Below are 139,599 nucleotides of genomic sequence, written 5' to 3' on the forward strand. Positions count from 1 at the left end.
TGCAAGTGCTCGTTTCTGGATTTCCCATGTGTTAATTCACACCAAGAGTAGTTTAAAATTTGCCCCATCTTTAGATTCTTCTCTTATTCAAGATAGATAGATAGATAGATAGATAGATAGATAGATAGATAGATAGATAGATAGATAGATAGATAGATGGATGATAGGAAGTACTTGCCCATGTTAACCACTAGGAGGCGCTAAAGAACCAGTGGTATGTCACATGTCCAGCAGACCTGAGCTGATGAATAAAATCCACATCCTCTCTCTTACTCCTCTCATACCACAGTCATGTTGTAACTTCTTCATTTGGTCTGTCGTGCTGCTAAACTGTATTACATTGCAGTGTTTCTGGTATTTTGTCCAGCCCATTTAAATCAATGAGGGTAGAAACACCCCTCAATCTAAAAAAACTGGGGAAGTAAAACCTGAACATTTGAACCTTTATGAAGGCATGACTGAGGTCATGACCGTGCAGGTGACTGTGGATATAATGAGGATGTATAATCGTGTCTTTAAGCGGGTCTGCAACAGGAATTTCTGATGTATTGGTGAGCTCACAAGGTCACTCATTCAAGTTAGTCTTCAGGTTGCACAGCTGCAGGACGACACTGAGGATGCACACGCACACACACACACACACACACACACACACACACAAAAAACATAATGACAGCTAAGATAAGATAAGATGAAATATTCCTTTATTAGTTCCATGACGAGGAAATTTACAACTCCTCACGTTTCAGCTTCTCAGTGATGTGGTAAAAGCTCACAGGAACACACCAGACAGAGAGAGAGAGAGAGAGAGAGAGAGAGAGAGAGAGAGAGAGAGAGAGCCTGTGTTGCTTTACCTCGGCCGTCCAGTCATTGTGACTGTCTTTGGCACAGGAGGGCCCATTGCAGAGGGAGGATGCCGGTGACTCAGCAGGAAATGACAGGTAGCCAGACAGGTCTGATTATCATCATCACACGTCTCGCTCAGTCACCAAAAAGCACAGTAACAGGACAGACTGCACCTTTATTTGATTCATTCTGCTGAAAGCATCACATCACTCAGTGGAGCGTTACATGCCATCAAACCCTCATCCACTCAGTCAACTTGATGAATCCCATCAGCTGTAACATAAAACTGCTGCGTCTGTAACATACAGTGACTTTGGACTCTGTGTACACGAGTAACGTCCAGTGTGTCTGCATCAGGACACAACTGCCACATTAACACTGAGGCAACAGTGTAATGACTGTAAACAAACAAGACCACAGTTGGCAGCCTTGAGCGTCCCTACGATGCCTTCTGCATGCAGATAGAGCCACTGGTGAGATCACTCACTAAGTATTCTGTGGTGTTCTACAGCAAAAATCAGGAAGAGGGCGCTGCTCCTCCAGTAAAAACAGAGAGGAGGCTTTTGGGAGTCAAGGCAAAGTTATACACCTTTTTTTTTTTTTAATCATGATATATCATCTTGTTTGTTGTTCATCTGTCATTGTTGGCTGCATTCCATTCATTTCAGTTGAATCCAGGGTTCTTTTATAACTGGGGACTGTTTCCCCACCATGGCTTGCACTCAAATGGATGCAGAACCATCATTGAAGTTCTTCATGAAAAAGCCCCTGTAGGTTTAAATAGCCGGTGAGATTCTAACATAGTGAGCCCCCCCACCCACCCACACACACACACACACACACACACACACACACACACTCGCCTGCTACACTAACATTTCTCCTCCTGCTGTCCCAACCACTGCTGCTGCCAGCACAGCCACACTACCCTCACTGTGGTTTCATCTAATACGCCTGTAAACACTGTAAACAGTGCAAACACTGTTCCACTGCTACACTTCAGCTGCAGCACAATGACCAGAATGAATCTGACCAAGGTTTAAAACAATATATGGCGTCTTTGATGGCTCAGTCGGTGTGATCTGCCTCCGCTCATGTACTTTGATTACATATTTACTGCATTTAGAACAGCAAGGGACGCATTGTAACCACAGCAGTTGCCATTTGAGTGATAGCTGGTGCTATGACCACGACTGAACATATCATTTAACCACGTGTTTTGTATATTTTAAGCCTAATAACTGAGCTGCATTATCGTCTCTTCTTCTCCACAACTCGGAAATTCCCACATCTCCACGGAGGCCCCGACACAAAACCCTCTCCAGCAGCCCTGCTCCTTTGAAACTCTTTTCCCTTTGTTGCTTTGATATGCCAGGTGTTACTCACAAGCGCTAAGCGAGGGTTTTCTGTGAAGAGCTTTACTACGTGTCACGTACAGGCCACTCAGCTCTTGCTTTTGTTCTTTCTCGGATGCACTGATCTCGTCTGATGTGCAACTCTTCAGTCTGGTCCCCCGGGACCCGCCTCTCCTACATGCACACGATCTCCGCCATCTGTTTGCATGTACACACAGGCACACAGTGCACAAACTCAAAAACTCTACCTCTTAATGTGGGCTGTCAGCTGTGATGGAGGGTCATCATGTACGGCTGTTGTTGCTCAACAACATCCTGCACTCACTCTGAGATCAGACTCACTGTAACTGCAAAGCACACGGTTTCTGCACAGGTGGTGAAATCAAGTTGGGCGCAGATAAATTCATTCACTTTTGACTTTTACACCTGCATATTCTGATATTTACAAAAAGTGCTCTCATTCTTACAGTTGCTTCCATTAGAAATTGTACTTGTAGTTTTAATCTGATTTGAGATGGACAGATTATTGACATGGAAGAAAACTAATGATGTTATCTAAGCAAACATCAGTTAGATAAATAGTGCAGATTTCACTGTGAATAGAGCTTTTTGGCTTTTGTCACTAAAATCCTGCTGCTTTGGCAAAGTTTTCTTAAAACAGTAAGAAACTGCTTTTTACACTTAACTGGAGCACCTAGACCCTTGAAAATCTGTGAAGTTGTAATGTAGACCTTCGAGAAGAGCCGTGTAATGATCCAGAATCGTGTACATGGTGATGACAGACATTTTTCAGTCAGTACAGTTTGACTCTTGGAAAAAACACAAGTGGAACTATTAACCGCCATGACCTGTTCCATCAAACGTCATGTCAGCCATACCAGCATGCACGGTGCCCTGGTACTAGCTCACCTAAAGGGAGTGCAGTCATCATGAATGTTACTGGTTTCATTTGTGCTTCACATTGTTGTTCCGAGGGCTCGGTGGGGGTGTGTGTTTCCATGGCACACGCCGTTACCTGTTTGATTATGGTGCTTTGGTGCGTTCCCTGCATTGCACGTCTGCAAAGTGCAATGAAAATGCAAGTGTGAACGCGTGTTTGTGTATTTCCTGTTGGTCGGGGCTGTCCTGGCAGGCGAAGGTCAAAGCAGGCTGGCTGTGCAGGTCCCGGATAAGCCGCTGGATTTGACTAATCTGACGAGTGAGGACGTGGGGAAGGTGGGTCAGAAAGGCCTGTGACTCTGACACACACCTGCAAGCACACTTACTTACACAACTCTGTCAACATCATCTCTATATGCACACCAGCAGGTAGGTTATGTCAATACGCCCAGCTGGAGCGAGCCGTGCTTGGCTCAGCCTGAACTGAACTGCATTGCGGCGTCTGTCTCATGTTTCATGTGCAGGTTAAACGTAAGGTGTGTCTTTTTAAGTGCTTTACAGGAGGATGTGACCCGAACCAACACTGAGAGAGACAGAGAGAGAGAGAGAGAGAGAGATAGAGAGAGAGAGAGAGAGAGAGATAGATAGATAGATAGATAGATAGATAGTAGAAAGTCAAAATTTCAACCCTAGACCATTATTGGTGGTCATTACAAGACTTTTTCACTTTTGTAAAAAAAAAATTCAATTTTATGGTGAAATTCAAGGTCAATGAAGTCACCATATATGGTCTCTTGCCAGCCTGTCATGTAGTCTGATTGTCGCTGATTGGCTTGGAGAAATCTTGTAGTTCTACTGCCTCATGATGAGGCAAGGGGCGGGCACTTTGAACTCGATAAAGGGTTAACAGGAAACCGAGGGAACTTACATTTGTTCTACAAATGTCTTGGAAACGACAGGTATTTGGTTGTTTTACTCGTGTCCATTCGTGCATGTTAAAAAAGTTTCAAAAACGACTTATTAAAACAGGTTGTGCTACACTAGCACTGATACAGAGATTAGTTGTGGCTAAATAGAGGAGGAACTGTTCTGTGTCTCTAACTGAATTAAGTGATAAATCCAATGACCAGTTTGGTGTGAAAACTGAAAAACATAGATATGGTCAACACGTCTGACTGTAACGACTATGACTCTGTTTAATGATGACATAAAGGAATGGTAGCTAGCTCATTTTAAGCTGCATCAACATCAACGTGTCAATCAAAGACCAATAACCGCCTGATGGATTTGCTCCCTTCACAGTGAAACAAAAGCTTCCAAATGTCACTCTGGTGTATTTGGGTGCAGACGCGAACGGTGGAGAAGTCTTTCTCCGGAATAGAGTGGGAGTATTTCTATATTTCACCTGCTGAAGCTCAGTCCTCAGGCAGCATCAGCTGTCAGAAATCTATAATGTGTTGAAACTGAGCTAACAAGAAGGTGCAGGGCACCACATGGTGGGAAGGGTCCCCTCCCCCTCCGCACTCAGACAGCTCCAGAAGGGATGTGGGATGCTACTCAAGATGTTCACCCCCACCCCCTCTTTCTTCTCCTCCTCTGGCATTGTGTGCGTTGGCTACTGAGCAGCAGTCAGATGACTGTGATCATACAAACCTGGGATTTGGCCGGCAGATCACCCTGAAACACACTGGATGGCTGGCAAGGATCAAGCCCCCAGCAGAGGCCTTCTTTCATCTGCCGTGCAAAACCCTCCTCATTACAGTCTACGAGAAGAAGATTATTCATTGTATGCGAAACTGGTGGGTTGGGTTCCTCGGCTGTAAGCCCTCATTTGTTCTTTGAATTCTCTGCACAGGCTTTCACGGCCTTGCACCACAAATAAAGACCATGACACGGTGATAGGTAGGTAAACAAGGGTTTCAAATGTTTTATTCCTTTAATATCAATGGTAAATATAAATTGCTGCTCCACAACTTGTTTTCAAAGGGTTCCCCCCCAACATTTGAAGTGATTTCTTTAGAAGACAGTGTCCAAATTCTCCAATTCTTAAAAAGTAAGTGCACAAAACGCCCTCCTTTAAGTCATTGTTCAATACACGGATGTTTGCACTTTCTGCGGAGAAAGGCGACGATGATGATGTTCATGGAGTTATGGTGCGCAGGGTGTGTGTGTGTGTGTTGTGTGTTGTGTGTGTGTGTGTGTGTGTGTGTTGTGTAATGCATGAAAGCACCATGCCTGAGACCGCCACAATGAAGAGGAATGGCCTTTGTGGTACATGTCGATTTATCATATACACTCACACATACCATAATATATCTTATACTTCTGTTAGGTGGTACATTTGTGTCTGTTTTAAGGCATTATTAGCCACTTCGTATGCAGGGATAAAATGTGCAAAAAGTAAATGTACACAGGAGCGTGAGTTTCCCCTGATGCTGAAACCTGTAGCTTAAACAACTGGTCTGACTGTAGTCTTGTTCTTTGAGAGATTCCACACCTGCTTCTTAAAGGCAGATGCTGAGAGCACCGGGGTCTGTTTAGGGAAGAGGACGGGTGGGGAGGGGATGTGTTGCCCCGTCGCACAAACCTTCCTCACCCTCCAGCGTGTGGAGGAGGGAGGCACACACACTCACACACACATATGGACTGGTGGAAGACGGACAACAGGCCGTGGATGGAAAAGAGGAGGAAACAGGAGACTCCCATAGACAGACGTTAATGCTTAGGTTAATACATGAAGTCAAGTGGACTTTTTTTTTTTGCATTTTACTAGTAAACAAACGAACAGAAAACCAGAACAGATACATAGCCTTACAAATTCTCTTGAAACCACCCACCCACTACCACCCCAAAAAGTTCTCTCTGAAGACAGTGACGAAATAAACACACACACACACACAGTACACACACACTGACAGATGGCATTTCAGTGAACACACCTGCCCACTCACACCTAATATTCGATACATTTCCCCTTTAGTCCCTCTTATAGTGTGGCTACACAGTTCGTCTCTGTTTGAAAAAGGTTTCAGTTTGACCAAAAAAAAAAAAAAAAAGCTGCATTCCACAGAGACAAAGACTGAACAATCCTAGATCTAGTTTTCTGATTCATCTTCATGCTTTAACTGAGATGCAAATGGTGGCTGCAGTAGGAGGGAGGTTCCTCTGGCACCGTGCTGCTACGCTTGCAGGGTTGAGGACATATACATTCATGAAGCTGCAATCCTCTCCCTGCCTGTGGTGATTCTGAAGCAGGAAACAAAAAAAAAAGGGCTGAAATCTCACCGGGTGAAGCAGCCGTTTTTTTTTTTGTTTGAGGCTCCGAGGCACGGAGACGGGCGAACAGGCGACGCAGCTTTGCCAAAAGATCGCCGCCCTCAACCTGGCCACCAGCTTCCTCTCACTTTTATACTTTTTAATTTGCTTTTTTTTTTTTAGAAGTTATTCTGATTTTTTTGTCCTTTTATCCTCCCATTGAGGGCAAGATGGCTTTGAAAACAGCTAAATATTATCATCACCCACAAAGAAAACATTTCTATATATATATTTTTTTTCTTCTTCTTCTTTTTATGAGCACCGTGTCAAATTCTGAACAGACACAAAAGCCTCGAGGCACAAGAGACATTCTAAATATTCTATGGATTGACTAGGTTGTGCAAACGAACTACAGATAGCAAACTCTCAATAACCCTCACAAGAAGAACATAAGCTATGACTAATTAAATATATTTCTATATATATATATTCATCTATATATTTACTATATCTAATAAATACATTTGTTGATAGACATAGAGATCTTTCTGTTAACTATTTACATTAAAAGGTGTACATTTTTGCAGGAACAATAAATAGCTATGAAGGCAAGGCAAAAGGAGAGAATATCTGTGGTTTTACCATTTTAATGCTTCTCACATGTGAACACAGAGAGATTCAGGCCCGTCTCAGTGTGTTCCCACTGAAAAGTTAACGCCGGTCGTTCTGTTTCAGGGTGACTCGGCTCGTCTCAAACTGAACTCTCCCTTCATAAATAATTGGCAGGAACATCCACTTGCGCAAAAAATAATGCTCTCAGTCTCACCTGCCTGTCCTCTCGACATAATGGAATGTGCTCCAGTCCCTTTCGACTGCTCTCAGTAGATCGGCTCATCCTTTCCTATTAATACCTGGTGAACGGGGCAGTGAAGAAATAGTGTACAGAAATGTAACAGCACCTGCCAAAGTATACCAGCATTTGGCCTGGCGGCTGGTGTTCGACGTTTTCAAACGTGCTAGTGACCCCTGTCGTCATCAGGCTCAGACGTGACACACACACACACACACACACACACACACATTACAATAAAAAGGATGCTGATAAAACGCCACCGTCGTCAGAGAGAGGCAGAAAACATCAAACCCACCCCAAACCCCCCCCGTGTCCCCGAGGCCCCTTCACAATCTCATGCTGCACGTTTTTTTTTTTGTTTGTTTTTCTGTTACTTTTTCCTGTGACTGGCAGGTGTGGACAGAAAATTACAAGGTAGTTACGAACCTGCCTGAAGCCTGGGTACTAAAGGACGTATTGCTGTCAGCCCCAACAGTTTAAGACCACACACAGTCTATTTTAAGTGTCCACAAACTCCACTGTGCCATACAGCACAGGCGGACGACTGACTTGGGTTTCTCAAACACTCACTTCATCTGGTAACGTCGCTGTAAACGCTGCAGCAGGGGCTTTTAAGTTCTTAAGAGACAGTATTTCTGTCTGCAAAAGCAATTTTAAGTGCAAAATACCATGCACAGATGGTTGACTGGTAAGCAGGGCAGAAAAAACACCCTGCATCATGGCAACGTCAGTGTCACACTTTTGGGAGGACTCGGTCTCACTGGACAACTCAATCGATGGAGGAGTGTGTGTGTGTGTGTGTGTGTGTCTAAGTATGTGTGAATAAAGGTGAAATCTCATAAGTGCTTCCCATGGCTCTTGAGGCATAGAAAAAGAGGCAGTGGGACATTGTGTGGTAACATTCTCTGGCTGAAAGTTGTGTTACTGATGGACGGAGGGTCGGGTGGGTGGAGTGTCTTTAAAATCCTCGTTTGATTGGTGCAGAGCAGAGCGGGTGACACCCTGAAGACTGACCGCTGATGATGTGCTGGATGTGGGCAGCTGTCTCGGAGGTGTTGCAGTCTTAATGGAAGTCACCGTGGAGAAAGTCCACAGAGGCCTGGCTGGTGGAGAGGCCTCAGACTTGGTCGCCCTGGCAGGGAGGGAACGAGGGAGGGAGCGAGGAAGAGAGGGAGGGTAAGAGGGAGGGAAGGGGGTGTGGTCTAAGTTGGACCAGGGAGTGGTGAGACAATCTTGGGAAAGGTTGAGGGGAGGAGGAGGGAGCTGGGTCTTGGTTTAGTCACCAGTGTTGTCTATAGGCTGCAGCTCAGCTGCTTGGCCATCTCCTGAGTGTCCTGCAGGCGCTGCAGGCTGGAGCTGGAGTAGCCCTCGTCGCTACAGCTGCTGCGCAGGCTGCCTCGCTCGTCCCCTGAGTCGCTCACACTGCTGGTGCTCCACTCCAGGTCACCCAGCAGGTAGTCCGTCCCCTCCACATCCACATCCAGGTCCTCTGTTGGAACACAAAAACAGCACCGTTAGATGACTGGATGGAAAATGAATATTAATATTTATCTGCTCGGGTTTTTCTGAAGGGTGCTTCAAAGCTCATATAAATACTTTCATTTTTCCTGAGTAAACAAGGCAAGACACATTCTCTTCAGTCACTGGTTCTGTCACCTGAACTGGTGAACTACACACACCAAGAGCCAGTACAGTCAGCAGCAGAGGGCAGCTGCTTTTTAACATTTTAAGTCTGTGTGATATGTAGGATAAATGTATGATACGGTATGCTGTGCACACACAGCAAATCTGTTGCTGAGGCTTCGCGTGTTGCCTTCACCACTCCCAAAGTTTTAGATAGGATAATGATTGGACAGCTTTCTTTTCATTCTCAATACATACATTGCATTAGCGTTTCTCAACAGGGGCAGTGCCCCACCCCAGAGGTGGAAGGGGGTATTAAGGTGTTCTTGCTTTGAGGCGAGTTTACACTGAAGATTTAGATGATACGAGTTATAACTTGCAACTAAAATCTGCCCGTTTACACTGCTGCAAATGACAGAGTATCGTTTCCATAGCAACAACTTTGTACTTCAGAGTGTCTCTCAGCTTTCTGTAGATGGACAGCTTGTGGCGCCGCTCCTTGCTGCCTTCATGGGAACAGGTCGTCAGAGCACTTTCTATGAAATTTCACCAGCAGGGCGTTTCACTGTCTGCTCAGGAAAATGGACGCTCTCTTCCTTGATATCCCCCACGCAGAGGGACTATGAGAGAATTCATTTCTCTGTGAATGTCATGTTATCGCCATGGTTACAAATTTACAAGAAGGATAGTCCGATGTTGGACCTCTGATGAAAGCAACTTAGCTTCTAGCATCCACACACACACACACACTACACTATTCTAAAGCCAGCCACGGGCCACCTGACAAGATGAGACATCGTAACGCCATCAGCTGGCTTGATTCCAGCTGAGACCACCACGGCAACACTTAAACACACACACTTTCAAAGCAGTTAAGCTTATTTCCTTCAAAGACAAACAGGTGTATAATACATGTGCAAACCTGCCACAGGGATCAGGGGGACGTGTCAGTGTACGGAAGTGTGAAATTTATCCCCGTCAAATAATTGCCATCCATGGACACTGGTTCAAGCTCATACCTTTCTGTGTTTTAATTACACTTGGTCGGGTGGAGACAGTATTCATTTTAGCCGTACTAAGCGAAGTGGCATACCACAAAAGAAGGTACTCCACATGCGTGCCCTTTTTACCTTCCAGTAAAAAGAGATAATGGAGTCAAAAGAGGCAGATGGAAAGATGAAGGTTGAGGTGAGCGCCGAAAGACTGTATTAATTCACACAACATGTGGCCTGTTGTATTGAAGCTGATTATTTCCAGGTTGAGAAAAAGCCATAGCCATATCGCTGAGGTCTCCATCTCTCTTTTGGTTACTTGATCTGAAACGTTTGACTGAAAACCACCTTTCTGAATTCATGAGTACTGAAGTTTACTTTGTGAAATTCTCAATAGTCACTTTCTTGCTGTTCAATTCCAAAAGCTTTTTCCAGTATATACTTCAGGTAGAACAATTCGCCTCCTTATATTCAAAAGCTATAGTCAAGCTGCTCATCTAGTTCAAATCAGACCAGAAAATTCAAGTGAAAAACCACATTCAGATATCAAATGTTACAGCTCAAAACAAGGGATGGATGGCACGTGAACTCTGTCTGATTTGAGAACCTCATACAGCAAATGACTCTTTTGGAATTACACAAATGTCAGTGATTATTGAAAATTTGAGAAAAGCGAGAAACGTGAGAATCCAGAAAGATGATTCAGTTTCAGTGAAAACATTTCAGTGAAATAAATCTGGTACCTAAATAAAGAAATAAAATAAAAAAGTTTTCAATAGTGATTAAATGCCAAAATTTGGTATTCAGTTGTTGACAGTATTTACAATTATTATGGTGATGATTTGCCAGACAGTGAGTGTATCGTCTCTGTGTGCCTGTGTGAGAGCTCACCTTGGTCAGAATCGGACTTGTCGGAGGACTGAGTGGAGCCGGTGCTGTCCATGCGGGTCCTCTCCACCCCCAGCTGCTCCAGACGCCTCCTCAGGTGTCTCTGCTCCCGCTGTAGCTGCTCTACGGTGTGCTGAGCTCTCCTATCGCTCTCCTCCAACCTCTGCAGGGTGGGAAGAGAAGAGACACAACACATCAGGTGAAGCTGTCAGAAATGGTGCTCTGTGTGTGTGTGTGTGTGTGTGTGTGTGTGTGTGGTCTCTCAGTAGCAGCTGAGTACTAACACACTGTGGGGTGGCTGTGGCACCAGAGGTGGTGCCAGTTGAAACATCGGTGCTTCGATCCCCAGTTCCTCCAGTTCTGCATGTCGAAGTGTCATTAGGCAAGATACTGAACCCCAAATTGCTTCAGCGTGCGAATGTGTGTGACTGATAAGTTACCTCCCGATGGCAGAACCTCCCATCAGAGTGTGGCATGTGAAAGGGTGAATGTGAATGTAGTGTTAAATCACTCTGATCGAAAAGACTAGAAAAGCGCTACATGCAGTCTATCTACCCTTTACACTCACACACCAGAGCACCAAACACACACGTGTATAGACGTACCTTGATATGATCTCTGGCCTTCATCAGAAGGCTGAGGGTGGTGTGCCGGTTAGCATCTGGTCCTAAGGGAACGAGGGATTTCAAGCGCTCTAAACACAGCCGTAGATGTGCCCGTCTGAAGACAGAACAAAGAAACATGTTAGTTTATTTCAAATCGGATACACACATAGTGTTAAAGTTCATAATGAAATTACTCAAAGGCCTCTTCCTAACTTTTTTCTGGGGTTTCTATCGCATCTCATGGTCTCCATCAGCGGACGGAGTTTACTCTGTACCATAGTGAGTGATGACCATGACAAAATTAGCTAGCATGTTTCCTCAGCACTGTAACATTACATTGCTACACGGGATGTTTCATTGAGCAAACCTGCACAAATCTTTCCTCAAAGACGACAAATCAGAAATGTGGTTAATCAAATATCATCTGTGACATATGTTCGGATCTGAACTCATTATTAATGTCATCTGTCCTTTAATCCACCCCCCCCCCCCCCGGCTCTCAGTCGCTCTCAGCTGTTCTAAACTGGCAGCCTTGGGCGTTGCTAGGGTCTGGTGGGTGTTTGTGACCACTTGACCCTGCTGTTACACAACACACACCTCCAGCTCCAGCCTTGGCAGAGTGTGCATGTGTCTGTATGCCCGTGTACGTGTCTATGTGTGCCTGAGCGAGTGGGTGTGTGCACGTCAGACCCTTTCTCAGAGTGAGTGTAAAAATGTTTTTTTTCGGCAGCTGAGGGCTTGCTGGATGAATTATTCATGTATTGTCTGCTGCAGGTAATCCACACCATCTTTATTCAAATCGGACACATGGAGAAAGGATAGGACTGATTTTACTGTGAGCAGAGGACACACGCAGATATATTCTCAGCCCTTGCCCTTTTAACACACACGCAGAGCGAGTGGATCCCATGCATGCACATACAAAGCAGTATTCAGAAGCTGAAACCAAGTACCAGTTTCTCAGCTGACTCAGTCCAAAGGGCATGCAGACTGTCTTTACATAACATGGAAATGCCCTTGCCTGTGTTGTTCTGACATAAGGGTTTAGTGGGGCTAGCTAATGTTTGTAAAGCAGACTCAGCACAGGTCACCTGGTGTCTTAACTGAGAGAAAAACACCACGGGCGTGGCTATAGCATACAGCACTGCCTCAGCAACAGGTTATTCTGGTTCAGTGTGGCTTCAGCGCAGTAGGTAAGTATGTATGTGGAGCTATAGGCTTGTGTGCCATCAGCCTAAGGCCATAACCTACTTTTCTCTGCTCCACTTTCTTAGTGTCCCTTTTTCGTGCACAAACTGTAGTTTTCCACACCTATTTTGACTGAAATGAGGCGAATGAGCGAGTTGAATTTGTTGCATAACAACAGTTGCAACAGAGTCGTCCCTTCCAACCCAAAATGGTTTCTCCTGCAGCAGCCTCTGAAAAGCTACACCAACATCAAACTAACTACCACTAGGTCAGTGTGATGTACTTGCATGCCAGACTGGCAGTAAATCACCACCACTCCTCACCCTTTGACCCCAAATATTAACTGCCCGTGACTAGCTGGGAGAGATGTGCGTGCTAAAAAAAAAAAAAAAAAAAAAAAAAAAAAAGGGCAGGGTGGTGGCTAGAATCGTGTTACGTGGACGTAAACGTGCACACTCACATGTGCGCTCTGCATGCAACAACAGAGAGGAGGAGAATTGTACAAAATAGGACTTCAAATGTAGTATCGGGGTGAGGGGGTCATTACACTCCTCGGGCTTCGCTAGCAGTGGGTCTCCATGAGTAATTTACTGGGATGGCTTTCTATCATAAAGTTACTGGTTGGTGAAAATGGCTAAAGGCTGTGAATGTTCTCCAGTGTAATATGACGGGCTGTGGTTAGAATTTTGACTTGTGCTTCCACAGAAATGTTCATGCATATTCACACACATGCAGAGGGCTAAATCCCAGGCACAGGCCACAGTGTCATGTATTATTCAGGCTGTCCGCTGAACTGCTGGTTTAGATCAACTAGCACAGGCAGGATGGAAGCACTGAGAGTGACAGGGACTCCGATAGCCGCCCCCCCCCAACAAAACCAAACCAAACATATTCTAGCCTAAAAATGTATGCCAGCAGCAGTAGCAGCAGTTTGACTTTCGTTTGGGTCCATTACAACCAAGTCACAGTCTGGTGTCATGTTAACATTTGCTAAATAGTAATAAACACACGGTACAGCAGAGGCTGATGGACATGTTATTAGTATTGGACAAAATGTTGACCTGAGGGTGGTGGGTGAAAGTCAGAGGATCACAAAAGTGATTTCAATTCATCCTCTGAGGGCCTTGAACGTCTGTATTAAAATTTCATGGAAAACCATCTGCGAGTCATGTCAAAGCGGCGGACCATCTGATGGACAGAATCAGCTCTAAGGTTTTGTCGAGATGGCCCATTTGGGTGTTATTGAAATGGGGTGAGCTGCTCTCAGGTGTCAAAGAGCACGCCGCGTCACCTGATACAACCATGATAAAAGTTGTTTGTTTAAGTTGCAGAGGATGGGGAAAAACCAAACTATTTTATTAGTGTATGTATGTTATCCGGGCTGCGAATAACGCCTACGTTCATTGTAGGAGGTTATTTTCTCTATGAATTTCTGTTCTAAAACATTTGGGTTAAGCCTCGTATTAGCTTCAACTAAAGCTAGGAAATATGATATTGTGTTCCGCTTCACTTCCAGTGAAATAGCTTGAAGGAGAGACCTTTTAATGGCCATTATGGATAGCAAGCACGACCCGTTTCCGTGAACAAATGGGCACCTGATTATTGTTTTAACACAGACTTTAACAGTTGCGAACCTTCCCGTTAATGATATGGCTCATATAAACACCATACTCCTGCTTCAGCTCATAATTTAACTGTAACGTCGTCTTCAACTGGCTCGTTTTGGAGATACTTTTACCCAGAATTAAGATTAAAAAGCCAACATAAACTTAGATTTTAGTACTTAGGATGACTGGGCTATAACTAAATTGATATTGTGAAACGTGAACTCCTCATAAATAAATATAAATGATTCATTTTTGTTGTAACATTTAAACATATATTTTCCATTTCATGAATTTCCATTTTACAATATCAATTTGACATTCTAATCACAATTTTAATCTGATTTACTGTTCTAAAATTGTAATTATTCTTTTTTTTAATTTTAATTGTGGGTTAAGTCATCCTCCATATTTACTAATTACATTGGTAAAAATCTGATATGACAATATTTTCCTATTGACAACACTTTCCATGTTGATAATGGTAATGATAAAACAGCAAGAATTCAAAGATATGCATTTATATTTAATACACACAGACAGTTTTACTCACCTGTTCTTTTCCATTTCATTATGTGTAGACCTGTGCAGAGAACACATAGAGAGAGACGCATATTAGGAACCACACATAGAAACAGAGCCACTAATTAAACAAGGTAAGGTTTTCTCTCTGTGTGCCATCGGTGCAGTCCAAGGCCTTACTGCAGGGGAGTGAGTGAGAGAGAGAGAAAATGTGTGGGAGTTTATGAGCAGTCACAATGGCTGACAAGATGAGATTCTATGAAAAAAAGAGAACATGCTTGGTATTCTGTTGCTCGATGCTTCTTCTACGGAGGAAACTAGTGCTTTTTTTTTAAAGGACCATACTTGGATACGTGACGAGGAGGCCAGGGGTAAACATAGTAACAGTAACTAGAAACAGAAGGCAGGAGTAGGAGGAGATGGGACTGTGCCCCCTCCATATTGCTTGGTTATCCACTGTGCATGTAACACTGAGTGAGGTGGGGTTGGGGAAGACACACTGCTGAAGGTAAACAGGGAGATGGAGGTGTTCTAGTGGCCAGCATGACTCCTGCATTGCAGTGTTAAAGCTGCGCACGCACGCGCACACACACGCACACACACACACACACAAGAAGATGCTTTTTGGAATGAATGTGCTGGCCTGACGTGTATTAAAAGGGGCGATATGTGGTCGCGGCGTGGCAAAAGGCAAAGAAGAAGGTCCCCTCAGCATTCCTGAACGCTCATCTACCTCCACCTGAGCTCTTAACCACCCCCCCCCCCCCCCCCCCCCCCCCCCCACTTTAGGTCCCAAAATAGCCAGTGCACCCTCAGGTCTAGGAGGCCCAACACGGTCACCAAGCCACGTCCCAGATCCTCAGAGCACGAGCGCACAGGCACGCACACTCAGTCTGATAAACACTCCCGCTCTCTGTCTGTCTGTGTCTGTCTGTCTGTCTGTCTCTCTCCCCCAACACACACAGACGCGCGCACAGGCACACACACACAGGCACACACACACACACACAAATAAGTTTAGAAATACTGTGTTGCACTATCCTCAGTCACTACCTCTGAACAGCGGTGGGTGGCATGCCTGTGTGTGTGCTGCATAGTATCATCTTGTTACAGCCTTGGGTGCTCTATATCTCACTTGGCCCCCTCTAGCCAGTGTGCATTCCGGCGCAGGGCAGACAGCCACTGGTGACATAACAGAGCCAGCAGTGGAATGAGCCCACTTATTCGGGTTAGAGTTCAGGCTCTGGGACAGCTCCCACCTCCTGGCCCGGTCCTGTAACCCTCTGCCCCCTCCACCCAACGTGCCCACGACAGCTATTAAGTACGCAGCGATTCGGGATTTCGAACAACGTCGATTACTGTATGGTTGGATCTGTGGATCTGTACATTGGATCTGTGGTCTCCTTCAGCCTTCAGTCTTCCCATACTGATCCCTGGACAAGTCTTATTACATGGGCCATCATCTCTGTGCAGGTCCTTGATGGAGAAAGTTCAGATTATCGCTGAATTGCAGCAAGATGCTTCACCAGTGCATCTTTCCTTTGGCTCAGTCTACAACAAGATTCTTCTACATTAATCTACCAATAACCTGTATTTTCCCTGTTGGAGCCGTTCTGCAGGCTCAGTAAAGTGAACCACATCAGCCTGAACAAGAACACAGGTTGGTTAGCGTGGAAAGACTCCATTTGCCTGCTCAACAAAGACAGCAAGATCACTGTATGATTTCCATCATGCACTGTAGTTACACAGTGTGTGTGTGTGTATGTATGTATAGTACAGGGTGGGGGAGGACGCTCCATCTATGTAATGGAGGAGCTGGTGCTCTCCACTGCCTGCCAAGAGTGAGAAGTAAGCAGGAAAGACACAGAGGGGTGGAGGTGGTGACGAGAGAGAGAAAACACGAGAGGGAGAGAGAGATGAGGGGGAGGGGGAGTCACTACTACTGACACACACGCACACATACACGGCAGAAACACTGCGACTCCCCTCCCCCACTACTCGCACATCCTAGAAACAACAGGAACTGGAGGGGCTTGTACATACTGGTTTGAAATCTCAACAGCAAAACACATATTATGCCTGATCAATTAATGGCCTGCACTCTGGCAGAAATCAACCCTCCCCCCAAGCAACAAATTCAGTCATAGTGCTGGTCTGCCTATCAATGACCACACATCATCCCAGACCATGTCAATTCATCAGGCCAAAGCAGAGACCCTTGTTAATAACACGTGTGGCTCTGCTGCCCTTAAATAGTAATGAGCAATAGCTTATAAAGTGTTCATAGCTGCTAATGGAGCAGCTGCAGATTAACATTACATTTTACTTAACTGGGAACAGGAGAACCTGCAGGAGCTAGGAATCTACGTGACGTACAAAGCTAGTCCCACATTTTCTTAAACATGCACGTCTAAAAATAAAGTGCCACTTAAGCATGTTGAGACATGTTCTGAGCTAGAAGCTGGCCTGTTGGGGCACTCTGCATCCTGTGCTTTTTAGTGCACGGCGCCAATGAACAGCGTTGAAAATTTGTCACAGTCATTGACAGTTTTGTCAAGCCCATAATGCAGGCTAACAGGCTAAAACAAATATTTGAGCAACACCAAGGTCCTTCTGAAGAGCAATGTCTTCTGTATACACACAATGCATGTAAAACGTCTTCCTGATTATCAAGTACACTAGTCAGCTAAATTCAGGTAATCATTCTGATTTCTTACATTAAATTTTGACAGCTGACTTGAGCTAAAACCATAAGGCTATTAAATGATTACTTGATTGACTGGAAATGAATTAGCAACCATTTTGATAATCTAATTTAATTTCTTCAGGTAATTTATAAAGAAAACGTGCCAAACGTTCTCTGGTCGCAGCTTCTCCAATATGAGGATTTGCTGTATTTTTTAGATCACTTGTATATTTAATTGGGTTTTGGACTGTTGGTCAGACAAAACAAAAGCATCTGAAGGTGCCACCTTGAACTCTGGGATCTTGTGATGGACCTTATTTTCTTTTTGTATAGATTATAATTGTGTCGATTACATGCTATATTGCAAAAATAATCAACTAATTCATTAAACATTTACCACACTGAGATGTAGATGGTGCTGTTGTTCAGTATCAGGGGTGTGCTTGTATTGTATACAGCAATCTTTACATTCACAGCCGTTAAAGCGACAAGGGGTTACACAAGGTAAAAGACCTGTACAGTATAAACTTATTTCAGTGCTTCACTGTCAGAGGGAGACAATCAGTCCAGTAGAGGATGGATGATTGACAGTACAGTGGGTGGCATGTCTGCCCATTAGAATTGGTTAACCTGCATTTTGACCTGGCTGCCATTCTATTCTTCTGTAATTCTGCAACATCCTGGCATTTCATGGCAGCTTCCCACCTAATATGGCGTTTATTATACATATATTTATCAGTTACCTCCGTCTCCACACCCAAGGCACTGTTTATGTCATCCTTCTTCATTTGTTTTCATTATTATCTTTGATGAGGGGGGGCACACAACAGTGGATGGCAGCATTATTCCATTGTTGTGAAGTAGCAGGTCCCCCCAATGTCACCATTTATCTGAAAAACCTATTTTCATCACCGTCTTCTTTATACTGGCATGCCAACTTTTCTGCATCAGTAAAGCATAAAACTCTTTTTCTGGTGTTTCCGGTGATGACCTTTCATGTGCAAATATGCTTTTATGGTTGGATGTGAACTCGTTTTGGTCAGAGAATCTAGTTCCAAAACGATCAATGAACTCGCTCATGCCCTAACTCACTACACTAATACGGAGTATGTCCTATTCTGCACAAGATTATGAAATCCAACCTGCAATCTAATCAAAGAGCTCACAGTCCCATGGGGTATGGATGCAACTCATCAAGTCTTGGTATGATTGCCTTCTGGAATTCTGGTACCAGGCTCTGAGGTTGTTTCCATTAGGACGACAGGAGGTGTCACGACATGCTACCCTCACTGAAATGTCTTCTGCAGTCACCTTGACTGCCCCAGTTTGCCTTACCGAGTGGCCATTCGCTTTAAGCCAGACTGATGTTTGCTGCTGTCACTCACACGCCTTAAAGTAGACGAGAGGAAGTCAAAACATGGCCTTAGCCAATAGACTCACACAAACACATGTATGTAGCCACCGATTTCAATATCAGAGGACCGTTTCTGTGGTGTCACGGACAAATTAGTCATTAGGTATAGAGAGAATCAGGGCTGAGAGGTGCCAACAGTTTCACATTTTGATTTTAATTGCAAAAAAAGGATCCCAGCAATATCAGGCTGAAAGAACACAATGTGCCTTCTAAATATACAAATGGGCTCTGCATATCTACAGCATGTACTGTTGACAGATAACCTGGTATGTCTTTGATGTCATACTGCCCTGAATTTAGGTGGAGAAGCTCTTCAAATAGAAAATTATAAGTATGATTTGTAAAATATGAAAAACAATCTAGGGGACAATGGAGTGGGGATGTTATGAGCACCTTGTAGCAGAGCTGAAAAACAGCACACAGTATACATTTTCTGGCCACAAGGAGCTGAGAGGTGTTTACCTGCTACTAGTGTTCTTCTTGCTTTTGCTTTTCCTTTTCAAGCTTTCCCTCTCTCGGCTGCTGATGAAGGGTGGCATGGAGGCATAGCCATGTTCAGCTTCTGAAAGCAAGTTAACAACATAGTGGTTACATGTCCAGATATCTGGCAATGCAAACTATATAGCCATGGTGAAAAGAAGCCAAACCAGTCATTAAAAAAAAAACAAAAACCTGCAAATTGTGCCACATTTGATCTTTGGCCTTTCGGAGCTCAGTAGCAATGTGTTGTGCTCAAGTGCAGGCATGCAATGAATGGATGCCATGCAGTATATTTATACAGTATTTTCTCCCCTCAGCCTGGACAATGATGTCATCCTGAACTGGAATAAACCCCACTAGCAAACCACAACAGAGGGAAAGGAGGGGCCTCCACGAAAACAATGTCTCCCTGCACATCTGACTGCATCTGCCACATATGCATCCATTCTTTCATTCTTGCACATTTGCAGTATATTCCCCAAAAATCTGAATATTGATTAGCACCTTCTTTGGTTAGGCGATGCATGCATGTGTTGTGGTGCATTTGTGTATATAATACATGCCCCGATCATTTGGTGTAAATAAAATAAAATAACAGCAGCAAATGGATTTAGGATAGCTTTGAAAGGTCAGGTGCATAATTTAGCGTGAGTTGATGGGGGGAGGGGTGTCATTGTAATTTTTCAGGAATACAACAGACCGTTTAAAAAAAACAATATAATTACACTTTACCTCGTTCCCTGCGCTCAAGGAACTCGGCTGCTTCGATCAACATCTGCACCAGTCCGATCGCCGCCATTTTCAACAATAACACTGATATTAAAACAATCCGATGAGGGATTCCGTGGACGTACACAACCTGCTTCGGGTCCTACCACTGGCTCTCCTTTTCACACCGTGGGGGCTTTCTGTTCAGTCAGTTAGCGTTTCAGAAAGGCGAGAGGTAACGTTAGAGTCGCTGCTAACGGGCGATTTAAAAGTTAAAGGTCGTTAATAAAGCACCAGCCAGTTTAAAAAGCCAAACTAGTCTCTTCTTTAATGGCTGTTGAAATGGTTCAGGTGTGTGCTGTTAGCTGGCTGGTCGAGGCTGACACTTCTTCAACAGCAACGGCTGCTCTAACTGTTAGCTTAATGTCGTCGGTTTTCTAGCTAGCTCTCCGACAAAACGGTTTGTTGACAAAAACAAAACGAATGTCTGCTTGGCATAGAAAAATAAACCGAGTGCTGTTCTGCTTGGCAAAAAGAAGAAGTTGGCTGACGTTAGCGCCAGTGATAAGTTGTAAAATTAACGATGGAAAGTTCTTGCTAGCTCGGTTGGATGTTGTAAAGATTCAGTCAGTTAAAACACAAGACCGTCGGCTTGCTCAGTTGACAGACTTGCCTGGTGTTGATGTGAAATGAACAGAAAAACGAGCTAGCTGGCTTAAAGTTAAAAACCGACGATGTCATCCAACCTTATCGGCTCAGGGCTGTGAGGCTGGCTAGTTTTGTGCTGGTTTATCGCTGGTCACCCGTGACACGTCGCGCTAGAAACGCAGATAGCGACTGACATCAACTGAGGAACAGTGTGTGTTTATCAAACTGCTTCCAAAATAGTGGCTTGTTGATCTGGACGACAGCTAACTACTGTACTTTACCACAAAGCTTCTGTGTGCTGCCATATTATTGGGTACTGGACATTCCTAATCAAGCTCCCTTTGGCCGTTCAAACCGTCAATCACAGAGGGGCGTCTCCACTGACTGCCACTGGGGGCCTGGGGCCGCCATTTTGGTTCTAATCCAAATTGTCTACGCAGTGTTTTGAGCCATTATGGACTATTTCTCTGCTGCACACTGGTGCACCGTGATTGGTTGCTTTATGAAGTTGTTAGCTATTGGCCGCAATGCCCACGAGTTTACAGTGACAACGCCCGCTTCTGACAGAGGCCACGCCTCTTTGCCATGCTGTTTCGCGGTGTATGTCAGTGATTGGCTCCCGTGGTGTTGTCTTATTTCGTGCTCTGGGATTGGCCAGACTCACACGCTCCCTTGGTCTGGAGCTTCTCCAATCACAGAGCATGTATCCGCGCAGGCGCACTCCCGCTGCTTTCGGGACATGATGGCAGTGAAAGCTCGATTCAGAATGAGACGATGTCCATTTAAAGCAGGAAAAACTCTGGACCTCCACAGGACAAGATGGAATAGGTTTATCTGCTGTTAAACGTCCTTCGTCTAGGACTCCATTTAATCCTTGAACGAGAAACCAGCCCGTAACACACAAATAAGAACAGTAAATGAAATGAAATCGTGGGGCCAACAGAAATCACTATAAACAAGCTGCATACATACACTCCAGTAATAACTGAGTGAGGGCAAAGTTACATTTAGGCAGCCAGTTTCACCAAGTCTAAAATACTACGACCACATTGATCAGTTTGCAAATGTTGAGTGCCATGATGTTAATACATTACCAATTACACATCAGAAAATGTCCCTGTGCAGAACTGCAGATGCAAGAGGCAAAGCTGGCTTTAAAACCACGTTTATTTTTAGTCAAGACTGCAACCACACATTTTAAGATGCTTTTAATTTCAAATAAAAAAACCCAAACACTTCAGCAACACAGAGCTCTACCCACCGTGTCCCTTCTATTAGTACTCAAGTGTGGCGAATCACAAACACTATTATTTACATGTATGTGTTCACTTACAAATAAGGTATGTACACAGAACGGCTGCAAAACACAGAGCAGGATTGGAATAACAGGGAACAGCACTTTATCCTCTACAGTGGGGAGAGTGGAGGTAAGCTTCTCGGCTATCACGACGAGCTGCTGATACTTTCAAGCGATGAAGTCCAGTGGTCTGTTGAATCCACCTTTTCTGTTCATGTACTGCCTAAAAAAATAAATATATAAGAAAACATTACATCACTGTTACCCTCGCAACACTTGCAGATTACATCATCGAGCACCAATAGGAGAGCCGGGCTCTCGGCATAGAAACACCTGCAGAGGTGATTGGCTACAATAGCAGTGGTTGATGCTGAGAGCGCTCACAGTGAGGACACCGAAACGTTGATGTTTTAACTCTGACTAACAACGGGGACTGAATAACTTCAAAAAGATCACTAGATAATACAACCAGGGGCTTATGAAACCTGTGGCCATGCACAGCACTACTGTGTTGCTGCACGACCTATGAACAGCTCCGTGCAATCAGAAACATCGCAGTTAGTTTCTATTGTCGACGTACCTGTATTTCCTCTTCATGGTCACATTGACAGCAAACGCATTCACTGATCCATCAGTTTTCTTCCCCTGTTTGAAAATAATATTAGTGCTGCTCACACACATAACATCACATGTTGAAGTTCAACTTAATTAGTAACGTTTTACTAACTAACAACATCTAACAGTCTCTGCTTGGCTTCCACTGCTCCTTTTATTTAAAAAACTAATTTATGAAGATAATTTGCAAGACAAACCTGCAAAAGTGAAGAAGAAAAAAACTGCACTAAATGTGCAACTGAGAAGTAATGCACAACTAGGTGAAGAGATTCTCTACACTGTGTGTTGTACTGTTCTCACAGAAAAACCATGACAGCAGTGTTAAAATGGAATTTGACAAGATAAATATCAATATCCAATCTGCAAATTAGAGAACGGAAATGAAATGACATGTCTGTTGTCCAGTAAAAGTTATTCCAAATTTGGATTTGTACCTTTTTCAGCTCCTTTTTGTAAATTGATAATGAATATGACATTCATCATACCTTCAAAAACCACAGTGAAAGGAAAAAATATGAGGCATTCATCATGTGTGTGTGTGGAAATTCACTGACGAGCAACTGGTACATTGTGCAGGCCCACCGAAATGAATGCAAAGAAACAGGATGCAGCCTTAGCTTCTCGGCTTAGCTGCAAACTGCACCTCCCTGTGGCTGCACAGCACAGCACAGCACACCTTTGTGCTCTCACCTTGGTGGTGTCAAAGGAACCGAAGCCCATCTGTTTCATCATCTCAATTTCCTCTTCTGTTTTGCCCTGCATGTCTTCCGCTGTCAAAAAATGAGGGTGTTCAATTTTGGCAAAAACATAAATGTTGCACCTGGAAGTGTCAGAAGCACAGAAAAGGAGAATTTCCTCCTCAAATTATACATGTGCAAATAGCTGCAAATTATCCATCCAGTACCTGAGATCTGAATGGGCTTTGCCACCTTGTCCTTAGCGTCTTTTTGTCTCGCAGGAGAGAGGGAGGAGGAGCGATGACGTCTGGGAGACCTGCAGAGGGAACACAAGGATGACTGCAGGATGGGTTACCACAACTAATGAGAGCAGGCACCTCCTCATCAACCTGAAGCGATTGATAGTGTTCATGGTTTGCTTGCTGTTGAAGGTAAATCTGCTCGTTCTCAAAAGAGCAAACAAAATCCTAAATGCACAGCAAACAATCTGAGACATAATGCTTTTCTATGAGAATTTACTAGACAGTATCTGATTATTGGGGATCAGCTGGCCTGGGTATTTAAAGATCGACTCTGATATTTTGTGCCAATATCCAAAAGGTCTGAAATTACCATTGATCCTATATTTTTGCAGTGGCCAAAATCTAAATGGGTCGCTGCAAGCAAAAAAGAAGAAAACATATCTGGTCTGACCACTGCAGTCTTCTCAAACTGCAAGACTGTCTTCTCACCTCGAACGCCTCCTGTGAGGAGAACGCGAGCGACTTCTCCGCCGCTCTCGGTCCCGCTCTCGAGAACGAGAGCGTTCCCTCTCCCTTCGCCTTCGCTCACGCTCCCGTGAAGCTGAGCGGGAACGCCTTCTCTCTGTGGGAAGGGAGGAAATGGGATCACGGCATTGGCAGTAAACAGGAGAATTTTATACCGGGAATATTGGCATCCACCCACTGTAATATTCTTCTCTAGTGTTGTATGTAGTTTTCTTTTACAGCATGAGAATTTGGATAGGCTCTAAAATTGCCAGTACATTCTTCAGGTATTGTTGTTAATCATTAGACACTACAGCGTTGTCAAGATATATTTCCTTTAATCTCTAACTTTTGACCACTTAAAGTAAAATCCAAGTGGTCGAAACACACAAGCATACAGTTGTTGTACATGAACATTAAGGCTCTGATCTGAACTATTGAGCCTTTATGTTTAATTAAGAACACAATCAGTCATTCATGAGTTAACAGTATTCTGTAAAGCACGTTTGTGGTTGAGAAAGATGTTACAAGACTGCTGCTCAACAGCAAATCCTTTGATAGCAAAGTATCACATGTTCAGACACTAGATGTCAGCATAACTGGCAGATTTAATCCTAAACCATCACCACCAGTCTTTGATGTTAGAGAGGATGTGATATTATTAAGTCTCACTGTCTCAGATGGGATGCACGTGTAATGTCTATTCAAATAGAGAATATCTAATTCTCCACGTACTGACCCTTTACACCCACAGCCTTGGTACAGCTGCAGACAGACACACTGACTGATCTACTGACATACTCATGAGAGCTAGAAAACAAACAAACCACTGATAGCAAAACACTTATCGCGTTACAAAGCAATTTAATACCACTTTGCTTTTAAACTGTGTAATACAACTGAATAATGAAACTAAGGTTAATATTACGTCAATAACTACACCGAGGAACGTGCGTAGGGCAAATCAGCTTTATTTAGATAACCAGAGTATCCTCGATGTAACTTTAGCATATGTAGCTAGTTCGGATAACTTGCACAAAGGTAACTTTCATGTTATGACTGACATTTTAACTGCACAAAAATCAGAGTTCGGGGAAGGAAATGCATTTATTGACACTTTCCCGTAAACACATCTGTTTTCTCTCAGTTTAAAAGGGGAGAAACAACATTGTCGGAGCTGCCAGCTAACGCTAGCTACGTAGAGCTAACGTTACCTAGCTGTACTGCTAGCTATTTTACGTAAAACCAAAGATAACTTTAGTTTCCAACCTCGTCTTGGGGGGGTTCGACTCCTGCTCCGGCCCATCTTCACAACAGATCAAACGTTACCTTCGTAGGTCAATGTGAGACAGAACAGAAGGCAAGTTAAGGTGAGAATATTAGCAAACCGTAAGCTGTTTGTTTGTCCTACACATTTATGGCTGCTACTTCAAGCCAGGCTTTCTGTTGTTCTTGTGGTTGATGTGATACGCGAACTTCCGGTAGCCTTTCAGCATAAAGGCGCCCCCTACCGACCCGGAGGAGAGTGTTACTTCACAGTGTGCATTACCACCACCCAGTGTTGAGCCCAAGCTCTAGTAGCAGCTGATGAAGGATAGTACTTACATTATTAAATACTTTTTTAAAACTTATTTGTGGATACAGATAATAATACTAATAGCACCAACAGTACTAACAGTAGTAATTAAATGAGGACTAATTTATTATAAAAATGGATTATACTGTCCCACATTCTCAGTGTAAATTTGTCTTTTGCAATCATACAATCATCTTTTCACGCTGCAAGACCGCTTGCAGCATTTGATCAAAGTGGTAATTACAGGAGAGGAAAAAGGAGAAAGAAGCACCAGATGATCAAGCAGAGAAAGACACACATAAACTGGATGTCTAGATGGTTTCAAACCAAACATGATCTTTAATGACTGATACATGGTAACCTTGCAACGCTCACTTATACATCCTAATATAAAATAAATTAAAACCATGAGCAAACATCACATCAGCATTTTGATAACAGCTACTGGTTAAAACAGAAATTAATCACAACTGTTAAGAGAGGTATTTTGCACACATACATTTAAAACAAAATGAGAAAAAGTGGAATGTTTAGTACCTTCAGTATCTTCTGTTACTGGGTCAAACTGCATCGGCAAGCAACATATTCTATATGCTTTATCCTTTTTTGGGTAATAGCGGCATTAATAGCGTCTTGTGTTTTGTTGCGAGCCAGTATATTTCCCCCGCCTTCTATTTCCTTGTTCGTCCCTGCTGTAATAACGTCAGTAAGCTGACAGTTTTACACAAAATCAGCATTCAAAAGAGCACAATCAGTAGCTATCAGTCTATTTCTACATATACTGCACCTGTGCTCACATAGTATACCTGCAACATCTATCTGATACCTAGAACCAAGAGTGTCTATGATGATGAACGAATGCAACTTGCTAGAATGTCTATATACATATGGTAAGTGCCTATACATGGATATGGGATGCTTAATCCAAGGGAACTTAAATTTCCACCGTGTCTTGCAAAGTTGTGGATTGAAAAATGGTATGAAACAAATTATAAATTGCAAGTGCAGTGGACCACACTAGTAATCCCAGTTTTACAAAGGAACATGTTTGACCGCGTATACAGTGAAGTTAAGTAATGGTTCAATAGCACAGCAGGTGAAAATAAGACGTGAGTAACACAGGGACTGTGTGCCCGTGTGTGTGTGTGTGTGTGTGTGTGAGTGTGTGACAAGAATTAGTGCCTCAAAATGTTGTATCCGACCCGGGTCAAATAGTATGTGAAAATAACTATCAGTGTTTTTTTTAACCTGTTTAAGATGAATCACCACGTAGGTCAAATCAGTGAGCACCAGTGTTACAGTAAAGTATTTGACAGTCAATTTAGTACACCGTGTCAGTGAATGACATCTTAACTGATTGGGTTTCAATAGATCTGATGTGGTTAACTCATCTGCTACTCTGGCATACACTAAGAAATGTTTCACAGTAGTATTTCACCACGGCCTGGTGTGTTTGAGCGCCTCAGGTCTCCGCCTTCTCCTTCTGCTTCTTGCTCTTTTTCAGGAATGACGGCGGCTTGAACTTCTTTTTCTTCTTGGATGGGGACTTGGAGGGCGAGCCCTCTGGGGTGCCGCCTTGCGGTTTGGCGGGCGGAGCGGCGGGCGCAGGGGAGGTGTCGTTGGTCGAGAGCGCCTTCATCCCTTTCTCCAGCTCCTCTGTCGTCTGCTTCTCCTCCTCGCCTCCGTTCTGTATGGCTGGAGGGTCGGTCTTTGCCTCTTCTGCTCCGAGCATCATTACAAAAAAAGAAAAAGAAAAAAAAACACAGAATGCTCAGCAAGACAAAGATTATCGAGTGTGGTGGTGCTGCAAAGCTACATGCTAGACATGTCACTGCAGATGAACATGCTTGCTTAATGAGAAGTGGGTTGTCATACTGTTTCTCTGTACTTACTAGTGAGACAAGACCAAAGCACCAGAAGTGTGCCCTATGAATGAGTGTGGAGTGACACACAGAAAAGGACAGACACACAGACACAGAGAGAGAGAGTGTACAGCAGATACAGTAGGTACAGTGACAGATGGATTTCCCCACATAGCTGAAACGTGGCAAATGTAAAATCAAACATTAAGGGCGGAGGTAATATCTGGATCCCATTTACTTGAATCAGTGCTCGCTCACTGGCAGAGCTACATGCACCACAGCTGCTGTTAAAGGTCTATTACACATGCCGACAAAACCTGACGCACACGTCACTCCTGTAGGTATCTAACATGGAAGCATCGCTGGGACCGCCAGAGGTGAAGAGGTTCACATTCCAGGCCTCAGGGCATGTTTCCATAGCGACTACATCTTCAAATGAAACTGAAAAGGTCTGTGGATCTGTCTTTGTCATTCATCCCAAGCTGTAATCTGAATTTTTATCATTTGTACCTGACACCCTCCACAATAATTCAGTGGTGGGCACACAGGTACATGTACTAAAGTACTGTACGTAAGTATAATGCTAAGATGTTCTACTTGAGTATTCAAACTTTATGTTGCTTTATACTACATTTCAGAAGAAATTACTGTATTTTAGTACACAAGGTAAAAGTTACTGTTCAGATTAAAATTTTACACACAAAACATGTCCTTGTGTTATGAACTATCTCTATCAGTATCAACACGGATGTCAGGGAGCATTTGCAGCACGAGGGGGCAGAAGCAGGAGTCCATGTAAGTGCTGGTCAGGCAGGCAGTGTGCACGGCGAGCGGGGCAGAAAGTCAGCGCTCTGCCGAGCCTCACCTGAGAGAGGAGGCTGGCTGGGCGGGGGGCCCTTTGTGGGGGAGGTAGCGGGGGGAGACTCCTTGTCACTTGCCACCTCCTCCCCTACTTCCACAAACACAGAGACACACAGTGAGGGGCCGTGAGGGTTCAGCTGTGCAGCAGGTTAGACTTGTGAGGCAAACAGAAGTGAGCACAGTGGACATGACAGACTGTGTGTAGCATTTTATCCTCTTTTCAAATATGACCTCATAGCAGTTTATTAACATCAGTACGGCATGTTCTATGTCGTACTATGTAACAACAGCTGTTTCTTACAGTGCAATAAGAAGAATTGATGGCCGGTATTTGTATGTAAAATGTTACACACAGCACTTGTAAGGTGGTTAGAAGGACAAGTACAATGCATTAATAGTGAAGGTGAGGGGCAGCATATTAAGCTCCCTTTGCCACAATATATAGCCCAAAGTCTACAGTTGGTTAAATCATAAAAAGAGATATATTGAGCTTCATGACTTCCCCTTAACATCCAAGAAGCTTTTTATTTTGATTCATATCTCCAACCAGTAAAGTAATTCATTTATTTTATTTATTTCTCCCCCTTTTCTTTTGTTTCTTCCTTCTTTTTGTTTCTTTTCTAATGTCAGTGGTAACTACAGTCTACCTAGCTGGCCAACCCCAAAGCGAGCCTCACTAACTTGTTATCTAACATGTCACCAGTGTTTCCAGTCACTTTCTTCATCACCCAACTTCAGTGGCAGACCTCACTAATGCTCCTGGCTGAATGGGAGCGAACCCATTACTAAATAATGTGGTTAATGACTGCAGGAAAATTAGTGGCACTGCACAGGAAACTCTGCAGGATCTTTACCACAAGTGCTTTTATAAGACAGCAGAATCCATCCTGTCTGATTATTCCTGTCCTTTACATCAACAGTTTCAACTTCTGCCGTCTGGGACAGTCCTCAGACTTCCACTAGCTAAAACTGACACATTCCTTTATAGCCTCCGCCATCTCCCTCCTAAAGCCGTGGCAGGAAAGGGCAGTTATTTGCATGATGCCATAACATATAACTTTATCTTTTTAACTTGAATCAGACCAATTGCTCCCCAGGGGACAAAGGAAGTTAGTGACTGATCGATCCCTGCAGCTGGTGGAAGGCCCCCCGGGAGCATGGAGGCTGTTACGGCAGCAGACTAATGCAGGACATGTTCTATATAAACCATTTAAAGTGTGTGGAAAAGACTGTTAACAGCTATATTCTCACTGATCACATTAAGTCAGTGACTCATACCATTGGTCCCTCCATCCTGTTTCCTCTGCACCTCCTTGCGGTACTCCTCCAGCTCCTGGTCCGTCAGCTGGTTGAAGGGGTTGGGAGGTTCTGGCTCTGCCGGGGCTTTGGGAGGACTGACTGGAGACTAACAGACAAGCAGAGACATTAAAGCACAGCTCTTACCTCTGCAGCTCAAGAGGAGCGTTTGGAGAGGAAATGAGCCAGATGTTTGGTGAGCAGCGAGAGTGCAGTTTACCGGAGGACTGTCGACTGTGATAACGCTGGCGAGAACTTGAGACTGTGGTCCCGCTGTCTTCATGTCCTGCCGATTTGCCTGTCGGATCTGAGGAGGACGGATTCTGGTATGACACCTTTGATTCACGTGACAAAGATAGGAATTATGGGACACAGAAAAGGCCAAAAGTGAGGAAACGTTACCTTGTTTCGTGTCTCTATCACCTCTTGGGGGTTGGTGAAAAGAGGCACAAACTGGTTTGGGTTCTCTATCTTAATGGCTGTGCTGCCAGCTTGTGTGACCTCTTCTGTCTTCAACCACTACGGGAAAGAAAAACCAACATCGTAACTTAAATAGCAGAAAAAAATAGCCGAATTTAAAGACTTTGTCATTTAGCGGAATATGTATATATAACATATAACATTATTTCAGTATTTCTTTTCCTTAAAAGTATGATATCATCAAGCAACTTTGCTCATTCTAATAACAAGGATGGTCGTCCACCAGAGGGCAGACTCTGCACTGCAGCAGTCATCACAGAGCAGTGGGCTTTCACCTGCAATGCAGTGAAGAGGAGAGAGAGGAGGGTGGGAAGGGCTGAGGGGAAGAAAACAGAAAGTGAGAGCCAAGCTCCTCCCACTGATGTAAGTCAACCAGTCTCGCATTGTTTTTGTTTTTAAAGGACTCGTCACTGCAGCTCTGCTTCGTCTTTTCTAGAAGGGTACTTAGAAATAAGGACAGAGGCTGCACGGGGAGCATCTACCTCCGTAAACTGTTCGTTTTGGATAGAGAAAAAGAGTGCACATTAAATAGAACCAAATCAGAAGGCTGGTGAGTTGCTGTCTCTGTCTCTGTGTCTATGTCCTGTTGCTGCAACGCAGCTCCAAACATTAGCAGCCTTCTCTACCTTCCCTGCTGCAGCTCACTTTAATCCGGTTCTGATCCCTCTGCTCTCCAGCTTTTTTACAGTTTTTATACCTACAGTACAAATCACTACAGACAGCCTCCCTGCCCCCCCCCTCCCCTCTTTGGAAGGGAAATATTACATGACTTTAAGGTCATGATGGCCAGAATGTAGCATAGTCTGCACAGCGCTGTGGATGCTGAATGAACAATTAGCTGGACTACCATCACAGTTACCTCACACATGTCTGGCTTTACAGCTTTATTTGAAACAGTTGCTGAACTCCTATTATACATTCTGATCAACAAATCACAGAGGTCTCAGTGGCCTCACAGTGGTGCGCTGGTGTCCCGGGCTGGCTTGTTCTTGGCTGACTTTTTGGTAGGTGTTGGGGGTGTTGAGCCATCGAGTCCTTTCCTGCTGCTGGCGCTGGGCGAAAGGGTGCTGCCTCAGAGCCGGGTGCACCCCATCGTCATCAAACTGGTGGAAAGCTGTGGCAGTCGCCGGCACCTCCACCTCCCTCCGCGTCCGCGTTCGCTCCAGCAGCACGGGGAAACGGTAGGCGTAGCCTGTACGGTAGCCCTGGAATACAACGGAGGAAAAGAAGCTTTAGGGTGCTGCAGACAACATCAGCTCACCCTCCCCAGCAGGGGATGAAAGAGCACGGACTGTTACGGCGGGGGGGGGTTACGGTTTGGACTATATCTTGGCTGAGAGCACTGATATTCTGGGAGTCTTGTCGTCACTGCTAAAACACCCCTTAAACCATAACTTGACGTTTTTACAGTTCTGTTTTAAATGATGTAAAATATAATCTGTGAGTTTCAGACAGTCTTTACGCTGAGCTACGCTCACTGGCTATGGACAGATATGGTGTGGTGGTATCAACCTCACCGTTTAACAGCAGCCTTTAACTGATATTGTGCAGGTGAACAGAGAGTGAACAACATTTTCAAAAATCTCTCCATGTTAAGCTGTCAGTACTTTGTGTAATGCGGAGATTTCTGTGGGTTGTAGTTGTGTTGTGTTTGTAATTATTGCTGATGCACAGTGAACATTTCATGATGCTGCTTTACTTTAAAAGCTTTCCATCAGCGAACCGCAGGAAGGCTTTTATGTTTTTATTGTGAAGCAGCTACAGGAAACTGAGCAGTATTTGGTCACATGGTGTAGGATGGATGGTAGATATGGGAAAGATTCCCACGTTAACAACTAGCAAGCATTCACATCCTCACACATTTAGGACAGCTGTAGGATTGCAAAGTTGTTCGTGTGAGGATAAAAACACTGCACATTGATGATATAGCACCAAGTCCTTCAAATATGGGTTGAATTACCTGGAAGGAGCTTATCTGATGTGAGGCATTAATATTTGCTTGTCTCCTCATTAACTTTCCTTATCAAGGAAAAAAGGTGGTCCACGCAGCAAGATATGGACACTGAACCGTTCCTTTTGTTAGCGGAAGGTTTTTAATATTGCATGGGAGGAATGGTAGAAGAGGGAGCAGGCACATTTGAGCGGGTTAGATTAAGAGCTGCAGCTGACGGTAGTTTGTGTGAATCAGCAAATCTCCCACACACATCAAGGTGAGTCAGCATCCCACCCTTTTCATTTGAGCAAATCTTACTTGTGTAGCAAATGAATGTCAAGCTGCCATAAATCTGGGAGAGTTCAAGGAGACGCATTTAAAACGACTGTTAAGAATCAGTGCAGCAGAGACTGACACATAAATGTCTTTCAAGCTCCATGCCCTTGATGCCCCCGATCAGGGTTATTTTAAGACTTCAGGCAGCTCCCTCGTGAACTCCAGAGGACATTATACGATGGCACAGTGCTCTTCATGACTAAATTCATGTGTAGAATTAGCTGCCTACCAAGTTATCCAGAGTTCTCATGAGGGCTTCGAACTCGTGCTCCCCGATGCGGCTCTTGTGCAGAGGACCAAACGTGGAGCCCGCCCAGCCCACGGTGCCCGCTACGTTGGGCTTATGGATGGTCCGGTCCAGCAGGATCAGGTTCTGTTCACCACCGGCACAGCACAAAGCTGACACCTGGCAAGACAAAAGATAGATTTAGAACAAGGTACAGCTTCTCGTAGACTCTTTTTCGTTCAGAAAACAGGGGGAAATATAACACATTAGTGACTTTTAAGTCACGTAGCTGCAGCACTGTTGGTCCTGTAGGATCACAGCAGTGTCTCTTTGGCACGCGACACTCCTGTGGTGTATTATACTGCATACTGCAGGCTGGGTTACAGTGAAAGGGTACCAAGAGAAGGGCAACAGCCCAAGTGTAACATTGGTGCATCTATATTATGTACAGATGCCAGCTCACCCTCCAAGTCACACACACCCCCATGCATGCAGAGGCAGCACTTTTTCTTCAGTACGTCAGCTGTGAGTCAGTATAATGTGTGTGTGTGTGTGTGTGAGTGTGTGTGCGTGTGTGTACTACCTGGATCTGGCAGGCTGCCTGAATGTGGTATATGGCGTAGAAGGCCTCCTCCACAGACTCCCCCAGAGCCACAATGCCGTGATTCCTCAGTATCAGAACCTACACATGATGAGGTCAACATTTTACACACGGAATGAAAACCACCTTCACTACCTTTAGTTTCTAACAGCTGCAGGTTAAGAAATGCCACCGTAGACTGAGAGGGCCCTAAGAGCAGCTCCCCAGTTTACTGCAAGCAGCAGCAACATCTTACATAATTAATCCCGTGTTAAATAACCTCGTGTCCTACCTTCCGTCATTCATAAAGCTGAAACAAACCGTGCGGGAGGCCCAGGAGGTGTAGCTGCTGAATCAGGTGGTGACAAATTTCAGATTACATTTTCTCTTGCGATGTGCTCACCTTACAGGTCGGCCCCAGGCTCTTCTGCAGCTCCACTCTGTCCTCCTCATTGTCCATGGCTCCATTGTAGTCGTAATAAGCCACATCACCAACCAGCAGGGCCTCATGGGAAAGCGGCATGAGGCCGCACTTCATGGCTGAAACCTGGAGACAGTTAAAGTTGAAAAGTCACAATGTGCTTTACGTGCATGATCCATGTTGGACAATGATACGAACTAGATATCGTATGTTAAAAGTATGAATGACTAAGTCCCTTATTCCTCCATGTGTATGTAGATGTGAGCAGCAGAGGTGTGATGATGCCTCCTCTAAACAGAGCTGTGAGCTATCGCCGCCCTCTCCCTTGGCACAGGCCCAGGGTGACTCACCGCAGCGGTGGCCGGTGTGTGGAGGTGAAACAGGCAGCGGACATCCGGCCGGGCCGAGTAGATGGCCGAGTGCAGGCTGAACTTCTCTGTGTCCACGTCCAGGCTGGTGCTGCCCTTCTCCACCACCTCACCCAGGATATTCACTTTTACCTGTAAAACCACACGGCATCATCTGCATGTGTTCCTCTGAAAAGCCAGACTGGGCGATATTCACTTCCAAAGGAGACATCCACAGTTTTAATGACACTGGATCCTCTAGTTATTGGAAGCAAAGTCATCGTCAGCTCTATAACATGCTTACACCAGTGTTACTCTTATGGAAAAGTTTATAACATAAGTAGCATTTTTTTTGTAAAACTTGTGTATAAAACCATATCTTGACTGACTGGATGAATTATTGATCAGTTAAATAACAAAAATGCATTTAAAAACATCATCATATCAATAACATTAGAGGGCTGAAGGCACTTTTGCATGAGCAACCATGTTAGCATACAGTCACAGTCTAATGCAATCCAATACAACTTTTCTGCCACTGAGTTGACTTTTATGATACTTCTGATGTTTTTGTTTTCATAGATGTGCAACTTCAATTCAATGCTTTAGAACTGAGGTCATAGTGATGGTGTTGTCAGTAGGGACAAAAGAAATGAAACCACCTCTCAGTATAATACTGTGGTCATTTGTCTATGATGCCAATAACAAATATATACTTTAATTTACACATTTCTGACTATTTCTGCAATATTGAATTGCATTTGATTGTGCGTGTGTGCGTTTGTGTGTGTAAGCTTGTGTGGACTGTGTCTTACTCACCAGACTGGACCCAGTCACCTCACTGTAGCCCAGGCCGTCTGGCAGCACCAAGAAGTGTTCCTGTTCTTTACTAACACGCAGCTGTCAGAAGAGAAGAGGACATTAGTGAAGACAGACAGACGACAGAAGTAAAGCTAAACTTCATTCTGTGAGCTGGACCTCCACAGAAAAGCTGATCTTATGGTGGGCGCTGACCACCAACAGCAAGTCGTTCTAGATTTCTGTGCCTGCCTGCCACTGATGTGATGTCAGTTCAGTAAGTATGCGTTCTGCCTACAACAAAAAAGACAGTGGAACCAACAGTGAGACAGGTGCGGCTGATCTGGGCCCAGCCGAAGAGGTCAAACAGTCGGTGGACGCTGGCCATCTTGCAGCGCATCAGCCTCTCCCCCTTCACCAGGCTACCAGGCTCCCAGCCATGCAGGTCATTGATGGGCGTCACCATCATCATGTCTGTGGAGGGAAGAGAGCAAACCAGACCAAAGCAGAGGGAGCGCAGTGAGGATGCCGGTCTGCACACTTAAAAAGGTAAGTGGGAGACTGAGATTGATTGATTCTTTTAAAAGGCTACACATCACAGCATAAGGAAAATGGAACTGACGGATGATGATGTTTGTTATTTCCTCCAGATCTTCTTCCTGTTGCTTGACTGAGCATGTTGGTTTTTGTCACCAGCACATTTTAGTGCATGTCTGATTAAGAATTCATTTATGCTGCTTTATGGTAAAAACTTTAGCCCTACAAACAAACTAGGTGAGCATTTGCCATTATTTTGAGTACATGGACTTGGGTGACCTCATATCATCTCCTGCATAATTCTGTCAAATGTCAACCTCAGCAGAGGTCAGCCAGAATTAATCAAAACGCCGGTGTGGGCGCACAAGGCCTTTAACAATAACACTAATGAAACAATCCCACAAAAATGGTGAGCTAACAGAAACAAATCCAGTGGGCAAATAATGTGATGAAAATTCACTTTATTTGCACTCAGTGAAAACGTAAGAGTGTAACATTTGTGAGCCCCCCCCCCATTTGTGAATAGAATCCCAGACCTAAAAATGACATTATTAAAGTACATGTTGTATGTTGGAGGTTTACTGAAAAAGTCTGATGCACATACTAGAAGGGGAGACGGGCAGGGCGGCCGGAGAGCCATGTGAGGCCATGAAATCAGCCAGCTGTCTCAGTGCCCATAGGTTGGATGAGCTGCCTCCCTTCTTCATCTGTTCCTGAATCAGCACATCCAGCTCCTCCCTGAATGACTACACACACGGACAAACACATACACGAATACACACACTGAAGTTTCAGTTTCATGCAAATACTCAGTTAAGGGCTTTGAACACATGCACTGATTAACAAACACTCATACACTAACAGGGGCAAGGGTGAGTGTATCTATTCAATGAGTCCACCAGCCCTTTCACTTCGTGGTCACCCTCTGCACTCCACACACAGCGTCATCAGCGTCTCACTGCTGCCCAGAAACACAGTAGTTGTGCATTCAGAATGGGCTCCAGCACTGACTGACTAAATCATGCACACACACACACACACACACACACACACACACACACATACATCATCAGACATCTCACCGGGCTCTGAAGCAGGCTGGAAATGCGTTTCTTATGCTGGGGCCCAGAGCCGGGTGTGGAATGCTGAGGAGACTGGAGGCCCTCGGGGACCCCATCACTGGGGCTGCGCTGCACCGGGGTGCCTTTGGGGGTGGGGGACGTGCTCATCTTCTACTGTTTTGCAGTCAGTGTCTTACAACCAGGGATGGGTGTGGAGAACTGTAAAGAAAGAGCGTCAGTATTATAAATGCTGCTTAGATGATTTAGAGAAATGGCATAACATTTAAATGCAGCTGGCTATTTTCTTAGCCAGGAGCTAATTATCTCCCCAAACTGATGCAGACTCTCAAAATGTTGATTAATCAATTAAAAGCAGTGTCTTTTTCTTTATTAACATTTGAGAGAGTAAATGAACTATACATGAAGTGTTTTTCCACCTTTCTTTACAGCAACAGTAAGAGCCAGAGCCTGAAAAGCCATCCTACTGGTTAGCTGACAACCTGCTCTACAATCTGAGTCACAGCTGCAGGCTGCAGGCGACCAAGCATCCAGGCTTTCCATCCCTGACTTTGACTGTTCTATTTCAATATTTAAATTACAGCTACAGTGACAGGTACAGGAGACCTGAAGCCAGCATTTAGTCAGAGTTTGGATTCTCATACTTCTGAGTCATCCATATGTTGTGCATTTTAGTGGCAGTAAATAGAATCAGACAAGATTCGGATGAGACGCAGTTCATTCATAAGGTGGAAAAAACAGTAAAATCCTAAATCATGACACAACATTAATCATTAACCCATTGTAAATCGCCCCCACCCTCTCTTATTGTAATAATTCATGGTAACTGTGGCAGGAGTTTCAGACAGGATGGGGAGGCTGAGGATGGCCAACAGTTCTACTGATGATGTTGAAACAGCACATAGCACCATCGTGGACTGGGACACAGTTTACAGTTTGAAAAGATGTTTTCAGTTCATCGCTTCCTGTTCCCACGTGATATGTCATTAAAAGATCGTGCAAATGTCTACAAGTCTACGAAATGAAGTTTGAAGAAATAGCAATTATGCTGGCCACATGCTCCAAAAGCAGCAGCCATAATCCTGTGAGGATGAGAGGGTCTTTTCTATCAAGGCTTATCCTAAGAAATGTATGTGCAAATGGGAGAAGTGCACTTAGCAGAATAATTTCTATTTCTTTTCTCTGTGCTTTAGAGAGTCAACAGAAGCCCTGCTGAAGGATCCAGTGGTGCACGTCAGCCGTGAAAAACAATAAAGAGATCCACCACAGACACTAAATGACAAGAGTCAGTTCAATCCATACGCTCACTTATGTACAAATTCAACTCCAAACAAAGCCTTCTGTTTCTTGTGATGTGCAAGCTGAGTCTAATGTTGGCAAGTACATAAGCAGTAGACCGGACGGCACAGTAAGCCTCCATTTCTCTGTAATTTCAAAGGGCAGCATTAAGATGAAAAACCTACCCTCACATTAAGGACGCTGTATTCCTCAGGGCACCTGCCAGTGGAACTGGAGATCTGCAGAAAATGCAGCATTAGCAATAAGAGCTCACATGCAGCAGACAGCAGCGTCAGAATCACTAACAGGAAGTTGGCGAGTGATACGACTCGGTAATTGGAGAAAGAGTAAAGAGTTACCAGAAAACAGCTGGCCACTCCCCGAATGGACCAGGCTCAACATGCACACGTACACACACACACACACACACACACACACACACACACACACACACACACACACACACACACACACAGCACTGCAGCGAGCAGATAAGGCCACAAACTCACCACACCCTCTCTACTGTGCTACATCTCGTTAACTGGCTCAATTACTTTACTTACTAGATTAGCTTCATGGACGAAACTGCATCACATGCATTGTCAGTCAGTCCCATCCTTCATCCGGGGCAAAGCCTTTTCCAATGATCGTAACATCAGATCATGTGCATTACTGACCGTCGTTGCATTGCACATGAGGAACTCTGACAGATGACTAAACCTTTAATGGAGTTTCTGGATAAACTGTGCACTGTGCACAACATCAGGCTCGCTGCGCTCTTAAGCACTAAAAGATTACATCAGCTATCCGAAAACATCAGCCGTTCACTAAAGCATTAACTTAACATACACTGACAAACAAGCATTATGTTGTTTGCTAGTCAACATCCACTATAGACCATAACCACTGTCTTCTGATAATGAAGGGAAACTCCTGTCGATTGAACCTACAGTACTTCTTTTTCAAACAGCTGTTAAACTTGGCATATTTTGGTTTTAAACAATCATAAACTCAGATATTTATGTCTGACTTGTCTCTAAAAGCCTAAATGTGAGGGAGCAGCTCTCTGTCTCTCTCACAATGGAGGCTGGTTTGTAGTGTATATGACTCTGGGGGTAGAGGGGGCCCAGCTGCTGACAGGCAGCAGACAGAAAGCCTCTCTCTCCAGGGAGGGTCCTAATGACTAAAGGGAGACATGGAGATCTGGCTGCCGGCCCACCATCTCTCCCTCCTCCTTTTATCCTCAGTGCACCGTGATGGCTGGGCACGCTGCATCATCGACTCACTTTTGGGTCATAAAATCGCAGGAATCTGGAGGAGGAGCTGATTTTGTGACACTGTCTCCTCTTCTCACCAAACTGCAAGATCCGGATTTCAGCATTGCTTAGTTTAATGCATATTTGCCGTGCTATCCTTCACCAGAACACATTGATTTAATGCTGCAAGAGACCTTTTGGCCTGATGCCTAACTCAAACAGAGGTGAACTGCCTTCACATACAGTCTGTAGAACATGCCTGTATTGACTGCTGTTAATCCACCCACACGCAGTGGTTTTAGGAGGTCTGTGTCTGAGCGCTGACATCCAGCAGCAGGGAGGCAGAGAGGGCTATAATTACCAAAGTAGCTCTGGATTGATTTTCTTTGGCTTCACTATCATTAGTTTTATATTATGACGGCTGCTCAGTGAATCCCAACCTGTTATGTAAATGGTTACGAATATCTTCACTAACAGTTTTTCACATTTTTAAAAAAGTCTCTGAAAATAATCTGATGTTTAACTGTAGATGTCAAATATCAGCTTGTGTGAGAATGAATGAATCCTCACTGATAATCTATCCAGTTACTTCTGGGCTGCATACACCTTCAGTACATTTAAACTCAATTGCATTTTTATGTAACATAATGCCTCCTCACACATGACTTTGGAATCCACCTCACAGAACATCAAACAAAACCTGACAAAAGGTAAGCCCACAGTTATTCTGACACGTTTTTGTAACTTTCAAGGGCAACTTTGCTGAATTCAGCCTGCAAATGCATGGACTCATTAACTCTAAACATCCAGCAGATGGAGAGCTTTGCAGAAATGCAGCCGACACAAGATAAAACGCAAATTTCCCCAATGTGGGACGAATAAAGGTTTATCTTATCTTATAAATATGTGTGAATGCATGAATGATGTAGAGGTGTAGAGGACATTCCTGTCTCTCTGGCATCTTAATGGGATGTTTGGCTTCCACCTTGTAGAGCCACATTAAATGTTAACAGTGTCAAAATATACAAAACACTAAAGAAAGGGGCAATTTAGGAAAGCTGCAGAAGTCAGTGACAGCTAAGTGATGGAGTTCATTACAGTCAAGGGAGCTTTAAAGTTGGTTCTTATTAGTTAGCATTTCTTATGTAACAAGCCTAATTAGCAGCTCCACAGTTCCACAGTGTATCTCAGTCAGCCTTACATACCCCCTAATCATTACTATTTGTTTACTTATCGCTCAAAACCTCATGTTTAATTTATTATGGGGTTGTTTTTGACTTAAGAGAACAGCTACATCCAATTATTTGTCTTGGACAAGTCATATAGAAACGATTCATAAGACATTCTTCAAAACACACCTGACATCACATAGAAAGGTCCCTTACTGGATTAATGATAGACACTTTAACATCAACTTATCCACTGCTGTGGTTCAGATGAATCAACCCTGGGTTCATTGTCTGCCTCTGTGCTGTGGGAGGCAGAAATCTGCACACCCCACTCCTAAAGATCCTCAGCCACATGGGGGGGGGGAATGGGAGGACGGGCCTGGCGATCACACTGTCATGTGAGCGCGGGGCACCATGTTATCTCCAGCGCCATATTTCAACTTGAATGCACAGTATCGTTTTATGGCCCTTTAGCATCCTCCGCTCCTCCACCCGCTGGCGGCTGTCGCTGTGCATGGCTGCCTAGCAACACTTGCGCGCTGCAGCATCAGCATCAGCATCCGCTAATGGCCACCCGCAAAATGCAGAACACTGCGATGCTCTCCTCTACAAACATTACAACCATTCCGTTTTAAGAAAGCGGAGTCACGTCCCGCACATTAATCCTGACGAGCCCGAACACAGACCTGGTGTGCGGACAAGTGAAAGGCATCAGTGGCAGGATAATGACCGACATTAGTCTCTGAATACAGCCTGGGACCGTGCACTCAGCACGAGCCTGTCTGCAGAGCACAATGAAGCCATCAGCGCTCTGCGCACCGAGCGGCTGTGCAGCGTGGATTATTTCACACAAGCACACGCTGGTCTGTCCGCAGAGACGGAGCAACATGGTAAACATCAGGCGGGGAGGACGGCACCGTGTCATCAGCGGTGAAATGCGCACACACCGCTCATCCACGCGTCAGGGAGGACCCCGCAGCCCAGTACGCCCCAGACATGTCCCCGTGGTCGCCTTGTTCGACACAATGAAAGAGAAATATCAGCAGGCAGCGCACTCACCTCAGCGCATCCTCAGGACCGTGTCCCCTGTGTGGGTGCGGCACACCCACAGCACAAGCTGCGTCCCCACAACGAGCAGATGTGCTTAGTTCCTACAGATCTGCCAGTGTTGGGACGCGACACCACGGTTCCTTTGTCAGACTATTCAGGGCCTCAGCTGATACCAAGTCAATGGACCCTGATGTTTTTCAGAGCGCCAGGACCTGCCCACTGCCACGCCTGTCCGGTCTGACACCCGAGGGCTCCCACCCATGCAACCACAGAGGGAGCCAGTCTGAGAGAGGCACTCGGATGATGTGTAGAAAAGCCTGCGTTGAGCCCTGGTGGAGTTCTAATGCTGTCTCCTGGAGGGTTGTTTAGTTGGCTAGGCCCAGTTCAAGTCGGACAAATGATGTGACATCAAACAGGCGCCACCTGCTGCTCAAAGGGAGAACAGCAGAAAAGTGTGGGTGGTTCCGTCTGGTCTCCATCAGGGTCAACGGTACTTTCAGGATTTTCACTTCTGTGTCTAAAAGGGAAATGTTGTACTTCTGTATATGTTGTAAATCTCCATTTCTTTGGTAGCTGTGGTTACTGATCAATTTGTAAATAAAGCTTTGACATTCAAAACATACAGAGAGATCATCTAAGATCACAGACTGCTGCTCTAGATCACGTAGATCTATTGAATACTACCTCTAACAGTTACACAACAGGCTGCTTAAGTGTTCATGCAGCATCAGTACTAATAAGGTTCTGCATGAACCCCTGTAATTCTGATACTTATTTATTTAGCTCATGACTTTTACACGGAGGTAAACATTTGATGAGAAATCAAACCTGAGATTAAAGCTTTTACCAGGAAACAATTTGGCAAACACCATTTAATCACATGGACAAATTAACACGATGACAGCCAGAAATGTCAAAGAAAAGAACAGACCTGTCCTCTTGGCACTAATGTCTTCCTTCAAAGTATAATTAACAAAAGCTGGTAGTATTAATTAGATATCAAAAAACACAAGTTTGGTAGCGAGTGAAATAATAAATCCTTTCACAGAGAAATGTAAAAAACAAAAGTTGTCTTGTACATTTTATTCAAGGACTGCCAAGGATACAGTTTAAGTGAAAATAAAAACAGTCATATTTACTCAAACTAAAGAGAAATTTCAAAAGTTAAATTAAACAAGGGAAATAAAATAGCATTTTCTTCTTGAAATATCCTTTCATCAAAGCAACACGCCCCTAAAAACAAGACAAGAATTATTTTAGAATTCCTAACAACCGATTCCAAACACTTGTTACAATGATTGGGGCTGTACTGAACAGATGCAGCTGTTTTTAGTACAGGAATGCAGAGTGCAACGTTCAGCCAGAAGAGGGCTCTATAACAAAGCATTTCAAATCAGCGGGAAAATGACTCGTGAAAAAAATAACTCCAGTGTTGTTCAAATTACTTGTTCATGCAAGAATTTCATGACCTCAGAAATACCAGTCACACTTCATTTTTTTTACTTGAGCAGAGGTCTAATCAGCCAGAATAACATATCAGGATTTAACACTTACCAGTAAAAATACAGTTCTTAATATGCTACCAATGACTCTGGCTGGAGACCTGAATTGATATAATCTCCTTTCAGTATCCCACTGCAAGGACATAAATGATGTCAAGCAACAGACCTTTTTCACAGCACAGACATTTGACTGGTGTTTGAAGGTAAAGCTCATGTGTTACTAATTACAACATCTCTGTTCTGGTCAAGGGTCCCAGTGAGCCAGCGGCACACGACCAGGGGCCTGAAACTGGAGCTGTGTTATTCATGCCACTATTTACACCAGCGATCTTTCCTACTGTCAGGTGTCTAAATATCCTCTGTGAGGACCTCTCTGCCTGTGCTTGTGTTGTACTGACTGTCATCTGAAAATTTAAATCACAGTGATAAGCATCTTTCATGCATGCTGTTATGTCGTTATGATGTTGATATTTGGATCAGGTACTATTACTGCTACAGTACTCATAATGATTCTGACCATAAGCAACAACAATAATTAACCCCTATTGTAACCTGTCTGATATTTACACTGTCTTCTGACAATTATTTCCACACTACAGTGTTGGACTTTAAACAGTTTTCCTTTCTTTTCCTTACTGAAAATATATTTCTGAGGACTGGTTTGATGTTCATATATTAAAAAAGAACAACCTGGCAGCTTTCCAGTCCTGATCTGAGCCGTCTGCTCTAACACCACTCTGTTGAAGGCTGTGACATCTGTTGAATGAAAGAGAAGGTGATCACACCAGAGTTCTGGCTGAGACTTCAAGGAATGAAAAAAAAAAAAAGAAGAGCAGAAGGACGCACACACTCAAATCTAGTTGGGGCTCATTAGAGGACCAGACATGTAACTCATCTTTACTTCCAGCATTAGTGTTTTCATCACTCTCCATGACACCACAAACTTCTTGCTATTTTCTACTTTAAAAATATGGATCCAACTCCAAAATGATTACAAATTCAAAGCATCATCTATATTAGTAATCATGAGCAATGACCATCTATTCCTTCCCTCAAGTCATGACTCTGTATTGGTCAGTTGGGCTGGCCATCCGTACATACACTTAGTGAGGACAAATTAATCAAGACATGGCCATAAATCAATTAAAACCTGGCCATGAATTGTATCTTGTGTGCATGAAATAGTATTTCAAGCCATCAATGTAGTTTCGATATATAGTTTTTTTTCCTCTCTATGGTCACTCAGTTCTTCCACCTCACCTCACCTCACCTGGAGACATGTGTTTACCTCCCTGCTGAAAGAGGACGAATATCTTTCATAAGAGCCTCTCAGGGTAATTTCTGTAACGTTGTTAGAAACAATCTGAGCCTGTAAGTGGCAAAAATAAGTACTTTTAGTAGACATATTTTAATTGGATGCAATTTCCCCAAGCAGCCATTACAGCCCATTCTCAAACCATAAATATATAAAATAGAGTCCAGGTTTAAAAATACTGGAGTTATCCTTTAAGCTTTGAAAATCATCCAACTCACAAAATCAAATCACGTTGGTAGAAGGAATTAGAGATTAGGCTACAATAACGGATGACTTCTGGGAGAAAGCAATAAAACGGGTCTCCTCCTCCTCATCACGTGCCCAGCACTCATTCAAATGAAGGTTTTACTTAGAATTCATTTTAGTAAGTCCAGGCTAGCGGAGATTTACCCAGGTTTAGAATCCAGTGTGGCCATTGCTGTCACTCACCCACAGACCTGACCCATGTGCTTTAGTCATGCTCTGCACTTCAAGATTGTTGGTCTTTGGCTTCCAACACCCTGTTAGATGTCTGAAGAGTCCCCATTGAACCACTGCACTGATTGGCATCTTTGGATTACCAAATAATATCTTCGCTTAACGCTAAACGAAGCGACACTATCTCATTCACGACCTTTTGCTATGCTGAATTTGTCATCATCCAACGAAACTTCATGGTCTTGGCTGGCTTGCTTACGTTTTACATGTATTTGACCCTTGTTCATTGTTTATCCACCTGGGGGTTGTTTCGACTGTTATTTTTCTTGAAGATATTTTTTGCTTGTGGATACTGTATTTGGAGCTACACATCCAGTAATAAAAATACTCTTGAGGAAAAAAACTGTTCTGACACTACAGTGCTGTGAAAAAGTATTTGCCCCCTTACAGATTTCTTCTGTTTTTGCTTTATTGTCACACTTACATGTTTCAGATCATCAAACAAATTTTAATATCACACAAAGATAACCTGAGTAAATACAAAAAGCAGTTTTTAAATGATGATTTTATTTATTAAGGGACAAAAGCTATCCAAACCAATCTGGCCCTATGTGAAAAAGTAAATGCCCCCTCTTGTTAAATCATGAATTAACTGTGATTAACCACATGTTTGAAAGCTGAGTTCAATTTCACTAGCCACACCCAGGCCTGATTACTGCCAGAGCTGTAGAATCAAGAAATCACTTAAATAGACAATATGAAGTAGGCTGAAAGATCTCAAAATGCAACACATCATGCCCCGATCTAAAGCAATTCAAGAACAGACAAGAAACATAGCCATTGACATCTATCAGTCTGGAAAGGGTTAAAAAGCCATTTCTAAGGCTTTGGGACTGCAGCGAGCAACAGTGAGAGCCATTATCCACGAATGGAGATAACATGGAGCAGTGGTGAACCTTCCCAGGACTACCGGCCTACCAAAATGACTCCAAGAGTGCATCAACGACTCATGCAGGAGGTCACAAAAGAAGCCCAAACAACATCTAAAGCACTGCAGGCCTCACTTGCCTCAGTTAAGGTCAGTGTCCATGATTCAACAATAAGAAAGAGACTGGGCAAAAAAGGCCTCCATGGGAGAGTTCCAAGGTGAAAACCACTGCTGACCAAAAAGAACACAAAAGCACATCTCACATTTGCCAAAAAACATCTTGATGATCCCCCACACTTTTGGGGAAATATTCTGTGGACTGACGGGACAAAAGTGGAACTTTTTGGAAGGTGTGCGTCCCATTACATCTGGCGTAAAACTAACACAGCATTTGGGAAAAAGATCATCATACGGACAGTCAAACATGGTGGTGGTAGTGTGATGGTCTGGGGCTGCTTTGCTGCTTCAGGACCTGGACAACTTGCCGTAATTGATGGAACCATGAATTCTGCTCTCTACCAGAAAATCCTGAAGGAGAATGTCCGGCCATCAGTTCGTGACCTTAAACTCAAGCACACTTGGGTTATGCAGCAGGACAATGATCCGAAGCACACCAGCAAGTCCACCTCCGAATAGCTAAAAAAATAAATAAATAAAGGTTTTGGAGTGACCTAATCAAAGTCCGGACTTAAATCCGATGGAGATGCTGTAGCATGACCTTAAACAGGCCGTTCATGCTCGAAAACCCTCCAATGTGGCTGAATTAAGACAATTCTGCAAAGAAGAGTGGGCCAAAATTCCCCCACAGCGATGTGAAAGACTCATTGCCAGTTACTGCAAACGCTTGACTGCAGTTGTTACCACCAAGGGTGGCACAACCAGTTATTAGGTTTAGGGGGCAATTACTTTTTCACATAGGGCCAGGTTGGTTTGGATAGCTTTTGTCCCTTAATAAATAAAATCATCATTTAAAAACTGCTTTTTGTATTTACTCAGGTCATCTTTGTGTGATATTAAAATTTGTTTGATGATCTGAAACATGTAAGTGTGACAATAAAGCAAAAACAGAAGAAATCTGTAGGGGGGCAAATACTGTTTCACAGCACTGTACATCACACCAATTCTTTGAGAGGCACAATGGCACCAGTGTGAAAGAACCTCTTCACCTTGAATTACACAATCAGATGGAGGGGTACTTGTGAGGACATTCTGAATGCCTGATGTTAGAGCTACACTGAAGACAATTCAATGATCCATTCTGATTGCAAGTTGTAATTGTAGAGTATTCCATTTCAGGAACCAAACATGTGTGATTGCCTATTGTTTGAAGGGCCCGTCTTTAGACTATGAAGGCTGCTTGTCTACAACTGAGCAGATTCTGCATTAATTTAGACTATCAACTAAATCATCTAATTAAGAGAGCTCTAATTGAACAAAGCATGCATAATACTCAAAACTGTCTGGGGAAAACCATTTCAGGTCAGCATAGCCAAGAAAAACAAAAACAAGGAACTCTGTTTCACAACACCTACTCCAACAGCTGCAGGAATTCAATTGAACCTTCAAAATATTCTTTTCATGACAGACTTCTCGTGAGGGTGATAAGATTGGAGAGCACTATTAAAATACATGTGCTTCTATAGGATTTCTTAATTTTCATGCATTGTTCATTACATCAGACTTAATTTTATCAAACAAACAAAACAACAAAGTGGGTGCATAGCCTTCATGGCGGTGAAAATCCACTCATCCATTCTAGGTATGGAAACATACATATGGTGCAGTGGTCAGATGCTTTCACCTCAACCACCCACCATACTGTACACATGGTGGGGGGACAGCAACTGTGTGGGTGGAGTACAGCCGACAAACATGTAAAATTAGGCCAAATATTAGGAAAACTAAATGAGTTACCGAAGTCTGATCAGGTGCTACTTGGATGATGAACTGGTATGCAGGCATCACACAATGTTGCAACACCAGTCTGGTCATATCTCCGTCCTCTGTTACTGGTTCTGGGAGCATGAATCCATCTTCCATGTGCTCCTCTGACATGTTCAGCAACTGTCAGAAAAAAGGATGCAAGTAAACAGATCAAAATACAACCTTCTGGTATCCAATGCTCACCTGATGATCCTGAACTTGAAAAGTGAATTCATGACAATGTGGTTTAAGTCACAGTACAATGCATTTTTACAGCAGTAAAAGGAATAAAATCTTGTGCTCAATCATGAAACCACGGCCAAATCATGTCATCAGTTAAAATCAAGTCTGAAATCCATTTAGTGAAACAAATGTTGAGTTGGACTGAGGTCAGGTTTTTACCTTATGGCCCTAAAATCCTCCATCGCTTCCTGTTTATACAATTAAGGATCACAGAGTTACAAAGTGCTTCACATGGCAAGCACAAATGAACATAACATGAAGAGAACCTCAAAACAACTGCTAAAAAGTACTGCATGCCAGTGTAAAGAGGCTCAAACCAGGGCGATGTGTTCATACACATGTAGTTTACTCTGGTTAAAAGCCTGGCAGCTGATTTCTGTATTGTCAACACATTTTCTAAGTGGGCATGTGAAAAGGCAGTTACAGTGTTCCTTTGTAGATAAGAGCTTGTTTGGCAGAGTTCCCCAGAGGTACCCAGTAAATGGTAATAGAGTTAAAACCCATTATAGAGACAATCAGGGATAATTATTATTACTATTGTGGACAACCAAAGAAAATCTTGGTGAATTAATTAGCATAGCTGTGGAATAATCATCTGCTCGTACCCCACAAGAACAACATGGAGCAGAAGACGCAGCATGTTGCTGGGGACCAGTAGACGATTATTCTACTGAGGAAGAAAACAAGTGCATCAATCACTCCCTTCAATCTAGCACTACTCCTCCACTAGCGGTGAGTTACAGTATGGTGTCAAAATAAATACACAAAAATATTGAATTTAGGCGGCTCTCCCCCTTATGAAAAGTAACACCAGCAACTGTTCGACCAATGACAATTTGATGACTTTGACAATGACGTCTATATAGTCTCGTCTATATTACCATCTAATTGACATTTGAATATTTTTACATGAAGAAATGGACAGCTTTGCCATTCATTATGCTACTCAATATGTGATAAGGCATTATTAATCCACGTGACAAGGGCCGCATCAACCACAGGTGCCTTCCTCGTACACAGGGGGTGAATTTGGCCGGCCGTGCACCATTTTCTGTCTCCATTACTAGCAGCCATGACCGTTTCTTGTTCTTTGAGTAGACTACACAAGGTAGCCTGAGGAGCACCAAATTTGCCACAAACTTCCAGGAAACTACATTTTTCAGAGAGAAAATAGAATTATTGTCAGTTTAATTTTTTTTCCACTTGTCGTCACATATGACAAGACAAAAATGAACACTGTAAGCGGACTACTTGATAACTTGCATAGCATTTCCATAAGAGTGATTCTTACCTAAGCTGTTTGATCCATTATAAGCTGCTGGTCACTGTAATCGTGATCATCATCATAAGCAGATTCCACCGTATTTAAATATTCAAATGGCCCTTGAGGTACACCACACTTATACTGCACACTTACACAGATATGCAGTTGTTGATCCAACTCAGTACAGTATCCAATATGTCCAACAATTTCCTCGGTCTGTCTAATAAAATGCTGTGATTGCTACAGTGTTCAGCCATTATGGATGTATGAATCTAACAGGAGTATGAAGACAAACATAAAACCTGCAGAGCACATTATAGAAATCATCTAATTTTCATGGCATGGGAATTCCCCCATTGTGGGATAAATAAAGGCTTATCTTATCTTATTTAATCGCTCCTCACTGTTGGGACGCACGTTAAGCCACTAAACTCACTGGATTACCACAACAGTTCTAGTCTGCACAAACTAAACTGTGTCAAAACGTCATAACTGCACAGTGGAAAAAACAAACACTCACATCATCAATTCTCCATAGGTCATTGCCCAAGCCTTCAGTCTGACCATAAGTGATTGCATTCTTTAGGAAATCAGTCCCACTACCATCATCCTGAGAAATAGAAAATAACAGTAATCAACATAACACAAAATAAGTGGCAGTGTTGCTCTTGGAAAAAAGCAAAAGGACACTGATGATTGTGGTACTCACACTGTTAGTTTCCTGCAAAACGGCAACAAGCAATCGAATGTATTCCGTAGCTGCTTTAAGTGTGTCCACTTTGCTGGGTTTCCTGTCTGGGCGCATCAGCGGGACCATGCGCTTCAAGCGGGAGAACATGGTGTTCAAGTTCCTGATCTGCACAGAGTAAAGGCTGGTATATAGGGTCATCATGCAATTCTGTCTGAGGTTGTCTAACCATAATGTTAAACAGTGACATTTGTCTGGATTTCCCTGCTGGCAATATGAAGCTATGACTGTTAAATTATAAAGGGCATATGAGCACAATATACAGTGAGGAGTTTTCTATACAGCAAATCAAAAAGGGCTCTGTACCAATGATCATTAATCAGTTATCCATAGATGTTACTTCAAATTTGCATTTCAAATTGACATCTGTTCCAACCCTTACGTAATGTCAATACAAACCTTACCTGTCGCTGTAACATCATAAATATCATCATATAAATATCCATTCATTTATGTTCCTACTTTAATTGTGTCTGTGAAGGCCTGGTCTGCTTTCTCTTTAGTGTTTCCTTATGCCAAACTGCATTAACAAACCTTTCAATTTAAGAGGGCCAGACTTCTGGCCAAACACAGAAGTCTCTAATCAAGATTTAGGCCTGTGTTCTTTAACAATTATTGGCCACGGTTTAATTCGGTGTATTTACCAAGTATTGGACTGTGATAGATGGAGAATACCAACTCTGTAAAAAGCTCAAGTGTGAGGGGGACACTTGCCAACATGGCCGAGTCTGACACGAGCATCTCTTGCTTTCTGCTAAACACTCATTCGTGGTTCATACACAGACTGTTTAAAAGACGGACACTTTTTCTTTTTAAAGACGGTGAGTTTCACTCACTCTCAGTCGTTCCTTGGCGTTGACCATTTCTCGTTTTTTCACTGTTTCATTGAAGTCTTCGGCGACAAAGTATAAGCCGTCCTTCCCTCGTTTGAACTTCTCAATGTTGCTGTACACAGGAAGTGCGGACTCGCCAGTTAAACGCTTCAAAATGTCGCTCATGAATTCCTCCTCTGGCACCTTCATTTTAACGAGGAACGAGTTATTCTGTTGCTTCTTAACTTTTTCTCCGCGCTATGCCATATCCTCAGGTAAACATGGAAGGTGGGGGCCGTACCCAGGGGTCACACCTGTGCTGCGTGCGTAATTAGAGTAATGGCGCCGTGAATTCACACCCCTTCTGCCAGAGCATGAGGGGTATGAAGAGGAAATGAAGTTGAAGGAAAGGAATAAAGAAAGTTTTATTTAGACAAATCATAGATACATTTGTAGTATTAAGTAGAATTATCAATGCCAGAAGAAGAAGACTTTTATGTAGACACTGAGTGAAAATAATCTCCTGTGTTCACTTCAAGGACCTTTGCAGCCCTAATGTGCCTCTTGGATAAATACTGTGCTTATTGTGTGAGAGCTTCCATATCTTAAAGAGTTAAATCTCTCACCAGCATCCCAGATGCCTTCAGAGCCACCCATCTGCCTCTGGCCCCAACACCAGCATAAAAAAAAATCTGCAGACAGGGACCATCTGTCAAAACCAGGCCACCTCAGCCCTTCAGGACTGCTTTGACACCTCAGACAGGGCAGGGTATCTGCCTCAGGGACCGACCTGGAGGGACACACTTCAGCTGTCCTCTCCTGCATCAGGGAGGGTGTCTACGACAAAAACTTCTAAATGTTTTTTCCAACCACAGGCCGTGGCTCAACAATGAAGAGCAGACTCTGCCTTCAAATCAAGTGACCCACAGGCCTGCAAATAGGCGTGGGGGAGGCTGAGGAGGGGCAAGCACAGATACAAATGGCACATGAGAGCACTTTAACAGCAATAACTCCAGGGGCATGTGGCAGGGAATAAAGGCAGTCATCGGCCACAAAGACACTCATACATCTAAAAACGTCACAGACAGCACTCTCCTGAACTCGCTGAACCAGTTCTTCGCTTACTTCGACAAGTGGACCACTGTATTGTTTCTTTTACTGTAAATATGTTTCCTTTTTACCATGCTGCTAAATGAAGAGTGTGCTAAACTGCCTTTCATTGTCTCATTACACTGGCAATAAAGAACTATTCTATTCTATTTTGTTCTATTATATTACATTTATATACAGTGGGGCAAAAAAGTATTTAGTCAGCCACCAATTGTGCAAGTTCTCCCACTTAAAAAGATGAGAGAGGCCTGTAGTTTTCATCATAGGTATACCTCAACTATGAGAGACAGAATGGGGGGGAAAGGATCCAGGAAATCACATTGTAGGATTTTTAATGAATTAATTGGTAAATTCCTCGGTAAAATAAGTGTTTGGTCTCCTACAAACAAGCAAGATTTCTGGTTCTCACAGACCTGTAACTTCTTCTTTAAGAGGCTCCTCTGTCCTCCACTTGTTACCTGTATTAATGGCACCTGTTTGAACTCATTATCAGTATAAAAGACACCTGTCCACAACCTCAAACAGTCACACTCCAAACTCCACTATGGCCAAAACCAAAGAGCTGTCAAAGGACACCAGAAACAAGATTGTAGACCTGCACCAGGCTGGGAAGACTGAATCTGCAATAGGTAAGCAGCTTGGTGTGAAGAAATCAACTGTGGGAGCAATTATTAGAAAATGGAAGACATACAAGACCACTGATAATCTCCCTCCATCTGGGGCTCCACGCAAGATCTCACAACGTGGGCTCAAAATGATCACAAGAACGGTGAGCAAAAATCCCAGAACCACACGGGGGGACCTAGTGAATGACCCGCAGAGAGCTGGGACCAAAGTAACAAAGGCTACCATCAGTAACACACTACGCTGCCAGGGACTCAAATCCTGCAGTGTCAGACGTGTCCCCCTGCTTAAGCCAGTACATGTCCAGGCCCGTCTGAAGTTTGCTAGAGAGCATTTGGATGATCCAGAAGAGGATTGGGAGAATGTCATATGGTCAGATGAAACCAAAATAGAACTTTTTGGTAAAAACTCAACTTGTCGTGCTGAAGAATGCTGAGTTGCATCCAAAGAACACCATACCTACTGTGAAGCATGGGGGTGGAAACATCATGCTTTGGGGCTGTTTTTCTGCAAAGGGACCAGGACGACTGATCCGTGTAAAGGAAAGAATGAATGGGGCCATGAGATTTTGAGTGAAAACCTTCTTCCATCAGCAAGGACATTAAAGATGAAACGTGGTTGGGTCTTTCAGCATGACAATGATCCCAAACACACCGCCCAGGCAACGAAGGAGTGGCTTCGCAAGAGTGGCCTAGCCAGTCTCCAGATCTCAACCCCATAGAAAATCTTTGGAGGGAGTTGAAAGTCCGTGTTGCCCAGCGACAGCCTCAAAACATCACTGCTCTAGAGGAGATCTGCATGGAGGAATGGGCCAAAATACCAGGAACAGTGTGTGAAGACTAACAGAAAACGTTTGACCTCTGTCATTGCCAACAAAGGGCATATAACAAAGTATTGAGATGAACTTTTGTTATTGACCAAATACTTATTTTCCACCATAATTTGCAAATAAATTCTTTAAAAATCAGACAATGTGATTTCCTGGATCCTTTCCCCCCCATTCTGTCTCTCATAGTTGAAGTGTACCTTTGATGAAAATTACAGGCCTCTCTCATCTTTTTAAGTGGGAGAACTTGCACAATTGGTGGCTGACTAAATACTTTTTGCCCCACTGTAATATTCACTGTCACTGTAATTAATAAGTATGTGTGTGTATATATATATATATATACACATACATTCACTGTGATATTTCCTGCGGTTACCACGGCAACTATGGTCCATACAACACAGCTGCTTTCTAAAAAAAACATATGCATCTTTTCTCAATTGTATTGTCATTTGTAAGTATAAAATATGGCTGATGGATAACATGCCTTTGTTTGTCCGGACTTCATTAAAGACAATCTGCTCAGTACATAGAAATAAAGGGCTCATTCTATGGCAACGAAAACACTGTGACACATTCAGGTGATTATACATGATTGGCATAGATATGAATACTATATTCTATTTTTTGCCAGTAGATCTCCAAAATCCTATACACTCCATCATTAAATCTGCTCAATGTATAACACGAGTCTACAGCCATGTGTTTTGGGTTTGAAACGGGTAGTAGGTGCAAAAAGTTTTGGACTTAGATCACAGGCTTACGTGTGATCTTTCTGTCCTGCAGCTGGTCGAGGTGGAGGTAATTCTAACTACTTAAGTTAGAATTACTATTTAGCCCTTTTTAACAGCAGGTTTTTCCAACAGGTCAAAATTGAATAGTTTTATTGTCATTGCATTTACAATACAACGAGATTTAAAATGCTCTTCATTAATCATTCACTCCCACACACGTACACACATGCACAGGCAGGTATCATCTGTGAAAAAGGTCTATATACTATCTATGCACTGTGCTTTGTATTCAGCTTTCTTGAAAATAAACTGTCGGATAAATTAGCATGAAAATCACTTTATTGAACTGAATATGAATGCAGTGACGTGAAGTGTAAAGTAGCATTAAATTGCCATACGAATGCCACAAAATTGCATAAGTGCAGTACTGGATGAATGAAATTGTGACTAAAAACGGTAAAGTAAAGGCCTGACTCATATTGCGATTATTCAAAGGCTCTTATTTTAACTGCAGTCCTACAATAGTTGCCACCCCGCTGTGCATACACGCACCATTTTTCAAGCAGGAAGACAAAGGCATCACCGGGCGCCTTCTCTGCAGCCAATCAGCGCCATCGAATCTGAGTGACGTCACCGACCTACTAACTTCAGGAAGTTGGAGGTCTTTTAGTACGACTCCGTCTTTAGTTTAAAACACTTTATTTTTCCAAAAGTCGTCCGGTTGGTGAAGACATTATTGTTTTGCGTTTATTATCTAAAGAAGCTGTCTCTGCAGATAAACTTTGAGCAAGTCTGAAGCAGAAGGACGAGCAGGACGTTGAGTCGACACACATCACTAACTAAACATGCTAGCCTCGAGTCTGCTGTCTAACTACTGCACCGAGCACCACGATGGCCAAGCGTCTAAAGTGAGTATTGGTGGAAAACACTCGACTGGGTTTGTTTTGAGGCTGTCTGGTCTGTCAGGACATTTGCATGTGTTGCTCTGAGAAAGTGTAAAAAGGGGTTCAAACTGGTAGCTCGACTGCTAGCACAGGAGGACGCAGTGTTGTTTGTCTCTACGTCACTTCTGGCTCAGTTTAATGTCGGGTGCTTAATTATTATCACCTGTGTGTAGTTCACTGCATGAGCAGTCTAATAAAATACCTAAATGTAGAACGTGTATAACTGTCTGGTAATGTATCTATGAAGACAGTAGTAATGTCCCCCTCACAGAAGACAGTTTGGGAAATCGCAGTAGAAAATTCACAGGTGTAGATATTCAAAGTAATGTGGCTGAATTCAGTTTAACTGCTTCAGCTTCTGCAGCTCAACAACATCTCAGTGGGCGTCCCTGGTTAAGCTCTATACTCTTATACTCTGCATACTCCATAAACCCAAAGACATAAGAATAAAGTGTATGTGTGTCTGTCAAATGAACATAAATAGACGTACCTAAACAAAAATTTTAAATAGAATTTGGTTTTGATTGACACCGTTGCCGTTCCATTGCCATTCCCACACGATAACCCCGAAATGGGTAATATGAACATGTTTGTAGAAACTAAAAATACACAGACTCAATCTTTAAATTGAGTTAAGAAGTAGTTTACCAGCTGCAGCGTCCCCAGCAAAGGTCTTCTTTGGTCTTGCTTTCCTGGGGCAGTCCTCACGAGAGCCAGCCTCATTATAGTATTTGATGGTTTTCATGACTGCCCTTGAGGAGACATTCAAAGGTCTTGGAATTTTATCAGATTGACTGACCTTCATGTCTTAATGTAATGATGGACTGTCGTTTCTCTTTACTTGGTTTAGTGATTCTTGCCATTATATGGATTAAAACAGTAGTCGAATTGGGCGATTCACTCTATAGAACTGTGTGCCAACCCGACCTCTGCACAACACAACTGATGGTCTCAAACACATTAAGGAGGCAAGAAATTCCACAAATTAACTCTTGACACGGTACACGGCTGCTTTGAAAAACTGGGATGAAGAGCTTGTGTGGTGAGAAAAAAAAACCCTCTGGATGTTTTTCAAGAAAACATAGCACCATTCTGAAAGCTGTCATTGTATGTTAGAAAACCATTGTCCCATTGCATCAACTATTTATCTGACATCCTTTTTTCAATATGATCACCAACTGGAAGATGCTTGCCCTTGTACTTTGTATGGTACAGCACCTTTTCTGTAGGCGACTGCATGCAAACACGTAACACGTAACTCTCTCCTCAGTGGGAACATTTGAAAAATTACGCTGACGCCTGTTTTTTTACTGACATATATTCTTATAGTATGTGATTACCTTTATTCAGCCTTATTGTCCTTGCTTAAGCTGTCTATTGCTGTCTACTTCTTTGTAAGCGCAATGAGAGCAGTGAAAAAATAGTCATATCCCTTGTATGTGTACACATACTTTGCCAATAAAGCTAACTGAAACTCTTTGCGGCTGAGCTGTTGACACCTCTAGGTGCTTCCACTTCACTATAATGGCACTTAATGTTGACTGAAGCAGATATAGTAAGGCAGAAATTCACAAACTAACTTTGAGCATTCAATGACAGTGCCATGTTTAAAGTCACTGAGCTCTGTACGACCCATTCTAGATGGTCGTCTGTGTGGATTTCATGTCCATGTGCTGGATTCTTTGCAACTGTTAGCAGCGGATGTGGCTGAAACATCTGAATTTATTACTGGGTGTAACTATGATAGTTAGCAGTTAGATAAAGAACTTGACTTTAATGTATAACTGTATCATGATGGTGTCTGTTTCTCAATATGCCTCCTTTTTTTGCTCAAATTGCACAAAATATTTCAGTGGCCTTTGATCCTTTTGTTAATGCCAGGCCCATATTTTGTTTTCTTCCACTCCCTCCTTATCCTGTGGTTACTGGCTGTGTAAGGCAAAACAAGTCAGTAGTGCTTTTGAATGTCATCACACCAGATAAAAAAATCTGGTTTTCATAGTCTCACTCAGAAAAAGTCTTCTTTTGTCAAACTATTTGTGGATAAACTCCACTATCCTCACTATCTCTAGTCTCAGACTGTAGTATAGTACAGACAGTTTGTGCTTGTGAGTGGGAACCTTTCATTCTTTTGTACACATGCTTTTTTATAATATGTTACTTAGATAAATGGTCATACAGTGGGATCAAGACCTAATAGGAAAGCTAATACCTTTTTGAAATGTGGGGAAGTTTGTATCTTGCTTTAAATCCATTCTTTAAACTTTTATGTAAAAGGTTTCGAGAGTACACAGTTATGTATCAACGATTTCCTGAATTTCATAGAATATCCAGATCTTGAGGTACCATTTTCTTACTTTTTAATAAAAGCCTCTCAGTGGCTTTCAGATAAGACTTATCAAGATATATATAAGATATCAACCAATATATTTTTAAATGTTAAGAGCATTACCAGTGAAACCCAGCTCTCATAGTACTGAGGGAATAAGAAAACAGTGTGGCTGTGGAAGAACCAGAGGTGATGGAAAGTGCAGGCTAGAGGAGCTTATCCTTTCCTATATTTACAGCTGGCTATTGTGCAAATTGATATAGATCTACGATATCACTGTGATGATATCACTAGAAAGTGTATGATTGAACCATCCAGCTGCGAGACAGCATCTCTGCACCATGGGGGTTGCCATGGTTTCCTTGACAACAGCTGTATCACTGTTGGAGACCATGATGCGCTCCTAGAAAACTCCCAGAAAACTGCCTCCTGGATGCGGATTGAAGGGCGTGGAATCAGCATTCTCTGTGCAGAAATGCCCCACGAGCTCACTGAGAACAACAGTGTGCACTTCACATTTCATGCGAACATTCCAACTCTTCTCTCCCAAACCTGTTCCACAATGTTTGAATAAGTGTGGGATTGAGCTGCCACTCATTTTGAGAAGGACCTCCAGACTGCTCAGATTAGTTTGAGACCACAGCAGGACATCTGACTATTTCCAGCAGCTGAACTGAATGAATGTTGCCCTGTGGACTTCTATAAGTCACTATGATATGATAGTTTTTTCCCAGCCTGTTCTGTCCGTCTTCACAGACACTACGTGAATCTTAGTAGGACACTATTCGCTTGTCCTACATATATAGGAACCTCTCTAAAGAAAGCTGTGATGCAGGTTATATTTTCTCACTGCAGAGCTGTCTAATTTTAATGTAATTTGTTCATTTCTTAATTTACAATATACTCATTACTTTATTCATTCACTCAATGCAGTATTCCCATATATTACTCAAATGTAATGTTTTTTTCCTACCAAAATGTTTTAGGTGGACAATTACCTGCACCAGTTTCAACTGTCAGATGAGACTTTGATGGATGTGTCAATAAGATTTCGGCGAGAGATGGACAAAGGCCTGTGCAGAGACACCAACCCCACAGCTGCTGTCAAGATGCTGCCCACATTTGTGCGCTCCACTCCTGATGGAACAGGTAAAACCCCTTTTCTTAGGAGGTTCTCTATATATAAAATGGGTCCATTGAACACATAGTCAAGCCATCATTGAACAAAATACAGTTAAATGGTCAGTTGTTTTTTTACGCTCATCTAGTTTTGGTATCTAGCTTTGTAGGTGGGTCTTTTTTGTCCAAAATATAACAAGGATATAACAAGTCCTGTCAAAATACTTACCATAACGAAGTTCAATAAAGTTATTTTTTGCCAGATATTATAGAACAGTGCAGCAGCCCCCCCCCCCCCCCCCCCCCCCCCCCCCCCCATCATGATGGGCCAGACACTTGGTATGGCCTGATTGGCTACTTCCTGTATTTAGGAGTTTGGTTTCCGGGCCTCCATCCTTTGCCAAGATGTCCTTCTGTCCTGCAGCAGCAGATGTACTACTCACTGGTAACTCAAAACATGAATTAGGATTAATTAGGCAAACATAACTGAAACGAAAAGAACTGTACAGAGGTTAACTAAATGCATGCACAACAAATAGAAACTAAAGTACTGCTAATGATAATAAATAAAATGGGAATTATATATGAAACAAAAGCTATGTGTCGTCATTTATCTGTTAACTAATATCTATGCTATGTGAGTGTAATGAGAATACAGTCAAATTAGGAAAAGTAAATTATTAAATGTAAATAAAGAGAAAAGTTGAGACCCAGAGGGTTCCTGACATTCACTTGAGATGTGTGGCAGCAGGAGAGGACTGTGAGTGCTTCAGTAGAGTTAATGCAAGTTTGGCGCTGTAATGACATAAGTGGGTTGAGAGCAGTTGGCAACTGGAAGCAAGACAATATGCTTAGCGCAGCAGGTCAGGTCACCGCTTTATTTTAGAGAATTATTTTATGTACATTATGATATTGATTTTTATTGATGTTATCATGCTTTTGTGTGTGTGTGTTTGTGCATCTGTGTGTCTGTGGCTAGTCTTGAAATACTGAGAGGTGATTAACAAGTTTTGAAAACCCTATTCTATTGATTGGCTGTTCTATTCGTTTTGGGGTGGTGCTCGCAGTGCTGAACATCTTTGATTATTTAAGTACTCGCAGCATTTTATTTCAGCCACCATTTCTAAAGGCAGAATGAGTAGGGTTTTCCCAAAAGACAATGTATAGACTAGTACAAGAGTAATTCAGTGTCATTACTTCTTCCCTCTGCCTATATTTCCTTATTTTTTTTATTATTTTGCTGTGCTCGGGAGGAACACTAACTGTGTGAGATAGGGACTGAAAACTTAGCAACCAGGTTACTCCATCTCCCTCCTCTGCTCTGTCTGTAAAGAGCTGCACGTCAGAGCCATATGCGTGCCATGCCCCATGCACTCATTCACACCACATTTGGCAATTGAACACCTTCCAGCAGGGTTGTGCAGAGGTGTGGTGATGTTTATTCAGCTTTGAAGCACAAGCAATCAGAAAATGACATTTTATTTCTCTGATTCACTGCTTTGTTCTCGTTAATGCTGCTTCGTCTCTCTCACTCGTTCTCAACCATTGCTCCCCTCTTCATATGTCAGCGGACTAATTCACCTAATTTTTGCTGGTCTTTTAGACTGCAGTGGGAATTTGTACAGAAGTTCCTTTTTTCCCTTTGTTTTTGTCTTGTCAATTGCATTCGCTGAAAGGCGGATGCAATTGAATGATTGCTTTTTGGTTTGACATCGTGATTATTGATTGATTATATTTAGGTAAGGAGGAATTTTCCTTGTGTTTGTGTGATATGTGTTGTATTTGATTGGAAAGCTGTGGCTGAAGGCATCATATTTTTGGGTTGTTGTTAAGGTCTCAGTGACAAGTCAAGAATTCATATGCTAATTATTTATATGCAAATGTCTAATAGGATGAAATTATGTCCAAAAGGGCAACTTAACTGTGACATAATGTTTTGCAAAAACTTTCTTCTGGCTTTATTCAACACCATAATCCAGGAACAGATGAGGTGACCATACTTCACTTTTTTTTGGATACAGAACTGATACTAATCTTTTGTCTCGACAGACATGACTGTAAACTGCAATTTGACTGGTTGGCATAAAACTGTGAGGTGGTAATATATATATTTTTTTTTTTGCTCAAAGAGCAAGGTGAATTCCTGGCCCTTGACCTTGGTGGAGCCAACTTCAGAGTGCTTCTGGTCAAAGTTAAGGCAGATGGCAGGCAAGAGGTGGATATGGAAAGTCAGATTTATGCCATTCCTGAAAACCTGATGAGAGGCAGCGGATCTGAGGTAAGAGGTATTAAACATTACACACCACTATTAAGTACTGTACAAACTACTTAATCCAAATAATTAAGGTACTGATTCAGAGAGGGTAATGAGTTCAAAATACTGATTTGATCTACATTAAAACTGGGACTAGTTTATTAAATGTTCCACATCAGTTAGAACATTTCTCTAGAGAAAAGTCACTACTCTGGAACTACAAAAACATAGTTAACTCGTGGATGGAGTGTGATTTTACAGAGTGATGTGTCTTTTGTCAGAAGTAAAAATGCAGTGTGGTTATGGTACACACATACAGAAAAGGCACTGAATGAAGAAGAGTTTTCTATTATATTAGTAGTGTTAACTACATTTGGCCACACAATAACACCAAGAAAATTGCCTTAAAATAGACAGGGTCATGAACAGCTACAGTTGCACCCACAATTATTCAACCCCTATTACAAATCAGGTCAACTTTCAGCTATGGGAACAATTGAGACAGCTCAACAAAACTAATATTACAAGTGGTTTCTCCAAATTCAACACAAAATGCCACTTTTAATGACTGCTGCAGTCTTAATTATTCAACTCCCTGAATAAGGGCAAGCACTCATTTGCAAGCCAGGTGTTGTTGTCTCAAGCACATCTGATGCAGCTAATGAGGCCCTTGTTTAGCTGCATCAGGTGTGCTTGAACACATCAAGTACTGGCTAGGGGTTGTTCACAGTGACATTTAGTTGCATGTTAGTAATATGGTTAAGTCAAGAGAATTGTCCAAAAAGAGGAGATCGTTGCCTTGCACAAACAAGGAAAAGGATACAAAAAGATACCAAAAGCACTGAATGTTCCTAGAGATACTGTTCGAGCATAATTCACAAGGAACACTGGCTACACTACCTGGATGTGGCAGAACGTGGACTGAATCAACGGCTGCCACCAGATATCAGAGGAGGCAGGAGGCCAAAAACCCTTGAGTGACTCCAGAAGACACTGAGGTTTCAGTTTCTACAGTCAGGTGCATAATAAATGCTGAAGGCCTCCATGCCTGAACTCCAGGACGTACATCACTACTGACCCAAAAGCACAAGATGTCGGCTCCAATATCTTCAAAACCATATAAAGAAGTTTTGGGATTCTGTTCTGTGAAGCGATGAAACAAAACTGGAACTTTTTGGATCTATGGATCAGCGGTATGTCTGGAGGAGGAGGAATGAGGCAGACGCTGAAAAGAACACCCTGCCTACAGTGAAGCATGGCAGGGGGCTCAGTGATGCTCTGGAGCTGCTTTGCTTCTTCTGGCACTGGAAACCTGCAGCGTTTGGAGGGCAAGAAGGGTTTAATCAAGTGTCAGGAAATCCAAGGAGAAATTGCCATGCCATCTGTGAGGAAGCTCAAACTTTGGCGTCAGTGGACCCAAGAAATAAAATATGAATATATATACACAGCCACTCAGTGGTTACTAGTTTCATTTTACCACATTCACATCACAGAGTATGTGTTTTCTGGTTTTGATACCCTACTGGCAAAAGGATTGCATGGGAAAGGTTGAAACTAGAGGTTTGCTGAACATTTGAATACAGGTAGGCTGGGTCTATGAGCGGTGGATGCCATTAAAAGTAATTAATCATCATTTAAACAACAGACTTACTAACCAACCCCTGGTGAGTCTACCTGTAGCTCCATACTGACAACACCTAAAGTGTGCTCCTCCTGATTATCTCCACCGTAGAGATCTGTTTTCCCAGCTTCACCAAATAGTGCAGATAAACAAATCTGTACATCAATAGGCTGGGATATAAGAGTGTCAAGTGCTTGAAAGAGAGGGAGACAGCAGTCTCCATCAATATTTAAAACAGTAGTTAGAGTAATTAGAGAGAGCAGATTGTAGGTTGTAGAACAATCTCAAAATATGAAAAATTAAAATAATAAAATTAGAACAGCACAGTAATTAACCATCATACTGGTTTATTCTTTCCTATAATTCTATTTCCTATAATTTTGCAGAACTGAACTTAATCAGTTGATGAAAACAAACAGCACTTTAGGAAGATTTATAAATGTTGCACTAAACAATAACATCTGTTAGGGATGTGCATTTCAAGCACTACTGCCGCACCCAGATGAAGCGAGCGTAGGTCTTTGATTTTATTATCCGCCATTTTTTTCGCCTTTATTGCTGAAACACTTATTACTTATGGCAGAATTACTAGTTTGACACGAGCATCTGGAAAGATTAAAGCAGAATTGATTATGAATGGATTAAAGCAGACTTTGATTCGATTGCTGCCCACAACATTCTTTGCCCACCCGGACCAAGACCACTGTGGGGGAGGTTATCTCCCCTCAAAGAGAGGAGAGAGAGCTGGGATCAGAGCTAAGCTAGCCTAGCTAGTACCTAAGACTGCTTCTAGCTAATGTGGTGTCGTGGGAAGATCGGCTGGATCAAATCCAAGACTGTTTGTGTCCACATCTTTACAGAGACCTGCCTTCAATCTATTGGCTATCAGTCTACTGCTTCTGGCTGGTGCACTGTTTAGCGCCAGTAAAAACGAAGGGAAAATATACTTCTTAAAACAAGATGATAGTCGTATGAACTATTGTTTTTTTTTTTTTTATTTAACCACTTTTCAAATATGCGAAAACCATGGCCCACCTGTATGATCTGATATTGTACCAATAAACAATAAACTCCTTTTGAAAATCAAGTATTGTTTTGCTGTGCTCTGTGAAAAATATTGGCAGCTAACTGTGGGAATATGAGGAAAGAGAGACAGGTCCCCGTTAGCCACTTCCACTTCGGTGGGATAGTGGTATAAACCACATAGTGAGCCCTACTCTTCGTTGTTTGCTCCATCCTGTTACCATGAGGGACAGAATCATCCAAGTATGTGCGCTGTGAGCACAGCGAGGAAAGGCGGCACTTGTGTGTATTACAATCCACAGACTTTGGATTTCAACTGTGAAAGTGAAAGGTTGTATCCCGGCAGATCTGCGTTCTCACTTTGGTTTTGCTGTCATGAATCACATTAAGACTAGAACAACAAAAGTGTTAATTTTTGTGTACTATCAATATTAAAATTGTGAAGTGAATAATTTACCACCTCTAGTGATTAGTGCTAAAAAGTTAGCATTGACCAGTTTTATTTCTGTGCAGGTTGCAATCTACCAACTACCATACTACTATGATGTTTTAAATGATATTCATAGTTAACATAGTTGTAGAATCTATGCATTGACACACAGACACGCTATGCTGAAAATGAAACCTTTTCTCTCTCCTGTAGTTATTTGACCACATAGCTGATTGTCTGGCTAATTTCATGGAGAAGCTGGGCATAAAGGATAAAAAGCTCCCTCTGGGTTTCACCTTCTCTTTTCCCTGTCAGCAGACAAAGTTGGATGAGGTGAGTGATTTAAAATGTATTTCTATCCACTTCAAGCAATACTTCAGGTAACCATCACTGAGACTTGGTCATCATTTTGTGAACCTCATGTCAGTGAAATCACTGGTCATTCATCAATGCATCCAATCAAGCAGGCTCCTTGGTTTATTTATTTTTTTCATAAAGCATTACAGATTCTTCTTAATGGAAGTCAGGTGTCGAACATTGGATAATAAACAAATGCCATATTTGCCATATAATGCTATATGTTTTCTACATTGTTTTTTACTGTTTGAGGTTTGATGGGCGCTCCACCATGCTCCAAATGAAGCATTTGTTTAAAATGTTATGATATATTGAAATGAAAACACAGCTACAGTTACATTATGACTGAAGGGATGAGCTGGGAGAGTCTGTTATGAAGGTAGAGTTGCATCTGGACGCAAGAGTTTGAGTCTGGAGCTGTTTCATTTGACTTCATGGATATATGCTGTTAATATTTTGAATCTTTCACTCTCCTACAACTAATGTGGAGGGTAAGTCCTGTCAGTTTGTTAATTCACAACTCAAATGGGATATGTGTCATTTGTAAAAAATTAATTGAGGATGAAGGATGAGCTCATTGTCATTATTTAAATTTTTCAGCTTTAAATGTAACCACACCCAACAGTTTGTCAACACCAGAAGCTAAGAGCTAAGCACTGGTCTCAGGTTTGTTTCACCCCAGTTTATTTAGCAGTATTCCTCATTTAGGCCTGAAGACTTGATCTTGGAGAATTGCTTTCAAGCACCACTTATTGGCTGTTTGGTCCATCATAGTATGCTCAGCAGTGCCACAGATGCTGTAGCTGCACTAGTTGTAACTGATGATCCTCTGCCTTTAGTTGGTTTTAGTTGCTGCAGCCACATCACTTGAACTATAGATTTGAAATTCCATATTCCTCCAACATCTTTGAAATCAGGATGTGCACTGGACTGTGGTCTCAAGGATGTTGGGGATTGTAGATCTTTCAGCTCCAAACTTGACAAACAGGTTCATGCACATGTTAAGTTTTTTGTGGACAGGTGCATAGAAGAAAATGTCCAAAAGCAAGAGAAGAAAAAAGGTCAGATCTTTCAGCTCCAAAATTGTGTAGACACTGGGGATGCCACAGTGATGAAATTTTCACACAGGTTAATAAACTCATAGCGACACTGGTGTTCCAGATTACACTGGACATTTTAGAAGAAAAGGTATTTGTTGAACAGGTTCCTGTTTCAGTGTCAAGTACACAATAATGCATACAACAAGCTCCAATTAGCAAGCATGCTAGTTGATTTGCCAGCTTTATGTTTGATTTAAGCCTATTTCCTTTTGAAAAGCAGTGTTTTTATTCAGATTTAGTACAATAATACTTTTTTTTTTGAAGAATTCAGTTTTATATTTGTTTTCCAAGTTCTATTATTTTAACCCATAAGTGAGTGTTAAGACAAGATTGCAATATAGCCTACTATTTAGAATGTTTGATTGTCTGTGGCCCATTAGCAGTGTTGTTGATTGATTAGTATGACAGCATATGACAAGGCTGAAATAAAAAGGGCACATAGTCTTGATTCTGTTCTGTCTTTTTCTATTTTCAGGGTGTTTTACTGTCTTGGACGAAAGGCTTCAAGTCAAATGGAGTAGAGGGAAAGGATGTGGTCAGTCTTCTGAGGAAATCAATCAAGAAACGAGGGGTATATGTACAGTTTATACTCGCGCTACATTATGTTCCATTTTCATCCATTTGTAAACATGTGTGCACTTACAAAGACTCCTTTTGTTTACTCTGTTAAGTTAATGCAAAGAACTGTAACAACACAAGCAAAAAAACAATAATAGCCACCCCAAATTATAGTTACAGTTGTATAGTTATTGTCATAGACTTTAAAGAACAGATATTCTTGGTCACAAAGGACCAGCTTAGTCTGAGGCTCTAATCCTCTCTGATTGTAGTTTGAGGGAAATTTTCTAAATGTGCTCAAAACTGGCCTGGCAGCTCTCACTGATGTGCAGCAGGGCGTGCCACCAGTCGCTTATTGTCAGAAGTGCTTCAGTGGAGTGCAACTGAAGTGTTTTCACTTTTGTCCTGTTTCTAAATCTAAAGTGTAGCTGTTCAAGGCCTCTCTCTGAACACCACAGGATGGCAACTGTAACATGCAAGCTACAGGAAGTACACTGCCCCACTGAACTTAATAATTTTTTACTCATATTTATACATTGTATCACAGAAGTGATCATCTCATCCCATTTGCTATTCAACTTGCTACTTCACGCTGCATCCAACTGTACACATGGCGCATGATTTGTTGATAACAATTTGGGGACAATGGCATGGCTGGATAGTTAACAAGTCAAACTATATTTACTGTTTGGCAACAATACGCACATAGAAAAGTACATGCTACTACGTTTGAATCTTGCCAGCATAACATTTTGTGGCTCATAGCTGAGCCAAAGAATTCTATGAGCTGAGCAGACTAGAAATATCTCCCACTGCCAAGTTGTATCTAAGGATTGTCCTATTTACTGGAGTAGTGAACAGTGTTTCCATTGCATGAGAACCTTAGGGGAATTCCTGATAATGGACGCCCCATCAGGTATTATTCCTTGATTTACTGAATATTTTTCCACAGTTCAGAAAAACTGTATGTGTAAATATGGAGTTCTTTGTCTATTACCACATCTCTAAAACTTAAATTAAACAGCATTAAATCTCATTGCAGGACTTGGACATTAACATTTTGGCTTTGATCAATGACACAGTGGGAACCATGATGACCTGTGGCTATGATGATCATCACTGTGAAATTGGCCTCATTGTGGGTGAGTTCGGTCTGACTGTGAATGGAAATCTAATACCATGCCTGAAATGTATTTATCAAAATGGGGGAGATTCCCTGTTTAAAGACAGAATCTGCAGCCTTGGAGAAACTAGCAAGAGTGGCTAGATACTGAAATATCCTTTAGCTTTAGTCTTTAACTATAAATTGTATTTTTTTAAATTATTTTCTAAATTTTATTTTATTTGTATTATTTTCTTAGTGGCAGCTGTAAGTTGAATTTTTGTCAACTTTTTCAACAGCATTGGTTGGTAAACCACTGTGTATGTAAGCATTGTACATTTTACAAATGGAGCAGCGCATTTTATTATTGTTAAAGCTCTGCCTTTTTACACAGTTGGTAGTATATGCAAATGATGTTAAACTTTCCTCTTTGTCTCCTTGAAACCAGATTTTCCTCTTTGCTGTAGTATTATAGTGTTATTTTATATCACACTTATAACAAAAATAGGGCAGAAATATGTGTATAAAAGTGTGTTGCCTGGTCAGTACCATAAAAATGTGATTGCCTTTAGTCAGTTTTTGCATGTTTTTCAATTTCTCTCAATTTTGATCAGCCAATTCTCCCAGAACTGCAAGGCTCGTCACTGCTACATTAACTCCCACTCTTGCTCTGGGGAAGGTTTGTACAAACTTGTGCTTCCTACAGTTCTCATGGAGAACTGCTTCTTTTAATCTAATGTTTTTTTTCCCCTCGTGACGTGTTAAGATCTCTCCTGTTGGGGAGAAAAAGCATCTTCTCAGCTGAGCTCTACCTCCTTCACTTCCAACAGACCTAATGCACCAGAATAATTGAAAAACACCTGTGTGCATATGGTGAACCTTAAGAGATGCTTTAGTTATGGGATCAAGCATTATTTTCAACTTCAATTTCAGCTTCACCTGAACTCTAACTAAACCTCCATCAAATTAAAGAAAACTGTGCGTTCGCTGTCGGCAGCTGATGAGCTGAAAACAAATGCATGGTTGAATTGAGATCAGACGTTGTATTGTCACTGCCATGAGCAAAGCTATATTTAATTGCCCTAAGCATTGCTCCAGATACTGACTCTTACTCACTTGTAGTTGCATAGAGGCGCCTTCTTTGTGGAGAACTCAAACACAGCAGCGCTCAGGGCTCTTGTGAGTAACAGGGACCAATTTGCTTTGGGCAGCCCAGCAGGAGCTCTGACTAATAGACACTGAAGTCATTCCGTGTCTTATTTTTGGATAAGACCTGCTCATTATTTGTTATGCTAACATCACTTCTCTCAAGGAACGGGAACCAATGCCTGCTACATGGAGCAGATGAGGAACCTTGAGCTGCAGGATGGCGATGAGGGGAGGATGTGTGTTAATACAGAGTGGGGAGCTTTAGGAGATGATGGCGCCCTGGAGGACCTCCGCACTGACATTGATCGGGAAATAGACGCAGGCTCTCTGAACCCTGGCAAACAGCTGTAAGTGTCATTGAGATTTTCTGACTTGGTACGGAGTAGAGTATCTCTCCATGATGGCTTCAGTCAATTGTTGGCTTTGTTGTTCTCGCTCCTCATTCCCTTTCACCATAGTTTTACACGAGACAAGCTTCTTTTTATGCCTCCTACCATGGCTGTCACTGGAGGCGTCCATTCCTACAGGTCTTAAACGCATGTCCATGCTGTCACAGGGGGGTACAACTATGGCTGTCAACCCATGCAGATTTGTGTGCTTCACCATGTAGGCCTTCATGTCAGACCATGAATTACCTTTCACAGCTACTACTACCACCATGTCACCAATTTTGATTGGCTTCACAAATCTCTTACATAAGGTGCAGTTGGTGAGGTGCCGTCTATCTTTGACACCTTTAAATGGTAAATGGTAAATTTGTATAGCGCCTTTCTAGTTATTTCAACTACTCAAAGCGCTTTACATGAAATCCTCATTCACCCAGGAGGAATCTAATTTGGAGTTGGGGTTGGGGTTCAGTGTCTTGCCCAAGGACACTTCGACATGTTGACCCATAGGAGCTGGGGATCGAACCCCCGACCTTCTGATTGAGGGACGACCCACTCTACCACTGAGCCCTTTACACTTGTAGTGTGTTTTTCCAAAGTAACAGTGGAGGGCAAGAACCCTTCTACAATTACTAGAAAGCATACCAGGACGGCCAACACAGTGATCCTCTGTCTGGCCATTTCCTTTCAGTGGTTTTGGCACTCTTTAACAGTGAGACACACGGATCCACGTTGTACCCTCTTTTAACTTTACCACTGTTGGTATAGTGAGCAAAACCTAGAACAGGCCCCTCCGCCATGGGGAATGCCAGTGCCACCTCCTCAGATCTTTTACCAAGACCCAATCACCGGGCTGAAAGGGATACATTTTCCTCCTCGTCCTGCAGCGATGAAAGCGCAGCCTCAACCTGGGCAGAAATAGAACTCTCAATCTGGGTTAGCTTCCTACACTATGACCTCCTCTACAAGAATCTGATCTGTATGTGTTCCCTTGTATAAATCTTGGCCCAAAGGCACAACACTGTTTATCAAAACTTCATGTGGTGTCAAACCAAGAGCAGAGTGGTGGAGAGAGGTCAGAGAAGAAGCATTTGTCTCCCTGAAAGCATATATTAAGCATTTTTAATAGCTTATCTCCAGCAAACAAAGCACCACTTATGAGAAAAAATGCCTTATAGTGATATATACAGCAACAACATATGACACACATATGATAATTCTTGAAGAGGCTGGCACAATAAGTTAATTAATGATAAACGATGCTTTCTTGCTGATTTACTTTCACAAATTGTAGTACTATCTCACCTGTTTTAAGTTAGTACTTTGCATGTATTTATTAGTCTTTGTAATGATATATTAATAATAAGGTATTTATTTTTGTATTACCATACTATTTAGTTTTATTTGTGATAACTATCGCTATCTATCTAATATTGTTGTGTAAGCTGAGATAACATGGTGATCATCCACAGTTCATTTGTCCGAATACATTCAGTTGATCTATTCAGAGACATGGCTGCAGTCATTCAGAGTGTGAAACTCGAACTACTGCCTGTCTTTGCTTGAGGGCTTTGATGAGCGAAGACAGTGTGTGTTCGTAGGTATGATGCACAGACATGCACACACACATGCAGAGTGTAATCTCTAGAATTTGGAAGGAATTTGTTGGAAAAATCACATTGATATCAGTGAACTTTAAAACTCAATGTAATTTGCAATGACATTGTAATTCCATGTGCTCTTCTTGGCTTCCAATTTGCACAAGCCCACTTACTCTCTGCTTCATATCCATATATGTTGGAAACAAATCCAATACATACTCCTAAGGACAGTTAAACCTATTCAGAGGTAGTAGATCGTTTGAATAAGTGGCATTATTGAGTTAATGGAAACACAGCAGTATGTAATACAGTTTCATAGAGTCAGAGTGGTTTTCTTCAAATTTACCGATTAAGTGCAGCTGTAGCTCAGAGATTTTGTGTGTGAATGTGTGTGAAAGAACACACCTCTTTCTACTTAGATTCCACGCGTATGAATGATGTGTGAATGTGTAAATATTGTGTAAAAGTGGTTGAAATGACTTTACCTTTCTATCCATTTTAACCACTGTGCCATTCAATTACAGTCCATTTACCATTTATACAGACTTGAGTACAACTGAAGAATTTAACTCAATCAAATAAATGTAAAGTAGATTATTACAAGTTGATTCATGATTGTATTAGTTGCATGTTTTTCAACGAATTCAGTAAATGTGATTTGTGTGTTTATGTTTTTATGGTGCTTTGCTGCAAAAAAACATTTTTGTTGGATAATTGAGATCAAAAACAAATTGATTTGAAGAGAACTGGACTGTACAGAAGACATCCAAAGTGAGGCTGGATGGAGGAGAGGTCATGATTTCAGAAAAGTGCAGGCATTCGAGAGATGCTGTTAATTCCAGTGCTTTCTTGAATAATGAAAGAGATTAGAGATGTACAGCTCCTCAGCATCATAAATAACATGTCATCATTGAGCTTTCTGATTATTGCCTGTCAAGTTCAGTGACCACTGACATTTTCTCATAGTTGTAGGGCTCCCACAGTGTTCAGTGTCAATTGTGAGTAAGTAAATGGTGTATCATAGTCCCCCAGATACCCCTTAAAAGTATTCTCAGATCTCGGTCTGGCAAACGTTCAGCAGCTTTCAGTTCATATTTGGTATTATTTAGTATTTAGTTAGGTCAGTGTATTTAGTTAGGTCAGTGTAAGGTACGAATGAAAGTATTAACCTGAATACTGTTTTAGTAAAACTGGATGTGACAATATTTTGTCCCTCTTTCTTCACGTTGGCATGCAGGTTTGAGAAGATGATCAGCGGTATGTACATGGGGGAAGTGGTGCGTCTCATCCTGGTGAGGATGACCAGAGAGCAGCTGCTGTTTCAGGGAAAAACTACAGCCGAGCTCCTCACCACTGGAAGCTTCAACACCAGCTACATCTATACGATTGAGAATGACAAGTTAGTTTGTCTGTGTGTTTGAACTTAGATGCAGTGATGCTACAGTGTTATTGTAAGCAGAAAACAAAGTCTGCCCAAGAGCGTTGAACGAGGTCACACCACAAGTGGTGGAACTGATGACCCAATCTTCCTCCTGAGCCACTGTTACTACATGTCGATCCACCCATTCATCCGTCATCTACCCATCCATAGTTATAGTGAATGTGATTTGCCTTCTGCTTTACCTGCAGAGATGAGGAAGGTCTGGCAAGTGCTGAAAAAGTGCTGCGTCAACTGGGTCTGGACCCGTCAGCCGAGGATTGCATAACCACTCATAGAGTGTGCCAGATAGTATCTACACGGGCCGCACACTTGTGTGCCGCCACTCTAGTGGCAGTGCTGCGCCAGATTCGGGATAACAAAGCAGCCGAGAAGCTGCGTACCACTATTGGAGTAGATGGCTCTGTTTACAAGAATCATCCAGAGTAAGTATTCCTGAACACCATCACCTCTGTCTTGGTGTGTCACACAAGCACACACTTGAGCTATGGAGCTTATTAATTTTTAAAGTGAATGTCATGTGGCTGCAGCATTGAATTGAGTAGAGTTGAGTAGAGTTGAATAGAACACAAACAATAGCAGTCATTAGTGAGTTGACTTGAATTTACACCATTCATTCTGCATGCACCTCACTCTATTCCTGATTGTGTGTCCTTGTCTGTCTGTGTACTGTTGTCTACTTGCTGTGGATGTCCTGTTTGCTTGCCCAGTGGCAACTGATATTTGACCTAATGAACAGTCTTTTAATTTCCTTTTCTCTGTCAGTATGTATTTGGGTCAGCTATATTCTTATGCCTGATTTGTCACAAAAATATGCTGGTATAGATTTTTTTATTCATGGCATTTTGTATTCTCACTGAAAGTGAATGTTGGAGAGAGAGGGGGGGATGGTCGGACAAAGAACCCATTGATTTTACTGAAGTGAGTAAAATCTAGTTTCTGAAGTGAGTGACACTCTTGACTTGTGACTCACTGCTTCACAAACAGGAAAGTGCTCAGTGCAGACCTCAGCTAAGGCCTTAACCTGCGTGGTAAGCTGCCTATAGTGCCTATAGTTTCTGACATTCTTTCAGCCATTAGTGTTTTCACACATCATGATGTGGACTGATAATGTCCACTCACACACATTGTAGGTAGTTAAGTGAAGAAAAATGGTTTGAAACGACACAGATTCAACAACACGTATCTCCCTTTTCCAGGTTTTCCAGGAGGCTCCACAAAATGGTGCGGCGACTTGTGCCAGACTGTGATGTTCGTTTTTTGCAGTCGCCATGTGGCAGCGGGAAAGGTGCAGCTATGGTAACAGCAGTGGCCTACCGTCTCGCCACTCAACAAGCTGAACGTCAGCGCATCCTCGACACCTTGCGTTTGAGTCGTGAACAGCTGCTGGAGGTGAAGAGGCGAATGAGTGAGGAGATGGTGCGAGGTCTGTCAAAGCAAACCCATGAGCAGGCCAGTGTCAAGATGCTTCCCACCTATGTCAGGTCCACACCAGATGGAACAGGTAGCTTTACAAAAAACAAAGCTTTCACTTGACTTGTTAGTTAAGCTTTCTCCTTTCTATAATGCTTTTATGTATGTGTTCAGGAATCTTGTCTTTATTGTCCTCATCAGAGCATGGTGACTTCTTGGCGTTGGACCTCGGGGGCTCCAGCTTTCGAGTGCTGCTGGTTCAAGTGCGAAGTGGAAAGAGACACAATGTGGGCATGCACCATAAGATCTACAGCATCCCACAGGAGATCATGCAGGGCACAGGGGAAGAGGTAAAAGATCACTGGGGCCTCATGTACTTTAGTATTTCACATAATAAGTGATTACAGAAACTGAACAGATCACACTGAGGGACCTCTGCTATGTTTGAGGTTCAATCATCAGTTTAAATGTTTGAAACTAATCCTTTGACAAATCACAAACTGTGCAAATCTGAAAACTCATCAAGGACTCAATGAATGATTACAAGCAAACTGTGAGTGACAACTGACATATTATTTTTTCAACTCTCATTTTACATGTGAAGAGTTTTGTCTGATGTAATGCATAACAGTGAAACCCAGTTCCTTGCATTGAGCATCCAATTTGAATGTTTTGTTGTCTTATGCAACTTTGCTGTTTCCCTACAAAGACATGTAGCTTCAGCATATCAGAAAATATTTTCTAATGTTGTTGTTGATTAGCGGGACACGTGCAGTAGTTGTTATGTCCCAGAGTACATTTAGGATGTTTTCTGCTACCCTTATGTCACTATTATTTCCTATTAGTCAATACCTTGGGCCATCATGAGTGGAAACAAGCACCCCCAACTCAGTGACAGGTTGGTCTCTGGGAGCCCAAAAGCTTTAGGGATGCAATGGCAGAACTAATTAAAATCTCACTAGCTCTTATAAAGTTTGGCCTACAGGTCTAAAATTTGTGTATGTGATGATTTCCATAGTTGTAGCGTGCAGCTGAGCTGATTTAGTGTAGGTTGAGTTGTGCTACATACAAAAGGTTGTGTTGTTCAGCTCCATATCAAATGAGCACATTTTCACAAACTAGAGCATGTTGTCCTCATACATACATTTTGACCTTACAGTTCTTCTGGTATAAGCTTTTTTTATTTGGGTATGCCAATGACAAAACTGAAAAAAAAATCAATTAAAGGTGGACACCAGGTACTTGTCTTTGGCTTTTTATGTTGTTGTTTCTCCCTTTGGCTGTATTTAGCATCTTTATCTAGGTCTGTTGTTAAATCTTAAGTACTGCGCATTGATTTGCAATTTTTATCATTTGTGCTGGTTGGGTTCTTGATCATATGGTAGTCGTGCTGGTCTTAACTGTAACTGCAGTAATGTTTTTACTACTGTGGTATTCAGTTTTCATGTTCTTCACTGCAAAGCAACATGAGCATGTTGTTGGATGTGAGATATATGCTCACCCCCATCTGGAGGGCTAGTGACTGAAAATGTTGTTGTCTCTGATTTGAAGTTTAGTGAAGTTCAGCTGCAGCAAACGTTATATTAGAGATAGTAAGGTCATCTTGGGCTCAAGTTGAAGCTTATGAACTTCAAGCGGACACTATATATATATTTTTTTTTTTGTTTCAGGGTGCATTCGGCCAAATTTCATTGTGTGTGTGATTATTTATGTAGTTGTAGTACATGCACCAAAAATGGGGTTTTGGGTCGCCTGAGACCAAACGGCCCAGAGTTGGGGGTGCTCATTATCAACTCATGATGGCCCAAGTTAAAGCTAACAGGAAATAATAGTAAAATAATAATAGCATACCAAAATTACTCCATGCAGAAAACCTCCTGAAAGCTGGACCTGGCTCCCTGTATAATAGATTAATTTCTATAATATCCCAGATATTGAACTCATACAGGAGAGCCTTTGCTCCACACAGCACACAAGAGCAACAAGAGAGACAAAGACAATCAGCATTCTCTTACTGTGTAGAAAGATGCTTTTCTCTCCACTTAAACCATGTAAAACTGCAAAATACTGTGTGATTTTTCAAAACTAAAGGGAACACTGTAACCTGCTAATGTTTCTGTGCATTATTTCTGCATTTTCTGTCTCCTGTGTGCCAGCTTTTCAACCACATTGTGCACTGCATTGCCGACTTTCTGGAGTACATGGGCATGAGAGGAGCGTCCTTACCCCTGGGATTTACATTCTCCTTCCCCTGTCACCAAAGCAGGCTGGATCAGGTAATGTTTAATTCAATATTCTTTCAAAGTGTGAGACTAGCTATCTTACATATGAAGTATAATACATCTGCAGTTGTTCACGTTGTATGATGAAAAATGTCACATCAGGGAGTCTGACCTAATTTCATTGTCCTACCTTTGCTAATGCAAGTGTTGAGGCGTGCGAGCTCCCTCTATAATAGCTGATGTTGCCTAAGCGCTGTCAACTGTTATTGTCTCATTGAAAGGTAATACACAATATTCCTTTATTAGTTCCATGACGGGGAAATTTACAATATCACAGCAGACACGAGGAAATAAAAGAATATCTACAGTATGAAGGCAAATGAATTTTTGCCTTCGTACTTTTTTTTTCTCAAAGATATTTTTATTGAATTTTTCCACAAATGTATGGTCCAGATATCAAGTGATGACAGGAAGTTTGTCAAAAACATAGTCAACTCAAAGAAAGAAAGATAATCCTGTCTATGCACAGTAGGGAGAGAGTAAAAACACAACACAGAACAAAAGAACCTTATTTAACCCACCCAACCCCCCCATCATTTCCAAGCCAGATTTTTACATAAAATAATCAACAGGACAAGTACATCAATTGTGCTTAATTCCTGGAGATATACAGGTAACAGCTGGATGTCGGGTTCCAATCTAAGAAGGTAAAAAGTAAATAAGTAATAATAATAATAATAGTAAATAAATGAAATAGGGTGACAAAGTAAAGAAATAAATATATGTATAAATTATGAACCCACACATTGGCCAAAAGGAGGCATCAAGGAGAGGACCGGTTTGTACGCTTGGTATTGCTGACATAATGACAAGAAGCAAAGTGTGAGCGTGGGATCCAAACTCTAGCTAGTTTGAAGGTTATGGAAGTATTCCAGAAAAGGTTCCCACACTTTTTGAATCTTTTCTTTGGGGTTACAGATTGAATAATGTATTTTTTCAAGGTTTAAACAAGACATAACATCTCTCAACCACTGAGCGTGGGTGGGCGGGGCAGCATCCCTCCACCTCAGCAATATTGCACGTCTGGCCAAGAGAGAGGCAAAGGACAGAGTTCGGCGTTTAGCAGGGGTCAGACGCACCTCGATGTCATCTGCGGTGCCAAAAAGAGCAATCAGAGGATTGGGCTCCAAGTCCAAGCCGACAATTACGGATAGAGTTCGGAAGACTTCCCTCCAGTATTTCTCCAGGCTAGGACAACTCCAAAACATGTGAATAAGTGAAGCCTCCTCTTGCTTACATTTGTCACAACAGGGGTCTACATCAGGGTAATAGTGAGACAATTTTGATTTGGATATATGGGCCCTATGTACAACTTTGAATTGTAACAAGTAGTGTCGGGCACAGAGAGAAGTTGAATTAACCAACTTAAGAATGGTATCCCACATGTCCTCAGACAAGGTTAGATTCAGATCTTGCTCCCATGCGGTTTTAATGGTGTTGAGTGGGGCCTGCCTTATGCCTAGCAGTTTATTGTAAATAATTGAGATCAAACCCCTGCGCGATGGTTGTAAATTAAGAAGTGCATCAACAATGCTCACATCAGGTGTCTCAGGGAAGTTTGGTATCTGACCACCGAGGAAGTGTCTTATTTGTAGATACCTATAAAAATGAGACTTTGGGAGATTAAACTCTCTAGTCAGTTTCTCAAACGATACAAAGCCGATATCCGTGAAGAGATCTCTGAAGCGTTCAATACCCAGTCTCCGCCATTCCTGAAATGTTGGGTCCAGTAATGCGGGTTGAAAGAGATGGTTGGCGGAAATGGGACTCGAGAGGCTAAAATGAAGGAAGCCAAAATGTCTCCTGAACTGAGCCCACACTCTCAACGTGTGCCAAACAACTGGATTATCTATGAGTTTATTTGGTGGGAGAGGGAGTGGAGATCCAAGAAGTGCTGGAATAGAAAAGTTTTTAGCAGAACCCAACTCCATTGCCACCCATGAAGGGCAGTCAGATCGATTATGAAAATATGACCAAAAAGTAAGACAGCAGATATTGGCTGCACAATAATACAAACGAAAATTAGGCAGCGCCATACCCCCCTCTCCTCTAGGCTTTTGGAGATGAACCTTACTTGCCCTTCCATATATAAGATGATATAACAGAATCTAATGTAGTGAAGAATGATTTAGGAATGAAGGTCGGTATTGATTAATATTGGTTATTGGTTATTGGTTAATATTTGTTTGGCTCACATTCGCACCACATTGCTCTTAACTTTCAACAGAAACATTAGTGTATCAAGTAGAGAATGTCTAAAAGAAGAAATGATTCAGCCATGAAAATGAACAGAAATATGGTAGTGGATTGTGTATGTGACTGTAAGCCGCCTTGTTTTTCCAGCTGAAAACATATGGAACTTTAGTCACGAGTAGTGTTCATGTGAAGCAAAGGAACACACTCTCTTGCCACCTGTGGTTTGGCTTAAGGACCAGTTCCCTGCAAAGCAATCTTGCTATATAAAGGGGACAAATTCTCCTCCATCATACTCCCTGAGCTCACTGAGCTTTTAGAACCATAAAGCCAGACACTTTACCACTATTTTACACTGTACCTCAGTTCACAACAATATCTGTTATGAAGCCTCTGCCATGTGCATGTACCACATGTGCTCAAACTTTGCTATATGAAAATAAGTCTCATTACAATATGAATGTAAAGAAACGGTCTACTTTATAAATATGATTTGTTCAAACTGTGCGAACAACTTGAGATACTGCAAAGTACATCAGAGGAGCGCAATCCAGTATATTCTTTATCAATTCATATTTTATCAATTCATTCAGTGTAGTATGTTATGCACACATAGAATGACACACTCACACAAACATGTCCACTATCATTTGTCCAGGGCATTCTTCTCAAGTGGACAAAGGGTTTCAAGGCCAGCGGCTGTGAAGGACAAGACGTCATTATGTTACTTAAAGATGCTGTCCGCCGCCGACAGGTCAGTACACACATCCATCCATCCATTCATCCATATATATCTATCTAGCGCCAATTCATAACAGCGTTATCTCAAGACGCTTTACATAAAGAGCAGGTCTAGACCAAACTTTTTAATTAAGAGAGAGACCCAACGATTCAGGTATTCAAATGATTCAATGATGAAACCTCTATATTGGTTTTACGAATCGAAACGATGAACCTTTGCCAATAAAACTAGCCTTAAGGCTTACACTGTACTGAGAATCCCACAATATTCAGGAGATTATTCTGGATCATCTGGGTTATTCTAGGGAGTTTTCAGGCTGTCTCTAGATTTATACTTTATGTACACAGTTGTTATTCTGAGTGCTCGGGCAGGCTCGGGCACCCTGTGCGAAATGCAACATCTAGTCATAATGTCATTTATTCCATTGTTATGGGGTCTGGATCATGTATTAATGATTGTGACAGTTATAAATAACATTACACAATTAAATTAGAATGAATATAATAGGAACTGGCTTTAGCAGTAACCCTTTATTAGACCTCGGCGTAAAAAAAATCTATTTACAAAGTCACGTTGTGAGTGTAAGTTCATTTTTATTTTTAACATGTTTTAGTGGGATTGATAGGTGGAAATTAATATTAAATTACCGCTTCCAGGAATTTGACTTGAACTTTGTGGCGGTGGTTAATGACACAGTGGGAACCATGATGACCTGCAGCTATGAGGACCCCAAATGTGAGGTGGGACTCATCGTAGGTAAGTCTATTAACCCCCCACCTTGTTCCCTGGAAGCCATTCTTTTTGTGTCATTTTTAAACATTAAGATTTACTGTGACTTTTATCGCGCGAATATGTTTTCACATTGAAACGAAAAATTGACTGACGCTTTCCTCCCATGAAAGTACATGTAATACCTTTCCACCTGTCTGTTAAACAGGCACAGGGACCAATGTCTGTTACATGGAGGACATTAAGAACATTGAACTGGTGGAAGGTGAAGACGGTCTAATGTGCGTCAACATGGAGTGGGGAGCCTTTGGTGAACATGGTGAACTTGATGACTTCTGCACCCACTTTGACCACATTGTTGATAATTGCTCTAACTACCCTGGGAAACAAAGGTACGGGATGGATAATTCATGAAATAAAAAATGAAAGGTCTATGAAAAACAAACAAAAGGTGCTCACATCAAACAGCATCACATGCAGTCACAAGTATAACTAATAAGCGACAAGGCGTCAAGGGCGGAGACTGAGGCAGTTACATCGGGAGAGTCCAGAGAAAGAAAACAGTTTGGCACCTTCACATCATTTCAGTAAAAAAAATGTGCAGCAAATTAAAAGAAGAAGAAGAAAGTCGGTTGGTTGGTTGGTGACACTGCTTAGGCAAATACCTTTTGTGGTTAGTTAACGGTGCTAACCTTTGCTCACCCTTTAGCACTGTGCTGCCCAGTGAGCACTTTTGAATTTAAATGCTCACAAAATGTCAATCATGCTGACTTTTATGACTACTTCTCTTTTCTATTCATGCTTTCCTCTTTTACCTTTCCTGAAATCTCTACATACATTAACATGCATCAGTTCTTTGTGAGAAAGTGATTACTGTTCATGCATTATCCACAGTGGCATTGTATGACAGCTCCATGATTAAAAACATGTCAAGGCAGAGAATTTAAATCAAAGATCTTTATATATCAGGCTCAGCTGCATGCGTATGTGTAAGACTGTTATCTGTAATGTTCTGTACATGTTATGTGGGACAGTGGAACCAGTAATACAAATTTGCAGTCACAATTGGCTGTATGGTTCCACTATTGTTGCAGTTTAGGTTCACAAGTGTTCACAGCTTTGTTGCTCTCTGGGCTTCCATTCCTGAAAACAATGAGAGCTATTCTGTTTGATTCAAATTGAGTCACGTAGTCAGAGAGAAAAAAAATCAGCCTGTTTGATTATATAGTTTGTGAGACTACAGTAAACGAAAGGATTATATGAAACAGTATATACTATTGTTACTGTTGATTTTTGTGGATGCTGTCAATGTGTAACTGTAGAAAGTGTGTGTGTCCATTTTTCTGAGGTATGAGAAGATGATCAGTGGCATGTACCTGGGGGAGATAGTGAGGAATGTGCTCATGGATTTCACCGCTAAGGGCCTGCTGTTCAGAGGCAAACTGTCCGAGCGACTCAAGACCCGGGGCATCTTCGAGACAAAGTTCTTGTCACAGATTGAAACGTGAGTGTTACAGACTGTTCTAGTCACAGTGTCTTTCCTCAACTCCCTACCATGGTTACTGTATAGTCAGAATAGAAATAAACTGCAGTTCAATCACAAAGGCACGTTTCTCAAAGTAATTGTTATTATGCAATTGGCTGTCAATCAGGTCATATCACACAGTGGATGAGTGCTTAGCAGCAGAGAGAGAATTTGAGTAGTGAGTGTTTGTGGTGCACAAGGACATCACTGACATGAAAGGAGTCCAGTGGCTGTTTGGACAGCACAAAAGCACAGTAATGCTTTGAAAGTGTCCATACTCATGTATATCCACCATATCTATACAAAAAGCAAAAGCACTTTGCCAGCGTGCTTCTTTAACCTCTCTGCAAGAAAGAAAGAAACGTCTCTCTGGTGTATAATGTCTAAACTATTTTTATTGAAGTGAAAGTATTGATGTGTATTGATGTTGATGTCACCTCCAGCATGTGAAATCAAGTGTTGTGCTGCCCTGTATGCTTCTTTGATAGCTGTAAGTATTTCAAGAAATAGTAATTGAAAGTAACTGAGTTATTTAAAAGTTATTTAACTTGCCTCACAGATGTAGTGTGTCACATGCCTTGTATGTTACCTTGCGCTGGAAGCAGCACGACGCTTTCATGTGTATAACTCTCGTAATTCTCTCTGATCCCAAAGTGACCGCCTAGCCATGCGACAGGTTCGCTCCATCCTGCAGCACCTAGGCCTCACCAACTCCACATGTGACGACAGCGTGCTAGTGAAGGAGGTGTGTAGTGTGGTCGCCCGTCGTGCAGCTCAGCTCTGTGGTGCCGGTCTAGCCGCTGTGGTCGACAAGATCCGACAGAACCGCAACCTGAATCAGCTTTCCATCACTGTGGGAGTGGACGGCACCCTTTATAAGACGCACCCTCAGTAAGGAGCAATCATGTCCTAACAGAAATGTTTTTCTTACTCTTTTTGTATGCTGATAATTTTATTAATAAGTTTTGTTGAGTTTGTAGTTTCCACAGCTACTTCCTATTTATTCATACTCCCTTAAATGTTAGAAGGGAGATATTCAACACTGAACCTTTCTTCTCTCACTCTACCTAAAGCTTCTCCAGCATCATGCAAGAGACATTGCTGGATTTGGCACCTCAGTGTCAGGTGACTTTCCATAAGTCAGAGGATGGGAGTGGGAAGGGAGCGGCTCTCATCACAGCTGTGGCCAGTAGGATGGAGAGCGAAGGGCAGCACTGAATCGTCACGACAGTGGTGGATAAGTAGAATTAGAGCTACTATGACTTTTCTGTAGCAGGTCACTAAAATAAAATCCCATAGACCCTGACCTGAGGTTAAATCTTTGAAATCTGATTTATTTTGTGTGTGTAGGTTCACATGCACATGTGTGAAATAAAATTTTTGTTTGTGTTATTTTTAGTGTGAATTGTAGAGATTACGGTTCAGCTTGGTTGTTAGAGGAGCTGCACCTTCTGTGAAATAGAACTGTTACAAGCCGCGGCTCCGTTTTTACACTCCCAGTTTTCATTTTGCACTTCAAACCCCTCAGATTTCTTTCCAGCTGGCTGTTATTTTTGATGATGCCTGTGATCTTTGTTGACTTTCTAAGAAAAAAAACAACTACAGAGATGATTATATATTTCTTCAACTTAATTCATACAGCATCCTGTCAGGATCAGACATCACAAAATGCCTCACAATAAAAGTCAAAAGCAAGACATGAAAAGGGTAGTCGGTACTTAGTGCCTCACTTTCCACATGATTTATGCATTTCAAGTACTTTGCTCTATAATCCTTTTCTTTTGGCTCCTTCCCTTATTACACAAGAATGAAATGAATTTTATCACTGCAAATTTGTGGTTTCACATTTTTGTGTGATCAAAGACCGATTTGTGTTAAACGCAGTTACTTAAATACCTCCTATTCAACTTTTCCTTTTTCCTTGACTTGAGTTCAAAGTTTAAATTGTCTTCATGTAAGTATGAAATACTTAAAAATGTCATTAAAAATATATTTGTTATACTCCCCATGTTTTCACTTTGAGTTGAGCATCTGTCATCAATAAGAAAAGACTAGCTAGACAGATTAGAACTGACTAAGAAATAACTGGAACCAAAGCATAGAAATACAAAATGTTACCTGTGCCAAGCCCACCATTGTCTCCTATCATAGTGTATAGTAGTCTAATGATAGCAACAAGCTCATTCTAATGCAATGGAAAGGTAAGATGTACCAGACTTAAACATGAAATTCATTAAGGGTAGATTCACTGAGCTAAAAAAAAACACAGGGACCTTTAATTCTTACCTGGAGGGGGAAGTTAATTAAAGCACAGTGGCCAGAAAGTAAAGGGTAAGGATTAGTAGCACTCTTGGAGCAGGGATGATGAAGGAAAACAGAGGGTAAAGGGAGGGATTGATTCTAGACTTTTTAGACGTATTTGTTTGTTTTATTTATTTTTTCACATTTAATTTGGATGTTACTTTGTACTAATACAGAAAAAATGAAAATCTGTAGCATCCAGTAGTTCTGCATGTTTTTTGCATTTAGAATGTGATGTTTTCCCTGCTCTCTCTCTCTCTCTCTATATATATATATATATATATACACACACACACACACACACACACATATATATGTGTGTGTGTATATATGTATGTGTGTATATATATATATGTATATATACACACACACACACATTTCTGTTTATATCCAGTGGCAAAATGTGTTTACCCCGCTGATAATTTACTTAAGATATATATATCCACCAATTTTGTTCTAAGTAGAACTCAGGCCTTAGCAAAATGTACCTTACATGTTTGAACTATGTTGCTGCTTCCAACTGTGCCTTGTGCCAATGGGAGTGCACTTAAATCAAAGTAAGATCGGGAAGAAATTCACTCCCTTAGTAATTTTCCTCTGCTACTGCAGCTGTGATGCTTTTTTTCTGAAAATCACACTCACTTTGAGCACATATTAACACTTCCAACTCCAGTGGCGTGAAGTAAGGCAATCTTTCTCTTTCTCATTAACTGCCACAGTTAGTCATAATAGTAGAGCTCCATTGGCTTTTTATAGTTAGTATACACACACTTCCCTCAAAGTGCACATTTTCAGTGTTGACTGCATCTAGCCAGAGCTTGATGTCACAAACTGATTTCTGACTGATTGACTAACTTTTTCTGCAAATCAACCAATAGATTACCAACTAAAGGAAAACTTTGCATACATTTCAACCAGCTTTTATCATTACAATGTAAGTATTATATGCAAATGAGCAATGTTGTTGAAAATCATTTCAACATTAATAAATTCAACACTGAGGTCAACAAACAATAAGTTACAAAAACGTAAATTACAATAGATGCTGCAAAAGCATGTGGCAATACAGTCTGATCTGGTGGCATGGGTTCCACGCTTGTTGCCATTCCTGGCCAGGCAACTGAATGGAGCAGCATGAACGCAAAATATAATGGGCAACATGCTGAGAAAATTGGATGTAATCTTCCAGTGCTTAGAAATAATGACCCTCCAGAGTTATTCAGACAGTACTAAACCTGATCACATGGGTCTTGTGGTCAAGGTGACTTCTACAGACAGCAGCAGCAGTAAAGCACACAACAGTGGCTCGCCCACTACCGAAGTGTATTGAAATGTGAGGGATGTGTGATGTTTGTCTAGAGACAGAAATGGTGTGACTGCATGTGTCCTGCCTAAAACTTCAACTGCTCTGTCCAAAATCACTCTTATTTTAGTAAGAATAGGAACCAAAGTGCTGAGATGAATAACATTTACATGCACCTGAACATCTGTCTTTATATCCCTGATAAATACTGACTGGACATTGTATGTAAAGGCCCTTAAACTGGTTGGTTTGGTCACTGTAAAGTTTAGCATTGCTTACCCTGATTATGCATTTTGGAGGTTTTAGGTTCACCTACAATGAAACTGGCACATAATGCTTATAGCCTAACCATGCTAGGAACTAGTGTACTCTAAACAGACAGTAATGTTGTAAAGTAACTTACTTTCAAGTGAAAGTAGTTTTCATAAGTAATATTACACCACACATCACACCTTTGTGCTCCTATTTAACTAACCTAATTTCTTGTTGTTATGGACGAAGATACAGATAGATTGTGATTGCTAGTGTAATCCTCCACAGCTGGCACTGCATGAGTTAATGGCCTGGGCTGGTACACTGTCTGGATGCACCTCTTGTAGCGGACATATTGACGAGGGGGTTGATGCTGGAGTTGGAATTTAGAGTCACTGATTAACCTGACATGCATGTCCTTACAAAACGAAATGTCTGTAGGAGAAAAATACCGTGTCACTCCGCATCAGTGTTCCCATCATCCCATCTTGCCTCATTGATGAAGATGCGCAGTCATCAGTCAGCCACGGCATCCAGCTCAAACAAGTCCAAAACACACATTTAACTACAAATACAGAACTGCCGTGTGCAACTGTACTAAACTCATTGTTGTGTGAACAACTTTGACTTGTAGTGTTTCCACCCAAGACATTGTGTGTTTATTGGGTTCCAGTTGTGATGACTTGAGTTAATCACATTGAATGCTAGTGTTTTCCAAATGAGCACATGATGCAGACAGTGAGCCTTTTTTTTTTTCCCATTATTCAAAAACTAATTAAATTGAATATTCCAACCCAGCCTCCACAGCTTCATTTCTTTAACCACCTTCTTGAAAAGGTCAGTGTTGCGCTGTGATGTGCATATCCAAAAGTCTGTTGATATCTGAATCTTTCAAAATGTTCTACGTAGCTCAACCATAGCCACTATCCAGGCCTCTATAATGTGGCTTCATTTCAGTGAATGGCCCAGTAAAGCACCCAAAAATAGTCAGAGTGAGATAAAAGGTAATATTTACTGAAGTCAAAACCAGGCAAACTTATTCAGATTATCTTGTGTATCTTTTTTGTAGGTGCAGCTGTTGAGGACCTTCAGTATTTAATTCACACAGGACATGAAGAGCGGCTCAGAGGCATTGACCCTGCAGCCCAAGTGATCACAGAGTCCTTAAAGTGTTAATTCAAAAGCTGATGGATGGACAATAGTGTCACTATTATGACACTACATTCAGAGCAAATTGAGCCTTCAAAAGAAAACAAACAAAGTCCCTGTTCTCTTTTTACTGCAGTTCCTTAAGCAAGGCTGCTGTTGGTCAATGTGCCTTAATTAGTCATTCATCCACATAACCAGCTCCATCTGCTGCTGGTAATGAGTTAGAGATAATTTCTTCATTTGGGGAACAAATGCCTGTCTAATTGTGCCTGATATGTCAGTATCAGTAAAGAGTCGTGATGGCTAATGTGGCAGCAAAGTAATGCAAAAATCTCCATTCTGGGTTTTCAGTGAACTTCGATGTAAGTTTTGTAAATGAAGTGTGCTACAAAGGGACCCACAGATGTTAGTCTGAGTTCACTTAACTCAGAAGGCAATTGAGGCTGTAGTGATAACTTTGGGTAGTCTGAAGCGCCTCAGTATGTAAGAAGTACATGTGAACACAAAGGACTGTTAGTGAGTCATTTATTTGATATTATTCCTTGTTTTTATTCATTAACCATTACACAAGAAAAAGATAGATAATGGATAACATACAGATAATGGTCACATTAGATTGAGGGTTTCAATGAACCCCCATCAGCCGAGCATTAATACATAAATAGAAACGGAACAACAGTATTACAGCCTGTTACACGGCAAGAGAAAGCATAGCATAAAGAACAACATACAGGAACTCAAGCTTTTGCATTGCAAGCCACAAACAAACATTAGTCTGCAACATCTGTTTTGGTTCTCCTGAGGTTTCAACTCTGACTCATTTCACTGAAAGAATTAATGAAGAGCACCCTTTATATCAGTGATACATTCAAATTGAATCCATCAGTCATAACAAAATGAGATATGAAATTAATATGAACTAGTAATTGGTGGAGTGTAATAGGCGTCAGCAAGGCTTGGCTAAAATACAATAACAATGCTGCACAAGTTTACAAGGCACAACCCAGGAATACATTCTAGTTACACCACACCAGTGACAGCTTCGCAATAAAGATGGCACAAAAACACTAGCATCCCACAGATTAGCAGTTGGACATAAAACCAGTGCTCGAAGTGGATCAGTACCCAGTACCAGAACATTTTATTCTTTAGTTGGTGCTCCGGCACTCACAGACTTTCCCTCTGTTCCCACAGCTTAATCAGGTTCCCTGGGCAATTAACAATGGCCCAAAGTAAACTGCATTACCCAGGGTGCAGAATATGGGACCTTTAAAGGTCTTGTGGTAATGTGTTGATAAGCACTTACCCAGGTGGTTATTTATTCTGCACACTAATGGCAATTAAGGTAGGTTAACTAATAGCTTTTGTATGAATATATCTTGTGATATGTAATATAGTATATAATAATATAATATAAGTATATAATTTGGAGAGCTGACATTGACTTTTGTACATTTGTGATGTTCTGGAGGTAGTTTTTTTTATATATTGTTTGAAGGCACAGTTTTTAGTGACGGCTGGATGTCTTAAAATAGTCATCATTTGACCTTGAACTCGACTAGCAGCACTGTATTTTCTTCACAGTTCCACTGAAGTTACTAATCTAACTGTACGACTTACTAGGACGACCAGCCTAGACAGCTGTAATGTAGTTGTTAGAGTGGTGACGGAGGCTCGGCAGTTGAAGTAAGATGTCCTATGAAATGGTAGCATGTCATCACTTTGTGATGTGTTTCCGGTTTACTGTTCAGTAAGCAGGATGTCTTTTCTTAGGATGGATCAGGGTCAGGCCAGTCAGTGCTGTTGGTAGGTGAACCACACACTCTCACACAGCAATTTGTAGACATGTGCACAGGACTTGGCATACTTTATACAAACATATACTGTACTTACTTATCAGACATACTGTCAGTATGTCTAATGAGTAAAGTATGCCTTTATGTTCCAACCTGTTTCCAACCCACGGGCAGAGTACAAGTGTTTTCATGGCGAAAAAGGCAGAATAATTAGATGGGTCCACTCACTAGAAAAGTCCAAGTGCCCATTTCATGGGATATAGAGAGAACCTTGTTAGCTAGCTGGCTAGAAGATAACTTGGTTCCATTGACACAGTATGTGCTATTGTATAATGTATATTTTCATTTCATTAATGCAGTTTAACTTCAAACATCCTATGTTCACTTAAAAACTTGTGGCAAATACAAAACTTTCTAACTATATGTGATATGATGGTGTTGTTGTATAATGAGGAGTACAAACTAAACACAAGCTACAAACTAAATATGCAAACTTAAGTTTAATCACAGTTATCCAGCCAGAGCTTAAAAAGTGTGTGTATTTTCACTTGATAACTGACCTAAACATTCGTATCGATTGTCACATTTGTAATGTTCATTTTCTGTCAGTTAACCAATAGACTTTTTAATCATTTAACACTAGTAAATTCAACACCGAGGTCAACAAACAATAAGACATAAATTACAATAGATGCTGCAAAAGCACGTGGCAATACAGTCTTACCTGGTGACATCGATTCCACGCTTGGAACAGCAAGAACACAATGCAATGAACAAAATGCTGAGAAAATTGCACATAACACCCCAATGCTTGGGGGGGAAAAAAAAGGTCTTTCAGAGTCTTTTCAAACAGGACTCAGCGTGAGTACATGGGTCCTGTGGTTAAGGAGACAGCAGCACCAAAGCATAGGCGTTTATATGGACCATCAATGCTTTGTCACAGAAAGTTGTATGACTTAACGTGTCCTTGCTGAGCTTCATCGCTTCTGTCTAAAATGAGTCTTTTCAGTAGTTTAACATAGGAAACAAAGCACTGACAAACAGCATGCAGGGAGCTGCCTTGAACGGTTTCTGTTTAGTATAATCTGTCTCTATACCCCTGATAAATACTGACTAGATATTGTATGATAAGGCTTCCATCACTGTACTTCACGCTCACACAGGGTTTGACCTTAAAATGTGATGGTTTAGTCACCGTTTTCTGTGCATTGCTTACCTTGATAATGCATTTTGGAGGTAGTCTGTATTTTGACATCTAGCGCTTGTAGCCTAACAGAACAAACCAGTGTGTGTCCTGCCTGAACTACATCATTTCTGTGCAGAATCACTCCTTCTCTTTTCAGTAGTTTCAATAAGCGGGAAAAACAAAACAGTGAGATTCGTAACATGCTGGAAGCTTGAACCAGGGCTGTATCATGGTTCTGTGAGTATTTTGGGCAGATGGATTTTGGAGCCCCCACAGGAGCACACGCCCCTTTTCACATTTATCGTGCTTCAAAGATGTTATATGTGACTTTCATTTCATTTTCATGAGAATTATCCATAGGAAATTGGTACTGTTGATGTTGTAAACGTTTGTTGGAAATGTTAACTTCTGACTTGGCGGACAAAAGTCCGTCATTGCAGGGGCACTCTATGTCGTCCCAAATTCATTTTCTCCATAGAGAACAAAGTTTAGATCCTTAAATCTGGAGTTTGCCGTGGCTTGAGACCCTATTTTATGCCTACTTAGATACAGAGTAATCTCTCTGTATCCACAGTTATAAAAAGATTAGGCCAGCTTAAAGATTGGACAATTTTTCACACACGGTGTATTATTGAATTCCAAGTAACCAACAGTTTGCTAACAGCACCACATTTAGCACACTAGTTCATTTAGGCTAGTTCAAAAGGTTCTCAGTGAGGTTTTTATTCCCACAGATGAAGGATTCCATTTTGCACTAATGGGAGTTTTGACTTACTAGCACTGATGAATGAGAAGGTGTGTCCAAACTTTGGACTGGCACTGAACATGCTCAGCAAATCCAGCAAAGGGAAGGACAGGGAAAGAAAGCTGGCCCTGGACTTTTCATTGTTTAAAAGCCAGCTACCTGACATGCTGGGCTATGCATGAATGCTACGAACTGAATTAGAATCATCTGAGTTGTCCCTGGGTGGGTTTTCGATTTGATTCTTTTTTTTTTTTTATTCTTGGGTTTTACGTGTTTACATTAAAGATGAGGCGCTGCCTAGAACTAGGGTTGCAATGTGTAACCATCATTCCAAGCAGTAACATTACACTTCAGATAAATGATAATTGTCTCTTCCTTTGACGCTGTAATGCAACATACAGTGGTTTTGTTTGGTTCATTTCTGGTTAATTCTGACACTCAGTTATCCCACGCATGATAAACTGAGGCTGCCACAGAACTAACCCTGTCTGACTCAGCAACATTATTGCCTTTCTTGTGAATAGCTGCCATTTCTAACCCTCGATCTGCAAGACTTCTCTCTGAGTGGACCACTACACACCCCACGCTTGCACACTTATTCACCTCCGCTGTGTTGGTCAAATTGTTGTCGTTATGGACTCGATTTCTCAGTCCCAAGACACGGTGATTGTGACCGATGGTGGCATCTCTGAAGTTCCTACCTCCACAAGGTGCTTGCACAGACCTTTCTTTCCTGCCCCACCTGGCCATCCTTCTCCAAAGCTGGCATTGCACAAGGCAACAGAAGGGCCTGGACTTGCACACTACCTGCAAGCCCCTCTTAAAATTCTCATTGTAGTAGCCATAGATGATGGGGTTGACACTGGAGTTGGAGAAAGCCAGCCAGTGGGCAAAAGGGAAGATGTAGCTGGTCAGGAGGTCCAGCTGGTCCCTGTCCAAGCCTGCATAATCTGTCATCATCATGAGGGTCCAGAGTGGCAGCCAGGACAGCATGAAAAGCAAAGTCACTAGGATGAGCATCTTTATCACTCTGATTTTTTTCTGGGATATCATTGGCTGAACGGCCCTTCTGCCCTCGATCTGGGCTGTGGCGTGGCACAACTGTGGCTCTCTGTTCGCAACCACAGTGGAACACAGTTTGACTCCAATGCTTCCATACATCACTGTGATGACGGTGAGGGGCACCAGGTAGATGTGAGCAAATAGAACCGCTGTGTAGACCTTCCTCATCTGTGGGTCGGCAAAGTTTTCGTAGCAGGTGTACAGGGGGAATGTGTGGTTTAAGTCATAATTGTACACCATGTAGTGGTAAGGAACTTTCTCCACAGTCAGTGCCACGGCAGCAGGACACATGATCGCCACTGCTAGCACCCAGATTAACACGATGGCTGCCTTGGCAACAAGTACAGTCAGCTTGGGTTGGAGAGGGTAGACGATGCAGCGAAACCTGTAGTAGAGAAGTAAAAAAAAGAGCACTGCCACTGATGATCTAAATGGCTACACATAGACAAAAGCCTGGAGACATTTCAAATTTTGTTTAGCTTGTAATCAGAGACTCCGAAGGTCAAAAGTAAATCAAGCAAATACTAAATATTCTAGAAGCTGTAATCACAAAATGTTTGTATTTTGAGCCATGTTAGTGGTGTGACTCCAGAGAGGGCAATGTTAGGCTGAAATATCTCAGTCACTATTTGATTCAGAGGATGAATTCTGATAACTTTAGCGGTCCTGTGACTTCCTGTGATGGATTAACTAAGTATAGCTCCCTCTGGATAAAAAGTTTCAAAAATGAACTAAATTCAATGGGCGTTTTGTAACATAATAATTACATTTGATAATTAATCATATAAACATGTCTAGAGGGAGGAATACTGATGCTCATACATTTGGCTGTACATATTAGCTTGGACGTCCCGTATATAGGGCTAAACAGATCTACCATACTTTGACTACTGCTATTACTATACTGTGTAATCACTACATACAGATCCTAGATCTGATACAGCAGCAGCAGCAGCAGATCATGTGCTTATCAGGCCATGGCACGCCCCTCTTGCTGTTGTTGTCCCTGTTGCTGGACTTAGCAAGCAATTTCAGTCACCTCTCTTAATACATCCACGTATATCAGCATGTTGAACACGCCGGGCTGAAGTCAACATTTTGCTTAAACCTCCACTGTGCCTAAATGCAGCTTCACAGAGTCACAGAGCCACTAGCATGGCTGTCTTGTTACTTCCTAAATTACCTAAATGACTATCACACTTGTCATTAGTTAATTCTTTGTGAGTTGAAATTTCATTTTATCATTTCATAGTCTTAGCGTTAGCTATCACATCACACTGTACACTGACCAATGTGATCTCACAGACATATGTGGTATGACCAGGACTTCTTAACACTGATTCTGTGGTGGTGGGACGTAATGTGCTAAGATTACATGCCACCACCATGGAAACAATGTCAATGGAAATCAACAACTCATATAAGTTTGTGAAATAGTCTCAAAATTAAAAACATGAAAAAAAAGAAAAATTTGTGTCCATGGACAAAAATGAATAGATTACATTTCCATTCCATTTCCGTGGTGATGGTGGCGGGTAATTGAATGCGGTGTAAAGAGGTCATGGTCATACCACGTATTTCTGTGAGATCAGGTTGACACTAACCTTTCAACAGCGATGGTCACCAAGGTGAAGACAGATGCAGAAACAGACACCCCCTGCACGAAGCCGCTCATCTTGCACACGGTTTTGGAAAAGGGCCAACCTGTTGGAAAAACAAAAAAGACAAAATAATAATAATAGAGCTGAAGCAGGAGTTGGGCAACACAGAAGGGCTGAAACAGAAAATAGTACAGTCCATTCCAGAAGTCAAAACCATAAATCAAGGTGGAGGAGAGAGACACGTCAGGGAACAGGCACAGGTCAGAAATACAGATGGTCAGGCGGGATACGAAGCAGGCAAAGCATAAACAACGATCTGGCAAAGAATTAGAAAAAAGTGACTGGTATAAATACAGAGAACTAGTGAGCTGATGAGCAACAGATGACTGGCAGACTGAGCAGGCTTGCAGGCTGAGGGGGAGTGACAGTGGTGAACTGGTGTTCTCAGCTGTCATGCTGCCTTCCCAGCAGACTGCAGCATAAAACAGTACACTTGCCACCACTGACTGTTAGAATATGTGCAACATTTGACTGCAGACATCAAAGGACCTGAGCCTCCTGAGGAAAAATGGCCGACTCTGTCCCTTTCTTTAGAGGGCATCTGTATTCGGGGCCCAGTCCAGTTTGTTGTCCAGGTGCTGCTCGAGTGTCTTCATGATGTGTGATGTGAGGGCCACCGGTCTGTAGTCTTTTATCTCTGCCGTGCGCCCTACTTTGGGTACCGGAACGTGACATGGTGTTTCTCACAGAAATATGAACCCTCCCTGTCTGCAGGCTCAGGCTGAAGATCCTCTGGAGAGAGTCCGCCATTTGGGCTGAACGGACCTTAAGCAGTCTTGGACACACACCATATGTGCCAGCTGCTTTTCCTGGACACGACCTCTCAAGCTCACCCCTCACCTCGTCTGTTGTGGGAGACAGGAAGCCCAAGTGATAGAGGAGATGCAGCCACAGAGTTGGGGATGCAACAAAGTGGAGGAGATGGTGGAGGTGAGGCTGTGCCAGCATGGGCAGGACAGACATTGGCCACCGCGCCAAACCCACTGTAGAACCGGTTTAACCCATTGGCCCAGTCCTCATCACCCACTGTTCTCCAAGTGTTCCTCTGCTCGTAGACAATGATAATCCTCATACCCCTCCACACTTCTCTGGTGTGGAGGGGCTCCTCTTTAGCGCTTGGTTGCGCCTCTCCTTGCTTCCATCTCAAAAGGCCTCTTTTTTTTGTCACTGGTGATCCGGGGTTTATTATTGGGAAATCAGCGTACTGTCCTTGCTGGTATGATCGTGTCCTTACAGAAGTTAATGTAGTCCACAGTGCAGTCAACCATTCTGTCAGTATCAGTGTCCAAGTTATTGTTATTTTCCACTGACCCCAGCACTACTTCCCAATCTGTGCACTCAAAGCAGGCCCTGGACCAGGCTGTGATCTGACCTGCCAAGCGGTGGAAGGGCTGGAGCAGTGTATGCCTCCTTGGCATTTGCATGAAGCAGATCAAGTGTCCTGCTTTCCCTCGATGGACAATCAACATACTGTGTGAAGCCAGTCAGATAGGAGGTGAGGCTGACATGATTAAAATCTCCTGATGTCACAGTGAATGCATGAGGGTGCTGGGTCTGTATACTAGCAACAGCTACGTCACACGCAGATCGAGGACGTGGTTGAATGTAAACAATGGCAATTAGGTCTGAGACTGATTGACTGACTTTGAATAATTGAATAATTAAATTATAAAAATTATAATAATAAAATTGAATACAACATATGTGTTGAACATGCATTTGCTATTATTATTATTTATTTGTATTGTTACTATGTAAATCAGTTAGTTGCTGGTTGTTATGATTTCCATTTTCTTAGTCATATTTTTCACTAATAATTGGATTTTGATTATGTTGTTATCTGTATCCGCTGTTTGTTAATCACCGGCAGGTACATGGTTTCTGTTTAATAGGGGTCGCACTGTTAAATGGCAGAAACGTTGAGGAAAGCCTGGGGATGAAACATGTCTGTTTCCTTCTGCTGCTGTGCATCATTACAAGTGTTTCAGTCTTATTTGTGGGTGCTTACAACTTAACTGCAAATTTTATCATTTCTGGGCCTGGATCCATTGAAGTATGAAGAGATTCCAGTTCAGCACACCAGGTTTGAGGCTTCAAACACACAAACAGGGTGAGTCTACCCTACCATTAGTTTTCTACCTGAAATGGCGATTTGTTTGAATAGGCCATGGTTGTAGCAGAGAAATGGCATGGTGAGAAAAATTGAAATCCACAAAAATTTATCTGAAGCTGGTGGAAAATTGCAGTGCAAATGACAGGGTGTCGTGTCCTCTTTGTTTCACTTTTCACGTGCACCTGAGCTTCCAAGAAGCCCCAGAGGCTCTTTCAAAATAATCAGAGCGCCGTGACTGTACATCCACATTTAAATTACACTTGTATAATTAATCCAATTAATTGCAAATTGAAAGAAAAGGGCATTGTACATGTAAGAAACCATTCTAGAGCAAAAATGGATGCTACATCGTACACAAAAATAAAGATAGTAAAGAAATATTGGTTAGTATGTGAAATGCTAACAAAAAGCCATTGACAAACACTAATTATCATTTGTTCCCATTTCACAGTATGAAAATCAATTTACAGTCTTGAAATGTGCACGGTAAACTGGATTTAAAACTTGCAAGCATACTTTGTTTCAAGGGTCCAATAGTTGATTTGAATAACATACACAACTGAATAAAACTGGGCTGCGTAAACAAACTGTAGACACCTTTGGGGAACACTAGTAGAAATAGCAAATTGAGTTGCAAACAGTGGTTTAGACATCCAGCAGACGTGGAGCAGCATTAGCTTTCATTTGGAGCTGTGTGTCCGGCTGGCAAAAGTAAATCCAATATTCACTCACTTCCCTTCACCTTCTTTAGGATGCATATCTATGATGCTGAGGAACACCACACAGTAGTCATACAATGAAATGAACCATTCAGTATCCTGCTTTTGATTCACAATTCGACTCACATATTCATATTCTATGTGTTATTGCTGTTTTAACGAAACTATAGCTCCTACATCCAAAAATCTATGAGTCAAAATATTTACTGAATGGATATGTCAGCCACATGAGGCATGAAAAGCCTCCTATTACAGCTTCAGTTAGTAAGTAGCTACTTTGCAGAGTCAGATTATGGATACAAAATTTAATCAACAACAAATGAACAAAAACATTTGCGCCTGTATCCGTGACATCCTGTCTGTAGAGACACTATAGTGATTAGTATAGCACACTATAAAGTAAGCATGGTATCTTCTCTGAGCTGCTCAGAGCAGCAGAGGGAATTCATAATTCTCTTCTTTGAAACATACATTTTGCAAAACAACGCCGCTCACTTGTAAGAGAAGCTGTAGTCTTACCCAAATGTTACTGTATGAATTTACAGAAAACTTTTCTTGCAAGATGGTTTTAATTTCCCACTAGAAGGATATACAGTACCAACTGGTTGACAACAGGTTATGTTGTGTTATCACACAACTTCATACATCTGTAGTGAGATCTGACATTCAGAGACCCATGCAGTTCCCATAGCTACACATTAAATTAAATTAAATTAAATTAAATGACTGATGGTGGAAAAAACATTTTTCAGACTTCATTTACTTTCTTTTAGTTATCTTTCCCCGATGTGTTAATGACATTGCTGCAGCTTGTTTATTTCCAATTCTCATTCATGTCAGTTCAGATGCTTACTTGTGAACTACACTGATGCAGCCTCCTATGGTTCCCATCTGATTCACTTTCTCTCTGTGGAGGCAGTTGATGATTGCTAACACCTGTCATCGTAAAATGATTTGTTCCACACACAAGAACTGGCTGAGACCTGAATTTGTATACCTGAAATAGTCCTGCATATCCAGACAAATCCCTCTTTTAATATGGCTAAGACTGCATGATCCTATTTCTTCTTATCACATATTATTATCACACGTATCACACATCAGAACCCTGACTCATGTGGCCAGTCTAAACAACCTCTGCCCGCTCTGTCATCAGTGCCATATAATGCTTTCCTGCGTTGAGGGCAGGGCAAATCAATATGTGAGATGTATGATGCCATCAGATGGAAAAAGAAATAGTTTTTTTGCCCACCCTGTTAATACGGACATGACAAGCCTCCACATGCCCAAATGCTGAATCTCCACAAATGAGAAAACACAGGATAACATGTGAGGGTGTGAGTGGCCAGTGTGTTGCAATTGTTCGTTGCAACCTGGACAGGTGTTATTTTAGGGTGGAGATGAGCACCTGTCATCCCCGCTATTTTCATATAAATTATTTGCTTCACTGAGGGAAAATATCAGTCTTGTTATCTGGTTCATATTTGTGAGGGCGTTCACTTAAAGGTCTTCCCGAGGGCACAGCAAAGCTTTTATCATTGTATTTTAAAAAAGCTCAGGAATGTCATGTGGTGGTTCACAAATACTTGTGTTATTGGGGTAAATAGTGCATTTGCTGGGGAGCTAATGCTCGACTGTGTGTACGGTAAATCAATTCTAACTAAAGTGCCCATATTAATTCTGATGAAGAACTTACTCATCAGTGCATCAGTGGGACTTCCTGATATTCTTTTTGTATTTTGTTCTTTCAATTTGATTTGTTGAGTAAATGTTGATGTGACCTGTCAAAATGTCTCTCACGCCGGTGAATTTTGTGCCTCCAAAAACACTCCAAGATTTTCCTGAAACACATGTGACAATGAGGAGTTATGGCAGAGGTGAGGACTTATTTATTTACCTGTGATGAGGTTGTCCACCAGTGTTGTAGGGATGCAGAAGATTCCCACCAGTAGGTCACTGATAGCCAGGTTGAGGATGAAGAGGTTGGTGACTGTGCGCATACGCTGGTTTTCCAGTACGATCAGACACACCAGGATGTTCCCCACCATACAGAGCAGGAAGATGAAGAGGTAGGCCAGAATGTAGCTGGCGGCCACATACAGAGAGTGCTGATAGTATGGGAGAAAGGTAATGTTGGTGATGTTTGCGGTGCCGTCTAGGCTGGTGTTTATGACGACTGCCATTGATCCCTCCAGCTCCATCCCTTCCATGGCTATGTTGTACAGTATCTCTGTCCTTTGAATGAACCAACACTGCAGGGGAAATCAAATGGTGACAGGAAATGATCATGTAGAATTCAGTTTGAAACAGTGTAAAAAATATCACCTGATATGCTTGATGTACTTCAGCATTACATTAGAAAGTCCTGATCCTAAGAGCTTTTTCTCACCCTCTGTTATAAGTAAAGCATAAATCTAACCTGGGGTAGGTAGGTTGATGTTCATTCTTATCTAGGGTTGCCACCTTTAATGTGGAAAAATATGGGATATCTTACCAACAGCCTCATACCCAGGACACACACATGAAGTGCAAGGTCTAGAGTAACCTAGGGAACACTTGGTACCTGTGTTCCTAGGTTACTTAAGCAACGGCTACAGCTCTTTTACCATCTCTGCTCTAATTTCACTCTCATTCAGTAATGTTGCGCTGTCCTCGTTAGTTCCTTTGTCTTGTTGCAGCTCCCTAACACCCACAGACACATGTTCACACACCCATCATGTAGCATTCACACAGGTTACTGATTTTACACAGTGCACACTTTATGTATTTAGTCCATCCGTTGATTTGGTCCAATCGGCACATCATTCTGATTTCATTTGGCCTAATTTCATTCATTGATATTTGGTTTAATTTGTGCTATGAAGCTTCTTTTTTATTAACCATTCCTCACAGTGTGTCTCCCTTTGTTATGGCCATTGGAGCCAGGTTGCAGCAATGCAGCAGTCCTCTCTGCTACTCTCAACAGGATTGTAAAGGAAATAGTCAAGAGTGTCAACTTAGGACAGTTCTATGAATTGAATTAAGCAGTAATTGTGGACATTTACACTTATATATAGACAGCATAACAACTGTAGCCCACAGAAGGCGTGTTTAAACAAAGGCAAGTTGTACAGAATAAGTCTGCCATAAAATGGTCTCAAGATTTCTGGGAGTCATTTCTTTTCCCTATAGAGAAAATTAACTGGGACTCTACATAGCAATGACATACACTGCTAAAAAAAAAATAAGGGTGCACTTAAATCACACACTGGATCTTGATGAAAACTAAATATTCAAGTTCAAAGTCTTTATTGTACATTGTGTAATTAGCTGGGAACAAAATGACTTAACAAAGGTCAATGGAAACCAAAATCACCAATTAATTGCGGCCGATTCAACTTGTGTGAAGAGAATTCCCACAACTGTTCTTCTTCTTGGTCCATATCCACCCCAGAGGAAAATGCACCTGCAGCCACAGAACCAACCAATCAACCGCTGTTCATTTGACAAATCACTGAAATGATTCCATCAGTATGTTAACTGTACCACCCATCTGGGGAAAAAAGCTTCTGTTCCAGAGCACTCTGACTAGCAGCACAGTCCCCACGATATGGAAACACTCAACTAAAATTCAAAAAGGTCCAGTCAGAGAAAATGTATTAAAGCAAAGGTCCAGAACATCATAATGTCTAACTTGAGTTAGTGTGGCATATGTTGATGTAGCCTAGTAGTTGTATCAATGTCTGCATGTCAAACTGACTGTCTGAATAACTGACTGTCAAATCAAATAAATTCAGTATGATTCAAAAACATTTTGACAATATTTATCGTCACTTAACATTTAAGTAAACAGACACATAATACTGTAGATGGGTAATGTTCTTTTCTCATTAAGTAAAAGAAGGGCTGCATTCAGAAATAAGAGAAAATAAATAAAATTGTTTTTGAATAACTGTGCATCTTAAAATAAAGTTCATAACTTGAGAAAAATAAAGTTTAGCAACAGTTTTTCCCTTTTTCTTTAACTGTCACATCTTGACTGAACAATCAACAATATATAAATCTCAAATCCACGTAGCGTCACGTGGGATGGCTTAACTCGAATGCAACTGGTCTGTGCGTTTCCTGATCTGTTTAACCAATGCCATAAACACTGAAAATGCTGCGTCGGTTAAAATAGAAGCGTCTCATCAAATTTAAAATCCCCTTATAATTTATTGATAATAGGTCTGGGTCTGTATAGGATGGCGTCTGGGTCCGGACCTGGACCGCGCTCCGCCAGTTAGTGACCTATGCTCTACACGGACAGCCAAACTGTCACATGGTGTTATTTGCTGATGACACAGTGCTCCTGTCTCTGCTCTCCGGACACACACATCACAGCTCAGCAGGACTTTGTGGAGTGGTGTGGAAAGTCGTGCCTCGAGCTAAACATAAATAAAATCAATTAGATGATAGTGACCTTTTCCCCTAAACTGAGACAGCTGGCTGAGGCAGTCACCACCATCACACAGGGGGAGCCAGTGGAGATTGTGGAGGAATATAAATATCTGGGAACAATCTTTGATAACTTGCTGAAGTTTTCCTCTAACACAGAGGAAATCCTAAAGAAATCCCATAAGAGACAATACTTACTCAGGAAGTTGAAATCATTCGGGACCAACTCCGACATTCTCACCACATTCTATTATGCTTTCATTAAAAATGTAATACCCTTTTCTTTCACTTGCTGGTTTCACTCCATGACTCTGCAGAACAGAAACCGTCTGCTAAACATGGTCAGAGTCTGCTCGCAGATCATTGGACAGCCTATTCGCTCTCTTATTAAATTCGCTGCCTTATGTGATCAGCAGACTGTGAAATCAGCTCGTAGGATTTTACAGGACCTCTCCCATATTCTGTTTCCTGACTTTGAGTGGCTCCCCTCAGGACGCAGACCACGCTGCAAGACGCAGAGGAGGAAGACGACCTTCCTCCTCAGGGCCGTCTTCAAGTACCTACCAAGTCCAGTTGAATTTTGCTCAACTCCTAAGGAATAACTATGACCTGGATGACTGAGAATCTTCACAGACATATTGTTGGATGTGTTACTTTCATGCCCTTTTAAATTGCCCCTCTGGGACAAATAGAGTATTCTGAATCTGAATCAGAATCTGAATTTCATAACAGCAACTCATAATGTGACTCAGTAGTGTGTATGGCCCCCACGTGCCAGTATGCACCCCCGACAACGTCTGGGCTCCTGATGAGACGGCAGATGGTAGAATTGAATAGAATGCCTTTATTGTCCATCTATGTCTATATTGTCCATCACATTTGACTGCACAGCGGTGGTCTACTTCAAGGCCAATGCCCTATGCTTTGCTGCTACCGCTGTCTGTAGATGTCTCCTCCACCACAGGACGCATGTGCTCAGGTTTGAAGGTCTTTATTTCTAAGGATTGGGAGATTATGAGCAATTTTCTCAGCATGTTGCTCACTGCGTTGTTATGTGCTCATGCTGTTCCAATGTGGCAGCCTTGCCACCAGATCAAACTATTGCCATGTGCTTTTGCGACATCTATTGCAATTCATGTTTTATTGTTGACCTAAGTGTTTAATTTGCTAGTGTTTAAGTCAGTAATTGATAAATCTATTAGCTGACTGACGAAAAATGAACATTACAGTTTTGAAAATCAATTTGAAAATCAGTTTGTTGCGAAAGTGAAAATACAACAAAATTGAGACGTGAGACAAATTTTGTGATTAAGTATATTTTGAGCCCCAGTTGTAGTTTGCATTTAGTTTGTACTCCTCATTATTCAACAACACCACCGTCATATTACAATCAAGTAAAGCAATGAGTTTTGTGCTTGCCATAAATTGGGTTATTATGCCTTAAAAGTGAACATGGGATGTTTGTTAAACTGTAAAAGTATGCATCATAAAACAGAACACACTTTGTCACTAGAACCGTTCCCTAATGATTATTAATAACTCATTTATCACATAAAATGATCTTCTCTGGTGCAAGTATCAATGTTGCATTAGGAAGGGAGACTGAGAGGCACCATTGGGACAGCTGTCAAATTATTTCCTATCTAGCCCATCAAATTATTCTGTCTTTCTCATCGTAACATAACCTCCATCGTTTAACATTTAACATCGACCCCTTACTGAACACAAGATTTCTTTTCCCGCCCGTAGTGATAATCTTACCCTTACAATTACCATGTCCCTCTCCATGCCTAAACCTGACCAATGAGGAGTCCCCATGTGCCTAAAGCCACTCAAGTTTGATGGAAGGGTCTTAACCTGGCATCCTAGGAAAATAAATTATGCTTACAATAAACAGGAAACACATCACACGGTGATGACAGGCTACCATTTCATAGGACATCTCATTTCAACTTCAAAATACACTGCTACTAGTTGAGTTGAAGATCATATGATGACTATTTTAAGACATCCAGCCGTCACTAAAACTGTGCCTTCAAACAATAATATATAAAAAAAATATCTACCTCCAGAACATCACAAATTTGAAAAGTCAATATAAATGTAATATGCTACAATCTAAGACCTTCATATGAAAACAACAGCTGGTCAATCAATATGCTGTGTGAATTTGGTGTAACTACCAACTATGCTCTATCCACTTTCTTTTGTTTCCCATAAATCCAACTGAACATCTGTGCAGCATTTGAAAGGTGGAAGCAGCTTCAGAACTAATCAATCATGATACAGAGCTGCAATCATATTTGCTGGTCAGTTGGACAGCCTGTGATATAGATAATGTTAGCCATCTTGTAATGATTTCACATAAAGTGCCTGAAATGGAAAAAAAAAACACAAGTGCCACTACTCCCCTTATTCATATGTTGGCCTGTGTATTGGCTGGTATCAGCAAATCATTAGGTATTCTACTGTGAATTAAAAATACTAGGAGATATTGCTGGTATTCACAACATACGTACATTTATTTAACCAAGGGGACATCAATGTCAATCATTAGAGGAATAATTCTGTATAATAAAAATAGAATATATAATATCACAATATTCTAATGAATGATATAGATGACAGTAACGTTGACAGTGAGTAAGGGTAGGATTTGACTTTTTAAGCTCTGTTATGTCATCATCTGACTGTTCATGTTCTCTTTGTGCCCTTCAGGAGCCAGGACAACATTTTTGTCAGGTTAATTTAACATTACTGACCAGCAACAACAGAGAAAAGCTGGCCGGCAAGAATAGATACAGGTGAGTGTCACGTAGTGCCCCCTGGGTAATGCAGTTTTTTTTAGGGCTATTATGAATTGCCCAAGGAACCTGGTAAAGCAGTGGGCTGCAAGAGCGCCTGCAGTTTGTGAGAAGTGCTGGTGCGTAAGAAAAAGTCCCAGTACATCAAAAAGTAAAATGTTGGTGTGCTAGAACAGTGTGCTGGCCACCTATGATAAATTGCCAGTCTTTGCCCTTTTGTACCATTTTATTGGTACAAAAGCTGTCAGTGGTGTAACTAGAATGTATTCCTGGGCTGTGGCCTTGTCAGCATGTACAGCATTGTTGTACTATTCTTACTCTCACTATGGTGGGATTTAGTAATTACTGTTGGAATTTGAGTGTTTCCCTGATACAGAGTGTTCTACGTGAATTCGTATAGCGAAGTGAGTCAGTGTTGCCTGACGACTCTTCAAGAGAACCAAAACAGATGTTGCAGACTAATGTGTGAACGCTTTTCAAAGTAAAAAGAATTTGTGTATATTTTTGTAATTTTTTTTTACGCTCCCATGAATAGGATGAACGCTTTATTGCTTTAGAGATTGGAGTGATAGATTGAAAAGACAACTTAATTATATTAATCACTAAAAGCTGAAAATCTATAATGGATTTCTATATTGATGTGGTGACAGCTATAATGCCTTTCTAGTGTTTTCGACCACTCAGAGAGCTACATTGACATTCATCCATTCATACACCAACCTGTTCATCATGGATAAACGAATCATCCACACACGCCAGTGGTGCTATGGCCATTTTTCCGCCTGTGTTAATCTCCAGTGTGAATTAAATACTGAAGGGCAGCTGCAGCTTGTCAACCAACAGCAGAACTTAAGCACTCTGCTTCACCTGGAAAAAAGAAACGCACGACGACCACGAAGAGACAAATTAAGAGCCACAGAGAACTGACAGCTCATTAAAATGGCCTGTATAGAGATTGTGGTTAATGGAGATTAAGGTTAAGCACACTGACACTAATTAAGCTTCATATTAAGCATTTCGAATTCAGTGGGAGAAATCTAAAGGCACAACCAGCAATCTGCCGTTGCCAAGTGAAATACTAAGCTTAGGGCTATTTCCCTGATGATACTTTAAAGATTGACATTTCAGCCATGAGACCCACATTTTATTGTCTGTGGTATTTCAAGACAATGGAATGAAATTACTAGACTCACATCAGTGTACCGTGTTTGTTTTTTTTGTAATCTTAATTCAATGATTAAAAGTCAGTGCTCAACAGATCAGCCTTTCTGATCCTTTATTGTCATTTTTATGTCGATACATAAAAACGAGAGACTGTTTCGCATTCCAAAGACATTTTAAAAGTACGGTGCAATATATTAAATAAAATAGAATGAAAAACAGTGCAACATAAATAAAAATAGACAGTGCAGCTATAAATATACGAAGCAGCTATAAAATAGTACAGCAAACAGTGCAACAAAGAATAATAAATATCAAATAGTAAGTATTAATACTGTAGGAAGTTTAGAGGTGGCACTGGGGCACCAGAATAATGTAGCAAGTTGACTGCCATTTAATTAATTAATTAAAAGCTCTCGTATCAATAGGGGCACCACCCGTCATTGGACGGGAAATTCAACTTATTATTTTATTAGCACAGATGGCTTCAGGTCTTTAACCTTAAGAATTAAACATTAAACAGTCTCAGTTCTAAATGTGTAAGTTCTCAGTAGCATTGATCCTCTTAGACCTTGTTATGAAGAAATATCCAGGCAGCGAAGTGGCGGTTAGTACACCTTTTTATTAATAAATGCTAAATATCAACATAAAACAAAAAGACAGAAATGACACTAGACAATCAAGACAGAAGACTAACATTGCTGATAAACCTTTGGATTGGTGATAGTGAAATGAAACTGAATATGGATTGTACCGGAGGACGAGGGGAACTTGAAGGTTCTGGTGGATCAGGATGTGCTGGTTCTTGGCGGTGGCGTCTGTCGGTCCGTTCGGACTACAGGACAGCCAGCGGTGTTCAGCTCTTAATAGGCAGGGTGCTGGATCTGGATCTGATGTTGGCCTCAGCTTCAAAACTCGTTTAAAGCTCACTAAGAAAATGTTGTTGCTGGTCACACGCAACAGTTCAGAGTTATCAAAAACGAGAGTTGCTATCAAAAGTATTTGGTTCTGGCTGGTGTTTCAGGCGGTATTTAAGAGGACTTTAAGAAAACTCTGTTACACTTTCAGTCATAGTGATCAGCTATAACTTCAGAAGAACGGTCTACAAAAGTTTAACTTGAAGGTAGCAGGCACAAAGATTATAAGTAACAAAAGAAAAACTTAAAAATAAAATAAAAATGGCAAAGCAGAAAAGAAGGGCTAAGCAATGACAGAAGGGAAGACAGAGGTTTTATCCTCTGCATCTTAGGGGCCTGTTCTCCTCTGACAGAGGGACGCCTGTGTCATCACTTAAAAGTTTTAGACGTACTAAATTAGATTTCTGTTTCATATTCACTATGTTCCAAATCCATTTTCATTCCTAACATTGCATGGTATCCAGAATCAAGATATTTCATTTCCAATACATATATTCATTAAGTCTTTACCAAATAACTTCCTGAATGGCGTGACACACAATGACCTAATCGTTAACATTCTCAAGTTTGCATTAACTTCCATTACTCTAATTATCACATGACACAGATTAAACAGACATGGATTGAATATACTGTTGGTTAGTTTCTAATTTATTAGACACAGATTATTAATTATATGGACTTATACGTATATGTCGATAGTCACTGTGACACCTTTTACACAACACCTACCCAGAGGCAAGCTTTGGGTTCCATCACTTCATCATAGTCACTTATCAGTATTTTTAGCGTTCATCACGTTATCATCCGGAATTCTTATACAATGGCTTCATGTTTTGGATAAGTCAGTTCAGGGTTAATTCACAGCCAGTTCACTGTTAAAGCATGGGTTCGTGGCGTCCTCCTTGGACTGGTTTGCCCTGTATGCAAACTGCAGAGGATCAAAGCTGGAGGGGAGGTGGGATTTAATGTGGTCCATGACAAGCTGCTCAAAGCATTTCATGGCAACAGGGCGATAGTCATTTAGACAGTGTGGATTTGAATGTTTGGGAATTGGAACTATGGTGGCACTCTTAAAGCAGGTGGGCACTACAGCTTGGCTGAGGGAGATATTAAAAATGCTCTTCAGGACACGGCCCGGAACGTTCCGAGGATTTATCCTTATGAAGGCCCTCCTAACGCTGTCAGCAGACAACTGCCGTACCTGGTCGGTGGGTGGTGACACCAACCTTTGTGCTCTCCCGTTGTTGGTGTCCTCAAACTGAGAGTAGAAGCTGTTGAGGTCGTCTGGGAGTGATGGTTCATTGCAGTGAGCAATTTTAGCTGTGGGTTTCTAGCCTGTCACTGCCTGAAATCCTTGTCATGGGTGCCTTGTGTCCCTGGTTTCATCAAAGTTCCTCTCCAAAATTCTCCCATACTGTCTTTTTGCCTGTCTGATCCCTCTATTCAGGTTGTTCCTAGCCTCCCTGTATGCTGCCGTATCGCCAGATTTAAAGGCTGCATCGTGGGTCCACAGTAATGAACGAACCTCTCCTGTCAGCCATGGCTTATTGGTGGCAGGTTTCCTCACAGTTCTCACCACAGTCATATCATCAATGCACTTTGAAATAAATCCAATCACTGCCTCTGTGTATTCCTGCAGATCGATGGAGTCCCCGGAAGAAGCAGCATCCTTGAAGATGCACCATTGTGCACACTCGAAGCAACTCTGCTTCCTGTGGCCACACTCTGATGCTCTTCATTGCTGCTGGCTCTTCTTGTACTTTAGGTCTATATGCAGGTTTCAACATGACAGTTAAATGGTCTGAGCTGCCTATATGTGGTAGTGGGACTGCTTGATATGTGTTTTTGATGTTAGTGTAAACAAGGTCCAGCGTGCTGTTACCTCTGGTTACACAGTCCACATGCTGGTAGAACGGTGGTACCACAGACATACCCTGTTAAAATCCCCTGCAGTGATGTACAATGCGTCTGGGTGGGCAGTCTGCAGCTGGCTAATGCTGTTATAAAGTTCTGCCATAGCTAGCTGTACATTTGCACTTGGAGGGACATACATATTGTATTTTTAATCTGATTCTGACAGATAAATGTAGTGGAATACAAAGAACAATATTTGCCTCTGAGCTGGAGTGGAGGAGTGAGGGACCGGAAAATAGAAATAGGTACAAGTACCTCAAATTCATACTTAAGTACAGTACCTAACCTGTCAGCCACTCCTCGTGGCAGAGAAACATTATATTCAATTGAAAAACTGGGTTATAACAAGCTAAGACAACTATTCATCAGCACGCAGGGTCATTGATTAATACCATGCTGTACCAAGAGAAAGTGTGTGACCAAATCATGCGCTGGTGCAAGCAACTGAGAAAATTGGTATGACCAGTGCTACCAGAATAGTTTTTTTGGACTTTTAGACCCAGCGACTAAACTTTTATCATTTCACTTTCATTCAGTCTGGTATTTATTTATCAGGTATTATCAAAGGACTCAGGAGTCAAGGAACAACGAATAATAACAGAAACTAAATTGCCTGTCAAGCTGTGTGGTAGTCATTAAATCATTCCCTGCATGTTGGTAGCTAAATCTAAAAATGTAGGTACTTAAAAGTGCTGTAAAAGCGCTGTGCACACCTCGCATAAAAGTCAATAAATTAGGAGATTGGCCTATTTTCACCTTTGTGGAGCAGATCTCTGTGGCGTATATGCACCGCACTGCTCTCACTGTCTGAAGTCAAGGACCCAAAATTAGTAAATGTGCCACTGTTGTCAATGTAAACTGCACATGTGCTGTAAAAGAAAGGAAAGCATCTTAGTGAGGAAGCAAGATTTTATAAAAAGCCTGTTTCATAACGACTTCTCAAAGGCTTGCAATTGACTTCTTGCCAATGCAGTGTAACTCAGCCACTTAAACAGCATTGAAAGCTTGTGTGTGTCATTGCCTTTCAGCTGCAGGCTTCTTGTGTACTGTCAACCAACAGTGATAATGGATGTTTTCATATCATAGAGTTGCTGATACATTTGAGAAAAAGTAAATGCTTGATAGAGGGCAGCATGGTGGTGCTGTGGTTAGCACTGTTGCCTCACAGCAAGAAGGTCCTGGGCTTGACCCCGGGGTCTTTTTGTGTGGAGTTTGCATGTTCTCCCCATGCTAGCGTGGGTTCTCTCCGGGTACTCCGGCTTCCTCCCACAATCCAAAGACATGCACATTAGGTTAATTGGTAACTCTAAATTGCCCGTAGGTGTGAGTGTGAGTGTGAGTGGTTGTCTGTCTGTATGTGGCCCTGCGATTGGCTGGCAACCAGTCCAAGGTGTACCCCGCCTCTCGCCCGAAGTCAGCTGGGATAGGCTCCAGCTCCCCCACGACCCTGACGGATAAGCGGTATAGACAATGGATGGATGGATGGATGGAACAGAGGCTCAGAGGTCCACCAATCAATCACTAACTCAGTGTGTCCAAGTGTCCTTGGGCAAGACACTGAACCCCAACTTAGATTCCTCCTGAATGAATGATGTGTGAATCAGGATGTGATGTAAAAGTGCTTTGAGACTTTGAGACTAGAAAGGCGCTGTACAAATACCTTTACCATTTACCAAATTAAATTTATGGCGCTTACATTCTGCTATTGTCTTTTTACAAACTTGATTGGTATTCTGCTTCTGTAGACACAGACATCAGTTGCATCCAGTTTTGCAGATTGGAGGAGTTGCATTTACCAGGAGGATCACAGGGCTTCAACATCAAGAGGATCGAGAACATGCAGGATGCGTAGACCCATGTGGAGAGCAAATGCTGACAGGAAAACATTAGCACATGTCAGTATATGGCATGCAAAATAATGCTCCACAGTCACTCGCAAAGCCTTGGCAACGCAAATACACACAGCTGGCACACACATTTGTTTTCAGGGAGAAAGGTTTTCTTCTGATCCCCATCGCCAATAAATCAGCTTCATCCCTGATAATCTGTAAACAACCATATTGTTGCTCCATGTCAAAGATCATCAATACTTCTGACAGGAAATACAAATTAAATTGTTACAATGTAGTACTGAGAAATTCATGTGACTGTGTAAGTAACAACAATTAGTATGTATCCATGGGTCCCATGACCTCTATCAACAGCTTTAATCTTGTGCAGCATGTTTTCTTTGGCATCTAGGCTTTCAAGCTATTTGCTCTGTAATGTTTTCTGGGGTCACATAATTAGCTTCCTGGTGACCATAGAGATAAAAGCTAAATAAATGCATTTCCAGAACATTTAAATGGTAATATTGTATCTGGAACACACTGGCTGATGAACCACATGAGTGGTTCCACAGTAGCCAATCAAACATACAGTATGTCCTACCATCAGTGTAGTATAGTGTATAGTGACAGTGGAAACAGATTTAATTTCATAAAAATTGCAAGCACATGACCTTTGTTTTGCTTTAGCCTTAGCTATGGAGGTCACTCTCATGTCTTAATGTTATTTTTGGACTTTCAGATAACAAGAAGTAGACACAAACTGAATGGCAATTCACTAGACTAATTTATTACAATATACAAATCATGTTTAGGCTAAAATTGTCCAATAAGACAGGAGTGCAGAGAGAGGCTGTTATATTGACTTCAGCCAGGCCTTTATTATTTGGTATATGACATGACAGTGAATGCAATTCAGATGTTTCTTTCTCAACCGCCTCTACACTATGTCAGGCACATTTTTATCACATTCACAAGCATTGTCTCCATAACTAAAATTACACATTAACTTCTGAAACAATCCACCGAAAAATCTCTCACCATTTCTGAAAACACAACAACAACAGGGCCCTCCAGGACTGAAACCTGAACCGTGCTGCAATATTGTATTTCATTTTTTAACCAGTTGTATGTGTAAAGAGATAACTAGCAGTAAAGCATGTCCATTAACATACATCCTATATGCTGGAGGTATGAATCACATTCATTAAAACATTCAGTTACTTCTATTTGGATGACTGCTAATAAAATGTTACAACTTATTTCACAACACTTTTACAATGATCAAACTAACTCAGAGTAAACAAAGACGAAACAATGCAGCAGCTTATAGATTATGAGATATTTCACTGCATAAAGGAAAACTCTGACCTGCTGATAGCGCTACAGCAAAAGACCAGGAAATACTGGTGTGTGACTGTGGTTGGATTGTCTGGATGTGAGAGAGATACTACTAAACCTTGTGCACAGCAGGGCAACACAGTACAAAGCACAATATGCATCGCACAGACGCCACATTCAGTATAATTAATGTAAATACGGATAGTAATCAAAAAAGCAAGTCAAGCCAGTGTGATAAAAGTCACAAGCCTTAATCAAAATGCATAACTTCTGAATGCGTCAGATAAGAGTGGTGCCACTACTGACTCGTGCTGAGGAATCATGCTGATCACCGCTGCAATAGATTTCTCTGAAAACACTAGTCTGAAGGGACTGAACAGTGTCCACCTTAATGTTACTTTACCTTCATATAGCTCACGCTTTTATCCAGGAACCAGGTTCAGGAATTAACTATGTGATGACAATGTGCAGCATTGGGGGTTGCAAACTGTGTGCACAAGTTAACAAGCTGACACACCAATCACGTATGTGTACAGATGATGTTAAGATTGCCCTTTTTAGAGCCTACTGTAGTCCGTTCTATACAGCCCACTTGTGGTGCAATCATAGTAAAGCAAAAATGAAAAAGCTTCAGGTGACATTTGATGAGGTAATCAGCTTTTGCTTTGCTTTATCTCCCAAGATGGACACGTGCACGCCATATGTTTGCGACTAGTAATGTTCCCACTTTTCATGAGGTGTTGAGGAAAAATGCCAAGAATCATGAAATTACAACACCTTCAAATATAGTTCAGCATATCAAATCAAATATCCTTAACTTCTTCAAATGCCACATTATGCACTGACTTGGTATTCAGAGTAGCTGCCACAGCAGGTATCCACCAAAGGCATGAAGCTGAGACTAATTCCAGCTCTCCCTAGGGTTAGTTAAGTTAGAAATGTCAGACTCAAAAGGAGAACATCAAGCATGACATTACTTTTCCTGTCAACTGTTCTCATTTAAAAATGAATATGTTTAAGTTATGATACAGTAACAAACATGGAAAATCCACTGAACACTTTTGGCCAACAATATCTGACGGTGGTTGGACTGTCTGAATCTGACAGTGAGGAGTAACTAGATTGGACAAGGGTTATATTGTGTGTGATGATATCATAGTATGAAGCATTTGAACATTTGAGTCCCATGATCCAGTGTTTGATGGATCATGAGATGGTGGAGCTGAGCATTCATGCAGAATAGAATAAAATGCCAACCAAACTGAGTGTTTGTCATCCTGAGATAAAACTCATCTTATGAGCCAAACTCCTAATATTTGCAGAACAGCGGGTGGATGCACATTAATCAACATTTTCTTTTTCCTATTTGCTGAAAACCTTTGCTTACTCTAGATCAAAACCTGACTAAATCCGGTGGATCTGCACCAAAATAGGGCTTGTGACAGTTTTTGCGATGGTACCACACATTTTTGTTTTCATACAGAAGCAAGGACTCTGAATTACTCTCAGTGAGTAATTAGCAATTAGTAATACCTAAATAATGTGTCTGAGTTAGACAAATCAAGTGGTTATCTTCTAAAGAAGAGGCTGGAAACAAAACTGTGTGTTGCTGTCTCTATGTACAGTATGTATGTGAACTGCGCTTTGTGTTCTCCCACACATAATGGATACATAATATATATGAAGGCCACACCAGCACACATGGAGGAGATTGCAGAGTGTGCCACTTCTGAAAAGAGTGACTTCGACTTCAACCAGCCTCAACCTCTTGTTCAGTTAATATTATTTTTTTGAAAGTGACAGTAGAGAGAAACAGAGGGATCACATGCACCAAAGGGCCACAGGCTGGATTCAAACCCAGGCCACCGTGGTAAGGCGTAAGCCTTAATACAGGCTCTACCAGGTGAGCCAACACTGTGCCCCAACTTAATGAGGATTCTGCCATCAAAGTAAGCACAAGATGACCATGAGGTGCATTTATGAAACACCATCTACTCATTGGCAAATGACTCATCACACAATCCTGTGCCATCAACATCACAATCTTTGGGGCGTGTCCTGGCTCCATCCATGGCACCATAGTCCCGAAGAACAGGACTATGAGGGCTTTTCCACTCTCTGCTGGATAGGCTACTTTATTGTGGGTGAGGGTGGCTGTCCCTGTATTGAAAGACTTCACCCCGAATAGAGAACCACTGCAATGGAGGGCACAGAGCCACTTCAACCATCATAATGCTAAGGCCCATTCCATTATAGAGTGGCCCTCTGGCATGTTGGAGATCACTGTTCTTCAAGGCTCTGGAAGTCCACCACACCATTTCCCCTCAGTCATCAACGCTGGTGCAGTGCTACATAACATCTGCCTCACAGACACATCCATGGGCCCATTAAGGATGACGGGGACATTGGTGTGGTTCCACCATGCCCAGTGAGGGGGGATTAAAGTGGTTAGCGTGACCACCTGGTAAAGCTGCTCTCTGATCCACATGCACACTCCGTGGAGGTGCATTAACATGATTATTTGTAGAGGGGACATAAAGGCCTCGGACATGGGCCTTCACACTTAAGCTGATAAACTGTGTGCATTTTTTGTTTTAGTTATGTATAATCCTGAGCTCTCTTTAAATCTAAAATGTACAACACTGTATTTGAGCCCTTTGTTAATTATGTGGCTAAAATCATTGTTAGACTTAAATCTTGACTCTTAGACTTAACTTAAACATTTATTTTAACTGTTTGAAATACGAATAAAATGAAATACATATCACTTTCCACATAAATAAACAAACAAACAAAACTTATTGTTTTTTAACCAGGCTTGCATAGTGTGGAAGTGTGCTTCCTCTTTTTCTGCAGCCTTCTTTTGAAAAGGTCATTAAATCCCCTTTAGAGGCATGTTGTCTCTTGGTGGGTGGGGGACAAGTAAAGGTGGATGGCTCATCATTCTCCTTTGTGGCGGTGCTGCTACTCATGCCAGGCACATCGCGTCACATGTCTGGCTACAAATACATCCACATACAGTGGGGCAAAAAAGTATTTAGTCAGCCACCAATTGTGCAAGTTCTCCCACTTAAAAAGATGAGAGAGGCCTGTAGTTTTCATCATAGGTACACCTCAACTATGAGAGACAGAATGGGGGGAAAGGATCCAGGAAATCACATTGTAGGATTTTTAATGAATTAATTGGTAAATTCCTCTGTAAAATAAGTATTTGGTCACCTACAAACAAGCAAGATTTCTGGCTCTCACAGACCTGTAACTTCTTCTTTAAGAGGCTCCTCTGTCCTCCACTCGTTACCTGTATTAATGGCACCTGTTTGAACTCGTTATCAGTATAAAAGACACCTGTCCACAACCTCAAACAGTCACACGCCAAACTCCACTATGGCCAAGACCAAAGAGCTGTCAAAGGACACCAGAAACAAAATTGTAGACCTGCACCAGGCTGGGAAGACTGAATCTGCAATAGGTAAGCAGCTTGGTGTGAAGAAATCAACTGTGGGAGCAATTATTAGAAAATGGAAGACATACAAGACCACTGATAATCTCCCTCGATCTGGGGCTCCACGCAAGATCTCACCCCGTGGGGTCAAAATGATCACAAGAACGGTGAGCAAAAATCCCAGAACCACACGGGGTGACCTAGTGAATGACAATGATCCCAAACACACCGTCCGGGCAATGAAGGAGTGGCTTCGTAAGAAGCATTTCAAGGTCCTGGAGTGGCCTAGCCAGTCTCCAGATCTCAACCCCATAGAAAATCTTTGGAGGGAGTTGAAAGTCTGTGTTGCCCAGCGACAGCCCCAAAGACTAACAGAAAACGTTTGACCTCTGTCATTGCCAACAAAGGGCATATAACAAAGTATTGAGATGAACTTTTGTTATTGACCATCATTCATTTTCATCTTTTTTTTTCTCATTCTGTCTCTCATAGTTGAAGTGTACCTATGATGAAAATTACAGGCCTCTCTCATCTTTTTAAGTGGGAGAACTTGCACAATTGGTGGCTGACTAAATACTTTTTTGCCCCACTGTAAGTCCACCAGGGCTGGGGGCTGGGGCTGTCTCCCCATGGCCTCGTGCATCAGGGAAAGCCACGGCCAAAGCCCCCTTCCCCCCCAGGTGGATTGTTGAGCTCCTGGAAGACATCAAACAAGGGATTTATCGGGGAGATGTAGACACACTGAAACTGCTAGAATATGATGCATAATATAAAACAACAACAGTAACAAATGCTTTAAAAGGAAATGAACTGAGCTCATAAATACAAAATGTAACCTTCTCTGCGGAGCACACAACATGCCAAATTATTGCATCTCTTGTATGATTCCAGGCACAAAGGTAGTTATGTTCAATATTAGTATAAAGGTATCTCAATAAAAAATGTTATTTTTACAGTAAAGTGACAATGCCAAAACATATTCAACTTTGGGACTTCATTAGTTTAGTCATTAGTCAAGTCAATATGTAATTAGCAAGGTTTATTCTCACATATAGCATTTGACTCATGACAGTATTACATGCAAAGTGATAGGAAGAGCCCAAGTGTGATCATTTACAATAAGAGATGCATGATAATCAGTGCAAATGCTGTATTTAGTGTGCACGTGGACGATACAGTGCAGGTGCTTCTGTTGGTGCCTCAATCCGCACTCCTCAGAGCAGAAATAAGAGCGTTGGGAAGGGGCGGATGAGGAAATATCAAATACGACTTGGGATACACCTTAAGTCTTTGACAATAACCTAAAGTCCTGACTCTGTTGATTTACTCTTTTAACTGTAACATGGACATGGATGTGAAAAAATTGTCAACAACTCACGCATGTTCGCAGTTGTTAAGCCCCACTCAAGAAAGGCAACCTGGACCCTTCAATATTGCGTACTTACAGACCCATCACATATCTTCCATTCACATGAAAATGAATAAGAAAGCTGCTTAGATTCAGCTATATATATTTTTAAATGTAAATGGCAAAGTTCTTTGTGGCCTCAGAAAACATCACAGCACTGAGACTGCAGTGACAAAGGTGTTAAATAATATTCATCTGAAAACTGAATCAGGCAAAACATTAGTTTTGATCTTTTTGGACCATGAAATACTTCCTGTCAGACTGGAGGAGTGGGTGTTACTATCTTGCACAGTCCTCAGCTGGTTAAGTTCACGTTTTGAAGGCAGGGGCTGTGTTGTAGCCACTGGCGTCCATAAGTCTGAGTGGATCACATGGAGTCCCCCAGCATTCCAGTTTGGCTCATTACAATTCAACTGTTTTTATTTTATTAACTGTTGTTATTTTAAGGATAGCACTTTGTAGCATTTCATTTCAAGGGTGTCTTGAATTTGGATATACAGCTGTACCTAAAACTATTCAACAAATTACAAATTACGTGTATTGGCAAAATTTAAAAGTTTTTAATGAATATCATAAAAAAATACAATTGAAATAGCTCAACACAACTAATATTACAAGTGGTTTCTTAAAATTAAACATAAAATGCTACTTTTAATGACAACTGCTTTCTCAAAATGATTCAAACCCCCTGAATAGAATCTCTCATTTGCAAATCAGGTGTTGTTGTCTCAAACACACCTAACTTCTGGCACTGGAAACCTGCAGCGTTTGGAGGGCAAGAAGGATTTAATCCAAAGGAGAAAATGTCATGCTGTCTGTGAGGAAGCTGAAGCTTTGATGTCACTGGACCTTCCAACAGGACAGTGATCCCAAGCATAGCTCTAAGTCCACCAAGGCTTCAGAAAAAGTCCTGAAGATACTGATGGCTGTCACAGTCACCTGACTTGAACGGTGGATTTGAAGAGGATAGTTGCAGCACACAAACCCAAGAATATTAGAAAGAAGGAGGCTGCTGTTCATGAGGAACGGGCTGAGATTCCTCAGGAAGGCTATCAGGACCTGGTGTCTGGCTGTGCATCATGTTTGAAGCAGGGCATAACAGAAAAAAGGTGTTCTACTAAGTACTAAAGATGCTTATCAAGAAAGGGTTGAATAATTTAGAGACTGCAGTAATGGACTGGCTCAGGCCTTGGACCAGCCCCTATTTATGCTGCTACAGGATTAGACTGCCGGGGGACTCCCATGATGCACTGGGCTCCTCTCTCCTCTCCATCTTTATACCTCATGTTCCTTTAATGTCTGTTACTAACTTGCTATCTTCCCCGGAGCCTTTCTGTGCTTTTCTCATCTCTCAGGTTCCTGTGGATCCTGGTCCTGGTTCTCTGGCTTCATGAATCACTGCTGCCGATCATCAGCCGCCACTTTTTATCAATATTGGTCATGTTATTGTTATTAATATATTAATTATTCTCATGTTTTTCAATATTACCATAATGCTAATTATTAGTCACATTCCTATTGTCAATACTATAGTCGCTGTTAGTATTTTGGTTGCTGTTTGCTTTGTGTGTGTGTCTCTCTCTCTCTCTCTCTCTCTCTGTCCAACCTCCACCCAACATGGACCTCGACAGAGAGCTGCCCACCTCAGCAGCCTGGTTCTGTTTGAACTGTATAATTGATAATAAATCAATTACGTCGGCATAAAGAGCAACTGAAGCAGTTTCTCTTAAGTTTGAAGACTCTAAGTACACACAAATTAATAAACAGGTTGTTTTAAATATGATGAACAAAAAGGGAAGATGTCCTAAAGCAGTGGAAGGAGGTAAAAGGTCTAAGAACAAGAGAAGATTATTCCAGAGATGTTGTTTGTCTGAGTGAATATTAACATCTACATTGAACCAAACATGTCTCAAATAGGAAGGACAACTAAAATAAACACACTAGAAGAAAAAGTGAACCAAATGAAATTATCCTCTAGATGTATCCTGCAACCAGTTAAGCAACTGCTACAAGGGGTGAGTTTTATATGGACACTGAATGACATTGGTACATTCTTCTCAGCAGCAAACTGGGTAGATAGTAAACATGGAGGGAACTCCGGGCTGACACGAAAACGTGAACAAGTCTGGGTTCTCTTGGACTGAGGAAAATGAGGAGAAACGGGTGGAGTTGGGGAGTGATTGTGAACATGATCTGGACAGTTTATATAAAAGTTAAAGCTTTGCAACTCTGTGCTTTATACTGTATTTACACAGTTTATATTTCCATTCATTTCCACTCTGTGACGTGACATTCTGTCTTTAGATGTGAGAGGGTGTCAGACATTTAAAACTCTTGGAAAGTGTATGGAAGAGAAATGACAGTACTTTAAGACATGAAGGTCAGTCAATCCAGACACACCTCAATATCAACTGTTCAGAGTAGACAGTGTGAAACAGGCCTTCATGGTCAAATTGGTGCATCACTAAAAGTCACTACTGAGGAAGGTGGCTTACTTTGAAGAATCTAAAATATAAAACATGCTTTGGTTTGTTGTTTGTTTAACACTTTTTTTTGTTTATTTCCACATTTCCATAATGTGTTCTGATGTCTTCAATATTAACGTTTTAGATAACTCGCCTCATGGAACACATACGCTTCCATTTTACCAAATGAATCAATCTTGTCATTAGCGCATCTCATGGAGACTGCATTTATTTTACACTTCCAGTCTGCTCACTTTTGTGACATTTAGAGTGCAAACAGCTGTTTAAATCACACAAATTGATCAAGGTTCCCAGTCTGTCTGTGAGATGTATGTTGCACCAATTTTACCTGCAGATTTCTCACGATCACCCGGTGAGCGGCTAAATCAAATCAGTGATTCATTAGGCTACATACAGGCACCGATGATTTACTCCCATGGAGCCGACATTAAAACTGTATTGATTCAGAGACTCTCAGTGCTGTCAGTCAGCCTGGTCAAGGCAGGTTAGCCAGCAGTTGTCCACTCTGCTCCCAGGAGCTGCCGCTAACAGACAGCCGAAGCTGTTTACAGAAGATAGAGTCAGCGTGGATTGGACAACAGCAAGTTAATGCACTGCTCTCGTCTCGCTTACGTCTCACTTCCTATGTGGATTCCTGGTAAGATGAGTGAGGTGTTCTGACAGAACAGCCAGCCATAGCCTGACTATGTCAGCATAGTCTATAAGAGGTAGTATCAACACAGAAATTATTTTTCTGACTTGAAATGTAAAATATTAAATTGAGGGATTAAGTGAAACTCATATTCTTTTTATAATAAAGTCAATGTGGAGCTTGAATGGTAGTTCATCCAAAGTGTAAGGAATTTGAACAAATCAACTTTCTCCTCAAAAATAATGTGGTATTATTGTTATGATGCCAGTCTCCAGACTGCTACCTGTAATGGCTGTTTGTGATTCCAAGAGCCTGGTATTCGAATCACGCTATTGGGTCCTTTGTCAAAAGCCATGAAAAGGATGAGATGAGAACACATTAATGAATTTTAGAAAACCAGATGTGGTACAAAAATTAGGCCTAAAGCCTGATTGGGATGGAAGTTAAACAAGCCTGGCTTCCGAACCATCTGGACAAGCAGTGCTACTTTCTTTTAACTCACATTTAACATAAAAAAGATTTTCCTACAGGAAAATGAACCATTAGCAGTAATAACATTTGAGGAACTAGCCGTAACATATGAATGAATGAATTACCCAGTGATCAACCTCAGCGTGCTGGACACAGACTGCCTTCTAAATCTGCTGGACCTGCAGTGACCTAAGATCAGCAATTGACAAAAAATAGAAGAAATGAATAATGTGTACAGTATGAAGAACAAGCTTGAGTCTTTATCTAACTTTACAATGCTTCCTAATGAGCTCTAATATATGAGGGATATGCTACAACCTCCCTGATCAGCTCCACCACGTTTTAGCAAACACTGTACTACATTTTCACTATCAGCATTAGGTTAATACAGCTACTATATAATTTTTAATGGCCATGTAATGTTTCCAGCTAATAAGTAAATAAGTAAAAGTTACCGTAGCTTTGTCTTTACCAGAGTCAGCAGAAGAACGGTGTCACTGGTGTCTATGCATAAGGTTATTTCAGACTAACTAGTTTACAGTTGATGTTACTCACTAGTCGATGTTAACGTCACTGTTAACTACCACCATGACCACCCGCCCATCAGCCAGAAAAAAGGCTGCAGAAGACACCACCAACAGATCCACAACACAGGCTTCACCAGAGAGCTAGAGTTAAAGTATTCACTTGAAAATATTAAATAAACCCCTCATTTAACAAGCTGTTTGCTGGTCCTCTCTGCCCCCCCAGTTTACTACAGTCCTCCTGATTTAAGTGGAGCCGGTACACTAAAACCTCACCAGTAGACAAAAAGACAGTCAAAAGAGTTCATTATGAAAAATGGACAAAAATATTTAATTTCACAACTGAATGATATTTTGTGGATATTAAAGTAGGTAAGCTAAAAAATGTCTAACCAATGTTAGCTAAGCTGTTAGACCTTTGTGTAATTTAAACTAACTTTAGCTAACTTTACCGTTAATGTTAAGACTGGTTATGTCTACCTACAGTATAGAACTAACTATAAGACAGAGGGAAAAATAAGTCTAACCTAACGTTGCCTCTGTCAATAGAAGTGACTACATTTGAAAATGTTTTACTGAAAACAATGATAGAAATAATATACTTACGTTTGACATTGTTGTCAGTTATCCGGCGTTACTTTTTTCTCTTCTGTCCTTTAACGTCACTTCCACCAAAACTATTAAAATAATTCAAAAAGAAATCTGCCTTTCCATTGGGCAGTTTTTGGAAATGAAAATGACGCAACTGATGTTCAGGGTAAAAACTGACTCACATAGTGGGCCAGAACAGAGAGATGTAAACTGAAGTTAATAAAATACTAATTAAAGTACTAAATTACGCCAGAAAGACATCCTGTTCCAGAGTCTTATTTCAGTTCTCACCAATACAAGAATTTCTTCAGTGAAGATAAAGCTCCCTCAACATTGATAAGACCAGATTGAATGGTCCCAATCTTTTAGTCGGAATAAATCATCATTTCAGCTTTGAACCACTGAATGGCAACACATGCTGGGAGACCTTGACCTGATCCACAGCGACAAGCAAATGATTATTTTCTGCACAAGGAAAATTCTAAGCAGAAAAGATTTAGCAGCAGGAGAAAACTCAGACTTTTATAATTCAAAGTAGATCATGTCGATCAGCCAATGAAAGCACAACAGGCCCGAATTAAGGCAGCAGTGTGAGACTTGCCACAGCTGTCCACATGACACTTTACTTTAGCTCTTTCACCGACTAACTATGGTCCATTCTTCTTCAACTGAACAAAGATGAGACAGGAATCACTGTATGAGCCAGCAAGGAGGAATTAAAGAGAATTAAAGTTATTGTTCAGCTTAGCTATAAAAACAAAGACCAAACATAGAAATCTTAGTGTTTTAATAGACTCAGATCTGAGCTTCAGCAGCCACATAAAGGCAAAAATTAAATCAGCATTTTATCTCAAACAAATAGCAAGAATTATCTAGAATTAGTCTGGACAAGACTTGTAGCGCCGTCTTGTCTGATTATGCCAAAAAAGCCTGTTAGACAGCTTCAGCTCATTCAGAACACTACTGCCAGAGCTCTAATGAGATCCAAGAGAACCGAGCACGTGACTGATGTTCTTTATACTGATTTCCAATTACTTATAGATTTGATTTTAAAGCAGTGCTGCTGATTTAAAATTCACTCAATAATCTCAGGCTAAAATACATTTCTAATCTCCATGAAAAGTAAAACCCGGTAGGCTCCTTAGATCCTTAGGAAGCAGTCAACTGGTAGAACCTCGAGTCAGAACCAAGCATGGGAAGCTGCTTTAAGCCTCTATGCTGCACACGCACGGCACCAAGGTCTTGATGGTCTGAAATGTGCCCCAACCTGCCACTTTTAAAGTCACAATCACAAACTGTTCTACTGTGCTTTAGGGTGATAAGTTTCTCTACGGCACCTTTATTTCCCCTGACTGGTGGCTGAGGGGTGGACTGGGTCATCCACCAAGAGATCAGCTGTTCGATCCTGGTTCCTCCAGTCCACATGTCCAACCCCAAATTTGCCCCCCAGGCACAGAGTCAGAGTGTGATTGTGTGATTGTGTGTGTGTGTGTGTGTGTAGGGTCTCCTCCTTTGTCTTAATAAATGATCAGTTAAATGTAAAGAAAATTAGAAAATGTAATTTCCAAAATATCATTGACAGCCTAATAATTAAGAATAACATGCTTCATTTCAGACATCTTTCTGTTCCGTTATTCCAAAATGACTAACTTGTAAAACCACTATCAAAAAAGGGACTAGTACAGAAAATGGTACACAACAGTCTTATTGAAACAAAAGCGAGTTAAAGGTTCAGCAGCTGACTGAAAACTAATGTTGAGAAAGTTCAAACTAGTTGCTATTTGACTGTGGTGAACTTGTCTATCGTCCCCCCGTGGAAAAGCTTTGGGATGTGTGCAGCCTGACACCAAGCCCAGTTAAGTCTCCAAACAGAGGTCGACCCACTGAGTTTGTAATCTACATTAAGCAAATATGAAAATCACCTACCGCCGTGGTTTCAGATGTCAGCAGTCGGCGGGTGGAAATGAGAAAAAGAAAACAGAAAATGCACACAGAACAGAAAAGAAACGAGAGACGGGTGTCCGCAGGTCTCCGCTTTACAGAGTTTCAAAATGACTGTCGTTCAAAGTCACCATTTCTAGTGCGAAGATGATCCAGAACTGAGAGGAAGAGCGTGACGGTCCGCTGGCACGGAGGCTTCACTCCGACTGGCTGCGCCTGGAGAGGTGAGACCGAGTGTGTGTGCGTGTGTGTGTGTGTGTGTGTGTGCGTGTGTGCGTGTGTGTGCGCGCACGTGTCTGCACACAGAGAAATCTGCAAATACCTTAAGTGTGTCAAAAACACTTCATTTTACATAAGTTAGACAGTTCTTTAATAATAATGATGATTAATAATAATAATTATTATTATTAATCATCATTATTATAATAACAGCTTGGATCTATGTATGCTTTACACCAGGGGTGTCAAACTCAATCAAAGAAAGGGCCAAAATTTAAAACACGGTCTAAGTCGCGAGCCAAACGGGCTCAACATTTAGTGAAGACTCTAATAGTGACACTTTTATTATAGTATATAATATGATCTATTAATAATATATATATATGATTGTTTGTTCGCTTACACTTGTAAAGCACTATGAGACACTCTGTTGTGATATTGGGCTATACAAATAAAATTGAATTGAATTAAATAAAATTGAATATATATATAGAGCACAACCAGAGACTTTGGAGCGTATACAGAAGTATGGACTGAAACTCAATAGAGCCAAGTGTGAGTTTGCAGTGCAAGAGATCCTCTTCCTCGGAGACAAACTCACAGCTCAGGGTGTACAACCAGACCAAGACAAGATAAAAGCAATACTGAACATGCCAAGACCAACAGACAAAACAGGCGTGTTATTTTGGGGGGGGCTAGCTTAATGTAAATGACCTTGCTGTTATTGTGTTGGTATTGCAATAATACCGCTGATGCTTTTATTTTGAAGGATATCGGAAAACCAGGTGTCGTAAATTTGTAGCAGCTGCCGCAAGGTAGATAGAAGTAGCGCCAATTTCAATGTGTAAAGAAGAACTGCGTGCCACGGTAAAAACAACAAAGGGCTAAAAGTTAGTGAGATTAGCTGCTAACGGTTTCTTTTGGCACCTGGTTGAGAAGAGAACAAGGTTGGTATCAATTCATTTATGGTGTAAATAAGGTGAAAGATAAAGGAAACATACTGTTGAGAGTTATTAACTGCATTTTTCCTGTTTATGTGCACTGTAGCTCTTACGGTGTGTTCACCTTAAGGTTATTCAATAAAGGTTGTGAACCATCAGTTTGAGAGACCATCTTTCAACCAGGGATGTCAACACTTAATGGCGCATTTGTAGTAGTACTTACTCAGCTCTACTCGGAGTAGGTACTACTGGAAACGCGCCATAAGTGTCACTATAACAGCGCTGATCGATGCATTGATCCACTGATCGGTGTGTCATTACACCTGCGGGAGGAGGGGCTGTTGCACGGGTCCTGACTAGCGCGGCAGCTGTTCAGTGCATTGTGGGATTTGTAGTATTAGAGGTGGGAGTGCTGTTTACCGACGGGCCATTCTTAATATCCATCCATCCATTTTCTATACCGCTTATCCGTCAGGGTCGTGGGGGGAGCTGGAGCCTATCCCAGCAAACTTCAGGCGACACCCTACACCCTGGACTGGTCGCCAGCCAATCGCAGGGCCACAGACAGACAGACAGACACTCTCACACTCACACCTACGGGCAATTTAGAGTTACCAATTAACCTAATGTGCATGTCTTTGGATTGTGGGAGGAAGCCGGAGTACCCGGAGAGAACCCACGCTAGCATGGGGAGAACATGCAAACTCCACACAGAAAGACCCCGAGTTCAAACCAGGATTTGAACCCCGGACCTCACCACCATGCTGCCCTCCATTCTTAATGGTCACATGAAATTATCTCGCGGACCGTATATAATTGGATCGCGGCCCGCGGGATGTGGCTGCAGGATTTGAGTCCCTGGCGGCGTAGTGTGTTACTGATGGTAGCCTTTGTTACTTTGGTCCCAGCTCTCTGCAGGTCATTCACTAGGTCACCCCGTGTGGTTCTGGGATTTTTGCTCACCGTTCTTGTGATCATTTTGACCCCACGTTGTGAGATCTTGCGTGGAGCCCCAGATCGAGGGAGATTATCAGTGGTCTTGTATGTCTTCCATTTTCTAATAATTGCTCCCACAGTTGATTTCTTCACACCAAGCTGCTTACCTATTGCAGATTCAGTCTTCCCAGCCTGGTGCAGGTCTACAATTTTGTTTCTGGTGTCCTTTGACAGCTCTTTGGTCTTGGCCATAGTGGAGTTTGGAGTGTGACTGTTTGAGGTTGTGGACAGGTGTCTTTTATACTGATAACCAGTTCAAACAAGTGACATTAATACAGGTAACGAGTGGAGGACAGAGGAGCCTCTTAAAGAAGAAGTTGCAGGTCTGTGAGAGCCAGAAATCTTGCTTGTTTGTAGGTGACCAAATACTTATTTTACCGAGGAATTTACCAATTAATTCATTAAAAATCCTACAATGTGATTTCCTGGATTATTTCCCCCCATTCTGTCTCTCATAGTTGAAGTGTACCTATGATGAGAATTACAGGCCTCTCTCATCTTTTTAAGTGGGAGAACTTTCACAATTGGTGGCTGACTAAATACTTTTTTGCCCCACTGTATATTGTAAACCACATTCGAGTCAAGGAATTCAAATTAAATGCTCTTCATTTTATTTTCATTTGTAAATCTGGGCATGTAGTGCATGGACATTGCTGCTCCTGGAGACTCAATGCCCTGCATGTTTTAGATGTTTTGTTTTGAGAAACAAAGGTTTAAAGTGTTTTCCCACATTGGCTTATTTAGCACAGGAGACTTAAATCAGCCGGCAAATTAGATCTGCAACCTGCCCCAATAACGTCATTAAAGCCAGTGCCTGTCCTTCCCTCCTCTGAATAGATGTGACTCGTGTATCATTCAGTTCATTTTCATTCCATTTCGCCATTGGGGGGAGGTGGGGGGTGCTCTGTGGCTTCCCTTGAATAAATGATGTACTTTCCCTCTAATTGTGGTACTAATTGTGGTCAATCAATATTGAGCAACCTAGACTGTACAGTATCTGCAAGCATGGTCAGGTGTTAGCCTGTGAGGAGCCCTGTCCCCCACCCCCACCCCACTTATCACAATCAGCGTAATGTATAGATCAAATATGCCTCAAAAGGCAATTTCTTCTTAAAAATAATAATAATTCCTTGCTCCTCGTAGTAAACTAATTCAAGGTTGTGTCTGTATCAAAGGTATGTCATCCAGCCAGGGTTAAGGCTGGTCATTTTAAGTGGATCTCATTTGGTATGAAATATTTAGGAGTGAAATTGAGTGTCAATATTGCAGACAATAAATATTAATGTGACTGCCCTCCTTGCAAAGATAAAGCACTGCCTAGATAAGTGAGAGGCAATCAGTCAAATCCTTTGGGACAAGATTAACAACATTATAATGGTGACTGGCCCACAGTTTAATTACCTGCCGGTTATGCTACTGATAAAAAAATGTGGATACATTTTTAAACAACACAGCCAAATTATTAATGGAATGGGAATAAGCCAAGGATTAGTAATGCCAAGTTATGGCTTTTCCTGCCTACTGTTAACATTAGTAAAACACCGGCATAATGCGACGGATCACCCAGAGAAGATGGAAACAGAGGAAGTAGTTACTGCCCCTCTCAGTCCATTTGGATTCTTGGATTTGTGCTTGTTTTTGAAGTTTCATCGTCTGTAGTCATTTTGTTTGTTCGGCCATAGTAATTGTTTGCTCGCATCCCAGCAAAAACCAGAGAAAACAGTTTGCCACTTGGCCTTCCCTCTCTGGAGGACCAACCACCGCTGGGTGATGGTACACCACACGTGATTTATCCACAAATGTCCACTTGACAACCAGTTTGTACTACTAAAGAATACTAATGCAAGGGCATTAGGAAATCAACAGTGACTTGACAGACATGTACATTTTGGAGATTATAACAACTAGCTCTGATAGCATAATGTACTTCTCTGTGGCTGTGACAGCATGCAGGTGCTTCTAACACACAAAGAAAGACTCCCACAGCAAACCCACCTGACAGCTAAAATGTGATAATCTCATTGTATGGAATGTGTTTCTGTATTTTCAAATTACGAATTACTTGTATATTAATCAAATGCATTTTCTTGTACCAGTATATTGTATTTCATTTTGATACATTCGATGAGCATTAGTGTTGCTCTAGTGTAATGTAATGTAAACAGCTTTTCTGATATATTTGTGCTGGTGCCTAAATCAGTTCAACTTTGCCTCTGAGGGGAGACAGGTTGTGTTCACCCAGGACCCGCAGATTTGCGCTGGACCCAACAGGCTTTACTTCATCTGCCGGGATATCCGCTGTAACTGGAAACGCCAAGTTAGACTTGAATAAACTAATGATGAATTAATGATAGTCAGCCTTCATAACTTTAAAGAACCATATTTGCTTTTCTAGAATCAGTTTTTGTCTTTTATAAAAGGACAACATGTGTCATAGGAGCCAGTTACTTCTGGGGAATTTATCCACCTTTTGGATGAACGCCTTGTGTTTAATTACTATAATGAATATTTCTGTTTCAATGAAGTAACATACAGGTGGAAAGAGTAGGCTTTGACTTTTCTTTTGTTTCCAGATTTGATCTGTAGAATGAATTATTCAATGTCTCCTTGAGGGACTGGTGCTGTGCTGGACTTTTGAATTATTACTGTCATGAACTTTGCAGAGATGATCCTGCGCTTTTGTTTAGCCTGTTCTGCTTTGGTTCAGTTTTGGTTTTGGTGGGTTTATTTATTTATTTTTGCCTTTTACACTTGTCCACTTGTGTTAAGGTTCCTTAAAAAATGATCAATAAAACCTTAGCATTAGCATAGCATTTTCTCCAATGGACTTTTAATAATTCAACACAGAGGAGAAATGTGTCTGTGGGAATAGACCTTTAGTTTCCACAAGACAGTGGGAGCACCCTCTTCAGGATTCATTAAGGTGTAAATTATTAAATTAAGTAAATTATCGGTGTACAGCATAACAAGACACTGATGTACCAGCTGAGATGCCCCTGATGTCAGCATGAATTCTTAATCTATTTGCCAAATGTTCTAGTGGTATATTAAATAATGAAGGGGGCAGTTTCACCCCCCAATAGAGAATAAGTGGCTCTGATGAAGTTTTACTTGTTATAACAGATGATTTAGGAGAGTGATAAATCATTTTTAATTCAAACCACAAGAATCTTTCCACATCCAAATCCTCCTTGAAGTCCAAACTTTTCTGGGGGTTTAATGTCATGACAGTTGCTTGAGTGTTTTACCCCAATCAGAATAAAATATATTCAATGAGCGACACTCGATGGACTTCTGGACCGAGCTAGCATTGAGGAGGGCACCCATAGAGAAAGACCACCCATTGAAGAAATCGCAAAGCCAATGTACAAGATCTTGAGAAGGATTGAAAAGACTGTTTTACCTAAGGCTTGACTTCCTTCACCAATTCATGGTGCAGTAGGACAAAGAAAGAACCCACATACTCACCTGGATTTGGCCCCGATGATCCAACGACTTGACACATATACAAGAAGAAGAAGAACACTGAACTCAGAAACTTCCCTTCATTTTTTCACATGGGCACTTAACCTGCACTAAAATGTATGTTTATTATATGTGTATTTTGTAAATGTATCCTTGTATGTACCTCTTTACTGGTGTTTAACCCTTGGGCTGTAGGCATCCTATTCCTCTGATCCTTGTCCACACTTCATTTGCAGTTTTCTAAGGTAACAAGGGGATACACCAGCTAGGTTTGTGTGTAAAGTCAGTACGTACATATTTAATATATGTACATATGCACATAATTTCAACTGTATGTTTAAGCAAAATGCATTCACTAAAATAGTCTATCACTAATTGATGCACATAAACCGCCCCTGTACAATGTATAAGATAACTTGTTGCAACACTCTGATCTGGGGAAGGGATTTCCCATGTGTACTTAACGAACAGGTCAGTTATCAATGTGATAGGGACAGGGTTTGTTCAGTCCTATAATAATAACATCCACAGTTGGATGGTATAATCTGTGAATGGTGGATGGCTTTTGTATTTTTTGTTCATTCTCAACCACTTTGGCAGGTCTTCCGTTCTGACCACGGGACTTCCAGCCCATACTCAATGCAGATGTTCCTGTACACTATGCCAGCCCCTTGGTTATGGTGGTGTGTGGTAGAACCCTGCTTCTATTGATCTTGTACTACGTGCATGCTCTTGTGCTGCCATGATTAGTGCTTCTGTGTTGTGTGCTGTCTTTTAACCCAGCCTTTTCCTGCCACTGATAGGATTTCTTGACATCAGCCAGCTAATTATACCATAGCAGGGTATCTGATGACTAGCAAGGTGTACATGTTGATGGCTCTGACCTTGTTCTTCCCACTTCACTTCCACTTCAATCTCACAAGGCGCCTTTGTCTCAATGGAATCTCTCTCATGAGCTTGCTGGGGCTTGGTACCCAGTGTCAGTGTGTGAGGGTGATGATGATAACCCCTGTCTGACCTGTCGTCCTGGCTCGCCCATGCTGTAGCATGTAGTTATGTTTGTTATACCTCATCAACCTCTAGTTGCGATAGCAATCCTTGTTTGCAGATGTTAGAACACTAATAGCTAATAGTTGTTTCTTGATTAGCTTAGATGGGTTAATTCATTAGGTTAATAATAAAGGTCAAAACCAACTCCACACATTATTAGAAACGAGCAGAAGAACAGAATCACACAAAGAAATGCCCTTCTTGTTATGAGAATTCCCATCCAAAGACATTCTTGCGAATTGCCAGACAGAGTGGCAATCAAGGGTGTGCTCTACAACGGTGTGAAGCCTCATATCTAGGACAATAAGAAATTCTCATGCCAGTAGATGATCTCACGATGTGTGAATGGGTGAATGTGGATGTAATGTAAAAGTGCTTTGAGTAGTCAAAATGACTTGAAAGGCGCTATACGAATAGAGACCATTTACCATTTAGACCATTGAACCCTTTCATGAATGGGATTGCTTCCATGTGTTTTTCACATCTTTGTTGTCTTTGCCTTTGTTAAGACTGTTCTTAGCTTAGTGTCAAAGTAGACATACTCAGCCCTGACGTTGGCTGTTTGCCAAACACCACACGGGTATGTTAAACAGAGTTAAAAGCTTTTCACTGGAGGGTGTTATGTCTCGTCAAGTTTGTTAAGTTCAGTTCATGGGGTTTATGCGTGTCATGTTTTATTGTGGTGTTCAACTTTTCCCTCTCGTTTCTCGTCCGTCTCCCTGAATCAGTTGGAGGAGCTGTTGTCCTCAATTAATAAGGGTGTGCAACAGATGACAGACACTCCGAGAGAGTTTAAAGCTTTACTTGCTACTCAGATCAATCACACACTGCATGATGACCAACACGAAAGCCAGATCCATAGTCGAATAAGAATAACTCTGAGTTTATTGTTTTTTTGTGTTATTTGTGCAATTTTCTTGTTTCACAATCTACTAACGTCTAAAGGTAACCTGTAGTCAGCGGTAGAGCTCATACATCAGCTGTGTTTAATGTTTGCAGGTTGTACCCACCCGTGGAATTAAATACTGTGGTTAACATCTGACCCACAATTCATCACTTGTGGTTCTTGAATTCTGCGTTAGTTCTTGTTCTGTCATACTGTTTTTCCATTGCACTACATACTGATCTCAAATTTTGTGTTGGATTCCAATCCCAATGCAATCCTCTGGTACAGGGATGAATCTTATTGATTTTGGTGGTCCATTGACTTTCCTTCTAGCACCAGCATAGTGTTGACACTTGTTTTGATGGAAATGTCTCAAGTATTGGATGGATTGGCATTTCACTAACAGTTGCTCGGGTGGTCAAAATTTGATTAAACTTCACCAATACTTTGGTTTATGACTTAGTGGCTGCATAACAAATGTCTTTTTAAGCATTGGCTGGAGGTTGATGTTGTTTTTGTCACAGCTGTCATTGTTGCAAACTAAACACTGTTAAAAATCAGTTTCTGTGTGTTGGTTAAGCAGGAACTTAATTGTTTTTTCCCCCTTTAACCCTGATAATATGCCATTGTTTTTCTCCTCTCTCAGGTATTGCTTTGCGCAAATTGATTTCCCGCTCTGCCTGTTGTTGACTGCCTCCGTTGTCTCTCCTGTCTTTTCCTCTCTTAACTCTTGTTCAAAATGGTAATGCTTTAATCAAAGTGAAACACATTTTCCTCATGGAGTTGATTAAGCTAAAGCACACAGTCTACTCTAATAACAAGTTGCTTCAGCAGCTCAATATCATATCCCTAGTTTGCTTTGAGTCAATGTTGACTAATATTACTCTGTAATATTCCATTGCATTGACTTATGGATTTAAAACCTATTTTTGTGTTGTCCTCTGAACTTATAATTAGCTTTACTCTGTGGTATTGATTTTGCCAGCCGATGGTTTTGCACTATTCAGTAATTTGAAAAAAAATAATAACCTGGTGAGGTTAAAGAAAATATCACGGCTTGGGTTTAAATTATTTCTACGTTAAGGCGAGGTGACCTTCAACATCCTTTAAAAAATTCCAACAAATTTACCACCACAACCCTCCGATACAAAAGTATTGTGTTATTGTGACGGCTATTGGGTGTCTGCTGGGTATTTGAAAATGTGTGTTCATGTGGAGTGCGTGTGGATCTCTGTAGAGTAGTGTGTGTGTGTGTGTGTGTGTGTGTGTGTGTGTGTGTGTGTGTGTGTGTGTGTGTGAGAGAGATTTCATTCAACTCATCCTGTTGCCAAGGCCAACAGCGTGTAGCATCATCGTTTTTCCAGAGAGCTTGGTTTTCTCGCTCGGATGATCACACGGTTGTAGAGGGATGATGTATATATTGTGGTGCTAAGAGATGTATGGTCAAGGAGAGTTTTGATGTCATTAGAAGACTTCAACTCTTGTGCCTTGCAAACTGTAATAAAAATGTTGTATAGAAATTATTTTCCACTTGAAAGAAGATGAATTAGATCTTTTAACTAACTTCAGTCCTGGCCTTAACTACCAAATAGTCATTCATTTTTTTTCAGAATTTCAACCCTTTAAATACCAGTTATCACTTTTAGGTTTTTTTTTTTTTTTTTATTTTTTATTTTGATGCATTTTCATTTTCAGTCAGATTTAAAAAAAAAAAAGACCCCCCCTTAGCATATCAGAGGACAAAAATGTCTCCTTCCCTAAATCTGCTATAAAGATATTACACATGAATACTATTTTCCACTCTCCCATAAATGCTAAATGTTAAAAAAAAATCATAATTCAGAATATCAACCCTTTAAATGTCAGTTTGTTCCAATAATGCTGTCTCTGTACATCAAAGACATATGAATCAGAGGAAATTGGGGGGGGGGGGGGGGGGGGTCTGCAATTTCCATATAGTCAGTAGAAACCATACAAACTTGTGCACATACACACACACTTATATAATAGCATGTATTTGTTCCATTCGCAAAAGAAAATGGCTCCATCTACTGGATAAAAGCCTTGGCTTGAGATTGAAAGAATGGTATTTAGATATTTATTAGATTTTGTTTTTGCTGTAACGGCCACTTGGTCAACTGAGGTTGATATTCCAAAACTGGGGGGAAAAAATACCAAAAATACCTTGCCAAGATGTACATGTTTGCATTATCACAGCCAAAATGACAAATGATCAAGACTGGAAAAGACAATGATCTTGTTTTCTGTTTTCATAATAATTATTGCCAGGGAAGGGAAGAGAAGATGATGCCACACATATAGACTTGCTTTCAGAGACAAGGTGCATGCTGTCCAGTGGGACAGCCAGGCTCAGGTTTTTTTTGCTTTGCAGCCATGCAAGCTACATGTGCTTACTTTTTGGGTGAGGTTATAGACAGCACAGTGACAGTTCATGGCCTTTCACCCAGACTGAAATGTATGGTTCCCTGTAACTGTATCCTACTAGCTTCAGTGATCTCCTGACCTTTCCCACCAATGTCTTGACAACTATTGGATGGACTGCCATGACATTTTAATCTTGATTTATGACCAAATACTTGCAAACTCTGTGTTTTTAAGATGTCTATCTATGTCAGGCTACAAAAGCAATAGCATCCTAAAAATATTGCCATTGGCTACCATGGCACGTTAGCACTGCTATGATGGCATATAGCACTCACCCATGCAACTGATTCTACATTTGCAGACATTTTCTTCAAGGCTGATGTGACTTAGGAAGGGACCTTTTCGTGTATAAGTCTGATTCTAAGAGCACAATCAGCTTTCTACTCATGACTTCTCTTTATTTCTGCAGTGTACAAGGACAAGCCTTTTTGAAGAGAATTCACCACATGTCAGTTGTTGACATTGAAACGAGTGCTGTGCTTAGTCTTCTCATGGTAAGAATCTGTAAGAATGATGGTGGATCACGTGAGACAGGGTGAAACTCATCGACTTCAGCTTGGCTATTTTCAGGTCTAAAGCCAAGCCAGGCAGTTTTCACCAGACAATTTGTGATAGGTAAGAAACCTTGAATTCAGGGCTACATATTTATTTTGTACTGATGCTATTATTTACCTGTTAAGTCCACTCCTGCGTTCGTAATAGATCAGGTACTTCTGCATCAATGAACTCCCCTTCAATGGCTAGCCTCAGTTTATTATCTTAAAAACGATTGGGTCCTAAAAGCTGCTGTAATTTAGATATTTTAACAGTAATAATAATTGACAAATGACAATGTGTAGTGTGATCTGCAGTTCCTCTTTGCTTTATGGATCTTTACAGCAGGTTTAAACTCATTGTTTAGCTGTTTGGTTCACTCTCACCACTCCCATAGTGCTGCCTTTGGACGCAGCAGGCAGCTGTTTTCAGAGAAAAAGATCTTAAAACCCTCTGTACACTACCTGCTCAGCACCAAACAGCAGACAGACACAGTTAGCAACTAGCTGGTGAACATATTAGAGCATTTAGCATCTGAGGAGCCCTCAGGTTATTTCCCTCAGGTGTTTGAAGAGAGCCAAAAGAGAATGAATAAAGTTACTATACTCAGAAACAGAGCAGAAACACAACTCTGTATGAATACTATTGTTGCTCTGTAACTGCAGTATGTGTAAATATGAGCAATTGCTTGCCAACAGTATCAACTTAAAAGGTGGTGATATGTCTACATTGTGTTTATGAGTGTGTGTTGTGTTTTCTGTTGATCCCAAGTGACCAAAAGAATCAGTTATTGTAGGTTTAAGGGAAATTCTGATTTGTTTTTATTCATTTTTAAGAATTGTATTAGCATTTTAGTCACCAGCTACATTAGCTAAAAAATTATGTCACAGGTGTTCCACGGGGAATCGCAGACACTAAAAGTGAAATTATTCCACGTATTAAACCCTACATATTTCCTGATCAAACATTTGCCAAAACTAGACTGTAAAGGGCCGTCAAGTCATTTTTATGGAAAGGCCATTTTGGCCTTTAATAATGTTTGTGCCATTTCTGGGGCAATTTGTCTATCAGAAATAATGAATATATATTGGAGATAACTGACATTGATTAATGGTACTTTCTGTGAAGTCCACTTCAGAAGGGGGCACCACTTTGTTAAACTACAGAATAAATATTGATGTTATGATTAATAATTAACTAACAACAGAAATTAGAGCTGTATAGCTAATGGTAGCTATTTGAAGGATTTGTCAGGAGTTCTTGGCAGAGTAGAGGTCCTTCAGTGTGCTGCTGTTGTAGCTGGTGAATTTGTTGACGAGCCAGGCTGGAAAATGGGTTGTGGTTGTGGAATCATGGCTGACCCTTGTCCTTGCTGTGTCGTGCAGTGCCTGTGGAGCTGCAGAAGAGAGCTGCAGACCCCCCCCCCCATAACCATACTATATATGGTTTCCTGCTGGTCTGTCATGTAGCCTGATTGTCACCGATTGGCTTGGAGAAATCTCGTAGTTCTACTGCCTCATGGTGAGACAAGGGGCTGCATTTTGAACTCCCACTTAAGTTACCAAACATGGTCCCTTGTCCGATAAAGGGTTAAGGGCACAACAGCCGGTTCAAAACAGGGCATGCCAGTGTGGGTAGTTAGGGGGCATGACGGCCACATTCTGGGGTGTCCAACGCACTGGCTGTTTGGCCGTGATAGACTATCTGCTCTGCCATTAGTTTTTGCTGAGCTACTTCCTGATACAAGTTTGACCAACACACTTCATATAGACAAACATTTGCTGTGCAAGGACTACGAACAGGCCTCACTCACAGATCCAAGTTCATCATTTGCACATGGAATTCCACCGATTTTACAATCAAAGGCTTTTTACAGTTCTTGGGAGGTGTTACTGCATATATGAAAAAAGCTTTATTATCATTATTATTACTGTGTCGGTCTTCAATTTTGGCAGCTGAAAAGCACTTTTTGCAATGAGCATTGACTATAAAACCTGCTGTACTGTTAAAGTTTATTGTTGTGATTTTGGCCAGAACGAAGCTTCATGACAAATTTGACGTTGTGCTTTGTCTCCAGCTCCGACACATCAACTACCGATGGTGCACCTCAAAAAGTGTTTTTCAAGAAAACTGATTCTCGGTGGATTCTCAAGGTACATTACGCATTCATTTACTTTTTCAATAGTCACTTTATCATCAACCTTACTTCACTTATTGTAACAGATTCACTGAGAAATACCTGTACCTTAAATCTTTTAGACACCTGAGGAGTATTGGGGTCCAATGAGTTACTCCACTGACAAGATAGGTAGCACTCAATCCCTGCTAGTGATTGGTTTTATGATTAAGAACATGTGTGGGCCACTAACTGTATGTGTCTTCACTCAACAGCACAATTGGCGCGCTGCCATCAGGCGTCATCATGGTTCAGCCTGCAGACCCCGTCAGCAGAATCGACCTGGAGGACACAGCTGAGGAGAGAGTGTATTTTCTCCAAAGGCTTGTGTGTGATCCTACGTCTTGACTTAATTGCCTGGTGTGTGTATAAAAAATCATTAATGAATCAGATATGATTGAGATAAATTCCCAGTCTACATCTTAATGAAGTCAGACGGGTAAAACAGTGAACTTTCACCCCAGGGTTCATTGGTCAACATGTGATCCACTGTTGACTAAACATGAGGGGCTTGACAGGGAAAACCAGAACCCACTTTGGAAGGAACCCAGGGTTCTATGTTCTCCAGCTCAATATCACCTTGATATGGCACAGTAACAGCAGCATGGGGGTGTGGTGGTCGGCACTGTTGTCTCACAACAAGAAGGTTCCAGGTTCAAGTCCTTTCTGTGTGTGTGAGTGTGTGTGTGTGTGTGTGTGTTTTCCCTGTGCTTGCGGGGTTCTCACCGGGCTACATATGGTTTCCACACACCTTCTCCCAACTTAGGGCAATGTTAATGGGTGACTCTGAATTGCCCGTAGGTGTGAGTTGTTTGTCTCTGTGTGTGTTGGCCCTGTGATTGATTGAACCCTGCCTCTCGCCAAATGTCAATGGATGACCCACTAACCCTAACCCTGGCCTGCCCCCTTGGTTAACTTATCCCCCACACATCATCAACTCCCCTCCTGCAAGCTTAAACCCAATCACCTGACTGCACCCCCACCCGAATACCTGCATGGTCCCATATGGAACATTTGTGTTAACAAAAACAACAAAAACAGATGACATTGAGAAGGATAGATGAAGAACTTTTCATCCCATAATTTTCTTTTATATAAGTCTTCTATTCACTATGAGGACAGATGTAAAGTGTGTTTTATGTGTTATATTAAGGGAATATAGAGCTGGAGAACACAGGACCCTGTTAACATAGGAACCTTTGTCATATTCCCATTACGGGCCATATTAATCTGGGGAACACAGGAATGCCCCCCCCCAACATGGCCATCTGTTGAGCTTTTACGGGGTCTTGTTCTTCTGATGGCTGACTGGCTCTCTGTCATCAGTTTAGTTACCAAATAGGCCTATATGTTGGTGTTACCGTGTTTTCATATGACAAGTCTTGAAGTTACAAAGGTAGAAGTACAAAAAGTACGAGGACAAGATCCTTCAAGTTAGAGGAAACACACTTCTTCATCCGATCAGCATCTCTGCAGGATGACACTTCGTCTGTTCCCTGCTTTAATGAGGCTGCAGAGCTGTGGCTGGCCTGAGTGTGATGCTGTGCAACAGCTTCTTCCATGTTTTCTGTGTGTGTTTTCAGTTTTGTGTGCAGATATGCAGCTCTTTAGGGCTCACTGAACTACAGGGACTTTTCAGCATGTGGGCAACACCTGTGCTGCTGCAGTCGATGAAGGATTTTATGGTATATTATATATTTTACCAGTATGTGTGTGTAAAATGATTACTGTCTGAGGACATCCCAAGCAGAGGAGTTGGTTAAAAATCTCCAGTTTTAGCTTCCCTTTATTGGCATATTGGAACACACCAAACTACCTGAAAACTACTGCATCTCTCTCTCTCTCTCTCTCTCTCTCTCTCTCTCTCTCTCTCTTGCACTGTGGTTTTGGGTTGGTTGACTGCCCAGCCTGCCCAGGCTCGTCTGTATTTTCCAGTTCTTGCTGTGTCGTTTGAGGGAGAGCAGGACCAGGTCATCAGTATAAAGTAGACACTTAACTTCTAAGTGTTGTAATCTCACCTAGTGCAGGTGCAGGGGAATGCCAGTTCATTAATATATACTGTGTATTAAATAGCGTGGGGCAAAGGTTACAGCTCTGTCTTACTCCACATCCCTGGAAGAAAGATTGTGTTCTCTTTGTTCCAGTCTTAATGGAGCATTTCCATTGATATGCAATATTTTATCAGAATTAACATTGATCCAAACAGATGAACTCATATGTTCTGTAGATGTAAAGAGGTTGCACTTCTTTGGGTCCTTTTGGGTGCAAAATGTGAAGATGAATGGCTGTTGAGAGAGGACAGAAAGTCTTTCCATTTGATTTGGATGGTGATAGTGATCATAATGATAAAAACTGTAACCACAGGTAAAAATCTCAAATGTGGTGCATTTGATTTTGCATTTGTTATTTTTGCTGATTTGCTTTTGTGCCAAGTGCGGTTTGAAAGCAGCAGGCTGTCAGAGGTGCTCAGTGGCCATCACCGCTCCACTCAAATCAAAATCTGAATCAGGGACACCTTGACCAAAACAACAAAGGCACTTAACCAAACAAGTTTTCACTTCAATGTTTTTATTTATCGCGGAACATAAAACAATATTGTGGGTTTTTTTTCACCACATACACTATGTATTCACATAATACACCATACATCTACAAAGAGAGAGAGACTGAACAAAAACACTTTTTTTTTTACATACTGCATCCTTGACATGAAAATAAAGAACCAAGAACAATCCTAAAACTTAAAAAGGAATGTAGCTGCCAGTTGTGTAGGTTCATTTTTATTTTTGTGAGGGCCAGGGTCCAAGTCTCTATCCCAAATTTAGAGAGTGTTCATAAAATGAGGTGTTCAACAGACTAAAAGTGGGCCACACAAAGTGAGATGCATGTGTATACCTATGTGTGTGTGTGTGTGTGTGTGTGTGTGAGAAAGACAAAAAGATACAAGGTGTGAAGAGAAAGAGAAGGGTTGAGTAAAGGAAGTGCGTGACTAGGGAAAGGAAGAGGGAGGCAGTACACCATTGCTATTCTTGTATTGTTCAAATGTCTTAGCATTCAGTTACCATGAACATGTACAACAGATCATTTTAATAGCGTTTGGCACTGGAACCAAACGTGAAATCCAGATAACAGTCTTCATATTATATGATTCTATATCTCATCCTAGTTTAAATGAGTTCAAGTACAATATGGAATGAATATTAATAGAGAGCGAATTGACTGTTTGAGTGCCCCCCTACCCTCAAAAAGAGATGTAAATTTGTAGCGTTGTAACAAAAGACTTTTCATAAAGTCAGCACCGGAGCAGCTTCCCATCCTGTGAAACCGCTTGAATCAAAAGTATAGTTATCTTGACATTCGAAGAGCTCAGAAAAATATTTGTGGTAATCATTTATCCCTCACAATTTTTTTTTTTTTTTTACACAGTGAATTTTAAGGTGTAACATCATAGCACCAGCTGACCAACCCCCCCATCTCGTTACGTGCTTGGGAGGTGGCGCCTCTCATGAGAACCATCCGCCAAACTCGTGAGACATTTAGAAATTTACAAAGCTATTAAGAAATCATGTACACTGTATCCTCAGCACCCTTTGTTAGTGTGTGTGTGTGCGTGTGTGCGTGTGTGTGTGCGTGTGTGTGTGTGTGTGTGTGCCCTGTCAATGGCCCCGGCCTCTGCACCAGTCAAACTGCTGTTGGCCATGATGTGTGTATCATACGATTATTACAAACTAAACAGGGGGCGCCATGAATTTTAAGCCAAGTGCATACTTACTATTATGAGACCTAGAGTATATAATAATGATCGATACATCTAAACAGGGAGGCAGTCTCTTACCTGATAGTCTAACACAACTGACAAAGATTGCTGGGCTATTACTCGCTAAAACATCGCCCACTGATCCCCCCTCAGACTGGCTCTGCAGCTACCTGAATGTTCCTCAACACCCCCCCCCCCTCCCTTTGGACACGGTCCTGCACGGGATCAGTGGTGCATTTAACAAAGTCTACTGATATTAGCTCAACATTTTGGGAAAATATTCGCTTTCTCGTTGAGTCTTGTTGATCAGCACCACTCTCAGACACGGCCGCGGGGTCGGCCTTCTCATCTAGCGCTCGGCAAGAAAGCAAAGTAAGTGTGTTTTTTCCAAAAATGTCAAACTATTCCTTTAAAGAACAAACAGCACATTTATGGCTACCTTTTTAAATGTGTCCTTAGCTTGCTGACCGTACAGCGCTGCTGTTGAGTACCACTTCATTACAATTTTAGTAGTTTTCAATCTAAAATTGACATTTTCTTGCCAATCTGTGACGACAGGAGTTTCTTTTTGGGTGGTTGACACCTGCTGTAAAATGACTAATTCATTGCTGTCAAGCAGACAAGCATTTCTTGATCTCTAAAGGTCATACCTTTTGTAGATATGAGGCTTTAGAGCATGGGGGGTCCTCCAGTTATTTGACTGTTGTCAGCGAGCGGGTCACGTGTGGTGTCATGTTACATAACTGGGCTGATGAAGTGGCTTTTAGAAAGTGACGGGTCAGTTACATGCTGACATGGGGTACAGTACTTACAAAAGCAAAACAGCAGTGTTACTAAGCACACATTTACACACAACACATTGGGACCAAGTGTTGTTTACCGTTGTTGAGGGCTGTCAGAGACTTCAAAATACCCCCTTGTCATTCATGGTTTAGTTACTATCCTCACCAGTTAAATAATCTTACCTAAATATCTTAATATTTACATTTTTATCTCTCTCTTGAGAAAAAAAAAAAACAAAAACAAAAAAAAAAACAAAAAACCTAAGCTTCAAGTTGTCAATAATCGGCTCTTTCTTTTTGTCATTTAAATCAAGATTAAAAGTGCTTTTATAAATCTTTTCTTCTCTATGTACAATTTGTATTAGCTATATAAAAAAAGATGAAAAAAAAACAAAACCCAAAAACATCAAAGACAATCATTATCATCATCACCATGTAGTAATAAATAAGAGTAAAAAAAAAAAAAAAAAAAAAAAAAAAAAAAAAAAGCAGGTTAACATGAGTGTGGAGATCTTGAGCACACAAAGGGACATATGCATGATTCTCTACCCTCAGTAGCAAGTTGTGATTGTGACCAGTGTCTCTACAGCGTGAGGTACAGAGCTGGAGACCCTCAGGGGAGGTAACAGGCTCTTTCACAGATGACCAGGGCCTTGACCCAAACAACCACCCAGCAGCCAGGAGTCAGCCGCCATCGAGTTCACTCATTTTCATTCTCAGCACAATGTTTGCAAGTAAACCATGTCACAGTTTGAACTGATTCAATCAATCAGTTACATGGTTGATGGAGAGAAAATAAAAATGATTCACAGGACTCTATCCAAGCTATCAAATAGTCTCTCTCTTTGGCTTTTCTCTTTCACGCACACATGCATTTGCGTCATTTGCACATCCACACACACACGCACGCGCACACACAAAGTGAGAGATTCATTGATTCAATGCATTTGCATTTAGCGCCAACTCCAAGAAGCTACAGTAATTTTACTCCTTCTCTCCGTCTCCTTTTAACTCTCAGCACTGTTGTTTTCTCTGTGAATAGGTTGAAATGCACTGAATGACCGCCTCGTACAGTGTACCACTTTGCCGCAACTTCCAAAGCACCAACGACTGCGCTGCAACCATAGGGCGGCCGCTCTGATTGGCTGGTTCTGTGGTGACAAGGTGCCTGCAGAAGGACACACCTCACTCTGCTTGAAGATGACAGCACCATGCAGAGGAAGGAATGGGCCCTTTACAGTAAATCAAGTGTAATAGGAGAGCACCAGAGTGTGTGTAGGAGCACCAAAAGCACTGCTGTCCCAACACTGTTTCCTTCTGCACTAACCCAGGATGGGCTTCCCAAAACCATCTACAGACTTCATTCACATTTGTGCCACAATGGGACAAAGATCAGCTTCACCTTGAGCTGCCTTGGTGAGGCCCATCCATAGTCAGTGGACGGGGTGTGACACCCCCCTGCTGGCCATGGATGGTTAGAACAGCAAGGCCAGGCTCTACTGGCTTCTGAATGATCTCAAGTGCTCGTAGGCTTGTTTGTACACACCACTGTGAAACGGCAGTCACTACTGCCCTCTAGAGTTTACACTGGGAAGTGACGTTTAAAGGAAGATAAAGTGTGCCACCTGTTCCATCTCTTTGTGGTAATTGCAGGCCTGGGTCAAATGGCATTTACAGATAGCATCATTAATTTTAGCCCCTGTGGAGTACCAGATATGTGCAGTCCAAGTTAAAGATAATCTACCATGCTTTTCTTTGCATGGCAAACTTCCTGCGCCTGTGTCTTGAAGTATCTAATCCCACCATTCTGGTACTACACCTGGGTCAAAACAAAAATATTTACTTGTTAATACCAGTTGAGCCAGATTTGAGTTAGAGCACCGAAGTACAGCATCAAGTGCCCTGAAGTGTAGCGGAATGAGAATCGCTCAGACCTGGAAGTTGAGCACCAGTTGAAAGCTGGAGGGATGCAGAAGAAGAGGAGGAGTGCATCATCTCACGACAAGAGAGGCAGCAAAAATTTCTCTAAATGGGGTTTAAAGGGCAGTTGGAATTATTTTAAACCTAGGCATTATTTTCCGACTAACACAACAACAACTGAAAGCAAGCACTGCTCTTCCAGCTGTTCTCCAGTAATACCAAAGAAGCAGCCTCCATTCGGAGGGTCTTAATGTGTTCTACCATTAAAAAGGTGCTGTGTAATCATTTGTATCAGAGCAAACAGAAATGATAATTCTTAAATATGCTATAGTTCTTTATCAACTAACTTTAGCTGACCCCTGTCTTTCCTTTTGTCTTCTTTTTTAACAGTTGTGCAGATAATACACAATAATACACAATAATAATAAGGCTGGGAAGGTTAACTCTATGTAAATTCCAGACCACAGAAAATATAAAACTGGATGTTAACAGTGACTGTGTCTTTTGTGTATTTGACAGCAGTGCTGTAAATTAAATCAATGTCAGCCGAACAAA

The 139,599-nt window shown here is 41.6% G+C and overlaps 6 protein-coding genes across 9 annotated transcripts; 1 reads left to right on the forward strand and 5 right to left on the reverse strand.

Moving 5' to 3' along the window:
• Window positions 1-7,534: 7,534 nt before the first annotated feature.
• mxd1 (MAX dimerization protein 1) lies at window positions 7,535-20,790 on the reverse strand. The gene is made up of 6 exons (XM_070833651.1): window positions 19,923-20,790; window positions 19,173-19,272; window positions 14,642-14,671; window positions 11,297-11,411; window positions 10,695-10,854; window positions 7,535-8,677 (listed from the first exon to the last, which is right to left on the reverse strand). The coding sequence occupies exons 1-6, from the start codon at window positions 19,987-19,989 to the stop codon at window positions 8,481-8,483; spliced, it is 669 nt and encodes a 222-aa protein (XP_070689752.1). The 5' UTR covers window positions 19,990-20,790; the 3' UTR covers window positions 7,535-8,480.
• Window positions 20,791-21,695: 905 nt separating this feature from the next.
• Window positions 21,696-25,323, reverse strand: snrnp27 (small nuclear ribonucleoprotein 27 (U4/U6.U5)). Its single transcript, XM_070834067.1, has 6 exons — window positions 25,151-25,323; window positions 23,867-23,999; window positions 23,363-23,451; window positions 23,149-23,228; window positions 22,424-22,488; window positions 21,696-22,066 (listed from the first exon to the last, which is right to left on the reverse strand). Exons 1-6 carry the CDS (start codon window positions 25,185-25,187, stop codon window positions 22,012-22,014), a joined length of 459 nt encoding a protein of 152 aa, XP_070690168.1. The 5' UTR covers window positions 25,188-25,323; the 3' UTR covers window positions 21,696-22,011.
• Window positions 25,324-25,775: 452 nt separating this feature from the next.
• On the reverse strand, window positions 25,776-37,787 carry add2 (adducin 2 (beta)). Of its 4 annotated transcripts, XM_070834485.1 has the most exons (16): window positions 37,677-37,787; window positions 36,217-36,414; window positions 35,739-35,880; window positions 34,920-35,071; window positions 34,619-34,699; window positions 33,803-33,952; window positions 33,435-33,578; window positions 33,035-33,133; window positions 32,455-32,631; window positions 30,913-31,161; window positions 29,879-29,995; window positions 29,697-29,783; window positions 29,459-29,585; window positions 28,185-28,268; window positions 27,350-27,383; window positions 27,058-27,176 (listed from the first exon to the last, which is right to left on the reverse strand). In XM_070834485.1, coding segments are annotated over exons 2-16 (1,791 nt in total). In that variant the 5' UTR covers window positions 36,364-36,414; window positions 37,677-37,787; the 3' UTR covers window positions 27,058-27,175. The 4 variants fall into 4 exon arrangements, with proteins under 4 accessions (XP_070690584.1, XP_070690585.1, XP_070690586.1 ...); XM_070834483.1 differs by lacking the exon at window positions 27,350-27,383 and having other exon boundaries at window positions 25,776-27,176; XM_070834486.1 differs by lacking the exon at window positions 28,185-28,268.
• A 5,358-nt stretch (window positions 37,788-43,145) lies between these two features.
• figla (folliculogenesis specific bHLH transcription factor) lies at window positions 43,146-50,334 on the reverse strand. Its single transcript, XM_070834245.1, has 5 exons — window positions 50,143-50,334; window positions 49,268-49,414; window positions 49,079-49,168; window positions 47,043-47,192; window positions 43,146-43,224 (listed from the first exon to the last, which is right to left on the reverse strand). Exons 1-5 carry the CDS (start codon window positions 50,326-50,328, stop codon window positions 43,195-43,197), a joined length of 603 nt encoding a protein of 200 aa, XP_070690346.1. The 5' UTR covers window positions 50,329-50,334; the 3' UTR covers window positions 43,146-43,194.
• A 3,720-nt stretch (window positions 50,335-54,054) lies between these two features.
• On the forward strand, window positions 54,055-81,711 carry hk2 (hexokinase 2). Its single transcript, XM_070833051.1, has 18 exons — window positions 54,055-54,323; window positions 57,675-57,837; window positions 59,937-60,085; window positions 63,349-63,468; window positions 65,068-65,163; window positions 66,193-66,292; window positions 67,565-67,748; window positions 70,626-70,787; window positions 71,018-71,251; window positions 72,026-72,330; window positions 72,441-72,589; window positions 74,396-74,515; window positions 77,373-77,468; window positions 78,113-78,212; window positions 78,394-78,577; window positions 79,534-79,689; window positions 80,365-80,601; window positions 80,784-81,711. The coding sequence occupies exons 1-18, from the start codon at window positions 54,261-54,263 to the stop codon at window positions 80,926-80,928; spliced, it is 2,763 nt and encodes a 920-aa protein (XP_070689152.1). The 5' UTR covers window positions 54,055-54,260; the 3' UTR covers window positions 80,929-81,711.
• Window positions 81,712-88,880: 7,169 nt separating this feature from the next.
• npffr1l2 (neuropeptide FF receptor 1 like 2) lies at window positions 88,881-96,222 on the reverse strand. The gene is made up of 3 exons (XM_070833966.1): window positions 95,895-96,222; window positions 91,109-91,208; window positions 88,881-89,889 (listed from the first exon to the last, which is right to left on the reverse strand). Exons 1-3 carry the CDS (start codon window positions 96,205-96,207, stop codon window positions 88,881-88,883), a joined length of 1,422 nt encoding a protein of 473 aa, XP_070690067.1. The 5' UTR covers window positions 96,208-96,222.
• Window positions 96,223-139,599: the final 43,377 nt, after the last annotated feature.

This window comes from Pempheris klunzingeri, chromosome 7 (assembly GCF_042242105.1).
Source record: "Pempheris klunzingeri isolate RE-2024b chromosome 7, fPemKlu1.hap1, whole genome shotgun sequence".
Classification (NCBI taxonomy): domain Eukaryota; kingdom Metazoa; phylum Chordata; class Actinopteri; order Acropomatiformes; family Pempheridae; genus Pempheris; species Pempheris klunzingeri.

Bases quoted from the DNA above. Each gene is read 5' to 3' on its own strand.
- add2 (XM_070834483.1), bottom strand. From the start codon at position 36,363: ATGAGCACGTCCCCCACCCCCAAAGGCACCCCGGTGCAGCGCAGCCCC. The intron at 33,134-33,434 runs GTGAGCACATCG...CATCATGTGTAG, and splicing joins GCCTGGGGCCGACCTGTAAG to GTTCTGATACTGAGGAATCA. The intron at 28,269-29,458 runs GTATGAGTCACT...TTGTGGAAGTAG, and splicing joins ACAGGATGGAGGGACCAATG to GGGAGGAGGTGGCAAGTGAC.
- snrnp27 (XM_070834067.1), bottom strand. From the start codon at position 25,187: ATGGGCCGGAGCAGGAGTCGAACCCCCCCAAGACGAG. The intron at 23,452-23,866 runs GTGAGAAGACAG...TTCCCTCTGCAG, and splicing joins CCTCACAGGAGGCGTTCGAG to GTCTCCCAGACGTCATCGCT. The intron at 23,229-23,362 runs GTACTGGATGGA...ATTTTTTGACAG, and splicing joins AAAGCCCATTCAGATCTCAG to CGGAAGACATGCAGGGCAAA.
- hk2 (XM_070833051.1), top strand. From the start codon at position 54,261: ATGCTAGCCTCGAGTCTGCTGTCTAACTACTGCACCGAGCACCACGAT. The intron at 77,469-78,112 runs GTCAGTACACAC...TACCGCTTCCAG, and splicing joins ATGCTGTCCGCCGCCGACAG to GAATTTGACTTGAACTTTGT. The intron at 79,690-80,364 runs GTGAGTGTTACA...CTGATCCCAAAG, and splicing joins TTCTTGTCACAGATTGAAAC to TGACCGCCTAGCCATGCGAC.
- mxd1 (XM_070833651.1), bottom strand. From the start codon at position 19,989: ATGGCGGCGATCGGACTGGTGCAGATGTTGATCGAAGCAGCCGAGTTC. The intron at 19,273-19,922 runs GTAAAGTGTAAT...ACTTGCTTTCAG, and splicing joins CCTTGAGCGCAGGGAACGAG to AAGCTGAACATGGCTATGCC. The intron at 10,855-11,296 runs GTACGTCTATAC...CCCACCCTGCAG, and splicing joins AGGCCAGAGATCATATCAAG to AGGTTGGAGGAGAGCGATAG.
- figla (XM_070834245.1), bottom strand. From the start codon at position 50,328: ATGAAGGTGCCAGAGGAGGAATTCATGAGCGACATTTTGAAGCGTTTA. The intron at 49,415-50,142 runs GTGAGTGAAACT...TACTCTGTGCAG, and splicing joins ACGCCAAGGAACGACTGAGA to ATCAGGAACTTGAACACCAT. The intron at 43,225-47,042 runs GTAACTCATTTA...TTCATTCAACAG, and splicing joins TAGCACCTGATCAGACTTCG to ATGTCACAGCCTTCAACAGA.
- npffr1l2 (XM_070833966.1), bottom strand. From the start codon at position 96,207: ATGGAAGGGATGGAGCTGGAGGGATCAATGGCAGTCGTCATAAACACC. The intron at 91,209-95,894 runs GTAAATAAATAA...TTTTTCCAACAG, and splicing joins GGTGGACAACCTCATCACAG to GTTGGCCCTTTTCCAAAACC. The intron at 89,890-91,108 runs GTTAGTGTCAAC...TCTCTACTACAG, and splicing joins GTGACCATCGCTGTTGAAAG to GTTTCGCTGCATCGTCTACC.